At 51.9% G+C, this 129,854-nt stretch overlaps 36 protein-coding genes and 1 non-coding gene across 37 annotated transcripts; 16 read left to right on the plus strand and 21 right to left on the minus strand.

The window, feature by feature from the left end:
- Window positions 1–789: 789 nt before the first annotated feature.
- BO86DRAFT_279662 (ankyrin repeat domain-containing protein) lies at window positions 790–4,858 on the minus strand (the record flags this gene model as incomplete). The annotated part of the gene is made up of 4 exons (XM_025667317.1): window positions 790–1,257; window positions 2,182–2,345; window positions 2,430–3,253; window positions 3,339–4,858. Coding segments are annotated over 4 exons (2,976 nt in total), but the record flags the coding sequence as incomplete, so codon positions are not given.
- Window positions 4,859–6,251: 1,393 nt separating this feature from the next.
- On the minus strand, window positions 6,252–7,796 carry BO86DRAFT_392752 (SUR7/PalI family protein). The gene is made up of 3 exons (XM_025672872.1): window positions 7,570–7,796; window positions 7,058–7,513; window positions 6,252–6,999 (listed from the first exon to the last, which is right to left on the minus strand). Exons 1-3 carry the CDS (start codon window positions 7,705–7,707, stop codon window positions 6,589–6,591), a joined length of 1,005 nt encoding a protein of 334 aa, XP_025523195.1. The 5' UTR covers window positions 7,708–7,796; the 3' UTR covers window positions 6,252–6,588.
- A 1,420-nt stretch (window positions 7,797–9,216) lies between these two features.
- On the minus strand, window positions 9,217–10,459 carry BO86DRAFT_323537 (glycoside hydrolase family 5 protein; the record flags this gene model as incomplete). The annotated part of the gene is made up of 6 exons (XM_025668429.1): window positions 9,217–9,746; window positions 9,794–9,891; window positions 9,942–10,006; window positions 10,053–10,205; window positions 10,252–10,307; window positions 10,363–10,459. 6 exons carry the CDS (start codon window positions 10,457–10,459, stop codon window positions 9,217–9,219), a joined length of 999 nt encoding a protein of 332 aa, XP_025523196.1.
- A 506-nt stretch (window positions 10,460–10,965) lies between these two features.
- Window positions 10,966–12,493, minus strand: BO86DRAFT_371014 (SGNH/GDSL hydrolase family protein; the record flags this gene model as incomplete). The annotated part of the gene is made up of 5 exons (XM_025670303.1): window positions 12,131–12,493; window positions 11,986–12,068; window positions 11,645–11,891; window positions 11,297–11,552; window positions 10,966–11,169 (listed from the first exon to the last, which is right to left on the minus strand). Exons 1-5 carry the CDS (start codon window positions 12,226–12,228, stop codon window positions 10,966–10,968), a joined length of 888 nt encoding a protein of 295 aa, XP_025523197.1. The 5' UTR covers window positions 12,229–12,493.
- Window positions 12,494–12,602: 109 nt separating this feature from the next.
- BO86DRAFT_371016 (tRNA (34-2'-O)-methyltransferase regulator RTT10) lies at window positions 12,603–16,379 on the minus strand. The gene is made up of 3 exons (XM_025670304.1): window positions 16,287–16,379; window positions 13,521–16,226; window positions 12,603–13,474 (listed from the first exon to the last, which is right to left on the minus strand). The coding sequence occupies exons 1-3, from the start codon at window positions 16,302–16,304 to the stop codon at window positions 12,758–12,760; spliced, it is 3,441 nt and encodes a 1,146-aa protein (XP_025523198.1). The 5' UTR covers window positions 16,305–16,379; the 3' UTR covers window positions 12,603–12,757.
- A 2,158-nt stretch (window positions 16,380–18,537) lies between these two features.
- On the plus strand, window positions 18,538–19,763 carry BO86DRAFT_323504 (Eisosome component PIL1/LSP1 family protein; the record flags this gene model as incomplete). The annotated part of the gene is made up of 4 exons (XM_025668428.1): window positions 18,538–18,655; window positions 18,719–18,852; window positions 18,901–19,084; window positions 19,150–19,763. 4 exons carry the CDS (start codon window positions 18,538–18,540, stop codon window positions 19,761–19,763), a joined length of 1,050 nt encoding a protein of 349 aa, XP_025523199.1.
- Window positions 19,764–22,782: 3,019 nt separating this feature from the next.
- On the minus strand, window positions 22,783–24,820 carry BO86DRAFT_224043 (bZIP transcription factor). Its single transcript, XM_025666937.1, has 2 exons — window positions 24,191–24,820; window positions 22,783–23,446 (listed from the first exon to the last, which is right to left on the minus strand). The coding sequence occupies exons 1-2, from the start codon at window positions 24,456–24,458 to the stop codon at window positions 22,911–22,913; spliced, it is 804 nt and encodes a 267-aa protein (XP_025523200.1). The 5' UTR covers window positions 24,459–24,820; the 3' UTR covers window positions 22,783–22,910.
- A 3,918-nt stretch (window positions 24,821–28,738) lies between these two features.
- On the plus strand, window positions 28,739–32,030 carry BO86DRAFT_383092 (transcription factor domain-containing protein; the record flags this gene model as incomplete). The annotated part of the gene is made up of 6 exons (XM_025670825.1): window positions 28,739–28,864; window positions 28,927–29,060; window positions 29,115–29,503; window positions 29,567–30,239; window positions 30,310–30,858; window positions 30,908–32,030. The coding sequence occupies 6 exons, from the start codon at window positions 28,739–28,741 to the stop codon at window positions 32,028–32,030; spliced, it is 2,994 nt and encodes a 997-aa protein (XP_025523201.1).
- Window positions 32,031–32,642: 612 nt separating this feature from the next.
- On the minus strand, window positions 32,643–37,652 carry BO86DRAFT_323542 (kinetochore-microtubule binding complex subunit SPC105; the record flags this gene model as incomplete). Its single annotated transcript, XM_025668430.1, has 5 exons — window positions 32,643–34,127; window positions 34,177–35,469; window positions 35,575–36,932; window positions 36,986–37,337; window positions 37,410–37,652. The coding sequence occupies 5 exons, from the start codon at window positions 37,650–37,652 to the stop codon at window positions 32,643–32,645; spliced, it is 4,731 nt and encodes a 1,576-aa protein (XP_025523202.1).
- Window positions 37,653–38,043: 391 nt separating this feature from the next.
- Window positions 38,044–39,485, plus strand: BO86DRAFT_392762 (40S ribosomal protein uS17). The gene is made up of 3 exons (XM_025672873.1): window positions 38,044–38,306; window positions 38,651–38,889; window positions 39,050–39,485. The coding sequence occupies exons 1-3, from the start codon at window positions 38,132–38,134 to the stop codon at window positions 39,116–39,118; spliced, it is 483 nt and encodes a 160-aa protein (XP_025523203.1). The 5' UTR covers window positions 38,044–38,131; the 3' UTR covers window positions 39,119–39,485.
- A 1,123-nt stretch (window positions 39,486–40,608) lies between these two features.
- BO86DRAFT_288602 (uncharacterized protein) lies at window positions 40,609–42,047 on the minus strand (the record flags this gene model as incomplete). Its single annotated transcript, XM_025667371.1, has 3 exons — window positions 40,609–41,349; window positions 41,413–41,502; window positions 41,649–42,047. Coding segments are annotated over 3 exons (1,230 nt in total), but the record flags the coding sequence as incomplete, so codon positions are not given.
- Window positions 42,048–42,813: 766 nt separating this feature from the next.
- BO86DRAFT_392767 (ENTH domain protein) lies at window positions 42,814–45,710 on the plus strand. The gene is made up of 5 exons (XM_025672874.1): window positions 42,814–43,296; window positions 43,370–43,607; window positions 43,671–43,861; window positions 43,918–44,029; window positions 44,085–45,710. Exons 1-5 carry the CDS (start codon window positions 43,249–43,251, stop codon window positions 45,386–45,388), a joined length of 1,893 nt encoding a protein of 630 aa, XP_025523205.1. The 5' UTR covers window positions 42,814–43,248; the 3' UTR covers window positions 45,389–45,710.
- A 4,014-nt stretch (window positions 45,711–49,724) lies between these two features.
- Window positions 49,725–52,118, plus strand: BO86DRAFT_422474 (uncharacterized protein; the record flags this gene model as incomplete). Its single annotated transcript, XM_025675344.1, has 4 exons — window positions 49,725–50,784; window positions 50,840–51,156; window positions 51,205–51,320; window positions 51,374–52,118. 4 exons carry the CDS (start codon window positions 49,725–49,727, stop codon window positions 52,116–52,118), a joined length of 2,238 nt encoding a protein of 745 aa, XP_025523206.1.
- A 1,499-nt stretch (window positions 52,119–53,617) lies between these two features.
- On the plus strand, window positions 53,618–54,231 carry BO86DRAFT_224177 (uncharacterized protein). Its single transcript, XM_025666938.1, has one exon. It carries the CDS (start codon window positions 53,846–53,848, stop codon window positions 54,185–54,187), a length of 342 nt encoding a protein of 113 aa, XP_025523207.1. The 5' UTR covers window positions 53,618–53,845; the 3' UTR covers window positions 54,188–54,231.
- Window positions 54,232–54,276: 45 nt separating this feature from the next.
- BO86DRAFT_403825 (acetate uptake transporter family protein) lies at window positions 54,277–55,264 on the minus strand (the record flags this gene model as incomplete). Its single annotated transcript, XM_025673964.1, has 3 exons — window positions 54,277–54,597; window positions 54,658–54,826; window positions 54,882–55,264. The coding sequence occupies 3 exons, from the start codon at window positions 55,262–55,264 to the stop codon at window positions 54,277–54,279; spliced, it is 873 nt and encodes a 290-aa protein (XP_025523208.1).
- Window positions 55,265–56,161: 897 nt separating this feature from the next.
- BO86DRAFT_392772 (uncharacterized protein) lies at window positions 56,162–56,601 on the minus strand. Its single transcript, XM_025672875.1, has one exon. The coding sequence runs from the start codon at window positions 56,531–56,533 to the stop codon at window positions 56,282–56,284; it is 252 nt and encodes an 83-aa protein (XP_025523209.1). The 5' UTR covers window positions 56,534–56,601; the 3' UTR covers window positions 56,162–56,281.
- Window positions 56,602–64,659: 8,058 nt separating this feature from the next.
- Window positions 64,660–66,408, plus strand: BO86DRAFT_451101 (putative MFS transporter; the record flags this gene model as incomplete). The annotated part of the gene is made up of 6 exons (XM_025676841.1): window positions 64,660–64,879; window positions 64,935–65,096; window positions 65,141–65,249; window positions 65,296–65,333; window positions 65,383–66,338; window positions 66,397–66,408. The coding sequence occupies 6 exons, from the start codon at window positions 64,660–64,662 to the stop codon at window positions 66,406–66,408; spliced, it is 1,497 nt and encodes a 498-aa protein (XP_025523210.1).
- Window positions 66,409–66,531: 123 nt separating this feature from the next.
- Window positions 66,532–67,850, minus strand: BO86DRAFT_440985 (alkene reductase). The gene has a single exon (XM_025676222.1). The coding sequence runs from the start codon at window positions 67,731–67,733 to the stop codon at window positions 66,597–66,599; it is 1,137 nt and encodes a 378-aa protein (XP_025523211.1). The 5' UTR covers window positions 67,734–67,850; the 3' UTR covers window positions 66,532–66,596.
- A 1,122-nt stretch (window positions 67,851–68,972) lies between these two features.
- Window positions 68,973–72,901, minus strand: BO86DRAFT_459299 (uncharacterized protein). Its single transcript, XM_025677345.1, has 5 exons — window positions 72,813–72,901; window positions 72,711–72,750; window positions 72,230–72,621; window positions 69,608–72,177; window positions 68,973–69,536 (listed from the first exon to the last, which is right to left on the minus strand). The coding sequence occupies exons 1-5, from the start codon at window positions 72,820–72,822 to the stop codon at window positions 69,303–69,305; spliced, it is 3,246 nt and encodes a 1,081-aa protein (XP_025523212.1). The 5' UTR covers window positions 72,823–72,901; the 3' UTR covers window positions 68,973–69,302.
- Window positions 72,902–73,060: 159 nt separating this feature from the next.
- On the plus strand, window positions 73,061–74,351 carry BO86DRAFT_413232 (uncharacterized protein). Its single transcript, XM_025674721.1, has 2 exons — window positions 73,061–73,693; window positions 73,765–74,351. Exons 1-2 carry the CDS (start codon window positions 73,202–73,204, stop codon window positions 74,224–74,226), a joined length of 954 nt encoding a protein of 317 aa, XP_025523213.1. The 5' UTR covers window positions 73,061–73,201; the 3' UTR covers window positions 74,227–74,351.
- A 1,068-nt stretch (window positions 74,352–75,419) lies between these two features.
- Window positions 75,420–78,292, plus strand: BO86DRAFT_224329 (putative chromatin assembly factor 1 subunit B). The gene is made up of 6 exons (XM_025666939.1): window positions 75,420–75,678; window positions 75,757–75,772; window positions 75,880–75,982; window positions 76,057–76,293; window positions 76,351–77,443; window positions 77,501–78,292. Exons 1-6 carry the CDS (start codon window positions 75,575–75,577, stop codon window positions 78,114–78,116), a joined length of 2,169 nt encoding a protein of 722 aa, XP_025523214.1. The 5' UTR covers window positions 75,420–75,574; the 3' UTR covers window positions 78,117–78,292.
- A 1,441-nt stretch (window positions 78,293–79,733) lies between these two features.
- On the minus strand, window positions 79,734–83,615 carry BO86DRAFT_371055 (trehalose-6-phosphate synthase). Its single transcript, XM_025670305.1, has 3 exons — window positions 83,165–83,615; window positions 81,775–83,104; window positions 79,734–81,717 (listed from the first exon to the last, which is right to left on the minus strand). The coding sequence occupies exons 1-3, from the start codon at window positions 83,185–83,187 to the stop codon at window positions 80,158–80,160; spliced, it is 2,913 nt and encodes a 970-aa protein (XP_025523215.1). The 5' UTR covers window positions 83,188–83,615; the 3' UTR covers window positions 79,734–80,157.
- A 1,157-nt stretch (window positions 83,616–84,772) lies between these two features.
- Window positions 84,773–87,478, plus strand: BO86DRAFT_392777 (glycosyltransferase family 20 protein). The gene is made up of 5 exons (XM_025672876.1): window positions 84,773–85,521; window positions 85,796–86,171; window positions 86,239–86,609; window positions 86,677–87,016; window positions 87,170–87,478. Exons 1-5 carry the CDS (start codon window positions 85,221–85,223, stop codon window positions 87,237–87,239), a joined length of 1,458 nt encoding a protein of 485 aa, XP_025523216.1. The 5' UTR covers window positions 84,773–85,220; the 3' UTR covers window positions 87,240–87,478.
- Window positions 87,138–87,523, minus strand: BO86DRAFT_224555 (uncharacterized protein). The gene has a single exon (XM_025666940.1). It carries the CDS (start codon window positions 87,468–87,470, stop codon window positions 87,255–87,257), a length of 216 nt encoding a protein of 71 aa, XP_025523217.1. The 5' UTR covers window positions 87,471–87,523; the 3' UTR covers window positions 87,138–87,254.
- A 1,975-nt stretch (window positions 87,524–89,498) lies between these two features.
- BO86DRAFT_383107 (uncharacterized protein) lies at window positions 89,499–90,154 on the minus strand (the record flags this gene model as incomplete). Its single annotated transcript, XM_025670826.1, has 2 exons — window positions 89,499–89,985; window positions 90,087–90,154. The coding sequence occupies 2 exons, from the start codon at window positions 90,152–90,154 to the stop codon at window positions 89,499–89,501; spliced, it is 555 nt and encodes a 184-aa protein (XP_025523218.1).
- Window positions 90,155–92,662: 2,508 nt separating this feature from the next.
- On the plus strand, window positions 92,663–94,327 carry png1 (peptide-N4-(N-acetyl-beta-glucosaminyl)asparagine amidase). Its single transcript, XM_025666941.1, has 3 exons — window positions 92,663–93,364; window positions 93,427–93,827; window positions 93,883–94,327. Exons 1-3 carry the CDS (start codon window positions 92,832–92,834, stop codon window positions 94,296–94,298), a joined length of 1,350 nt encoding a protein of 449 aa, XP_025523219.1. The 5' UTR covers window positions 92,663–92,831; the 3' UTR covers window positions 94,299–94,327.
- Window positions 94,328–97,181: 2,854 nt separating this feature from the next.
- On the minus strand, window positions 97,182–97,253 carry BO86DRAFT_t279. Its single transcript has one exon. It is a non-coding gene; the product is annotated as a tRNA-Gln (tRNA).
- Window positions 97,254–98,241: 988 nt separating this feature from the next.
- BO86DRAFT_459306 (PLAC8 family protein) lies at window positions 98,242–99,186 on the plus strand. Its single transcript, XM_025677346.1, has 3 exons — window positions 98,242–98,595; window positions 98,675–98,772; window positions 98,867–99,186. The coding sequence occupies exons 1-3, from the start codon at window positions 98,445–98,447 to the stop codon at window positions 99,098–99,100; spliced, it is 483 nt and encodes a 160-aa protein (XP_025523220.1). The 5' UTR covers window positions 98,242–98,444; the 3' UTR covers window positions 99,101–99,186.
- A 571-nt stretch (window positions 99,187–99,757) lies between these two features.
- On the minus strand, window positions 99,758–102,357 carry BO86DRAFT_413238 (uncharacterized protein; the record flags this gene model as incomplete). Its single annotated transcript, XM_025674722.1, has 3 exons — window positions 99,758–100,508; window positions 100,571–101,806; window positions 101,869–102,357. 3 exons carry the CDS (start codon window positions 102,355–102,357, stop codon window positions 100,182–100,184), a joined length of 2,052 nt encoding a protein of 683 aa, XP_025523221.1. The 3' UTR covers window positions 99,758–100,181.
- A 2,283-nt stretch (window positions 102,358–104,640) lies between these two features.
- On the minus strand, window positions 104,641–106,327 carry BO86DRAFT_347666 (uncharacterized protein). The gene is made up of 3 exons (XM_025669287.1): window positions 105,986–106,327; window positions 105,493–105,910; window positions 104,641–105,421 (listed from the first exon to the last, which is right to left on the minus strand). The coding sequence occupies exons 1-3, from the start codon at window positions 106,044–106,046 to the stop codon at window positions 104,953–104,955; spliced, it is 948 nt and encodes a 315-aa protein (XP_025523222.1). The 5' UTR covers window positions 106,047–106,327; the 3' UTR covers window positions 104,641–104,952.
- Window positions 106,328–106,726: 399 nt separating this feature from the next.
- Window positions 106,727–107,234, plus strand: BO86DRAFT_224745 (uncharacterized protein). The gene has a single exon (XM_025666942.1). It carries the CDS (start codon window positions 106,860–106,862, stop codon window positions 107,118–107,120), a length of 261 nt encoding a protein of 86 aa, XP_025523223.1. The 5' UTR covers window positions 106,727–106,859; the 3' UTR covers window positions 107,121–107,234.
- On the minus strand, window positions 106,732–107,587 carry BO86DRAFT_392784 (uncharacterized protein). Its single transcript, XM_025672877.1, has one exon. It carries the CDS (start codon window positions 107,368–107,370, stop codon window positions 107,173–107,175), a length of 198 nt encoding a protein of 65 aa, XP_025523224.1. The 5' UTR covers window positions 107,371–107,587; the 3' UTR covers window positions 106,732–107,172.
- Window positions 107,588–108,711: 1,124 nt separating this feature from the next.
- On the minus strand, window positions 108,712–110,268 carry BO86DRAFT_392786 (protein MEMO1). Its single transcript, XM_025672878.1, has 3 exons — window positions 109,916–110,268; window positions 109,793–109,861; window positions 108,712–109,734 (listed from the first exon to the last, which is right to left on the minus strand). The coding sequence occupies exons 1-3, from the start codon at window positions 109,948–109,950 to the stop codon at window positions 108,858–108,860; spliced, it is 981 nt and encodes a 326-aa protein (XP_025523225.1). The 5' UTR covers window positions 109,951–110,268; the 3' UTR covers window positions 108,712–108,857.
- A 672-nt stretch (window positions 110,269–110,940) lies between these two features.
- On the plus strand, window positions 110,941–112,185 carry BO86DRAFT_459311 (uncharacterized protein). Its single transcript, XM_025677347.1, has 2 exons — window positions 110,941–111,329; window positions 111,383–112,185. The coding sequence occupies exons 1-2, from the start codon at window positions 111,167–111,169 to the stop codon at window positions 111,796–111,798; spliced, it is 579 nt and encodes a 192-aa protein (XP_025523226.1). The 5' UTR covers window positions 110,941–111,166; the 3' UTR covers window positions 111,799–112,185.
- A 571-nt stretch (window positions 112,186–112,756) lies between these two features.
- Window positions 112,757–113,400, plus strand: BO86DRAFT_224797 (LSM domain-containing protein). The gene is made up of 2 exons (XM_025666943.1): window positions 112,757–112,975; window positions 113,130–113,400. The coding sequence occupies exons 1-2, from the start codon at window positions 112,865–112,867 to the stop codon at window positions 113,376–113,378; spliced, it is 360 nt and encodes a 119-aa protein (XP_025523227.1). The 5' UTR covers window positions 112,757–112,864; the 3' UTR covers window positions 113,379–113,400.
- Window positions 113,401–115,650: 2,250 nt separating this feature from the next.
- On the plus strand, window positions 115,651–117,902 carry phzA (putative serine/threonine protein phosphatase). Its single transcript, XM_025666944.1, has 3 exons — window positions 115,651–117,435; window positions 117,501–117,653; window positions 117,800–117,902. Exons 1-3 carry the CDS (start codon window positions 116,068–116,070, stop codon window positions 117,827–117,829), a joined length of 1,551 nt encoding a protein of 516 aa, XP_025523228.1. The 5' UTR covers window positions 115,651–116,067; the 3' UTR covers window positions 117,830–117,902.
- Window positions 117,903–120,487: 2,585 nt separating this feature from the next.
- Window positions 120,488–122,427, minus strand: BO86DRAFT_224963 (G1/S-specific cyclin). The gene is made up of 2 exons (XM_025666945.1): window positions 121,881–122,427; window positions 120,488–121,822 (listed from the first exon to the last, which is right to left on the minus strand). Exons 1-2 carry the CDS (start codon window positions 122,091–122,093, stop codon window positions 120,779–120,781), a joined length of 1,257 nt encoding a protein of 418 aa, XP_025523229.1. The 5' UTR covers window positions 122,094–122,427; the 3' UTR covers window positions 120,488–120,778.
- Window positions 122,428–129,854: the final 7,427 nt, after the last annotated feature.

Genomic DNA, 129,854 nt, shown 5'->3' on the forward strand with positions numbered 1-129,854 from the left:
CAATGATCTTACGCTATCTTGACAGCTTAGCGATCTCGATACAGTGTTCAGTAGTAACCAGTATACCAGCGAAAGATCCAGATCCAGTGGATACCAAGATTTCAGTATAGTTACATACTTATCGTATCGATGGGGTGAGATATCCTCCTGTGTATCTTCGCCTGGAGTAGCTCCGCCCCAACCCTGCCCAGGGTTTCGCACAGTGCTAGAGCGGCCTCATTTGTTAACATGGACATATACTACTCTACCTCTCCACCAAGCACATACGACCACAGGGTGTGGAAAATAGGGCTTCCCGTCCGCTCAGCCGTACTCAAGCCACACGCCGGGAGGTTAGTAGTTGGGTGGGTGACCACCAGCGAATCCCTTCTGTTGTATGTTTTTGTCTTTCTTTTTTTTTTTTTGGTTTGGTTTGCACTTTACTTGCTTGTCAAACTTGGTCAAGTAGATTAGTAGAAAGATGTAAACTTGCATTGATGCGGGCGTGTCTAGATAAGATGGCCTAATCCCGGAGTACTCGAGAGCGTCACAATATCCCCAGACCCAGTTGGGTGGCATACGCACATATAAGAAGACAGCGAGTTCGAAATCTCCCTCTTAGGTATCACAAGCATAGAGGGTAGCATTGAAACGAGGGGATGGCTGTAGACGATTTCTTCATCACACGTACAGGCCATGATTCGCAGAAACCTAAGAGTCCACAACCGCACCAAGCACCAAACGCCTCCATTCTTCCAGTGTTTTGCCTGTGCTGTCGACATCTCCATCGCTAGGGCCAGCGAAAGGTAGGAGCATCTTCACAGTGGGGGCGTGGCCATTATCTCTCGCGCATCGCAGGGCTGTTCTTTTCTTGGTATCGACAATAGAAGCATCGGCTACCTTCAACAGAGTTGCTGTTATGCCGTCCAATCCTCTTTCCGCAGCATAATGCAAGGCTGTTTGACCGAAAAGATCAAGTGTATTCGGGTCGCTTCCGTGTTCTATCAGTAGTACGACTATATCCTTTTTGTTCTTTTGAGCCGCCCAATGGAGGGCTGTTTTGCTAGAGTCTTCTCCGCAAATATTGACATTGACCCCACTCTTGACCAATAATTTGACGACAGACCATTGGCCTGACTCCGCAAGGTCGGCGAGATATCTGCCCAATTTTGATAGAGACTTCAAATTAGTGATCTCATCAGCGACAGTTGCAATCTCGTCTATCCCGCTTGCATTTGAGTGCGTCGATATGGCTATACAAAGAGCTGTTTCGCCTTGCTTGTTTGCCAAGTTGATGTCAGCACCGGCGATGAGAAGATCTTTCATCATGCCGAGACTGATCCTCGATGATCGCAATTTTGCAGCTTCATGAAGGGCGGTATTGCCCTTATTATCTTCCAAGTTGACAAGTGCACCAGCAGAAATGAGAACCTTGACATTCTTTTCTCGATATGCCCACACAGCAACATGAAGGGCTGTTTGCCCATGGTTATCGGTCAGATTGACGTTCAGTCCGGCACTAATAAGATATTCGATCATAAGCTGTCCTTCTTGTTCCACCCTTACAGCCTCGTGGAGAGCTGTCGCGCCTTTCTTATCTCTTGAATTGACATCCGCACCAGCAGAAACAAGAAGATTCACATTGATTTCTCGATATGCAGACACAGCAACATGAAGTGCTGTTTGCCCGCCGTTATTTGGCAAATTGACTTCTGATCCGGCACTAATAAGGCATTCAATCATGCCCGGACCTTCTCGTCCCATTCTCGCAGCCTTGTGGAGAGCCGTCTCGCCTGTCTCGTCTTTCAGGTTGACATCTGCACCGGAAGCCACAAGCTCCTTCACCGTGTTTAATTGGTTCCTGGCATGGGCACTGGATTTCAAGCACATAGCAAGTAACGGAACCCTCTCTTCATAACTGATCCCCTTGACATGGGCGTCGGCTTTGGACTCATCCAGTGTGTCGTTAATGACTGTTGAGCGTGGGTAGAACGCCTTGTCGACCGCCAACAGAAATCCCATCTTTTTATTGGCAAGAAGTGCGTATCGCAAAGCAACTCCTAGGGCGAATCGGGTTTCCACTTCATCTACTTGGTGCATTATGTGAAGCAATGAGAGAAAAACCTGAAGCTTCTCTGCTTTGGGAAGTCCTTCATCCAAGGCCACCGTGAACAAAGCCTCACCCCAGGCTTTAGTGAAAACCGGGACATCAATAAGAATTTCTAGCCATGGATGACTGGTTTCAACCAGTATGTCTGGGAACGATGAGAATTCCTTTATTGACATCGTGAGATTTCTCATGCCAATCAAGTATCGGAATAAGGCATAGTGATTGTGCTTCACCGCCCATTGTAGCCATTGTAGCTCTTCCTCATTAAGCCCAAGGGACTTGAGAATGTGACCGACAAGTCTCATGGTATGTGAAGAATAATGTTCACCAACTGTTCCACCTGGTAATGCCAGGTCCCAAGGTCGGCTGAAAGGTAGAGACCTATCTTCTATGCATTTGCAGAAAAGAGTCCACATTGAGTGGTCATATGGCTTAATGTCATTCATGTGGAAGAACCAATAGTCTCTGACATAAGAAAGAAAGGCGGCATTTTGCATCGCGTCTGTTGAAGAGGATCTATGATACTTAGGATCTCCCAGCGAATCTAGAGCTGTTCGAATGTTGATGCGTGGTGACCGCCTCTTCCAGGATGACTGCACCCCCGATATCCATCTATTTTTACTGGAAAGAGAAAGTGCGCCAAGAAAGAGAGGATCGATCATGAGTTCTTTCTCAGCCTTCACTAACTGACGACTGAGATTGGTGAAATTTAGGTATGTCATGCACAAAAAGCCGAAGTGCTCATTGACTTCTTTGGCGTCAAGATTTGCGGGATCCTTGTTCTTAGTGTGGAAGAGATGTTCCTTGACACTATGATGAGTGTAATGAATTGTATGCTCTTCGTCATCAATGAATGTCAAACCGAAACATCCACGGACAATCCGATTCATATCGTTGGGTAGCCGCTTCGTGTTCAGAGACTTATCGCCGAGGGAGATGCTTAAAGCTTCCCGGTATTCTTCAATGGTCAATGGGCGCTTCACCACACCGCAGTATTGGAGCAAGTCCATTGCATGGTGAGAATCCTTTCCATGCTGGATTCGATGAAGCTTTGAATCAAAAAGCTCAGCCAAGCCACGTGGAAGGCATTTCAACGCTTCAAGTATGTCTTCATCGCAGTTTTTTTCACATAGGTCTCTGATGCATAGACCAGCCCAGAGAAACCTAAGCAGGAGTCAATTAGGCATTTCACCTCACGCATAATGGGGTGTGTAGGCTCAAAGCCTTAGTAACTGGATCTCAAACTTACATTCCCTGGGAGCCCTGCCGTAGAGTTTTCACGATCGTTGTGATGATTTCCTCATCTTGGAGGACCAGCTCCCCCTCCTCCAGGCAATCATATAGGGTTGCAGCAATGTATCGATCCATATCGAGGTTGAGCTTCCCTTGATCAATCAGAACGCGATACTGTGGCCGGCCCCACTTGAACAGATCCATCTCAAGGCCCGGGCGACCCGCGCAAATGATCTTCAACATCCCGGCCTTTCCTTGAGAGAGCATCTCCAAAGCCCGAGCCATCTCGCGAATCTGAGCCGTGTCACACTCGTCTACCCCATCAAGAACGATATAGTACGCCCGCTCCTTGGCCATTTTCGAAAGGAGGAATTGCACGGTTTCATTCGTGTCCAAACCTTCACAATCGTGCTCAATCGAGAGCAGATCTTCGTGACTGCTCCCCTCTATCAACGAATCAAGCAGCTGGCGACAAATGCTGCCGACGATATTTCGCGCCGAAAGAGATGGCTGATTGTCTGCTTGACAGAAGAAATGTGCAACAGAATCATTTTCACGTCGTGCCGAATGTAGAAAAGAGACCACATTAGACATCAGGAGAGTCTTCCCCATGCCCATCGTCCCAGAGCACCAAAGGATTGATGACTCTGGACTAGCCTTCCATTTAAGGAATGCGTCGTCATGCAGTAACCACTCGGCGGTTGATTGGACTCGCTGCTTTAGAACTCGTTTCCAAGGTGGAATGTGGTCGACGGGGGACAGATTCTGTTGGGTTTTGATCTTCAAGGCCGCCTTTTCTCTCTTTGTCTGGTTGATCTGCCACTGCCTCGCCTCTTCTTGGTGGTGTGCTGAATACTTGAAAAATTTCAGAGTAAAGGCTCTATGCGAGGAGTTTTCCTTGCTCTCATACTCTAACAACATCTTGGCCTCGTGGGCAGCCATTTCTGAGGCAAGAGAAATCTGCAACATCACTTGGTCCTTGGATGAAGCCAGTTGCTCCAGCCACGGTTTGAATTCGGACTCAAATGGATTCCGAATCGAGATGAAAATGTGAATGGCTGATGGTCGGCGAGACACCTCAATAACCTTGCTGCATAGCTCAATTATCACGGCATAGTAGTCACACAATGAACGCTGAAGCCCGACATGCCCATGGTAAAGCTGGCCAAACTCTTGAATGGTGGGGCAGGTAAGACCGATGTCCTTGATCATGTTGGTGACCTTGTCGAAATAAGAGGCAACATTGCTGGCTACGGTTATGGCGGTTTTGATTCCACCCCAAATCAAGGCCGCCGTCTCCGGATGGGAGCTGACGAATGTTTCCACAGCCCCCGCAAACTGCTGCGTTGCGGTCAGGAAGGTACATAGTCGAGGGGCGATGCTTCGCCTGGTCTTGCTCGCGTTCAAAGCATCAAGCTGGGCGACAAAAAACAGGACACTCCCCGCATCAGGGACTGTCGTGCTGTTTTCAAATTGTTTGAGTTGCTCGGTTGTTAGGACCTGCTTGAAACTGGTCAAGGCCTTTGTCAGGGACTCCGTGGGGTCCACGTCTTGTTGGCGTTTGTTTTCTTTGCGTGGTAGTTGGAGGGCCATGTGCGTGATCAAGGGCAAGCAATGAATGAAAAAGTCTGGCACAGCGACCTCCGATGGGCGGCTTTCTCTGGTGGTTCTTGTTCGAAGCGTGCACTGTATAACAAAACTGACTGAGCAAACACCTGTGGCGAGAGGTGACGAGAAGGCATCGATGCTAGGTAATCTCATCAAGTCACGCGGTGGCGGTGCATATCTAGCGTCTCACCCCTGCTCTTCGTTGGGCGTCCATTTGAGCTCCTAGAACAGGCCAAAATGCCAATCATGCACCTTTGGGGTTTGTGGCTGTGCCAGGCGAATAGGATTCCCGAATCCCAGATCTGCTTCAGCCATTTGTCAAAGCCGACCTCCAGGTCGATGGTATCTAAAAATGCTCACTCTGATGTGGCATTGGCCCGCGTGGGAGACACAGCCGAACAGTCTATGCCATGATCGAAAACAATAATCCTACCAATTTTGTCCATCCATTCTCCTCGCGTAGAGGGGATATGCTTGACCACTAGATGCTTCGTTGAGAGAGGCGTGGGGAGGGCATCTACGGCCGTGAAGCCGGTGTTGCGGACGAGCACATCCTGTCCGTTTCGTTTCGCATCAGTATTGGCGCAGTGACGGATTGATTCAACACCAGTTCCACGATGTCGAGGCTGTCCGTTCTAAATAGGAATCCGCCCTTGGCTTTGTTGCACAGCTGACGAAGACGCGGAAGGCTTTCGACCGGTAGACATTAGCTATGGCCGCTCTGAGGTGCTCATCGCAGTGGCTGGTGGGCATAACCGCTTGGAGCATTCCAACACTTCACAACGATGTGTCAAGATGGTAGAATGAGTCGAGCTGATGGCATTCCTGGACGACGTAGGCAGTAGGAGGTAATGGACGGACTCTGAAGAGTAGAATCGGTTAGTATAGGGCGGAGTCAAATTAGGAGAGTGAAGCAAGCGGAGGGCTTTCCAGCGGAATGTATCTAACATGGATGAAGACTCACATTGACTGAAGAGCGCAAGAGGCTGGCTCATGTGGTGGCAGAGGAGCATCAGGATCAAGTCGAATCTGCGGAAGTCCGGGGGCGAGGGGGGGGTTTATACTCAGTCGAATTGCGCGCCTTCCAGATTCGGCTCTGCCCGCACACCCCACTCAACCAGTATGGTTGTAAGACGGGAAGGGAGAGCAACCGTCATCGCGACTTTGTGAGACGTGCCCACACAGGGACTAAAGGTGAAGGTCTAGAAAGTGATTACTGCAGCAAACTGAAACTAAGCCTCTAGCGTTGAAAGTCAAGATACCAGAAAGTCAGAGATATCAGTCTACCGACTTCTACAAGAGATGCTACTGAAACAACACATGCGATAGTTCAAGTTTAGATTTCCCATCTATAGGTACAAAAAACAATGCCGCGGAGCAGCAGGTATCACAGGATAAAAAGAAATGAAGCAATGTACAAATCAAAATGAATGTGAGGAGATAAGAAGTCTAGAGCGAATCAACCCTCAGGTGCAGATGCAGCTTGCATTAACGTCATTAGACCAACATGAGCCCGGACCGAAATTCAGTTGGAAAGGAGCCCCGTTGGTATGTCATCATGATTGGTGTAAAGAGGTCATTATCTCCGGATTTCTTCAACCGAACGCCGTTTTCCCAGATGTCATTTGATGAATGAAAGGTAGAGCTTGCGACGCAGCTTAGACGTGACGGAAAGGCTCGTAGGCGTTGGTGCGGCCGTTCTGCTGCTGCATGGGAACGTGGCCCGGGGGAGGAGGGGGCGGGTAGGCGGTGTTGGTGTAGGCGGGCTGCTGGGGTTGGCCGTAGGGGCCGAGGGGCTCGTAGGTGTAGGGGGCCTTCTCGGCAGTGACGGCGCGGGCGGTGTTGCGGTGGTTGTAGGGGGAGCGGCCGGAGCAGCAGCAGGTGCTCAGGAGCCAGAACAGGGAGGCACCGAGCGAGAAGGCGACGGCGAGCCAGGTGGCGACATAGATGTTCTTGCCCATGTGGCCCTTGACGCCATAGGATTCCAGCTCGGCCTTGAAGACGCCCTTGAGGACGGCGAACAAGGCGGTTGACGTCACGGAGGCGGCGGTCGTGAAGAGGAATGCGACCTGTAGGCGGCGGTCGTTAGTGAAAAGCACGGAATGGAAGGAATGCGTCAGAACGTACGGCAGAGACAAGAGTGGTCACGCAGCTTCCCCAGCGACTGCAGATGGCGAAGACACCCACAACCAGTTCGACGATGGTGGCGATGAATGCGATAATGTAGGCGATAAACATCCACTTGGAGACGCTCTTGTAGACCTTCAGTTCCTTCTTCACGCTGCTGGAGAGCGCGTTCTCGAGACCGGACTCTTCCAAGTTCCACACCTCCAACGGGTTGAACCAGAATTCAGCTTCGGGCTTCGAGCAGTTGGTCGTCTTGTAGTCGTTGCCGTTGGTGATGTTGCCGGAGCAGTAACCCCACAGACCGACGGTATAGAAGTCCTGGATGTTGTATTGCTCCTCGATCTCCTCCAATGCGGCCGACAGGTCGCCATCCGAGACACCGGCGAGATCGCTGATGGCGGAGGTGATTTTCGCGGTCGTCGATGAAGTTCCGTTTGTGATGTTTTGGAGGTTGATCTGGATTCAGGTTAGTCTGGCACATGCAGATGCATGCAGGCGCATGATATACATACTCTGAAGAAGTAGAGATTATCCAAGGTACTGGAGCTGGATTTGGTACAGCCCAGCCCCACCATGACAATACATATCAAAGAGGCGATGGTGAGGACATATGGGGTGAAGATACAGACAATGCGACCGCCTTTACCCATGGTGCCGATGACTTTTGAAAATGTGATGCTGTTTTCGGTAATTTAAAAACACTCGTCCGGGGTAAGGTTGGAGTGGACAAAGTTGGCAGGGAAGTTGATGAAAGGAAGAGAGTGAGAAAAGGCTGGAGTCAGCGGACAGAGGCTGGGCTTTAAACAAGTAAATAAACGGGTGAGCCGAAGGATCGTCGGGATGGGCAAGCAAGCAAGCAACAGATGATGTAGAATTGAGAGGAGGCGCAGTCAGCAGCAAGCAAATAATGCGGATGGTTGGGAGCAAATTTACAGCCAAGTCGATCAGCGGACCAATCACGAGATGCGCTGCGCCAACTACGCCACGCTTGTTTCTATTTCGATAATGCAAGGTTTCCACCGCAACACGGGAAGAGTGGGTCCATTCACTGCTCTTTTTCTCATTGTGAGGGCTTTTGACACCGCCAGACCCTCGTGGCGGAGACTCACCAGCCCTACCGCCACGTCAGTTGTGGCTGCGTTAATACGCGTCTTATCAAGATAGAGCAGACCCTGCAATTCTACGAGTACGGATAGCGAGAACGGGACTCCCTGGGTTAGATAGAGCTCAAACAAACCTAAACCCTTCAGCACAGTCTCAACACGACTACGGAACTTAAATATCGCAGACGAAGGATCCGAGCCCGCCCCAGAAGGTCAAACTTATCTGATACACGGTGGATCGACTCCAGCGATCATCATTCGGATGAGTTTATTATTCATCGACCTTGTCACCCACATTAGACTACTCATAGAAGTTGGAAGAGTCAGCCCATTGCCCAAGGCCCAGGAAAAGCAAAACAGGAGTTTTAGGCTTCCCCGTTACCCTCTTGGCAACATTAATCTCAAAGGTCACAGATAGACATCAGCATTTTGATCCGGGGAGAGTACGTACTTACGTACCCCTCGCTGCAGATTCTGCGTCTAAGCCTCGACACACGCACGTCGCGTCTTGGCTTCATCTGCGGCGTTCCATGGAACCCAACAGGAACGTTCGCCTGACTAAGCGCGAGGAATTTCTCCTGCAAAATGAAAGAGCTTCAAGCAGCTCCTAAATTGCGGATTATTGCAGTGAACATGAAAGCATTCATCTTTGAGATATGGACGATGATGGTATGGCAGGGAAGAGTGCTCGAGACCATCTGTGGCTGATCGACAAGCCGGTTACTGACCCCCGGCAAACTTTGGCTGTCATCGGGAAGCTTACGTTGGCTGTCTCAGGCCTGGTTTATTGACTTCTATTCTGGGCACCCCCTCAATTCGAACCGTGGAACTACACACACATCCTCTGTCTTCACACTGAAGAGTCAAAAGAACCAGCAAAGCTCAACTTTTCCATCGAGCCAGGCTAGAGCATCCTTGCAGTAAGGCTGACAGGGACAGAATCAGTACGGAGTATAGCTCTCGTCTATGATGTCAGTCCTTACATAACCAATCGCAGGTCAATGCCAAGAACATCCAACAAAATGTACAGCACTTCGTCCTCCACACCACGCAAGCTCACCCCAGATACGGCTCCAGAACGTCCAGCATCCCGCTATAAGCCGGGCCGCTAGGCGGCTCCATGCTGAACATGTAGTCCGCCCACCACGGCCCAGCCGCCCACCAGACCGCGCCCTTCCACACGTCCGTGTTGTTGGCCATGTACTCCAGCATCCCCGCGATGGCCGTGCGACAGACGTCGTTGGCTCCGCCGGCATACTCGCCAATGATGCCCACCTTCCCGTTGTCCTTCAGCCACTGCGTGGCGGCCTGCAGGCGCTCCGCGCCGATCGTCTCCGACACGCAGACGCCGGACGTCCCCGACCCGTCCGAGTCGAGGTACTGGTGCATCTCGTAGACGAGCTTGTCCTGCGGATCGGTCAGCCCCTTCATGTTGTCGTTGATGTCCGCCCAGGTCCACGCCCCGGACCACGAGTTGCCCTCCGCGAAGATGTACTGGGAGGTGGCGCCGGCCGCCCGGATGCCGTCGATCGCCGCCTGGTTGAGGTCCAGCACCAGGGTTTGGTCCATGGTGTTGTATTCGTTGTCTGTCATGTCAGCCACGGAAGGCTACCGGTGTAATGGGGGTACTTACTCGTATCGAAGATGACCAGGTCGTTGTCCTTGAATTGCCCGGCGAGGTTCTGCCAGAAGGTCTGGAAGTCCTCGGTGCTGGAGATGATTTCGTTGTTGCTGGGGCGGTTAGTGATGTTGAATTGTGGGTTGAGTAGCTCATCACTCACTATCGTCCGTAATTGTGAGGGTCTACGATGGCATGGACACCCGCAGCCGTGATGGCGTTCACCACCTGGCCCTATCAGCCTCGACTGTCAAGCGTGCTTATTGAAACCTACCGTCGTGAGATTGTTTAGGTATGCCTCGTCATACGAGCCTGTCATCGAGTCCGGAACCAATCTTTCCATCATGAACTGCACGCGGAAGATATTCATCCCCTTGCTGACGAGGGTCGCGATGGCGGAAGTATCCGGGAAGATGTAATCGATACCCTGGTCCGGTCAGCGGGTTGATTATTGGCATGAGGTGTAAACGCACCCAAGTTCCCGGAATGGCGGTGCCGAACTCGGCGCCCGACTCATTGGATCCGATCCCTATCGTCTTGAGTTCGTACTCGTCAACTGGGAGATCTTGATGGGGACAACGCACATTCGAAAACAGACGCCCGCTTCTTGTGTTCGTGGGTAGGGGCCGCCACTGCACTGCCGGCCGCGGCAGCAGCAACAAGTAGGTTGAGTAGCTTCATCGCTGCCTGTCGATAGCGGAACCTTGCTGCTTCAGCTCCCAGACAACCACAGCAGCGTCCGACCCTTTATACTTACAATCTGGGCGGGTTCTTCCGAATGTAGAACGGAGCTGTCGACGGAACCTCTACCGTTTCACTTCCATCAGGACCGAAACCTGACACAACGATCAGGGTGCCTGCCTCTGTACAGCTGTTCAGTGGTGCTCATGGAAACCAGGGCCCTCGACGATCATCGGTGCCATTCCCGCCTTGGCATCTCGGCATCTGGGCATCTGGGGTGTGAAACAGGCGCGGAGATTACCAGTCATCCTGTTTTGCGGGGGTCCGTGGCGGTTCAGGCATGGATGTGCAGGTAACATGATCGCATAGCTATCGTGATGTGTACTGTACTGACCGACCTTGTGTAGAGAAAGCCCAACTGCATACATAAACCCAGCACCACCCACCCTCCTCTTCCCATCCTCGCCCAAGTAACCCCCAGCGACCCTCCCAAACCCGATCCAGACCTACCACCCCCCGAGAACTTTCAACTGCTTCTTCATATCCTCCGCCTGCAGCAAATGATACTTCATCCCCGGATGATAATTATTCCACCAAATACAACTCACCCCATCATCATTGATGCACGTCGCGTCCGGGAACCCATACGCCGTCGGATCGTCGAGGATCTTGGTCATGAATGACCACGCATCGTAGAAGACGGTGGTAACCTACGCCCATGCCCGAGTTAGCCAAAGCCCTTATCTTACCCTTACCCTTAACCCCCTCTCCCCCACCAAAGCTCAACCCCACCCCCAAACCCCAACGAATGCAGGAAAAGACGGAACATAAACATACCCCGGCAAACTCCCCCCTCAACCCCTGCACCATCGCCTCCAGATTCCGGTTATACGTGGCCAAGTACGCCGCATGCCGCGCGACGGTGGCATTTCCCTGGTCCAGAAAGAAGGGACTGCGGCTGGTGGGCGGGACATTCAGAAACAAGAACTTGCGGGCGCCGGTGGCGTACAGCTGGGCGACTTGCTGCTTGAGGCGCGCAATGAGCTGGGGGGTGTAGCTTGCGGCGTCGGTGGTGGCGTAGGCGTTGCCGATACTATTTTTTCCCATTATCAGGTTGCGCTTTGGCGCTGGTTGCTTCGGTTCTGCTTGGCGGACGGAAACACGAAGGCAAGGGGACAGGCATACTCATTAATCCCGATCCAGAAACTAAACACGGCATCGCGCGAGGTCCACGGCGCACTGGCCGGCTTGTCGCTGTAGACCGCCCCAAAAAGGCGGAGCTGGGCGGCGACGTCGCCCGGGTAGGCGGGGACGAGGGCGTTGTCGATGGTGGCGCCGCCGGCGGCCAGGTTGTAGTTGAGCACGAGGGAGGCGTTCTCCTGCGTGGTCAGGTAGCCGATGTAGTTGGGGCCGTTGGTGGTGGTGCCGATTCCTTGATCCCTTGTAAGTGCTTTGGCTTGGAGGTGTGTGTGTGTGTATGTGGTTGTCGGGGTTTCTGTATAACGCTGAGGGTATACAGTACATACCTAGATCCGGATTGCCCATCGGCGCCGCAGCAGACGGTTGAGTTCCGGAGGCACTGAACCCGGTCTGCGAGTAGGAGTCGCCACTGATTCGATCTTAGTATATTATTTCAAGCGAGCACACACACCAAGCGAAATAGCAACATACAACGTGAAGAAATAAGTCGGATTGGTCGTCCCCGCGCGAGGCGATGGCCGGGCACCAGCCGTGGCGAGCATGGCTGCTGTCCAAAGCAATAACTTCATGGTGAAAGGGACTTATAAAAAAGATGAGGATCACGAAGAACAATACTTTCCCCGGAGCCCTACCTAAGGGCCACCGCTGTCTATTTATGCAGAGTGCTGGCATAGCTTTCCCCCCCACAGGCTCGATTGCTATTATCCCGAGATGACCTGGCTGCTGTTTGCTGTTTGCTGCAAGTCTGCACTGCGCTGCACTGCACCCACCCTAGAGGCTGGTCGATATGAGCTCGAAGCCCCAATTTAACCGGCACCCCAACCACTCACTCCCCTTGCCCACTCAATTCCTGCAGCGTGGGTTCCAGAGTGCGGGGTTCAAGCTCTTTGATCTGCAAGGGATCCCTGCATCGAGGATGGGCTATACCTCTTTGGCTACGGGATGTCCGTCTGGCATGATGCTTGGATCCGGTTCCGTAGGTACTGTACCAACGGTGGATTGCCATTTCGTCCGGGTTTGAAAACAATTTGCTATGCGTCTAGGTTTCTATCTATCGCAAGGTATATGTGCAATGCCGTGAAGAGCTAGCAGGGAATGCTACCACCGAAGATCCAACATCTCCATGCCCGCCCCACACACAACCAGCTTCCCCGCACCCGAGGCCGCGTCGTGGATGATATCCAACGACGAGATGTCCGCCACGCAGCTGTACCGCTCCACCGCTTGGCGGATCTGGAGCCTCTCCCGTCCGTGCCGGCTGGGGTCGACGTCGATCCACCAGATCTTGACTTGGTGATCGTTGCCCGAGGAGGCAACGACGAACCTCTTTACTCCCTGATCGTGGACGTGCTTGAGGATGCGGACCGTCGTGACGCATGCTGCGTGCGCGTCGGGGATGGTCACCGTGTATGTCGCGTCGCTGGCGCCGGGGGTGGTGTCCAGCAGAGTCGCGGTCACGGCGTTGTCGTCGCCGCCGGCGACGATCAGCGCCGAGGTGGCCGACAGGTCGGCCAGATCCATCGCCTTGATGCTGTTCCAGTGGATCTGGTACCGGTTCTCGCAGGAGATCGTCTCCGGCGCGATCGATGCTCCGCGGATGGGTTGTTTGGGGATCAGTGGCGACGAGATGGTGTAGAATCGCTCGAGGACGGAAGTCAAGTTCCACAGGGTAAAGTATCCGTCCGTCGCGGCCGTGATCAGATTCAAGGTAGAGCCTTTCAGGAGGAATCGAGCCTGGGTGAGACAGTTGCTCATATAGGTGCCACTGGCGAGAAGTGTGAAGCAGCCCTTGTCGGCGGGCGAGTAATGGAAGATCTAGACAATTAGCACAGAGCATGAGGGAGGGGAGGATAGTCAGTACCTTGATGGTGGAGTTGGAGTATGTCAGGCAAAGAAGGAATCCATTACCCGCCTCTCCCTCGTCCACTTCCAACGTGTCGAAGCTCGTCACCCGCAGATCGGAGTTGGGGTCACTCTTAGGACACTCTCCCGCCAGCATGGTTCCCAGACCAAATCGGGGGATCGAGCACGCCCGCCAGACGAAGAATTGCTCATAGCCTCCGCTGGTAAAGAGGAATTTGCCATCCTTGGACCAGTCCACGCTTTGGATTCCGGTATGATGCATGCGCAACAGCCGGAGGCATTTGAATGCACCCCAGCGGGGCTCTACCTGCGGGTCTTGAGGTGTGAATATCCGCACGTTGGTGTCTTCTGAGCCAGTCGCAAACAACGGGCCTAGACCATCCGAGTTCTGAGTGGCACACATGTCCTTGACTTCCCGGCCATGGCTTCCGGAACGCAATGTGCGACTGGCGTCTGGCTGTATCGACAGGGCAGTCAGCCCGGACTGAATCCAGATGAACGATCCCGCCCAAGCAACATCTTGGCTGGGCTGAAACGCCCAGGATCGCCGGCCTCCGTTACAGTTGTGTCTGGCGACCTCTGTCTGAGCGGACTCGTTCCAAAGCACAAAGTCCATCGGCTGGAACCCATAGAACATCAAGTCTTTGGAGACGTTGTCGATATAAGCGCCTGCTATCTCACAGTTGAACGCAAGAGGAGAACAGTGGAGCGTTCTCAGGGAGACCGAGGGGTTCGGACCTGTCGAAAAGGCCAGTTCATGAATGCTATATGTTCCATTCCGACCACAAGTCATGAAATATGGCAAGTCGGATCCTCTGTCCCTGTAGAGCGATGCAAATGAAGTGATAAAGCTGAGTCCTTCGCGTCCGTGTACCTTGCACGAAGGCATGACTGGCTTGAGGATTTCTGAGACTACCACGGGATAAACAGCAAACGAGCCCGTCAGGGATCCCAGCGCGAGATACTGGTCATCGTGAATCAAGGCTGCAGTCGACACACCGAAACCGTGGGGCAGGTCAAGCTTGACTCTATCCACGCATGGATCTGCGCCGTCTGCCATCGTAGCCAAGAACAAATCAGCCTTCTCGGCTTTCGGATAGACTGCAACGAACGACAAGGTTGCCGCTTTCTCGGTCGTGCAAGATTGGTAATCGAGAGCGTACAATCCCACCGGCCTTTGGCCAGCATCGACCACTTTGGTGAGTGATCCGGTACTGTGGTCATATAGTCGGATCAAGCCTCGGGCGTTACCCAGGAGAGCTATGCCTTTCTGTGGAAAGCCCGTGATGACTGAATACGAGCGCAAGTCTTCCTCAACTATTAGAGTCTCTTTGAGGATGTGCTGTGTAGTCGAGCTCCCCGTCCCAATCCGTCCGATCTGAACCTCACCTCGCACGGTCGTGGCGACAAACGAGTCCTGCGAGACGAATCCAAAACCTTTAATCGAGGTTTCAATGCGAGGTTCAGGACTGGAAGCATCTACCGAGGTTGCGATGCGGTTACGGAGATTGGGCAGAATGACATCTCCATCGCCATGCAGTTCGATGGTAAAGCTCTTCACGGCGCCATCAGCACCACCAGTATAAACAACCGTTTCTGTGTCGGTATGACGCATCTCGAGTGCCCAGATGTGCTTGCCCGTGTGTTTGCGCACAGACATGGTCTCCACCAGCTGAAACTGAGGCTTTTCTGTCGAAGACGGGTCCCAGGTCAGGTCCCAGAGCAAGCACGTAGCATCTTCGCCACGCGAAAGCAGATTCACTTTCCCAGGGCCTTGCTTGACGGGCAGGAAATGAACACCCCAGATACGGGCCAAGTGGCCAAACGCACTCGCAAGAATGGACTCGGACCCGAGCCCATTGTCACCAGCTCCTGCGCCGAATCCTGTGCCGCGAAGCTCGAACCCATCGGTTGAATAGGCGGGAGTCTCGTGACGGGAAGTACGCTCGCAATCGGAGATGTCCCAGATCCTGACAGTTCTGTCGTCACTGCAACTAGCCAGGAGTCGTCCATCACGACCCCCGTGCAGGGAAGGAATCAGAGGAGAAATCTGGACTCCAAAGATCGATCCCTCATGGCCTGTAAAGAAGTGATGAATCGACCCGGTTGCACTGGTCGAATCGTCCTCAGCCAAGAAGCACGACCAGACTATAATCTCGCCAAAAACCGTGCCAGCCGCAACAAGGATGTGGGCTCCGGACAGCGAAAGCACATTCGCCGAATAGAGGATGGACTTCACCCCAGCCACAAGTTGGCGGATTTCAATCCGTTTCTCGTACTCAGCCCCGGCCTGCCTGACAAGCTGCACGCCCAAGAGCGCATTGTGAGCCGTCAGCATGTAAGCATTTACAACTTCGCCATCCGTCTCAGGCGCACATCCGGCCAGGATCCAATCCGGCGCCAGATACTCTGGGCTCGCAGCTTGTACACTCGCGCTCAGCTGCTGACAGTCAATGTGTAGACTGAACGCTCGGACGGACTGCCCTCCCCACGCAACAAAGTCCGCCTGTGGTTCTTGTTCTGAGTGGCCCAGCGCAACGATTCCATGCACATGGTTCCGTTTGAACACTTTCAGTTCGGCGAGCAGACGCCCGCTTTCTTCATGAATGAGCCGGACATAGGTCCCTTGACTCTGGAGAAGGAGTTTAACATCTTTCAAGACCAGCGACTTCAGCGCGGTTACCGGGACGCATGTGTCAATGTGCTTGTACGGCATATTAGCAAACGGCTTCCGTCGGGCACGCAAGAAAGAGCAACCACTCACCTCGAGGGAAGAAGTCATTGATGCTGCCAGCGCGACACATTGGTTCGCTTGGTTCCAGATGGCTTGTCACTGACCTCTTACCTTAAGCGGTGGCTTTTTCCCCGCGTGGAGAATCATTTCCTCGCTCAAAATTCCAGAATTTCCACCCATTGTGAGGATGCTTAGGTAAGCGGGGCGGGATGCCCACTTTCCCGATTGAGACCTTGATGCACGTGATGTGCTGTGTGGATGGACCGAGGACTTATTATCTCTTTCATTCATCCCTGAGCAGAAACAATGAATTGATCATGTACCTTGTGCCAAGCTTAGATGCAAATTTGCCGCTATAGGTTGCTGTGTCGAGTGGCTGGCTCTTGTGCAATAGAAAGGTGTGCTACGATTTCCGTCATGCTTCGCAAGCCAACTTGTGACCGTGGGGTCGTGCTTGGGCTTATCTTAAAGGATTTACAAGCTTTCTAGGAAATCTTTCGTGGCCTCGTTGATTTGACAACTTAGGATGCAAGGAGCTACACATACTTGCATAATTAAAACTGATCTAAGACATGCGCGTATTGTTCCGAGAATGTTGAGACACTGATCAACAGGCACAGGGGGTCAGCATGCTGATCAAAAGTTTCGCTCATAGGGTACTGGGCGCTGTTTTCAAGCAGCAGATCTAGTGGTCGGTAAGAAAAACAAAAACTAATATGAAAGTGGAAATTGAGTAATGGGAGGAATTGTCCACGGTACCCGGGGGGGGGGGGGTTCTCTAATTCATTAAGGCTTTACCTCGAGCAGGGTGAGCATCTGCAGATAAGAACCCTCCCGCAAGGTCAGAGCGAGCGCTTAAAGATGTCATCGGCGCCAGTCACTGCGAAAAGGCACATCCCCAAAGGCGCTGCTTGAACCGATGAGGGCAACGAGGTACAAAATTCAATGGCTACTTCTCCTGGATCTCCACATCATAGCCTGCATGAAAAAAAGAGAGAGAAAAAATCATCTCTCGTCACGCGTCAACCACTAGTGATACCACCCCACCGTTCGTCATGATGTTGCAGTGCCGATTCTGTTTTGCCAGGCAATGCGATGCCAGGAGATCTGGTTCTCAATGGTCCAAATGCGGAGATGGTCGATCACTGCGACCAAAGAACACTGCATCTGTGCGTGCGGTATAGGAGCTTAAACTATAGACCCGCATGAATCTGAGACTCGCAATTTTATCTCGAGTACTCCGTACTCAGTACTCTAGTCGAGCACGGTTTGGTGGGTAATTGTAATTTGTGGTCCGAGAGTCTCCATGGGGCTGGGAAACACACTAGGTTAAGATTTTCCTGTTCTTCACAGACATCAGGTGAAACCCATACTATTAGGCAGCCATGCAAACCTTGATCGAACTAGCTTCCAGTCGGTAGGGTCTGATTGCATCGTGCAAACTCTGAATGTGCAGCTTCATCTTCAGTGTATCGAGAGCAAACGATCGATGACATCAGATATGGGGAAGGCGTTCTTCGGATCGCGATGACGTCGCGGATGGGATGATGGATGATGGGGACGGAGGGTAGTATATCAGCCCTTCCTCGACGGTTTCGCTTATTGTCTTTCGTCTGCTTGTAACTTTGACCAGTCGTTTAATATATTGACAGCGAGCTTAACTGAAAGCTCTTCAAATTGTACGCTGTGATTTGCCAATTCGCCCTCCGATCCAGCTTCTTAACAGTGTAGGTTGTTGAATCCCGAGTCATCACTCACTAACTCCTGCCCGACCGAGCCCGCAACCGAATCGGGTTTAGAGCGTGGACTCCGCAGTCTCGACGTCACCAGCGGCCAGCCTCTCCAAAGCGTTGCAATCACCCACTTCATTTCTCTAGTGCTTCGATCTTGCACCGCAAGGGGAGATCCTCAGTGCCCAGGACCCAGAGCGCCAGAGTGTCATCGATCCCTCCTTAAGAGATCGCTTAACCGGTTAGTGCCTCGCTCAACCCACGGCTTTTAGTCGATCATTAGCCCACTAATCCAGATCACGAACAGGTTGCAGTTCCCACCCCATCCTTCGTCGGTCTCTCTTCCGTCGCATCCCGTCGCACTCGGTGCCACACGTCACTCCTGCGCAAAAGGAAAGAAAAAAAAAAAAAGGTCTATCTTAGAAAGGATCCCGACCGTCCGACTCTGCTGCAATCCTTTTCCGCGATTTCTTCTCCTCATATCCTCACTTTGCCCTATTCTTTTCACTTCCTCTGAGCTTTCACCAACAACAGCGAGCAACTTCGTCACCATGCATCGCACCTATTCTATGCGCCAGTCGCGCGTTCCCACCGCCTCGCAGATCGAAAACCCTCCCCCGCCATTGTCTTCCACCAAGTCCAACAGACTCTTCGGAAAGGGTGGCTTCGGTGCGTGTTCTTCTTTGCCCTCTTATGGTCGACGCCCATCCTGCTAACACGATTAAGGTACAGGCCATGCCCTGCGCAAGAACGCCGCCGGCGCCTTCGGGCCAGACCTAGCCCGCAAGCTCTCCCAGCTGGTCAAGATGGAGAAGAACGTCATGCGGAGCATGGAGATGGTGTCCCGGGAGCGCATGGAGACTGCTGTACGTTGTCGCTGGCATGGAGCTTCCGGAGTGTACTAACAGCAGCAGCAACAACTCTCCATCTGGGGTGAGAACTGCGACGAGGATGTGTCTGATATCACCGACAAGCTCGGTGTCTTACTCTACGAGATTGGAGAGCTCGAGGATCTCTTCGTTGACCGGTACGATCAGTACCGTGTTACCATCAAGAGCATTCGCAACATCGAGGCTTCCGTCCAGCCCAGCCGTGACCGTAAGTTTCTTCTTCCTTTCCAGTGCCCCCGGACTCGGGTGACTGACCGTACATCCACCCTACAGGCAAGCAGAAGATCACCGATGAGATCGCCAAGCTCAAGTACAAGGACCCCAACTCTCCCCGCATCGTCGTCCTGGAGCAGGAGTTGGTCCGCGCGGAGGCCGAGTCGCTCGTGGCCGAGGCCCAGCTCTCCAACATCACCCGCGAGAAGCTCAAGGCCGCCTTCCAGTACCAGTTCGATGCGCTCCGCGAGCACTGCGAGAAGGTGGCGTTGATCGCCGGCTACGGCAAGCACCTGTTGGATCTGATCGATGACACGCCGGTGACCCCCGGCGAGACTCGCCACGCCTACGACGGCTACGATGCCAGCAAGGCCATCATCCAGGACTGCGAGGAGGCACTCGCCAACTGGGTCACCTCCAAGGCCTCGGTCAAGTCCAACCTGTCGACCCGCTCGCGCACCCTGTCGCAGCGTCGGCGCGAGGGCGTGAACAAGAGCCGCGAGGGCGTCGACCTCTCCGGCCAGGACCAGCCTCTGGGCCGCGATTCGTGGGTGCCCGCCGACCAGCACTCGTCCTACCACCACGATGCAGAGGATGGCGAGGAGGTTGCCAGCACTCTGGACGGTGAGACCCGGGGTCGGGAGGAGGAGAGAGAGCCCGAGACAGCCGTTTAAGAGGCTGCTTTTCCCTTTTTTAAACAGTAACTTGAATCTGGTTGATATTATCCCGAACATGAAGGTTCCTGGAGTACGCCCCTAATTGTGTGATTTGGTTTCCATCGAGATTCCCGCTTGATGTGTTTTTGTTCTGCCTTGTTCTGCTTTCACCCCCGATGAATTACTGATGATTAATCGATTCCGATGACGATGTCTATCCTGCCAAAAACAAAAAAAGAAGAAAAAAAAACAGAACATAATATCCAGGCGTGTGTCCGCAAGAGGGGTGTGAATTTGTGTGCTGACGGCGCACGTCTGCGATGATGCTATAGGGGGTCGGACTTTTCTAACGCGGGCGATCTTTTTCCCTCTACTGTCTTAATCGACTAATGTAATACTATACCACTTGCCCAAGTTGACGGTGATGGGGAGGTACATGTTTTGACTTGTGTTGTGTTGCGTCGCGTCGTGATTGCAGTCATGTTGTTTAGGATTTGAATAGTAATCGATTGACTTGCGGTCATTATTTAGTGGAAGTATGGCCTTGTAGGTTTTATTCTACATCGAAGGGGGCCATGTAGAACCAATATTAAGCAAGCGGTATTCCTCATAACGGCTGGGAGTATAGAGAGCGAAATCGATTGCAAGTTCGCCGAGAATCATAAAAAACGATTGAGATACCCACCGACCTAGCACCGCATCTCACTGATGCTCTGGGCTGGCTATGAACTAGCCCCAGCCCATTCCAAAACCGCTGCAACAATGAGCCCTAAGCAGGACCTCCTCCTTCCTCCGCACCCTCCCCCCCTCCAAATCAACCATTCTCGCGACGAGAGACCCAAACTCGCCGCACGGGCCGTGAAATAAACCACAACCCCCAAACCCAATCAACAACATTCTTTTTCAGCTCGCGAGACTAGACGAGATCCACGAGATCCATCACTGCCATCCTATCCAAAGATCTAAACCACACAAGATACCCAAGGTGATTTACTGTACCCCCGCCCGCACTCCGGCCGCGAACCAACCCCTCTCCAGCTAAGAGACGAGATCACGCATTCCATCGCCATAGAGCCAGACGCATACAGATCCAACCCTCAACCTCGATTTCGCGAAATCCCTGTTGAACGCATATCTCCCCATTGCTGCCCCGGTTGATCTAACGATTTGTACCCCAAGCATCGACCTGAGCACGGACATGCGTGCTCGCTCGACACATCGCGAGGGGCATGGGACTTGGGATGGTGGGAGGGGTATGCGATGGTCGTGGCTGCTGCTGCTGCTGCTGCTGAAGTTAACGGCTGTAGGAAAAAGTTCGTAGTGTATAGTGGGCTGGTAGCTGAGTCCAGCGTGACATAGATATCGATATCGATTGGCGGAGATGCGGAGATGCGTCGAGGACCGGAGTTCCAGGCTTTCTTCGTCTTGATTCGGTGTAGCTATACTTTGATCATCCTGCAGGTTCGGTGTAGGCAGTCATCGGGGGTGGAAGCACTTGCTGTCATGTAGGCTCATGTGTACTCGTTCCGGGGAGTAACTTGACTATATATGGCGCGGTGTTTCAGCTACAGACTTGTGCAATTGTAGGGTGGGAGTGTACTGTACTGTACTGGTCTTGTGCGGAGGCGGATGATTGACTGTGATGTATTCCTGAAAACTTAAGGATACTTAAGTGGGTTCAACCTTGAGATCATGGGGTGGACTGTACTAGGAAGATGGGAAGGAAGTATAAGGAAGCAGGGGTTGAAGGTATAGAGCCACGCTCATACACAGTCATGTCTCAATGTTCACTATACCTTGACTAAGCCTGCCCTCTGTACAGTACACGGCATAACAGTACTGTGGTATGGTTGTAGAACCAGACAGTGCGGCGTACTCACCTCAGTAAGGTAGGTTGAGGGCACAGGTGCAGACAGAGTCAACCGCATCCCAATCCGGAAAGCCCTCCCCGCGATCATGGATCCTACCTCCATATTTCTCAGGCAGGAATGCCGAGTGCGGGTGCGGGTGCGGGTGCGCCGGCCGAGGTGATGTCAGTCGCAACCGCATCAGTCACACCACTGCACTGCATAAACCTCCTCGGGGAGATCGAGGATCATTCTCCCCTTCTCAATGAGTACACATATTAGTCTAGTGCAGTGAAGGTAGCGAACACCTCAGCTGAGTATTCCGCAAGGTCCCTCGAATCACCTCTCCGCCTGGGTGAAGCGAGGTGAAGCTAGTGCAGAAGTACCGTACAGTACATGTAGACTACGATGCTGCGTTGGTTTGCAGACAGACCAGCCAAATACTAATGTGCCCCGTGGGGGTTGCCAGAGTTTGGTGTGATTTAGGTTCATGATGGCGCAATTCCTGATGGGGATTGCATTTCATGGACGGCCTGAGATGAGTCTATAGTTCCCTCCAATTAACTGGGTTACCTAGTATGGATGATTGACACCATGTAAAGAATTGGAGGTAACTCGTTCATCGAAGATTTGTTCAGTGGGCTCTTCTTGTTCATTCATTTCAGTCTGGTAAATTACCCTCTCTCTCCTGAGAAATCCCCAGGTGTGGTCGGCTTCAATCCGCCACCTCAGAGCCATAGCCCATACGATAATTAAAAGATGCGAGATTGTACGTGCCTGGGTCTCAACTCGAAAACAAAAGAAGTCAATATAAACACCCCGTATTCCCTGAACTCCGATTCGCGCGATTGGATGGAGACAACGAAACAAACAACACAGACACAAATGTATATATAGAGAAAAGAAATAGCAAACGGTCACAATCGTGGCTTCCTGATCCCGATCCACCAGCCCGCCCTGATAGTAATAACCCGGAAATGTTCAGTAAACGACACACGTGTATATGACTGGCCTTCATATACCGAAGCATGATGATGATGATGAGGATAAGCGTGGGTTGCATGCACACTTGCGAAAAATATGGAAAGAGAAAATCAAAAGGTCGTTACATCGTCATCCGACTTTCCATCCTAGGATGGGTCCCCGGCCTTTCGAAGCGAAAGGTATGAGAAACATACAAATAGATAAAAACAGATGCGAAGAAGCACAGCGTCAATCGGAATCCGCAAACTAATGAAGGCGCAAGGGACTCGACATGTCGCGTGAGTGGAGAATCAATAAGTAGGTTTTATGCGATTTCTTTTGATTTGACACGGGTTCAGCTGTCGGTGCCCACGCCCTTCTTTTTGGGCTGGATATGTTTCTGTCCAGGGCCGGTGACGCTGGAGGTTTTCGAAGTCAAGGCGCTGCTGTCGGTCGGGGGCGCCAACCGGGTCGAGCTGGCTTCGTGCTTCTCGGTGAGCAGGTTCTTCAGCCATCGGTTCTCCATCTCGAGCTGGGCCACGCGAGCCTCGAGCGAGGCGTTCTTCTCGGTCGTCTCGCGCACGGTGCGTTCCAGCGCCTGTTCGCGCTGCTTCTTCTTCATGCGGAACCGGGCACTGGCGGCCGTGTTCCGACGGCGGCGGTCCTCTTCCGCGGCGCGACGGACACCCTCTTCCTGATTGAGAGCCGACGCGAGATGGTCGCCGTGAATCTGTGTGCTGTATTTGGTGTTGGTGATGGCACCGTTGGGAGGTGATATGGACGAGGAGACATCAGATGGCGTCAGGGCCCCGGGGACCTGCGCCAGATCATCTGGGGGCCCATATGAGATGGGTGGGTAGAGTGGGTGAGCTGGATAGGAAAGCATTTGATCTGTTGTGAAGCTGTCAACACCAAGGTAGAAGAGAGGACGGCAAGCGATAAGATAAAAAAGCCACAGTGGAATGGGGGAAGGGGGGGTGGAAAGGAACAATGGAAGCGGAAGCAGCAAGATATGGGGCACATGGAAGGGGATCTTGGTCCGGTACACCAAGGGATGAGAGCTTGGCTTAAGGGTCCGTCACTGACAAGGTTCCCGACGTTGTCATTGGTGTGGATGATTGCGTGCTCACATAGAGCATTGCACTCATCACCAGACAACCACAAGTCCCCGGAAATAGATTGGTCAAAAAATGAGCAGTCAGAACCGCAACAGCAACAGGCCAGTCTGCACGAGGAGGGTGATTGCTTTCTCCAGAAGAATCAAGAGATTACCCTCCCGCAATGCATTGATCATTGCTGGGTCCGAAACAGCAGTAAGGGGAGAATGGAAGAGGAGCAAGAGACACAACACAGGAGACAACAGACAGGCACAAGGCGGTTAGACAAGGAAATGGCAAAGCCACGGAAACTCCATCAGGCAGCCAGGTAAGACAATCTATCAGTTTAAAGCCCCGTCGGTTTTCCAGAAACAGGAGGAAAGCGTTTGCTGTTACATGCATTCCGCAGCAGCTCCAGCATATCCCATCGGAGAGCCGTAGGGCCAGAGATTGGGAAAACGAACCACAAAGCTTGAAGATGGCGCCAACAATGCAACAATGAGAGTCATTTATGAAAAGCTCCAAGCTTCCGACTTACCATAATGCGGATATCCTCGCACATCGATCGGACTGCGCTCGTCCTCGATGCTGTCATATGAACTGACGGACAGGCCGCCCATTCCCTCGGTCTGGTCGTAATCCATATTCAAGTTCTGAAAGGAGGCCAAAGCTGTCGATTCTGCATCAAAGGAGTACTGCCGACTCTTGGCCAGGTTGGGATCGTGTCGAGAGAGAAGAAAGTTGAAGTTTTCGAGCCTATCGAAGCTCGAGGCTGTCCGCTGAGCGAGGGTTTGCTCATCTGACATTTTGGCGGTGGAGGGCTTTTTAGAGGATTTTTGGTCTCTTGTCCTCTTAATTAGGTTCTGTGTTTTATTAAAATTGTTTTGCTGGACCTAATGACTTTGCCCCCCCAAGTATGCTGGGTGGCTTGCTTTTTTTTCCCCCCGAGCCAACAGTGAGGATGATAGATGACCACCAGAGCCAATGTCGGACCCCAGATCAGCACGGTAAAGAGGGGAGAAGTCGGTTTGGGTAAAGAACAAATGATCCAAACAGTTAAAGAATAATTTTAATTTTTTTTTGTTCTGTCTTTGAGCTGGAAGAGGCAAATGTTGGGGGGTGACTTATAGCAAAGATAAACTGTTTTCCGCATTCACTTTACCTATGGTCATGGCATGGCCCGAGACGGCTAGCCACGTACGCAAAGAGCACGAGTTAAAGGACGGGAATAAGACACAATTAGCCTAGCTGGGTGGATCAAACCAGGAGGAATGAGAGGGGAGAAGGAGGGGGGAGTGGGAAGTGGGTGGGAGGCGTTTGGTAGCAGGAGATGCAGGATCACACAACAGTAGGGTGGTAGGGAAAGGGCCAGCAGCAATAGGAAATTGGAGCATGTATCATCCAAACAAAAATATGAGAAAAGAGAACATCAAGTCGGGGGGGGAAGGGAATAAGCACACAAGCAGCGAATACGGGCGTTGATGGTTGATCGTCTCATGGCCCGGCCAAGGCTAGCGGATGATCTGATAGAATGGAGAAATGTCGTGATCGCACTCTGTGGTTGGTCAATTTGCTATTCTCGGGTCACTTCATTCAGTTTCACCGCTTGCCGGCAGAACAGAGTGGGAGGGTGTCAGAGAAGTATGGAAAGGAAGGAAAGAGGATAGGGAAAGGGGATGATATAAATATCGATATCTATGTCATGGGTTTGTGGTCCAGTTTGAAAAAAAAGAAAGAAAAAGAATTTCCAGAAGGGTAGAAGGGTTAAGAGGAACAAGCAGTTCTGGGGAAGTGGGTAATTGTGCCAGGTGAAGGGAGACCGTGAGGAAGGACGAGATCTGAATGGGCAGGAGCCGAAGAGCGGGCGGACGTCAACACAGCGCAAATCAGTACAAGTAACATGTTAGTAACAAGTACCTTAACAACAGTACAAACTGGAAAGGGGAGACGACCCGCTGAGGGACCCAATCGTCCTCCCACTCCTCCCACTCCTCCCATTCATCATTCAGTTCCTGTCACTGCCCAGTGCACATTCGTCATCACCGTTTTGGACTAACTATTTAGGAATCAAAAGCCAACGCGTACTCGCACTTTCTACCGGTCGGGTTTCCAGAGAAAGAACATGAATGATGATCGATTGTTCCGCGGTGGATATCAACTTCCAACTTCTCCAAAGTTTCTCAGTCTTCACACAACCAACCGCTTCCGCGCTTCATTCAGGGGAGGCTTTCGGAACTTCCAGACTCTCGGAACTTACATCATTTCGGTTTAGACGGTTCCCACTGGTCGAGCCTGGCCCAATTTATCTCCAGTCCGATTTCACGATTCAGGACAGCCCGGACTCCACCCCTACTGCAAGAATTTGGAGCGCCGTGTGCTCACTACTGCTAAGCTCGCAGCTCCAGCTACACGGACTCACGGTAGCTCTGGGAATGCCTCTCTTTCATTTCCCACGGCGGAAAAATCCGTATCCACTCGATGGCCTTTTGCCACCTGATGCGGACGACGCCGTTGGTAGATTGGAATGAGATTTGATGCTTTCCATTTCTTGGCGCTGGTCTTTCTCCCTCTTTGAGCATATCTTGGTGGCTGTTCACTTTCCACTCTCCGTCTTCCACTTTTCATCCTCACAGGGCTTCTACCCGCCGGACGAACCAGGCACAGTTGTCTTCCCCTGCGGTCCACACCTGACTTTTGCTGCCGTAGTTTCCCCGAGGCTTGTTGAAGTATGAGATTTCTGTCTCACGTACATGAATCGCACAGATCGAGAGGTGAGCTGACCCAGTTCAATCCTGCTTACTGTCTACTTGCCAGGTGCCATTAGGCAAATTCTGCACCGTCGTTTACTTTGATAGAAGATCGTGGCTTGCTGCTCTATCTCGATCCGATTGCATTGGCTGTGCGTCGTTCAATCCATACAGTTTTAGGACGACAACAGCTTCGTCCAGACAGTGACCTTTACGTAGTCCCTGATCGACTGCTCGTTCTCTCGCTCCATCCCCACTGCGTCTCCGTGTTCATGATTTGACTCCGCGGAGACTTGACTCCCGTCCGGAGCGGCCCATAAATGTCCACTGTGACCCAGACCTTATACCTTCTTTTCCCCGACGGCCGAGTGACAGCTTCGCGCTACGTACATAGCACATCCTCATAGTTCATGGTAGTCTATCCTCCAACTGCCCCAGCAGTGTGCATTTGGTGTCCCTCTATCCACATTCGCCATCTACGGGAAACGCCGAATCCCTAGTAGGCTTCGCGTAGAATTTCCCCGTTCGTCGGAGGGTGGTGGTTGGCCACTTGGGACAAGAGCGTTGGAGATCTTTATACGTAATATGAAGAGAGCCAACGTACTACATCCCACGTACTTACCCAGTGATCATTCTACAGTGCCATACATGCACGTCGGAATTGTAACTCATATGATCGGACTGCCTCGGTGAGCCACGAGGAGCGACTTCCTAAATGGGCACGTCATTCGCGGCACTGGGCAGGCATTGCAGCTCCCGCTATAAGGCTTACTGTATGTTCTCTCTGCCACATTGTCCTTGTCTTGGCTTGAGGGAAGCGCAAAGCGCTATATCACCTTGGCATCATTTCTCACATCCACATTGCAAAGCAGCACTACTTAGAACTAAGCATGGCTAAATGTCGGTCATGTTGAATCCGCACTCAGGACTCGTGAGAAGACTTAGCACTTCCGCTGCAACTGACAGGGTGAAAGCTTATCCCACAACTATGGCCGCGACTACAACCACGACTCTATACTCACTCCGCCCCTTACTCTCATAGCATGCAGCATTCTCAGGCCCGCAACTGCGAATGGCACACCAGCCACCGACCTGCTCGGTCGTACCATGCAGTGAGTCAATTGCTCTAGACCATTCCCCAGCCAGTCGATGCGCAAGAATGCTGACGTACTTCCGTGTCCTAGGCCGGCGACCGAGCGTCGACACTCACCGCGGGGCAAATGTACCGGTTCCAGATTGCGGGGAAGGCTTGATGATACTAGCACATTATATTTGTGTTCTGGAAGTTCTATCAAACAAGTCCCGCGAGAAGCTTATTTATGTCTGTTCGACAACTTGAACTTGCCACAAAGCCACTTAGATATCAGCACAAGACCGTTTGAAATTTGTGACTTCGCATTGCAACCAGAATGGGCCCTCCGCGCTTTTCAGGATGGTGAGCAGTAGTCGACCAAGTCACATCACATCAATTTTGCACACAAAGCAGGATTAAACCAGAAGAGGCTCTGTCCGCCGGGCAACAAGACTGAGAGAGACTTTGTGAAGCAACGAAGCAAAGAAACAGCGAAAAAGCCTCGATCTTAAATCTAGCCAGCATAATACGATTCCAGGGGCTTGAATAGGGGTATGGTCTGAGGGGTTTTTGCCATCGCTATGAGGGTATTCTCGCATCGGAAAGAAGAGTTGCAGTTGCCGTCCGGGACGGAATTTGGAGGCGCCGACTTGCCGAGCGAGCCTCGACAATCTCCTCCAGCATGGGACGGCATTAATAATCCCTGCCAAAAGGGACCCTCCAACTGTCATCAGATTAATGAAAAAAATTCTAGTCAACACCTTTGATCACCTCCTTTCGGTGTCTACTCTCGCTGGTGCAGATCTCGCTGTCTGGATTGTCTTTGGCCATAACGAAATTGTCCTCGTGCCGCTGCAACACAGTTCAACTGGGCAAATAAGCATCACACATCTCGACCCGATCCTCCTGCACTAAACGGAAGCCGGGTAGCTAAGAGCCTAAGGCAGAGCCTAAGGCTCGATCCCTCCCGCGTAGCGCTCTCATCACTCTTTGCCGTTTGCCGTTCACTCAACCTCTTTTCTTCCAGTATATTTGCCTGATAGGGCTGGGCTGCTGTTGTCTATCTGACCTCTAATATCTTTTTTCGTTCTTCTTCAGCTTGCTCTTGCTCGTTGCTATTGGATGAGCGATGCTTACTCCGCGGCTCTATTGCACATGATCACGTTCCGTTATCGTCAGCCTATAAGGTGATCCACCAGGCCATTTGAGTATGGGCCCGTTTGATTCTATGGTGATAGTAGCCGATTGCTCTGTCTAGACACACGCCATGCAGAGTCTGGATCTGAGTACCGATCACTCGTCCTCCTGGCGCGTCCAAAATAGTCCTCCCCTTCCAAGAAACACAGGCTTCAGCGGTGGGCAGGACCTGGACAGCCGGAGGCGGAATCCACTGGTAAGCATCTGTCCTCTTGCTTTTGCAATACAATAGAGCACGTCAGTAAACGTTCAATGTAGGCATGTGAATCATGCTACAAGAGGAAGATCAAATGCGAAGTCGAAGGGTCTAACAATGCTTGCATTCAATGTATGCGCCGCAACATACCATGCAAGTTCACCACAAGAAAAGAAAAAAGAGAGTCATTGAAAAGGTAAGCCTTCCTACCACTCTGACTACTCGCGAAGTCGCACTAAAAATTGGCTAGGACACAGTATGTGAGAACACTAGAAGAACGAGTCAAGAGGACAGAGTCTCTGCTTCGAGCCGCTGGTTTGTTCGCCGAAGAGCTGTCACTTGAGGATGAGTATCTGAGCGAAGAGGGAGATGATCATGATCGTGATATGGACTCCGATGACGATCTCATTTCCCCCTACTTTAGTCCTCGTGCTGGCGTCAGTAGACGCAATTCCGAACCGTCGGCTTTAGATGCTTCTAGCGATTTGCCAGACGCACAGCCTCATCCGTCGAATGACAAGGGAAAGTTACAAGCTGCACCGGAATCTCCCAAGGGTAGAAACCGTGCAATTCCTAAGTCCGGCCAGCCCCATGCCCCTCTTTTCGCCCTGGACAATAGAGAAGAATATAGGTACTATGGTACGAACTGCTCTCCCATTTGCGGCGCTTTATTCCACAAACCTCGACTGACTTCGATTCAAGGACGGTCCTCTTCAATGTCTATTCTCTCACGAGAAGGCCTTGAATGGATTAAGAGAAAGACCGGTGAAACAAAGCTTGTGAATGTCATATTTTCTGACTCAACTCGAGATAGTCCTTGGGACTATTGGCGGCCAGACGTCTTCCATGATATCTTCACCTCGGAAGTGTTCAAGCCGCTGCCTCCTCGAGCAGAGGTCTTTGCGTTGTTGCGCGATTACTTTCGCACTGTAAATCGGCTGTTCCCGCTGTATCATGAAGCGACGTTTATGCGCTTGGTTGAGTGGCAGTACACGCAGCAGACGTGTGATGATGCCGCTCGGTGGGCTAGTATTAACATCCTGCTGTCTCTGGCCTATGAATATCGGTTTTCTAACTGCCAGAAATCCGAGAAGGACAGGGAGAGAGCTTGGCTCTACTACAAGAACGCCATGTCAGTCTTTGTAGAGCTGTCGTTAAGGAGAACCGACCTCCTTAGCATACAGGCTCTTTTGGGCATGGCCCTTTTCCTCCGAGGAAATTCCGGAACCCAGTCCTCCTTGCCGATTATCACGGCAGCCGTGCAAGCCTGTCACCGCATGGGACTACACCGCAATATCGCGAGACCACATCTTTCTCCCACCGAGCAAGAGCAAAGACGCAGAGTGTTCTGGGTTGCCTACATACTTGACCAAAGGTGCGTCACCTCATTATAGTCTTCTCACAAAATACGCTGAAGAATCGTCTGACATGCGTTCTCTTTCTAGCACATGCATACGCGCAGGAAGCAGTCCCATCCAGAATCATGAGGACTTCGACGTGGACTTTCCGGCAGACAATACAGAAGATGCATTCGTGACGTCGTCACATAATTCTTTCTTCCGCCAGCTTTGTAAGATCACTGTGGTCAAAAGTCGCATGTACAGCAAACTCTACTCTACGAAGGCTCTGGAGCACAAGTCTCCTGCAGTCATCTTCCAGGATATCCGAGAACTACACTCGGAACTTGAAGAATGGAAGAACGCTAATCCGTTCGAGTGTCGCCTGAAGAAAAGAGGAACAGGCCAGGACTTCTTGCTTGGATTTGCCTCCGCCGGCCTGCAATTTGTTTACTATAATACAATGCTCATGATACATCGGCTCCCGGTGTTACTTCATTTCGGGTGTATGGATCACATTGCAAGAGGACATCCTATGGATGACTACGACTTGATTCTTAGCGAAGCCACTGTCTCGTCAGAGATCTGTGTACAGGCTGCACGGGATACGTTGAAATTAGTCAACAACCTGCCATGGGGCGACATTGCATGGATCTGGTAAGGCATGCCCAAGCCGAGGTCTTCCGTATATGCTAATACTCAGTAGGTCTCTTCTATATTACGTGTTCCTTGCAGTAATGAACATTTTCGTCAATATTCTGAAGAACCCTCAACACCCTAAAGCCAAAGAAGACCTCCAATCTCTCACCATGGCCGCGACCTTCTTCGCGACACTTATTCCAGGCGATGGACCGGGCCACTATGCTCGGTTTATGACTAAAATGAGTGCCAATTTCGAGCGACTCGCTCGCAATCTTGTCGAACGAGACGTCAAAGTCCTGAAACCCGGTGACATGAAAAGTAATTCACCCGAGACAAACAAGGATGAGAACCGTACAGCATCCAAAACTGCCGCGGATCAGACTGTTTATTCACGCCATCGACAAACCGGCCTTGCTTCTCAATCACGGACCAGTCTCCATACGTCTACCCCGACCTCTCCTACCTCAACTGCCGCTCATAAGAACACACACAACATTCCTCCCAACATTGAAGGTCTGCCTCAAATCAACTCCTCCGGTTACGTTGTTCCCGACAGTTTCAGTCCCGCCCCTAAACCAGAAACTTACTCCACATCCCCGCCTCCTCTTACCACAACATATTCCCAACGGCCACAAGCACAGTCTCATAGTCAATCTGCTACGCCGGTTCCCCTGCACCCCAGCGACGCCCCCTCCCAGCAGCAGCAACCCTTCGGTATAAGCGGCTTCGACGCCGGCTTCTTTCCCGTCTCAGTCAACAGCGACAATTTCCACTTCGGCCAGCCAGGTCTGTGGCAAATCCCTCTGACAGCCGATTGGGAGCTGTCGCCCCAGGCACTGAACGGCATCTTTGGCTTCGACCTGAATTATCCCATTCCGGACGCATTGCACTCGCAACCGATGGCCGACCCCGGCAGCAACGTGAGAATGGGCGCCCCACCGCCGTCCCAGTTCGGCACTCCGAACCTAGGTGGACAGCAGGCAATGGGTCCAATGCCCATGGACCTGGGCCTACCACCGTACGCGCCCAACATGGTGCCACCGCCACCGATTGGCGGTTCTCAACGTCAGACCGTCACTCCTGACGACGCAGCAGCAGCAGCAGCAGCAGCAGCAGCACAAGCCATGCAGGCGAATTCAATGTGGATGAACGGTCCGTTCTCCGGGCCATATCCATTCCCGATGTAGATCGGACGCGGACTGGTCTGCTGTCACGTGCACATACGCAGCAGGCCGACTAAGCGCTCTTTTGCCAAATAACATAACATACCCTCCTAATGCTTTCATATATGAAACAGACATGACGAATTCATGAATCTCCAGTACTCTTCTCATCCTATTCCTGTACTCATACTGTCATCATCTAATGCATGGAAATTGGAAAACCTGCACATATACAGCACATAACCATACCTCGGACTGTTGCATGCATGTACATGGATAGTAGATAGGCAGCAATGGGTTCTTGTTGTTTGATACGCTATTTCCCGCACTGATCCTTTTCTGTAACAAGAGAATTAAAAATATGAAACCACATGACTACACCTGAGGATTCCTCAGCGCCCCGACCCAACCAAACACCGATTTAGAAGTCCCCCGCACACTCCTCCTTAAATTATCAACATGAAGGGAATCAGAACCTGTGGAAAGTGAAAGTTTAGAAACAACCCCGAAACGTAAAATCAACAACCTCCAGTCTCACAGTCGCCTACGACCTTCAAGAATTTAAAACACAACAATACTCCCGAATTCCGTTCACCGGGCACCAAACTCAGAACCACAGTACATGATATCTGAAGTTCAAAACACCGTGCCGGTCAATTTGCGCACTGCCGTCCTCCAGACGCCCCGACCGAGCGGCATCTTGCCCTCGGACGCGGCCCCGGACCCGGAGAGCCCTTTGTTCAAGATACTGCGCATTTCCGTCTCGGACAAGCCCTTGCTCTGGGCAGTAAATCCGTACACCTTGCTGGCGAGGACGTCGGTCTGGAGATCCAGCTGTCCGAGTGCCCCTGCACCCGCACCCGCACCGTCCTGTGGAGGGGGGAGGATGCGGGTGCGGACGGCGAAGTCGACGTCGATGCGGCAGTTCGACGGGGAGGAAGCGGAAGAAGAAGAAGGCGGGGCGGGGTTGAGGAGGGTACAGCGGGCGCGGAGGGAAGGGGCGGGAGTAGGGGTCTTTTTGGCGTTGGCGGAAGAGTCGTTGCCCTCAAGGAGTTTGAGCTTGGTGACGCCGCAGAATTCGAGGAGGCGGGCTTCTTCTTCAAGCTGGAGGGTCAGGTCCCATGCTTGGGCGATGAAGTGGAGAAGGTGTTTTGGGGCGGTGCGGGATTGCGGGATAGAGGTGAGGTGGATTTGGAGGGACTTCAGGACGAGGAGGGTGATAGCGGACAGGTGTGGAGTGGTGGAAGGGGTGGGTTTCGACGTGGTGGTAGTGGTGGTGGTGGGGGCGTATTTGAGCGTGATGGGTGCGTTGGTGGTTTGGTCGTTGGGAGTGGTGGAGGGGGTGTTGTTGTTGATGAGGAAGGACGCAGGGTGGAAGGTGAGTTGCAGCTGGTGTCGGTAGGACATGGTCACTGTTGGGCCGGCTGGGGTGGAACCGTCCGATGCGGTGGCAGATACGATGCTCCAGCCGGTTTGGCGCTCGATGTTGCGGACTGAGTCTTTCAGTTCGCTGATCTCTTGCGCGCTCCAGCCGCGACATTCCGCCTTGACTCGTTCGGCTTCCTGGATCTGAGCCATGTACTCGGCTTTGACCTCGGTGCCGGTTTCGACGATGTTGGTCTTATCCTCGAGTTCGACCTGCATCTCCTGTAGGAGCTTCTTTTTCTGCGCGATCTCGTCCTCGACGCCCGCAAGCTTTTCCCGTGCGCTGCGCAGCTCATCTTGGTCACAGTTCTCAAGCTCGTCTGCTAGTTGCTGCAGTATCGTAGCTTCCGCCTCGAGAGAAGAGTGTTTTTCGATAAGAGCAGGTACTGTACCGCTCAGAAGGGCCTCATGCTGAGCAAGAAGTTCATCGTCTGCTTTCATCTCTTGCACGTGACGGTTGAGGCCATCCCGAAGACCCTCCAATAGTTTCATGCGCCACTCATACCATGTAGCCTTACTAAGTAGGCGAGCATGAGTCTTCACATTACGGAATTGATTGTCCATCAGCAAGCGGATGTCCGGTGGAGCGGTCATATACTCGCGGAACAGTGGCGGATTATCGGCAAGAGTCTCGGTCTCAATAGACCGGATCACCTGTCTGCCTTCATTTATATACGACTTCAACTCACGACAAGACTAGAAAGATGTCAGTGGTGCAGTATTACTAAGCCTTGGAAGAACTTACATGCTGAAACAACTCAAGCATAGGCACGGTGCAGAAGCCAGCAGCCACGCACTCTTCGAAACTCGCGGGACTTCTGGCCTCGTTCTCGCTAGAAAGTCGAAGATTCCGCTTCCGAGCGCTGTCTGGGGCAGTAGTATGCCTTCTTTTCGTGGTTGTGAGTTCCATGAAGTGGATGTTGGTCATGTTGAGGAATTCCTGCAACTGTATAGGCTCGACCTCCGGGCCAGCATCTTCTACAGGCGCATCTTGCACCTCGGTCGATTCTGAGTTAGATGCTGTGTCGGAGTTATCTTTGACAGGACTCGTGGTAGCACTGATGGTCTTGGGGGTCTGTGTTGGCGTTGACATAGATCTGAGGGGAGATTGTGCACCAATGGTCTTAAGTGGAGACTGGAATCCTCGTCCAAAAGTGTCACTGTTGGTCGAATGAGCTGGGAGCTTGAACTTCTTCACTGGGCTGCTAGTCTCGCGGCCTCGTAAGCGCTTTGGCGTGTGATCAGAATCCGCATCGTCGTCCAAATCCAACTCGACTGGTCTTTTACCCAGCAGGCCACGGGCGGCCCCGACATGCAAGCTCTTTCTACCACGAAGCTTATTCTTCTTGGGTGTCAGGCTCGAAATCATGTCCTTCAAGCTTGCGGTGGGATCCCTGTCGTTCAGTTTTGGAGGCGAGATGAAGCCATCTTCTCTGTTCACCTCCTCTTCGCGTTCACGATCTACTTCCTCCTGAAGCTTCACGGGATCTTCGAAGCGTACACCCTGCTTTGACTGCTCCTGAGGAACAAATTCGGGTGCTTCTTCACCAATAGACCGGCGCTTATCCAGCATAGCAGCGACTCGGGGTGATCCAAGCCCCTCTTTGTCGATACCAAGACCAGAGGACCGCCTCTTCCCATGGGGTTGCAATACAAAAAGAGGGGCCGGCTTTCCATTGACGCTCTCCCCAAAAAGACTATTGCGCCTGGGAGATGTATTGCTTGCAGGTTCTTGTAATTCTGACTGGGACAGCTTCTGTGGTGATGCATTTTCTGCACCTGCATCTCTGGAAGGGGTCGTTGATTGTGTATTTGAGGGTGCATTGACTGTCGGCGTGGATGGATTGGGAGGAGAGACCATATCCTTCGGTGGAGATACCTGTGGTGTATGTGGAGTAGGTGTAGTGGGCGCCGGATGGGTCAAGCTTTGCCTCGTTCGTCGGGCCCGTACACTTGCCAGGCTAGGGCTTCCACTTTCTGATGCCACAGCTGCAACATGAAACGATACTGGTAATTTGGAAGCAGACTCGACTTGCGACTTGGCTGGCGAGTTCGCTGGTGATTTGGCTGGCGACTTGGAAGGTGACTTGGAAGGTGATTTGGTTGGTGACTTAGCGGGTGACTTAGTAGGAGACTGCCGTACGGTCTCTTGAAAGGGCGAACTACCCAGTTGAGCCGGCTCGGGTTCCGGGGTCACTCGGTCTTCATCCGGTTCCTGTGGCCCTTGTTCTTGTTCTGCCTCTGGTTCTAGAATCTTTCCAACAGCAGCGGTCATATCCATGCCTGCGGTTTGGTCGTCATCTTCGGCTGCAATGCTCTCCTGAGTACCAGGAATAATGCCACCGATGGCCCCAGTAATCTCCATATCCATACCATCATCCATCTCATTCGCGTTCTCCCATCCAGAGAAGACTCGGTCGTTCTCCCCTGATATGAAGGCTTCTTGTTGATCATCATCGTCGTTCTCATCCGCATTGTTGGCGACGCCAAGACTGTTCAAAAGGCCTCCAACAACGGAGGTGAATTCCATAGTCATCTCTTCATCTCCGTTTCTACTATCCACCCCTATGGACTTCGCGGGAGAAATTGGCTGTGCGATACCTCCCACGACATTAGTGAATTCCATGGTCTGTTCTTCATAATTAGTCTCCTCGCTAAGAGACTTGCGGCGCACTTCACTCCTGTGTCGACTCGCTTGAATGGGGAGAATTCGGCCAATTGCATTGGTGACCTCCATGCTAAGGTCCTCATCCATAACATCATCCTCATCTTCCGCAGTCGGGGGAGCATCGAGCATTGGTTCAGAAGGCGGAGCATTCTCCTGATCATACCGAGCGCTGATATCCGCCCAGTCGAAACTCTCACGTTGGCCCTTCTTTATCCAAGGCTGGAAAGCACCTGTGATCTCCTGGTCTGCGATCTCCATAGACATGTCTCCATCATCGTCCTCAAAATCACGAGTTCCAGCTTCTCTAGCCGCTTGCCGCAAAGCTTCGTTCAAGCGCGCGCTGCCAGTGGTGGCATCGGAACCATCAGAATGAACTGACGCTGGAGAATGAACTGACATGACATCCAAGCTCATTGCCGTGCTTTCTCCGTCGAATCCAGAAGTCGATGAATTGTCGTCATCGTCATCGTCGTCTCTCTGTAGTCCAAGATCTTCAGTCCCGTCGGCCGAACTTCCGCTGAAAGGGCTTGAGAACATCTCCTGCGACTCATCGTAGCTTCTATCGGTTGACTGGCTTTGGAGTTGCTGCAAGTCTGGATACTGCACGGGCGAGAAGCCGGCATCTGACTCTGCGTATGGATCGGGGGAGGATCGCGGTTCGGCTTGTTCGGCTTGCTCGACTTGGGGAGCAGGGGTCTGGTTTCCAGCTCCGGCTAATGATGAAGCGCGCCGTGTCGAGTTGGCAGCAGATGATGAAGTCGAGTCGTCGGGTATTTCCACCACGTTCCAAGTGTGCAATGTGGCTTCGGGGGCGAATGAGACACGGCGATTGGCTGTGATATTGGGTAAGCGACGTATAGGTTGCACATGAATCAAGGTGACAAACCCATTGACTTTCGACGTGCCTCCCTCTTCTCAAGGATCATCTTCCGCTCCCGCTCCCGCTGCTCCTTTTCTTCCTTTTCTCTTGCGGCGGCCATCTCATCCCGAATGGAGGCAGCGTTGAAGCTGTCAAAAGGGTTGGATCGGTCATCAGAATTATTCAAAGCGGGCGCATGAGTATCAAGATCGATTAAGAGGCCTTCATTGCTCTGGGTATTAGTCTCATTGCTGATGCTTGGCTGCGATCCACGGGCCGGTGTCCGTTTGCGTGTTTCTTCAAATGTAGGAATAGTGCGCACGGGCGACACGGGAACTGTTGGTTTGAGAATGGATTTCAAGGGAAATGCTGCTGTGGACTACGCGATAACAAATAGTCACTCTGTAAGCAAGATACACGTGGTGGATTAGAGATAGGGGGCACGAAGTACCTTGCGGCGATTGCCGTTGGAGTCCTGAAGCGCATCTAGACCACCAGGGCCTAGGCTTTTGCTACGAGACTTTTTGTCTCTACCCATGGGTTTGGGGCGTCCATCAAGCGGTTGAGATGAGCTGATATCCGTCGTCGCATTTTCTTGGTCGAGCGTCGAGGTCAGTCTCGACCGCGGGATATGAGCAAGAGAGCGACGGGCTCGCGGGCGGAGAGACCCCGCGGAGTCACTTCTGGACGCCATGGGTTCACGCTGGAGCGGACATAGACTGGAGGCAAATGGAGATCAGGTATCTGTCGTATGCAAGTCCTTTTGGGATCAGAAATGCAAGATCATAATTTTGTTGAATGTTACTATAAGGATGGTTGTATAGTTGTCGCTGGTTCAGTTATCGTCCGGTGTTGCGGGCAAGGCAACTCACTGAAAGCAACAAACAACAAACCAACGTCCACCGCTTTCCTCTTAATCTTGCTCCGGCGGGCGCGTCTCCCGGCCAGGCCGCTCATGTGATCGAGCGGATGTAAACAAACCAAAAACGGAAAGCCCTAGCCGAGTCCCAAAGGGTACTAGCGCCGCCATCGCACACTCACACGGCGAATATCCGCCATCTTGAATAAATCTTCTCCATCATCGCCGTCGACCACCGCACGCCCGAACACCCCCCCCCTTCGCGACAACCCAGCTCGACTTCGCTTCCTCGTCGGACTGAACATATCGCAAAAATGGCCACCGAGTTGACCGTCCAGTCGGAACGTGCGTTCCAGAAGCAGCCTCACATCTTCGTCAACCCCAAGACCATTGCGAAGAGCAAGAAGGTTGCCTCCGGCCGCAGATGGTACAAGGATGTCGGTCTGGGTTTCCGTACCCCCAAGAACGCCATTGAGGGCAACTACATCGGTATGCACGACCTACATCAAACATCTGCGGAGTGATCAGATTTCGATTTTTGCGGCAAAGGACGGGGATATTTTCAGGGTCCTTGACGATGAGAATTGCCGCCAGGGATTTGACAATCGGCAGCGCAACACATACAATTATGGTCACGACACGATGGTTCGGCGCAAGAGAAGGGAACTTGATTTGCAAACCGCGGAAGGATTTGATATCGTGGACCGTCGACAATGGAGCGCTTGACGAAATTTTAAAAGATCTGGACATTCTCATCTTCAAGGGCTTGGGAAACCATCTCCAGACACTGCAGGAATGGAGGAAGAGAGCAACAGGTCGCTAACATCAAACAGACAAGAAGTGCCCCTTTACCGGTCTGGTCTCCATCCGTGGTCGTATCCTGACCGGCCGTGTCGTCTCCACCAAGATGCACCGCACCATTGTCATCCGCCGTGAATACCTCCACTACGTCCCCAAGTACAACCGTTACGAGAAGCGCCACAAGAACCTTGCTGCCCACGTTTCTCCCGCTTTCCGTGTTGAGGAGGGTGACTGGGTTACCGTCGGCCAGTGCCGTCCTCTTTCCAAGACTGTACGTTGCCTCGAATCCGTCAAAATCTTTCCTGTGATCCGTCAGGGGTAGTATGGCCTCGTCCTTCATCAACCGATGGGATGCGACAAAGCCACTGCAATGCTTTTGAGAAGCCCAGGACCAACCCACTCCGCGCATCATCTAACATTTTGACCCACAGGTCCGCTTCAACGTCCTCCGTGTCCTTCCCCGCACCGGTAAGGCCGTCAAGGCTTTCAGCAAGTTCTAAGCGTGTCGATGAGGAAGTGTTTTCGAGAGGAAAATAACCTAGGGCTGCGGCGTGACTGGATATACAATGGATTAGTTAAACGGGTTGGGATTGTTTCACGATTTCATGTCCCAGGTACCCTTGAGAAAGAATATCCAATGAAAAAATTCTTTTGATTCTCCTTAATGGCAGTCCACCGTGCAGCACGCTTGGGTACGGCTCGGGCCTGTCCCTAGGTCCTACTTGATTACTACACGGCTTTAGCATTGAAATGTGAGGCGCATTGTTCGAGTTCTATCTACAAAATCTTCTGGACGAAAAACGGAGTTAGGGTGGATTGTTTACGTTCAACGGTCATCTCAAAAGTGTGCTTTAGCATAAGTACAGCCAAACAACAGCTTCTTATGTTGCATTTGTTCAAAACCTCGTCTTCCACTACCTTGCTATCGGGGCATAGAGTTCTCAGATAGGCACTCCCCACTCGTCATCAGTACTCTGAGCACACGCACATCATCCGCCCCCAAATGCAAACAAATGCAAACATCTCGTAGACGAAATTAATGTCACTCAACACATCCGGATGGCTTCTTCCCAATCATCTTCCCCTTCCTCCAACTGCCAGATGAGTCCACAACCATGCATAATGAGAGTACACGGACATAAGCCATCGAGTAGCATTAACCTAGGATCATCCTCTGGCGCGCTCTGTCCAGAGCAAACTGGTATTGCCAGTCAATGTTTTCTGTGCTTCGGTTTCTCTCCACACTTGACTCTGTGTCTACTTCCATGTTATCGCACATGGCTTCGATAACGGAATCTGGAGCAACCAGATCCGACTCCTCAGACACGAGTGAGACGCAACTGTCCGCATCGGAGCTTGCAAACCGTCTCCTCGCAGCAGACACATCTGTTGGTGGGTGCCCTTTCACCTGACGCGAGAGTTCATCCTGCTGGGCGATCCATCGACCAGTATATGCGTCCCATGTCCTGATGGCTGGGTACGAGCGGCGGTTTCGGCGTGGCCATTTGACAATCACATCATCGTCGTCATCTTCTTCTTCGGTCTCTTCCTCGTCGTGGATGCGAGGTGTATTCGATCGGAGGATGTCGGAATTACACAGCACGTAAGAGTCGTCGTCAGCATCGCTGTGTTGTTCGTCTTGATTGAATGGGCCATGAAGAGGACGAGTCTCGTTCTGGTCCCCACAGCAAGGTGTCGAAGAAGGATAGCTACTACACTGGGTTTCGACGTGCATTATTTCGTCATTGGCCTCGGTCTGCTCATGACTGTGAGACACATGGGAGCCACGCCGGACGAAGACATAACTGAAATCGTCTGTAGAGGCCGGGCTTTGGTCATTGTCTTCATCCTCGCTGAGTCCGGCCTCTGTGACTGATTCGTCGTCGTCGTCGTCGTCGTCGTCTTCGTCATCATCATCATCGTCTGAGATAACATAGACCTCCGGTTGCTGGTGTTCATCTACAGTCATCGGAGTCTCGGCCGACAGACCGTATCCTGCACGTATACCCTCGTAAAATGCTTCCCCGGGATTGCCTGGCTTTCGAAGACGCCAGGAATAGAACATGCCTCGTCCGATCTCACCACTATACTCAAATCGAACTTGAAGTAAAGAAAGGAGCTTCCCAATGATTTCGCCAGATGTACGGTCGGGATAATGCCTTTGCCCTGAAAGCGCAGTATGCAACGCCTTTCGATTGCGCTCATACGACGCAATGGTGTCGAGTTGAAGGAGTTCAGCAATATCACCGTGCTCGTTTGCAATCTGCTCCAATGTGCTGACTTTGAAGGAACTGATGATGTTAGAGGAGGGGACTTTTCCCCAAATTAAAAATTCCCCGGCGCCGTTGTAAGTGCTCTTTCCTACCCGGACTTTGTGCAGCCAACACAAATTCCTGGCTGAGTACACGAAGTCAAGCCCCTTGGTGTCAATGAGGGAGATGAGAGCACCTTCTTTGTTTCGTATGGCTCGGTGCACTGGTGAGAGCATTGACTTGCACGTCGAGATGAACGGGGATGGAACCTCCGCTACATGGACATGCTTCCGAAAATAGTCCTGGAACTTGTCCGGGTATATTGTGTTCGGTGAGAAGTACTTGTCCCAATCCTCGAAGAGACCCGCAACCAAGATGTTTCTCGTGTTGATGCCCTGAGAGTCGACATTCGACCACCGATACAGTACTGGCGGTATGTAGTTTCTTCTCGCTCTTGGATTTCCTCGACTGTTTGTGATCTAAATGCCTTTTCGTTAGTCTTCTCCTGAATCATCTGTCTTGCAAATCAGAGTTACCTGTACGATGCGCTCCTGGACACACCAGAAACACACTTTGTCCCCGTACTTGCAAAGGGCCCTGTCGTCATGCACAGAGACGTCGGCCGGTGGCCCCTCGATCTCAGCCGTAACGTACTCATCAATCACTTCGTCGACTTCCTCGATATCTACCGCCATGTCTGTGTCATCCTGCGCTTGGGTCTGACTCTAGAATCAAATATCAGTGCCAATTCCATACATGCAAAGGGGCTTAGACTCACCAATGTCTCCTTGGCACGTTCGTACGTAGCAGCATCAAGAGGATCCACCGTATTCTCCCTGAGGCGTATGTCCAGGGATCTCAGAGTTCTGCGGATGGTCGCAACGAAAGGGGCCCACCGTCCCTCTTTATCGAAAGGAGACAGATGAACGTCAACCCAGTCCGGAAGTACTCTTGACTTTAAGTGGTGCCATTGGCCGCGAAGTCTTCCTTTTGGAGCACCATCTTTGAACCCTGCGTTTCTCAAATCGTCTTGATAAACGGCGTCGAATACCGCCTTGTAAGCGTTGATATCTCGATCCCAGAATCGGTACAAGCAACAGAGAAATTTCCTTTTCTCCGAGTCCCAGCTAATCAGAGGCTCCATAGCGGTGAAGCTTAGTCCTCCTGACAAGGCCATCTGAGCCAATTGAATTCGGGGATAGTCACCGTGAGCAATGAGTGGGAGACGCTGGGGATTAAGGGACACGGAGTGTGAGGCAAAAGAGAATAGGAGCAACACATTCAAGTGAGAGGTTGAAAACTCACCGTCAAGCCCTCTACAGATTGGGCAATCTAGATCTGTGGAGTATATTGAGTAAATGTCACTTGAGCAGTACCTTTGGCCTCCCTGGGGGAGCGTTGAGACTGGAAGTGGGTGGGACCATGTTTTACTCATAACTCACTTTGTGTTACTAGCCCTTAGAACAGGGTATGAAACACCAAAAAGAAAGAAGAAGTCCATTTGATATACCAAAGAAATCGAATTTCAGGGTAGGTTTGCTTTCATTTGCTGCATCTTGCCCTTCATTATAAAGCGGACAATGAACTATATAAATGCCACGGTACCCGAGGATAGTAATGACCTATCACTTTTGACCAAATTAGCGGGCTGAGACTCAAAGCCGCGATGAAAAGACTAGAACGATATCCTGGCTAAGAATTCAAGACTCGAAGTTATTGTAGTTCATATAAGGAAGCTGTCAAACTCTCTTGAAGGGGCAGCAGCAGCATGTGACGTGCAGCAAGCATACCAAAGGCTTTGTCAAGGCATCCAATCCATGATCGAACCGGCCGAACCCGCACTAGGCAGTTCTCAGCCTAAGGCGACCAAGCGCAGCTCCACTCCACCGCAACGCCCGGTCATCATCCCAGGCGGGCCTCAAAGCTCCCTCTTCCACTTTCAGCCGGGATTCTTCTTTTCTCCCCTCTTTCTCCTTTCTCTCCCCCCCCACCGCTTGTCTGCATTCTTTCTCTCCAGTTCTCCCACACCCCCCCGCTGTCTCTCCGGGCTTGAGTCCGATAGGGTTTTCGCTTCAACCCGATCGTACCGATTGCCATCTGAGATTCCTTTCCGTCCCCACTTCGTCATCGACAGACCGCGTTGGGCATCATCATCAAGAAAGGCTCTCCAGTATGGCTACTTGAGTGATCATGATTATTCTTAGCATTGGCGTGGATAGATCAATTGGAACTCGACTCTTATAGACACTTGATACGACTACCTCCAACCACTGCAGTCCTTGCTACCCCCCCATATTTCGACATCGAAGCCACGGTGCCGCCCCTGATTCTTATCTCCGCTCCACTGCCATCGCAACACTTAACTCCTATTCTTCAACATGTCCCATAACTTCGAGAAGTCGGTGAAGGGGGCTACCAAGGTCAAGGTCAGTTAGGGGACGATGATGTCTGCCCTGAGGGGATCTGCGCAGATGCTAATGGCAGTGCTTCTCTTGACAGCTCGCCGCCCCCAAATCCAAGTACATCGAACATATCCTGGTCGCGACGCATACAGGCGAAGCAGGTGTGGCAGAGATTTTCCGGACCTTGCAGCTCCGTCTCCGCGACTCAACATGGACAATCGTCTTCAAGGCCCTGATTGTGATTCACCTTATGATCAGGGAGGGTCAATTGGACGCCACGTTGCAATACATGGCAGAGAACCCCCAAAAGTTGGCAATCAGTGGATATTCGGAAGGTGAGCAGCTAGATCGGTTCGAATGGGAGACTGAGGGTCGCTAAATTTTAGGCTTGGGTGTAGTCCAGTCGCAGGGCCATAACATCCGGAGATATTCTGAGTATCTTCTGGCGCGCGCAAAGGCCTTCGAGTCAACCAAGACTGACTACGTGCGAAGCGGCCAGGGCCGGATGAAGCGCCTGACGGTCGAGAAAGGCCTTCTGAGAGAAACTGAGATTGTTCAAAGACAGATCCGAGCGTTGCTCAGATGTGACGTGTGTTACCCATAACTTTGGCGCAATTGTTGAAACTACGACTGACCAGGCTTCAGCTTTTAACGGACGATGTTGAGAACGAAATCTCATTGACCGCGTTTCGTCTGCTCACGTTGGATCTCTTGACCCTTTACTCGGTCATGAACGAGGGAACGATAAATGTCCTCGGTAAGTGTCCCTTACTGCCATTGGATCGCATAATCCTTACATGACCTCCGTCTAGAACACTACTTTGAGATGTCACGTCCCGACAGTGAACGTGCGCTGGAGATTTACAAAACATTTACTCAGCAGACGGAAGAAGTGGTCAAGTTTCTTGGTGTAGCTCGGCATTTCCAATCCGCGACGCGCCTGGAAATCCCTAAGCTCAAGCATGCTTCTACCGATCTGACTCGACTTCTTGAGGACGACTTGAATGATCCTGACTTCAATCTCCGCCGCCGCGAGTATCTTGCTCGTAAACAGGGCAAGAGTGTTGGCGCACCATCCTCTGTGCCCAAGAATGCCACCGGTGATCACGCCGTTAACCATGCAGCCTCTCCTGCGGCTCGACCGCAGACACAGCCCAACCCGCAAGCCCAAGCGAAATCGAACCCGGTAGATTTGATTGACTTTTTCGACTCGATCGAGCAAAACCAGCAGCCGATGGCACAGCAAAACGCGTACCAGCAGCAACAGTTCCAGCAGCAGCCGCAGGCCATGCAGTTCCAACAAGCAGGTTTCCAACCACAGCAGCAGCCATTCTACGCACAGCAGACCGGCTTTCCACAACAGCCGATGCAACAACAACAACAACCACAGCCGACGGGTTTTGGCCAACAGTCATCGCCATTTGGGCCTCAATTTACTTCGCAGAATCCTCAGCAATTCAACCAACCGCAAGTTCCACAGCCTCTCCAGCCCGACCACACTGGGGCCGGCTTTGGTGGCTACTCAGCGCAGCCCCAAAATTATGGTTACCAACCTAACCTGGCTCCGATCCCGCAAAACGATGTTACTGCATTCCCGCCGCAGCAACAGCAGCCGCAGCCGCAACAGCAACTGGCACCAGGGGCTCAACCACACCTCCTGCAACCCCAGTCCACCAACCCGTTCAGACAGTCGATGTTGATGAGCACGCCGACCGGATCGGCCGCTCCACTTGACCGCCAGAACACCAACCCGTTCGCGCGGCGGCTTTCGACAGCGAACCCGCAATTCAACACCGGTGGTCTTGAGGCGTTCGCCCCAGCACAGGCGCAACCACAGGCTCAAGTGCAACAGGCAGCGCCGCTTCAAGCGCAGCGCACGGGAACCAACCCTTTTGCCCGCAGCTCCTCCGTACCACCCCAGCAATCGCCGGGGCTACAGCCTCCCGCGGCGGCACCTCTCCGGCCAAACCCCACGGGAAGCACCAATCCATTCCGCCAAAGTGCCTTTGTAAACCAACAAACCGGCCAGGGGTGGCATGTTGGTGGCCAGCAAGGCACAATGGGGGGACTGGAGCAACTGGACACGGTCCCCATCTTCCCGCGACCGGGTATGTAGATATGTGATGGTTGGGGAGAGGTACTTTGTAGATGAAAAGATTTCCGTCGCTGCTGCTTGCGGATGGCGGACCTAATAATCGTCTTGTGTGTCGGTAATGCCGTTCGTTGTCGACCCTACTACCCACTGGCCCTCGGCTCACTTAATACTTGTCATTATTGACTGCTTCGATGCATTTGACATTCTGTTTTACTCCCCTGCCCTACATACGGACGGGCTTGAGGATGGTGAGCTCGCAGCGCGGGCGCGACTGCTTCAATTTGACCCTGTATTGATACTTACTTAGCTATGCCGAGCAGTATTAGCGTTCAGGAGAACATATAAATTCAACGTGTATATTGCGATTGTGTTTCCAACTGTGCAAAATGTGCTTTGTTATAAGAGAAGACTGCGACCTGAAATCGGGTATGGAAAAGAGTGAACTATTGCCTCCATTTCTCGAGCAAAGCATCCAGAGCTCTCCCCCACCATTCCCCGATACGCAGCTATACATTCGGAAAACATGCACCCGGTAAGCCGACTCAACGTACGGAGTCCATACAGACAGAAAAATTATACTTAGTAAGGTAGCTTACTCGTACATAGTTCCCCCCCCCTGGAGCCTAGACTACCATCAAGACTGCTTGCTAACATAGGAAGGAAGTTTTTACTACCTAGTAGCAACCAGCAAGACCCAAGAATTAAGGAGCAATCAAATCAGAATCCCGGATGGCAGAGGTGGAGGGGAGGTGCGCCCAGCCCCCCGACGTACTCGTTGTTGACGAATTTGATTCGACAAAAAGACACCAGAGTCCAGAGAGTGTCGAGAAAAAACTCCGTAATTGTGGACCGGCCGTTCCCAGTCAGAATCGGCTCGTTCCGCTCGGGAAGAAAATCGGGATATTTTTGTTTATACACTATGTAAGAAAATGGAGGATTTAGGGACGTAGACTAGACTAGGGTTCGAGGATGTGTTTTTTTTGGTTCTGTTTTGAGGTGCTCTGAAGGCAGAACGGAAACAGATAATCGAGCTTATTTAGTCTGAATCTTCAGAAGGGTTTGGGGTGAAATCTTTGGTTTCGGGATTCGAGAGGACATTATGTCCACGGTGCATATATAGATGTAGGTATAGCTGAGTCGGTGGAGACAGGATGACCGGAGCAGATTGTCTTCTCATCTCCGTTTTCTGCAAACCTACCCAGGCAAGGAAAACAGGAAAATAACCTTGAAGAAAAACAGATGGCAGAGTTAGAGAAAAAAAATCTGGCGACCCACAGCGGAGGGGGTGTTTTTAACTTCTGACGGGGGACGGAGTATCATCTACATAAGTCTTACATTACGTCCTCGGTATGCATGTCGATGAAAGTAGGTTCTACTCCGTGCTGAGAAGAGGACTGCTAACTCAATGCGCTTGTCCCTATTTGGTGAGAAGTAGCATTGAAGAATATATTGGGAACAGTTGATTATAGGCCCGGGGATTGCTGGATAGAGTCTTCCATATTTCTACACCGAGCGCGCGCGAGAGGGCGATTGGAGGGAAGTCTGGGATTGTACAGGAAGTAGTTATACTCCGTGCTCCTTTAGCTTAGCCGTATTTCCGTGGTCGATGAGACATCGATAGTGCCTGTGGGCTGGATGTGTATGGGGTAGATTAGAACGGCGGGCAGCGTCGTTATTGTGAGACTCCTGTTCGAGACGGTGTCGGTGTAGTGACGGGATTTGTCGTGGATAAGCGAAGAGCGATCCATGATGGTTTGAGGCATGAAAACGGAGGGATACGACGACAGAAGTGTTTGTTCAGCTCACCACCCACTTTGGCTTACCTCCAGCAAGGACGTGGTAAATGTGGTACCAGCGGACGAAAGTGTGGCCTTCCCTCCTACCGATCTTGCGGTCAAGTTTAGTCTTCTCAACAGCCCCCAAGGGAGTAGGGCAACCACCAGTGTAAACCAAGGCTGACGTGCGTTTGTGTGTGCTGTAAAGTCCGTCGGTATGGAGCACCTACTCCGACCTAGTGCCGGCGGCGGGAGAGTTCTTAGGCCTCTGCGATCGACGATCGCTGCAGGACAGCCAGAAGCGAGGTGCAGGGTCGTAGTGAGGTAGTAGTAGGTAGGAGTGGTCGGATAAAGCCGAGTTTGGTGCCTTTGAAACTTGGTCTGGTCGAGCAGCTTATCGCGTGCAGATTGTTGAGGAGTGTGAGTGAAGTCGGATTGCCTGTTTGTTTTTTTTTTTTCCCGCGCGTGACATAATTGTTGTGCTCAAGCAGCTACTCATAGTTATGCTTTGCCTAGGTGAATGACGGAGGTCTCCGGTAGACTATAGGAAGAAATAATGGGGACTTGATTGACATGTTCAGCCCGTTGCGGTCAATCGGAATGGTCGGTGGATCAAACTTGTCTTGGCTAGATTTTAGCCTGTCGCAAGGTGGACTATGATTGTTTGTTCAATTTGTTCAATATGTTCAATATTGTTGAGGGCCGCTGAAGGACCTCTTCCACTAAACACCGATCTCGAATGACGTCGGCAGCTCTTCAATCCGTCTGTTCTTGAGACAGCTCGGTGAGTCAATAATTCTTCGAGAAGCAACAGAAGCGAAGAAGCTTTGCGCGAGATGTCCGTTCTTCGTGTTCAGCCCACCACCGTATCCCCCATCCCGCTGTGGCCAACAGACTCGATAGATCACATGCGGCCCATGCAAGGAGATCGAGACTCGGAATGGAAGAACCAATTCCCGGGATTGATCCGATCGGGAGCGAAAAATCAATTCACTTAGCGTGGATTTCAAACCTGGATTGCCGATGACCTCCTCTCCAATTAATCACGACATTTTAACTTCCGGTTCTGAAGGCTGAAGTTGCCAGACAGTGAAAGAGCAGGGGAGACATCGGCTATCTTTACCTGGGAGTAATCTGGTGTCGTTGCACCCAGTGTACGGAGTACAGCACAGTAGCCTCCCGTCAGGCTATTATCACCTGTCTGTTTCAACTGTCAGGACTCAGTACATACACAACAATACCTACCTTACTGACTCATTTACCTACTACTACTCTTTCCCAGCCAGTAAGTGTCTACTATCACAGCGATTCCGGGATCCGATGTCGAAATTTAAGTTGCTGCTCCACTCGGGCTCCGGCAGCAACAGCATCCGAGATCTGGGCTGGGCCTCGTGTCTATTCCTCTGTCTGCGACTCTGCCAACTCGAATACGGCCTTCGGTTGAGAATACTACTCCTGATCAAGTTCGTATTGTCATGAGCAGCAGCAGCATTGATTAGGTGCAGTGATGGGTGCACACACCCTACCCTACTACCACCAGTACTACATCACATACAGTACTTTGTACTGCGCTTCCACCTGGCCCAACCAGACAGCGGCGGAAAAACCCCCCCTGTGTTCAAGAGGGACCCGTGGATGCAGGCGTGGGACAAAGTAAATCAACCATCGATCTTCCACGGCTGTTAGTTGCGCGTCTCCGTTTCTTCCTCCCGTCTTTTGTCGCTTCGTCTCGCCTATGGATTGTTTGGATTCATCCGTCGATAACCATAATCAATCGAATGATTACCACTTGGTGTCTCAGAGAGGAGGACCTTAGACAATAATGTCAAGTTGGTTCGGAAGAACCCCGAGTCTAGAATATTACTTACTCATACTTCCATGCACATGTGAATCGGCACAACAAGTTCAGGTTCAGGGGAAAAGAAGTCAAAACAAGGATCCAAGCATTCGAACTTCCTTCCACCTCCCTCCTCAACTTTTCTTCGTCTGGTTTTTTTTTTTTCCTCTTTTAATTTATTTCCTATTTTCCATCAGTTCTAAAATTATACCGAATCGGTGCTTAGCTTCTGCTCTTAGGGACTGGACTCATTTCCTGGCAAGCCATCATCCGCCATCCCCTCCACTTTACAGCCCCTCTTCCTCTTACTTTCATTATTCTCTCCGGCTTACACGCTCTGACACTGGCACTCACTCACTCCCTCTCACTTTACGCTTCCCTCTCTTTCTCACCACGGCGTGCCTAGCCCACCACCAGTCCCCAACCATTCATCCTAACGTTCTCGTGTCATCCTTTTTCGTCCCCAATTCTTTTAGCTCCTTCCCCCCCGTTTCTCTCTCTAAACTAAAGCACCAAGAGATGGGCTTTTCCAGATAAGGGCAGTGCGCTGACCACTCAGCATTTCCCTCCTCTTCTGATCTTCCTCTGTCCCCCCGGATTCTTCTCACACTCTTTCCACGCTTCCCCTCTAATCCTGAGAGGCTCTGACCACCGCTTGTCTCAATCAGCTCGTTCTAGAATGTTGAGCGTCGGCGAAGATCATCAGCTGGATCTGTGAAATCATATAATTAAATTCGCGCGTGCGATGGACGCCAAGAATTCCCCTCACTATCAGCCAACGGCGCGCGCTCTGGCTACCGACCACGAGCAGGTCCTGCCCCTGCTGGGAAAACCACCTACGTGGACGACACCGAACGCCGTTCATCCAATTGCTATTAATAACCATCCTTATCCCCTTCTCCATCATCCATATACTTATCCGATCGCAACGCCCATTCCTGGTCCAATACCGGGTCCTGCGCCCCCGCTGCCACCGTCCCCGATTTTATCATTACCACCGCAACAACAGCATCAACAAATACAGCAGCAACAAATACAGCAGCAACAAATACAGCATCAAATACAACATCAACAAATACAACCGCCGCCATTACCACCGCAACCCTCCGCGCCGGTCCACGGCAGCGCGCCACCCCTTGCAACTGCAGAATCAACCCGCCAAGATGCAAGCAAGAACGGAGTGACCAAGGCGCGCAAACCGCGCAAGACCAACAATGCCTCGGGGGGGAAATCGACCTTGTTCTGGGTCCATACCGACCCCAAGTCCGTGTCGGAAGGCACCAGGGAAGAGACTCTCAAGCGCATTCGTTCTCATGTGATGTCCGAGCATAATCGCAAGAAGCGACTGGAAAACACCAAGCGGTACAAGAGCAAGACCTGGAAGCACCTGGCTTTTCAACCGGTAGAGACAACCGCCTCCAGCTCGGCGGCGGCGGCGGCGGCGGCAGCAACATCTGCCTCTCCCACGAACCCTTCACCAAAGCAAACCGTTACCGAGTCCTCTTTTGGGGCTCGAATCACCTCCGAGTCGCCTCCCCCATCTTCCTCTTCATCAGCTTCATCATCACCCGAACAGCGGCATCGAGAGGAACCGCAAAATGCGTTGGTGGTTACGGAGGCGAACAGTTACCCGGTTGTAACAGCGGCAGCCGTAAACAGTTTCAGCATTGACGCGCCAACGTCCAACGAACTTTCGCCTATGCAGGTGGCATCTCCGTGGACTCTGGTGGGTCAGGGAGGTAGTGACCCTTTCAATACCTCGCATACGGTGTTAACGGACCGCATGTCGGGGCACCTCCAACACTGTAAGTGTGATCGAACGATGATCTGGTGTGCATGAACCTAATGGTGTCGTCGCAGTCTTCGAGTTGACGCAAATATCATACCCGCTGCAACGCCGGTATGGGCCCAAGCTGAGGGCCCACTGGGCTGCGTTAGTCCAACAGGACCCAGCTTCGTTGCATGCTTGTATATGTGTCGCAGCATCTAATACTGCTCTGGAGCAAGGAGAACTGCCCTTAAGAGACCCGAACGAGCGGCGGTCCAGTGCGCTACTTCTTGACACCTTCCATCACCGAGGTGAAACAATTCGCCTGGTCAACGAAGGTCTTTCTGACCCGATCAAAGCGTCCAGTGACGAATTGATCGCAGCAGTCTCTATCCTTCTAACCATCGAGGTATGTGCCTTCTTTTGACGTCCAACTAGGCCGACGCTAACAGGTTAGATTGCTTCCGGTAATGCTGATTACCTGAAGATCCACCTTGCTGGGTTGCGGCAGATGGTTGGTATGCGGAACACCTTCGCAGACGTGCCACCTGATGTTCGATTCCAAATTACATGGTCAGTTCCACTACACCAACATCCTTGTCCGCATATGTTCTAACTTGATATAGGACGGATATTCGAGTCGCATGCATGGCTTCCACCAAGCCTATATTCCCTTTTATTCGTTACGCCCGTCCTCTGCATCTGGCGCTTCAGCCTCCAAGCAAAGATCTTGAGCTTACCGCCTCGCGCTTGATACAATTAATTGAGATACCCGGCATCTTCGGCGGTGCCATGTCTAAGATCATATGGGACCTGGTTGAGCTGACCTGGTACTGCGAATGGATCAAGAGTGGGCCAAGCTATCAAGACTTTGACGAGGAGACCGAGGACTACTTCAACACCGAAGTGCTCCACGTGGAATACGCCCTCCATACGGATCGCTTCACCGCTACCGGCGAAGTCAAGGGTGATGCCACCATCGAGGGCTGCGTTCGACTGGCTTGCTTGTTATTCCACAACAACGTGATCTGGAATTTCTACCCGGTGGTCGCACCGGTCTTCCCCAAACCGATTATCAACCTTCGCCTGGCACTAGAGACGACGATGAAAGCCGGGTACTTCGAGCTGTGTCGCGACGTCTTGATCTGGATTCTATTCATCGGGGCCACCAGCTCCGGCCTGCTCCCCGATCGAGCCTTCTTTGTGAATGAGCTCGCCATCGTGCTGAGGCAGGAAGGAATCCCATCGTGGCAGGAGCTCCGCGCGCTTCTGCTGGGATTTTTCTACGTGGACCGGTCCTATTTGCAGCCGCTACGGGACTTGTGGGATGAGCTGCACACCATGCCGGTCGTATCGCCGGAGTGTATATAAGGGGCCTTGTTCTTCCTCGGGGGTTGATACTTATGTTTATATATAGGGGCTTCACAGCATGTCGGTTTCATATGCACATGTTCTATGTATGATACTAATGAGATGAGACATGGTATATATGATTCAGGGTCGTGATTTGTTTGGTTGTGCCATACCTCCCCCCTTTGCTAGCATAATGTCTGTTTATAATATTATCCCGGATCATACCACCAGATCAGCCGTGTCTCCTTCCCTCGATTAATGCAACCCAGATTAATTGGCAGTGAAACCAGCCAAGAACCGACTCAGTCCGCAGCAGCGCCGAGCAAAGTCCTGCACCTATAAGGCTAGAAAGGGGAAAAATTCCTCACCCATAATCTTTAGAAGACTGGACCGAGTCACAGCCCAATATTAAGCTGCAAAGAACCCGAAAAAATATCTTTCAAGATAAGCACATTCCCAGCTGAATTGCACTCAACCAATTTCCAAACAACCAAAAATAAGAAGAAGAAACGAACGCTCCTCTCATCTCCGATAAGTCCCGACTAGAGAAATGCCTCAAAGTAACTTATCTACGTAACCAGGTAGGTAGTTACTACGTACCTGCGAAGAAACGACGCGGGCGGGCGCACGCCTCGCCGGACTTGTGGTGGACTAGTTGCATCGGCACGCCAGGCTATCATCCCGATTTTCCTCCGCCCGACCGAATCCCGCCCGATCTCCGACCTTGCCCCGAGAGAATCCTTTGGGCACTTGACGAGGTAGGTAGTAGGAAAGAAATTATTTAGTAGACTATTATGCCGCCCGTCCTTCGGGATTGAGTGGTTTTTTCTCTCTTTCTCTCTCTCTCTCTCTCTGTCTCTCTCTCTGTTTTTCTTTGTTCTCGTACAACTGAGAGTTTCGTGGTCCTTACCGCTGATACTACAACTACTACAGCTCCAGCTGTTGTAGTTGTTATCTACTCACTCACTCTTGCTATACAATTGCTATCCAAACTAACTAACCAACTAACCACCTAACTAACTAAGTCCCCTACTCAAGGAAAGACAGGACGATCGGCACGGACACCCCAGCCCTACCCCTACCCTTACCTCACTTAGGTCTACTTCTTGACTGAGAACAACATTGCTACGCTACAGGGCCCTGTGGGCCAACCCACCACACCACCATGAGGTCACCGTTGGTCCTCGCTGAATGACTCAGCTTCAACTTGGTCGTGGCTTCTTTTGCTTCGCCTTTTCGCTTTCCGCTTTTGCTATCGTCGTCGCTCTTCATGGGTCTCACTACATACATACATACCTACCTACCTTACTTTCTTGTGGTGGGTCTGGTGGAGGTACAGGGGGTTCATGATGCCACAGGGTGGATTGGACTGGTTATTCACGAATTGACTGGCTACTGACTGACTGGCCAACCGGTTCACAACTTATCGACTGCTCTCTACTTGTGCAATTACTGTTCGGAGGCTTCAAGCCAGCAGGCATATTTATTCATGCATTAAGCTTAGTGGAGGCTCGGCCCGGCCTACGCGCGGTGATCGACCGAACTATCACCTGTCACTCACTGCTCCGCCCACTCATCTACACCCACTCGTCCACGAACAAAGCACTGGGATCTGACTGCTACGCTGCGACGATGATAACCGCCTATCTTGACGATGAGATGAATGCGCATTCCAATTGTCGGACAACATCTGCAACAGTGCATCGACTGCACGCTCGATCTATGACATTTCGGCGGTCCAGCGTATGTTGGATGTCAACAGGTCGCATGAGATACTCGCACGCCTACGGATGCTTGCTGCAGGTATGTCCCGAGGTCGGTCGGCTACTGTTACACCGATTCAGCTTCTGCCTAAGAATCACTTCCGTAATAGTCATTTGGATCATTCATTGAGCAACTGTGCATATAAAAGACAAAACTCCAAATCATCGTCCACGACAGCGGACTGCCTCATTATTACCCGATCGGTTATTTCCATATCCAGTTGGAATCAACAACAGCGACAAAAACAATTAATGTATCGGACAACATCCCCGTGCGAAGGCCCACAGCTCGAACCAATCGCTAAACAGGACGGTCCTACATGAATGGGTATCAGAATTATAACAATGACATGTTCATCGGAACATAGCAAGGCCGCTTGCAGGGCCTGGGACTGTACGAGTGCTGCACCCCCTTAGACCGTCTCGCGAGCAGTCTTCTGGCGAGAACGAGCGGTCGGAGACCACGGGAAGTGGGCGACCGGGATGATGAAGAAGCTGTTGCTGCTGTCGGCAATACCCGCCAAGGCGTTGTACCAAGCAGCGAAGGCAGCCAGGAAGCCGAAGAAGCCGCCAGCCTTGATGACAGGGGTGTTGACCTCGTTGGTATCGTTGCGCTGCAGGTATCCAATACCCAGGAGCAAGAAGGTCAAGTCCAGGAAGAAGAACAGCAGGAAGAAAGCAACAGTCGAGCGCAGGGTGCAGAACAGCATGATGGTGGTGAAGATGAACCAGCCCTGTGGAACAGCAGTCAGCACGAGGTTCGCGGTTTGCGATAGATTTTCTGCGACACTTACCATGAGGAAGAGACCCATCGAGTTGTAGAACATCGAGGCGCCGCCAGCCGATTCGATCGCAGACTCGATGTCGAATCCACCGGGAGTCAGAATGATCGCGAAGGAGATCCAGAAACCACCATAAGACGACAGAGCAGTGGCACCGAAAGTGTTTCCAACTGCCATTTCCCTGCATGCTGTGTGAGCGAGGACGATTCGGGACGAGATTACAGATTGCAACATACCACATGCCAGCAAGCAGCTGAACGAGACCACCATATCCAAAAGCCAGGCCGACAACGATGTTGGGTGCGGAAATACCCCGGGTTCCCATGTTGACCGCGCTCAGGACGAAAGTGGTGAGGGCGAAAGCGCAGAGACCCAGAGGAGCTGGGTTGGCGAACTTGCGGCCTTCGACCGACTTGTACAGACCGGGCTGGAACTCTCCTCCGAAGGGACGCAAGTTGGCCTCGGCGGTGTTGACGTGAGCCATCGGACCATAGCCGAAGCGCGCAGCAGCTCGAGCAGTCTCCTCCGCAGTCATCTCGTGCCTGAGGGGGGCAGTTCCGTTGCTCTCGGTCTCGGGACCGATGTCCTTTTCCAAGGTAGGGTTTTGCTCGACCGACATATTGACCGATTAATTGAACCAAAATCTATGGTTTATACAGGTATCAAGGGGGTATCAATTGATCTTGAGTGAAAAATAGCTCAGCTAGCTGAGGGGGAGGAAGAGTATTATAGATGAAACAGGTGAGGGGAGGGGGAAGAGGAAAGGAAATATATGAAGCCACACAGCACTGCTGGGCAGATGAACAACAAGATCTCTTGGAAGGTTGGGACCGTGCAAGAGAGGAAGAGGAATAAATAACAGCAATGAGAGGGGAAGATGAGAGGGGGAGAGGCGAAATAAGAAGGGCCTCGGGGGAATTGGAACGAGGCGTGGTGCTTGGATGGACGGACGGGCGCGACACCACGGACGAGCGAAGGTTGCAGGGGAGGAGCCAGGGAGAGGAAGGACCGTTCGTTAGCAAAGTTTAGCTTGGGTAAGTGGACTCTTTCCTTTGGTTGTGATTGAATTTTTTTTTCTTCTGGGATTGTTTTTTGGAATTTATTTTATTTTTTATTTTTCTGTTCTGTTTTTGATATTTGGGGAAAGACCTCGAAGGGGGAGGGAGAACAGCCAATCTCTTTTGGGGCGGGGAGGAGAAAGTCTCACCGTTGAATTTTTGGCAGTGTGTGACTGTGATTATTATCATTAATATTATCATAATTATTATTACGGTAGTATTATTACTACAACGAGTCAATGACCCCATCCTGCTTTGCTCGTGATGGAAGGCCGGGGTGGAGCGAGCCAAATTAGTGTTGGTCTTTCTAAAACGATGTGCAGGAATCCACCTGACGGGCCACTCCCGTATGTGTCGCTTTTCCTAAACCGACGGACTGACTTCTACTGCCTGCTCGACGGCCCAGATTTGTCAATTAAGTGACTGGCGACCTGACAGTCAATTCAATTTTTTTTTTTTTTTTTTCGGTTGCAGGGCAGCAAGCCGGGGGTTTGGGGTCTGGGGTTTGGTGCTTGAGATCCGGGGGAAGCAGAAGGATTGGTTCTGTTGGTTTGCCTCAACGAAAACCCAATGCAGGGTCAGGATGAAGGGAAATTTTTGGCTTCCATTCGTCCAGGTTGAGAGCGAGGAAGGGATTTTCTCAACCTTACAGCTCTATTACCGATTGACTTTTCATGCCTGGGGAAACCAAGCCCTTGAGCCCGCGTGGGTGGAGCCCTAAGAAGCGCCCGAGGTCCGGGGATTGCACCAATCACTACCTCTCCCTCAGGACCACTGGCATGGCCATTGGCAGGCGGCCTCCTCCCCGCCGGATGACATGGAGATGACATGACTGGTACGGTATTGTAACGTCCGCGGATAGACGGACGCACCGGAGATATCTCCAGCTCTACGGGAGTACCGTAGCTGTAAGTTGCTCCAGTCGCATGCCTCTCCTCAGTACCAATCTTTCGTCCATGGGTGGTCAGCCAGCCCATGGGGTTTTGGGAAGTCCCAGATTCCCGCTCGATGCGGAATGCGGAGTGCCTACCTAGTACTTATGCAGTGATCTATCTGATCAGGACACAATTAGCGGCCATTTCTCTCTGCCCGGTGGAATTGTGCTCCAAATGTCAGGCACATTTGCTGGTGGGATGGATGGCCTTCAATAACCATGTCCACCAATTTATGTCTCAATCTAAAATGCCTGCCTCTGCTATATTAGCCTACTTTCCGTACTGTACTACTTTAGACTCCGACGGGCGGCTAGCATAGTAGTAGGACAGGACCCTGGAAGAAGAAACCACTTACGCACGCAACTCACTAAACTCGACTAAAAGTCCACTTATTAATAATCTACTTTCTTTAGTCCGTTCGTAGTTGACTAGAGTATCCCCCCTCTCAAAGCTGCGCAGCTTGACAGTACACAGTATGTTCCTTCGCATTGATCGATCCCAGAACGGAATAAGATCCTAAGCGTCGGTCGTTCCCTTGGGCCCTTCGGATGGGGCTGATGGCCACCTTTAGTGGTACCATGGCACCTCCCAGCTCAAGGTACCAACCAGGGTTACTTTGGATCATCAAATTTTGTCCATAATTGCGACGGTGGTGGCGGACAGGGTTTATCGAACCAGAACTTACTTTTGGGGGGGGGGGGGTTCCCTTCCGTCCGAAAGGGACAAGACAAGAGTAAGGTTAGTTATCTGGTACGGTAGTTACCTTCTGGCAAGCCACCAGGAAAATAAAGATGTTTGTGCCGGGGCAAAAATCTGGCAGACTCATGGTGATTGTTACTGTAGTGTACCTGCGCTTGAACCCGGGTCCGGCGCGCCCCTCTTCTCTGTCTTTCACAGGCTAAAATGCTGGCTAATGCGGTTAATTGGGTCCTCTTCCTCTTGCCGGATGGGATGGCGAGGCAAACCGTACTAGAGAGTGGGTGTGCCACTGCGACGCGACGGAGTCGTTTTGAACCACTACGCTCGTCACTCGGTGACTTTTTAACTAACTGCTACGGTCTTAGCCAGTTAAGTGGCAGGTTTTTTGGTAGTCTTTAGGCCAACTTAGTGGGAATTCTGGGTGCTAGACTAGAAATGCAGTGCAGTGGCAGTGGTCGATCGGTTCGCCGAACCATACCGAGTCTCGAGGAGACCGGGAGGCTTGGGGCTTGGGTCTAGATATGGGGGAACCCGATTAGACTGATTAGTAGATTTTAATGTATGCACTTTGGTGCATAGGGGATGGTGGGTTTAGTTTAATCATCCTTTTTTTTGGGTGCCTGGTTTCTATATTGTGTATGGTTGTCTATGGAGTACGTGTTCCGTAGTGTAGCTGAGTTACATGTTTGGTAGATCGCACACAGTCCGGTTGCGTGAAGTGCGGGTATAAGTATGAGTATGAGTATGAGTATGAGTGTGAGTCTGTGTACAGTACGGACTGTATTTAAAGAGTTGTGTCGGATCGTCTCTGCCAGCTGTCGCAGTGAGTCGATCTGTACACCAAGAGAGTTTAGTTTGCGGTCGTCCGGCCACAACTTTACTAATTAAACCACACCCCAAAGACGCTAAAGTCTGGACAGTGTATGAGTAAAACCCACGATCAGCATCGGAACCCACGAGGCTTCGCAAGCAGCTTTACTGCGTTCAATGAAAGCTCCGGGCGTGAAGGTACGGTAGTTAGTTAGTTAGTTAGGTCTCACTGCTCAGTCTCACCAGTGCACCATCGGCTCCAGAAGGGAGATTTCCCCGTCAGACTAAAACACCACCCGAAGGGAGACTAAGTTATCTGGGTCCAATCCGATAATCTTCTGTTTTGTGTTGTTCCATTGACAAAGGGCAGTGTCTAGGGCACAGACATAGACTCAAGTCTGACCTTTAGTCTTATTATTCGAGTATACGAGTCGTTTTCTGACACTCGAACCATACACCACCTTATTTTTTTTTTTTTGGGCTGTGTGTTCGTTTCCGTTGTACTGTCTCAAGTGGTGTACTCGTATGTTTGCGGCAAGGAAAAGGAACTTAACCGCGTCGAGACTCCACTCTCGGCGACCGTTTCTGCCGCTCTCGTCGAGTTTGGTCTCTCTTTGGTCCAATCTGGAAAGTAGGTACTAGGCAAGTAGCACGCGGGCGGGCGGGTTCGGCGGGTTCATGTTCATCGTGGCCGGCCACCACTAGACTAGATACCACCACCAGAAACGCCCACTCATTAATTTTGATTGTTACAATCTAGTCTATCGGTAGGCGGTAGTCACAGATTCAAGACTAACACCCCCTTTTCTATCCCTTCATTTCACTGTCTGTCAGAGACGCATGGTGTACGGGTACGGAGTCCAAACAAGCTCAGACAGGAGGCCCGCCCGGGTATCGCAATCCACAGACAGGCTGTGGCCATTGCTTCTCGGGTTTCTTGTCTCGACGGAACTGTCAACTTTGATGTTGATGGCCGTGTCAGTGTGTGTTCGGTGTCTGTAGTTCAGATCCTTTTCGCGATCTCATGTAATAACCCACTACGGAATGATAGCCTAATTACTGATCCACCCTTCAAGCAGGTAGTTAGTTGCTGAGGACTTCAGCAAAGCAGTTGGATCTGCACATGATTCTCCTGCCAGTGTCCGTCAGCTGTCAAAAACGACACCCGGGGGTGCGAGATCAACAATAGCATGGCTACATGCATGAATAACTTTTTTTTTTACATAGTAGTAAGTTTACCAGAGAAGAAGCTAAGATGGGAGCAAAGAAACATCGAATTGCCCTTAATTTATCCTCCAATGTCCCTTCTACCGGCAATATTGCCCTGATAATTAACCTGCGCAACAAAGCTAGCATGCACATTCTTTTACATTTGCGTTCCTTTCTTGACAGTCAGCCTCGTGTGCTTTTTGTTTTGTGCATCAACACGAGGGTCTCTTTTCCCGCGGGAATAATACGCCCGGCGTATGCCTACTGTACAGTTACCTACCGAGCATAGTCGGCGGCGTAAGGCATCTGTTACCTTAGCAACTTTGGTTGTAGCATTCCCTTCGCTTACCTGGCGAACCTTATTATCAACATAGGGAATTGGCTTCATCTTTTTCAAAGACAGAAAGTGTCAGCAGCGTAGTTCAATGACTTTTTTTTTTTTTAGTAATTTTTGTGTTTTCGCGTCCACAAGCAACAAAAACTTGCCAAACCCTTCTAGAGTTCTAGACTTCTAGACTTCTAGACCCCTCCTAGCTCCTCGGTAGAATATCCCCCCAAAACAAGGATTGTTCGGGACGGTTGTACCTGGTACCTACCGCGCCATCGCAAACCCTGCGTGTAGGCAAAACGCCACGGAAGTAACTAGTACCTAGCACTGCACCTAGGCCGACACCTCTGGCTAACCAGCCAGTCTAAGTAGCCAGCTAAGTGGGCAGAGTACTGTACTGTACCTTTGCGCAGTCCCCTCCGTCCCACCACTAGATTCGCTGGAGGGAAAGAAAAAACCGGCTCTGACTCCGGAAACATAAATTAATTTCTGTCGGTTTGTCGAGTAGGACTACAGACTCGGGTATTTCTCCGGGTCGAGATCGTGGACCGACCGATTGATGCATGCGTGTTGCCAAGAGGGAGATTTGATTTTGGCTGGTTTAATGTACTCAGTAGAAGAGATTACGGCGTCAATTGGGGTTAGTGCTTAGCGAGGTACTGTACAATACTTTCCACCCGCTGGTGCCCAGGTTGTGGATTATTAATAAGTTGGGATCCTGGAGTAGAGGATGAAGATGAAATGCCTCGGTCGGCCGGAGTGTAGCTCAGCTACTCGAGTAACCTAGCTAAGAGTGCTGTATGTCTACACTACTGTGGATACTATACAGCAAGTGTAAATGGTTGGTGGCCGAGGTGGAGTTCAGCTACGGCTGTGGATGCGGCTAAAGCTGGCGCTGGCGCTGCAGCTGGAGCTGGAGCTTTGATGCCAGTGCCTGTGCCACCCACCCATAGTCTCATCCATGTTAATTTAGTGCCCATCGTCGTTTGGAGCCGTCCGCCACGGAAGGTGGGAGATTTCCACGGAGCCGGAGAGAGTACAGTACATTCGAAGGGTGCAGTGATCCCTCGGATGGATGGCGCTCACGGAAAGCTAGACTCTTGGGCCTAGGCAGCTAGCCAACTAGCTAGCTAGCTAGTTGGCACTTTCCCGTGCAATCCCTACAGGGTAATTATTGATAGGCAGGGTTTCTGCGCCTCTTGTTCTGACAGTCGCCCAGTCCTTTTTTTATTTTTCGCAGAAGGGTTTAAATTAAGTGTGTTTTGGTTTAGGGGTGAGATTGGCAATTAGATTAAGAGCGTTGTTTTTTGTGTGTTGTTTTGTGGGGGAGTAGGGTCTTTTGTCGAGTTGGTTGTTGAGCTAGATGCTGCTCGCTTGGTCTATACCTACCTACATTACAACGTACTGAGTCATAGATACCATTGTCCTTCTCCCCCCCCTTACTACCTATAGCACTGTATGACACTGATGGAAGATTAGGCAAGGGGAGCCCAACCCATGCAACATGCAAGACTCACAACCTGCAGATGCAAGTAATGCCACCAGTTAGAGACGACGTATAACTTAGTATAGCGAAGTACAATCCCCCTCATCCCTTCAACCCCCTAATCTCCCCAAGCATAAGACCCCATCTCAGTGAGTAAATTATAGTTTGTCTACTCAGAAATTAGCACACAGACCGTGTACCACCAATACTGTACCTATAATACACCTCCACTCCCCATAGCATTACCCCATAATCTCCCACCTGGCCCAGGAAATGGTCCGATCTTTACCCCGCATTAACAGAGGTGCGGAGTATGCCTACGTACTGCTTCTGAGGGCAAGTGGAGTAACGGCAAGCAACCCACGTGAGGGTATACGAGTCCCCTTTTGCTTTTTTACTGGGAAGAGGGTTGGTTTGGAGTAATGGACCCCAATTCCACAAGCTTATCCGTTGTTTGCCGCGGGATCCGTGTGGCTTGACGGGATTGGGGGGCATTTCTTTACTATTGCGGATGTGCAGTTCGGAAATGGACATTCAGAGAAATGGTAATGATGAAGATCTTGGAGAGCAGATCGATCGGTTTGTCTACGTAAAGTCAGACCGAAAAAAGGCCCGGAGCACTGCAAAGTGTCCATATACCTGTCTGGGGAAGGATATGAGTTCCGAATGATGGGTCTGGGTAGCGTTGGGGTCGGTTGGGTAGATCTGCGGCTGTCAGGAAATGCTAGCAATGGACTACTATGTAATCATAGGATGTAATAAGTTAGGCGTTCTGACTATCGGCATTGATGCGGGCCCGTTCGTCAGTCACTGCGCTGAGGGGCGGGATCTACTTAATTTTACTCAACATAGTGCATGTACTGTACTGGGTCCGAGATACATCATCTAAAGTATACTGAGTAGAAAGCAGAGTCACGGGGTGAGGGGGATCAACGCCCGGGGGTCAGAAAAAAAAGACATTCTTTTAATCTGATAGCTGATGACTTAGCGACAACTGTATCTGCCCATTGTCCAGCATGTTTACTATGTAAAGTCTCTTACTGGATTGAGTTTCCGTAGCCGAGAAAGCGAGACTAGTGACCTTGATTCAGATCGCGTACGGATCTACTCGGAAGATGGAAATCGCCTGACTACAGCACCCTCACCAACTGACCCAGCAACTTGGGATATGGTACGATCCTCGCTTCAAAGACCGAGAGTTCCATGTGTCCGGTTCCCCATCAACCTGATACGGACCGAAACCCGGGAGTCGGGGAACCCCAGGTCCTGCGGCTGAGGAGTTTACCCCGCCACAAGGCAAGCTGGGCGTAGGCATCCATGGATTGTGAATGGAGACAACTGCTAACAAGATGACAAAGATGGACGTTCATCCTCGGGTCGGCGGAGCGGAGATAGCAACACACAGAGCTTTCCCTCGGGGTTTGGCCTTGGAATTCTGGTGGTGATTCTGGGGCTCTTTCACAGACGAATCGAACGTAAGCCAAGACTGGAGGAGACTGCAGCTCGGGCTCCACTATCACCGGGCATGAGCGAAAACCTTGTCCGTATTTTTGTTTCTCGATTCCCTCTGGAAAGGCTTTGCCACCATCAACCCATTATTCCCAGCCAGAGACAAGGGTTCCGACGGGTGCCTTGCATGTTCGATGCCACTGGCTGGAGATGTGGTTCCAGAAGTTCTAGCGAAGGTCCTCTAGTTCAATAGTGCCTGCGCCAAAAGGATTAAAAGTCCTTGTGCCCAGAGTACCAAGATAAGCCCGATAATGAATTTTGGCTTTGGATCTTAGGTTTAGGGCCCGCTTGAAAAGTCCACCTCTTGTGATGATGCAATTGCGTGATGGGTTTGTAGGCTTGCCCGACTCCAGTCTCTCACTGTTGGGATGAATGGCTTCCTGTGTTCCTATTTTTTGGACTGAAAGTTTTCCCTTTCAGTTTGGTGGGGGTGCTTCCCCATACAGACAATTGTGCATATCACCGATGTCGGGTTGGTCCTCGGGGAAGCGGGTGGTGGCGGACAGAAAGAAGAGGAAGGAAAACAAAACTCCGGCTGGTCCACATCCAGAGGAAAATCCTAGCGGAGTGAACAGAATCATCTTCGCTCGCCTCAAAAAAGCTTGCGGTTCGCCATGAGAAGCGCGAACTCAGTTGGGAACCCGCCGACTCCATAGTTCATGCAGCAAGCCAGTAGTAGCATGCATGGGCAGCATGATTCGAGCTCTAGTCAACCCATGTGCTCTGTAGATCCTCGACTCTTGTCCACCTCCCACGCGCGTGGAGGGTCTGAAGCGCCATCGCGCGATGCCAACTTGGATGCTGGCTCAACAACATCATGGGCGAGCTAGACTGACTTGGTGAGTAGCCGCGAGCTTGTTGCCGAGTCCCCAAGTCGTCATTCGTGAAGATCGCCGGGTGGGTGGGGTGGAAGATCTGCCGTATACGGAAGAAGCGGTCTGTCGAAGGATTCAAGGAATGATGTCGACTGGGATCGAATTTGTTCGTGCGCATTGGTTCTTGTCTTTCCCCTCTTCGATAGTTTGTGAGCCAAGGTGGTAGTACCAGCTCACCGACTATGTTGATGGTTCAAGAGATGATTTGGAGGTCACAGAAAAATATCAGTGGATGTCATGCAAGGTACAGTCACTGGTTCTGCCTGCCCTTGCCTATTCGGGGAGCTTGGCCTAGCATAATGGATGGTTGGTCAATCAGTCATGTGCAAGATGAATATCACGGGATTTCTATCGCAGTGAGAACCTCACCTCACCAGTACACAACCATGCTCATTGGCTCTTCGTTGGCTGCCATCTTCAAGCTATCCCTCATCCACGCTCTGGACGAATTCAGGCTCTGATTACTGACCCGTCCAGGTATGCGTCTGGTATGGTCTTACGAGGATCAAGTCTAGACATCGGAGATTTATCTTTCGATGTCGCAAGTAAATCTTCACGGCATGTCGGCATATCTATCAGGATGCTACCTGCTTACTTGATCACTGATAACACGCAAGAGACATAGACACTACTGCAGCACAACACAGCCCCTCGTGCGGGGTTGATAAGTGGCATCGGCTCTTGATATGCCGTGCTGATGTCTCTCCGACCACCTTCTATACTCTGGGGCACATTGGTGAGATAATGCAGCTGTCAATGCATATCATGCGTTATCTATCTCTGCTCATCATGGCCTGCTTACCTCAAGTGATGCTTTGCCTTAAGTGGAAGGTGTCGAGGTCTACATGTCCAACAATGGGGGTTATCTCTATCAAATCGCTGTTGCTTGACGGGAGCATGACCCTGCATTTACTATGCCCCCAGAGATATGAATACATTCTAGGAAGTGCTTCAGAAGCTCCAGCTATGCTTGATATCATACTTGGTTTGATAAGGCCACACAGTTGGGGAGGACAGACTGCTATAAAAGCAGCAAGATGAGCACTTCCTGCACCGATAACAACACCCTTCCTGCAGCTCGTCGAAAGCACTGAAAATTATCAAGATGGGAAACGTGGATGCTGAGAAGTCAATCGTCACTACAGCAAAGGATGACAGCCATACTCCTGCCTATCAAGCTGATGCAGCATTGGAGTATCTCCGAACAGGAGATGTAACGACGTTCTCCGAGGTAGAAGAGAAACAGCTCGTTCGGAAGATCGACCGCATGATTGTGCCTCTCATGTGGGCAATCTATTTCCTCCAGTACCAAGATAAGATCCTAAGTCAGTCTCTGCTCGTCATGTCGACGCTGTAACTGTTGCCTGACCGAGCGACTAGTCAACTATGCGTCGGTGATGGGTCTGCTGGATGACACGGGGATGCGGACGGATCAGTTCTCCCACTTGGCTTTGGTTTTCTACGCGTCATACCTTTTCTTTGAACTCCCGACCGGGTATCTGATGCAGCGTCTGCCAACGGCGAAGTACTTGGGGCTAAACGGTAGGTAGCGCTGCTCGGGTTGCGAACCATGCTGATTAGCCCAGTCACTCTCTGGGGTCTGTTGACCACTCTGAACTGCGTTGCAAAGAATTTCGCCGGGCTTGTTGTCCTCCGCGTACTTCTAGGATGCTTTGAGAGCGCTGTAGCACCTGCGTACGATCTCCTCCAACGTTGGAACCTACCGGGCTGACCTTACTAGTCTGATATTGATCACATCCATGTGGTATCGAAGAAATGGTAGAGGTCTCGGTCATTCTTTGGTCCCTCTTTACTGACTTAGTCCTAGAACAACCGCAGCGTATGGGCCTGTGGTACTTGGGAACAGGCACAGCAACTATTGTCGGAGCCTTGGTTGCGTACGGTCTGCTCTTCTACACGGCCGATGAGTTCTACTCATGGCAGATCATGTTCTTAATCTTCGGACTTTTGACCATCGCTGTTGGGGTCACAGTCATCCTCATCTTCCCCGACAATCCTATGACCTCCCGACTCAGCCACGAGGAGAAGATCATGGCCATTGAGCGTCTCCGCGAGAACCGCACCGGCATCGAGAACAAGCAATTCAAATGGAACCAGTTCCTCGAGGTGTTCACCGATCCGCAAGCCTACCTGATTGCCATCATTGTTGCAGCGAGCAATATCAGCAATGCCGCTATCAGCAGCTTCTCGGCGCTGATCATCAAGAATTTTGGCTTCACCACCAAAGAGACCGAATTGCTCACCATCCCCGGCGGCGTGGTCAGCGTGATCAGTATCCTCTCGGGAACCTACCTGGCAGGGCGTTTCGATCAGCGATGTCTCTGCGTCCTGGGCATTCTGGGCTGTGGCCTCCTGGGCGGCTGTCTGATGGCGTTTGCCCCGAGCGACAACAAAGGCGCGATGCTGGCGGGCAACTACCTCACCAACTGCGTCGGATCCGCCCTGCCCCTGATGTACTCGATCGCGGGAGCCAATGTGGCCGGGCATACCAAGAAGGTGACGATGAACGCGATCGTGCTCATGGCGTTCTGCCTCGGCAATATCCTGGGTCCGTTGTCCTTCCGCACGCAGGACGAGCCCCAGTATATGCCCGCCAAGGTTGCCATTGTAGCCACCGTCTCGGTGGCTATCTTGTTCACGGGGCTTCTGAAGTGCTATTACATCTACGAGAACCGCCGCCGGGACAAGAATGGCCGCGGTGAGCAGCATCAGGAGAATTCCGAGTTCCTCGACCTGACCGATAGGGTGAATCTGGAGTTCAGGGTGAGTTTCTTCGCTAACCCGGAAAATCACTTGCATCAATCAACTGATATGCAAGTAGTACAAGCATTGAAGTCTACTTAGCTTACACGTAAAACGTTTTGGATAAAGTTCATGAGTACCCATGAAATGGAAGTGATATCACATTAAGTGGACCAGCAAGTCTATGCGATCTATGCTATGCAAAAACCCTGCCAACGCCTCGTAGAACAAACCGCTATATATACAATACGTCGAAATCAAAGTCACCCGCACAAAGCTCTAAGCAGCGACCTTGGCGACCTTGGCAGCCTTGAACTCCTCGCTGTACTCATAGTCGTTGTAACCCTTGGGATCCTTGGGGAGATAGAAGACCTCGCGCTGGTAGGGGCGTAGGGGGATGCCGCGCTGGATCTTGAAGGGCAGCTCGGGGTTGGCGGTCCAAGGGCGGCCAATGCCGACGACGACATCATAGTCCTTGTAGTCGACATCAACCGCCTTCTTGGCCGAGTCGGCATCGAACCCGCCGGCCGTGATGACGGGGCCGGCGTGGCCGTAGGCCTGGAAGAAGAAATCCAGGCTATCCTCGTTGCCGCACTCGCCCTCGGTGTTGCCCTGGATGCGGGGCTCCACGACATGGACGTAGCTCAGCTTGAACTCGGCCGTCTTCTCGGCGAGGTAGCGGAACTGGGGCCTGGGGTCCTGCATGCGCATGCCCTGGAAGGTGCTGAAGGGCGAGTAGCGGATGGCCGTGCGCTCCGCGCCCACGGCCTCGACGACGGCCTGGATCACCTCGAGCGCGAACCGCGCGCGGTTCTCCACGCTGCCGCCCCAGGCGTCCGTCCGCTGGTTGGCCGTGTCCTGGTTGAACTGGTCGATCAGGTACCCGTTGGCGCCGTGGATCTCGACGCCGTCGAAGCCCGCCGCGATGGCGTTCCGGGCGGCCTGCGCGTACTCCCCGATGAAGGCGCGGATCTCCGCCTCCGTCAGCGCCCGCGGGGTCGGCGCGTCGGGTGCGGCGGGGATGGCGCTCGCCGACGCCACCTCAAACTCCCCGTTGGTGTCCTCCTTCAGCGCGGCCGGGTCGGCCACGCGGCCCAGCGCCCACAGCTGCATGTAGATGTACGAGCCGCGGGCGTGCACGGCGTCCGTCACCTTCCGCCACTGCGCGATCTGCGCCTCCGTCCAGATGCCCGGCACGTTGCGGTAGCTGCCGGCGCGCGGCGAGATGAGGGTGGCTTCGGTGATCAGGAGCGTGCCGGGGACGGCGGCGCGCTGGGCGTAGTGCTCGGCGACCATGTCCATGGGCACGTGGGCGTCGTCGGCGCGGAAGCGCGTCATCGGGGCCATGGCCAGGCGGTGGGCGAGCTGCATGTTGCCCACCTGGAGGGGTTGGAAGAGTTTCGTGGTGGTGGCCATTTTGTGTGGTGTGTTTTGTGTTGTTTGAGGTTATTCGTGGGAGGAGAGGTATAGAGTGTAGGTGGGTGTATTGCAACCACGCAATTGGATCAATGAACAACGGTGCATTAACTAATTCTTCTGCTGCGAAAAAGAAATCAGAGAGAGAGACCCGAAGGAAGAGAACAACACCTTTATACCTCCTGTCCTCAGGCAATCCAGAATAGGAATATGGAATCTTCCATGGAATTAGGGAAAACAGTGGAAGTGGGGCCCAGTGCCCATGTCCCACATGTTGATTTCCAAGCATTGATGGGGCGTGCTTTTCTCTCCAACTTCCAAGTCAAGTGCCCCTTGCCCTTGCCCTTAACCCTGAAACCTTCTTGCTCGTCTCGGGGTTACATCCCCCCCCCCCCCCTGGGATTAGAGTATGAATCCATGGCAATGAAAGCGTGATTAGTAACTTAACAGTGATTAGTGATATCAGCTGGGTAACCAAACTATACAAAGTACGGAGTTAAACTCCCATGCTAGACTAGCTCGTACCGTACATACATAATCTGCACGGAACGCCGGCAGTGAGTCCTGGTAAGCACTAGACTCCCCCCCCCCCTGTTTAGGTTCTTGGACCCTGACCACGCCATGCATACATGCTTACACCCTTCCCTACTTCCAGGTACGCGTAGACTTACTACTGGGTAAATCATGGGCTAGGCTTGAACAATGACGATGACGATAACGATAATGATAACGTGGGTGGCGGACCCAAAACCCAAACCTAAACCCTGCAGAAAAGTTCTGTTGCATATCCGGTTTCTCTCTCGGTTCAGATAACAATTCCCTTCTCGGCATACCTACAGTAGGAAATTGTTTTCCGTCCCGGGGCTGACAAATAGGGTAGGCTGGCTGGCCGGGCGGTGGCGCGGGGGTGCGTTTCGAATGCATTCGAAGAATTTTCGGGGGTGGCTACTAGGTACACTACAGTGCCTTGGCTACCGCCGTAAGTTGCTGCTTTCGGGCTGCCGGTCGGTCGGGTTTGGTTCGGCTTGCTTTTTCTTGCCACTATACTTCCTTCGTAACTTGGTATCGGTTTTGATTTTAGGTTACAGTTACAGTTTGCAGTGCAGGTACGGACTCACTACGCTTGAGTATACATACGTAAACGTACCATGATGAGGCCATGTTGGAAATTGGGGCAAAAGGACTAGCACGATCGAGTCTCACTCAACTAATCTGACCCTGTACGAGGTCCGTACACGCATGCAAGATAGTGATATGCTGTTATCCAATAGCTAGCTAGCTAGGTCTGGTAGTGCAGTACGTACAGTACATGGTCATGGTCAGGTAGGTATCCATTTCATCATCAAAATAATCCAACGGGAGAACTGCTACCGGCACCCTCGAAAAGCAAACAACCGTAAAAGAAAAAAAAACTCCTGTCGCAGTGTTCATGTGATGTGGGTATTCGGGATCAAGCGAAAGAGCAAGACGAGCAAGACAGGGAGGGCAATGAAAAAGAAGACAGATGATAAAAAGGTCTCAACGCCACGGAATGGATGCAATCAAGGTCGAGAGGAAGAAGCGCAACGCTCAACTCTCCAGCCTCCGTGCCGTAGATTCGAGCTGGGCGTTGAAGGAGCGAAGTTGATGCAACAGCCCGCCCTGGCCGCCGGGGGCGGCGGAACTGACCGTCTCCGCAACGTTGCGCAGCAGGAACTCCATCCCCGCCAGATCACTGGTCTCGTCTGGCTCGGCTGGGTGGGTCTGGCGACGCTCAAGGGCGAGGTCGAGGCTGTGGAGGGAGTTGTTGATGGTCGATCGCGCCTGTAGAAAGGAATCATGTTAGCATCCAATTGCTCTTCCGATATAGTTTGATCAACTCCAGAAAGACTCACCTTTCGTGCAGACTCATCTTCGGCATGTTTCCGCCGGACGGCGTCCATCTGCAGCGCAACCGCCTCTCTCTCCTTTCGCACTTGGTACAGTCGACTCCGATACTCCATCATCTCACGCTTGGCCTTCCGCATCTTGACCCCAAGCATGAAGTTGCCGTCCAGCATCTCGCTCAGCTCGAGCAATCGGCCCTCCAGTTCGCTGCCGTACGCCTCGACCACCTTCTTCTTGCGCGTCCATTCGGCGCGCCGCGCGGCGTTCCCTTCACCGTCGATGCCGTTGGTCAGCGTCGTTAGCGTCTTTTCCAAGGTCTCGCGGCAGATTTGGCCCAGTACGTCGGCCACATTCACGCCGCCGCGGCTGGGCAGCTTGGCCTGCTGCCGGTCGGACGACGCCTCAGCGGTCTCGCCCTCGTCATCCGACGACTCCAGCAGTGTGGGATCGCCCCCGAGAGCAGCAGCGTTTGCAAGACGGTGCACAGTGACCGGCACGGTCTCTCCGCGAGGTTGTCTGGGCTTACGTCTCCGCGTCGGAGGCTCTGCGCTGCCCGCGCCTTCTGCTGCGACGTTGTCTGCCTCGCGTCTCGCGCTAACCCCGGCACTCTCTTCTGCCTGCCTGCCGCCACGACCACGCTTACGAGATCGGCGTTCTGTGGGTTCCTGCGAAGGCTCCAGTTCTGGTTCTGGCTGTGCAGCCTCGGGTTGGACCACTTCAGGTTCCGGAACAGCTTCTGCTGGCTTCGGCGATGTCGACTTGGCTCCCCTTGCTTTCCGCCCTCTAGACTTCGGCGCTGTTTCAACTGGTTCTTGCGTGGCCGGCTCTGGCTCTGGTCGTGCATCTTCCGGCCCAGCTGTCCGTGCTTTTCGCCCTCTGCGCCTCGGCTCTGCCTCAGCTGGTCTTTGATCTGTCGGACTGGGCTCCGCTTGTGCTGCCTCCGGCTCAGCTATCCGTGCCCTCCGCCCTCTTGGCCTTGGCTCTGGCTCTTCCGGTGCTTGTTCCGCCGGTTTTGTCTCTGGGTGTAGAATCTCTGGCTCTGCAGTCCTTGCTATCCGCCCCCTGAGTTTCGATTCAGGAATCACTGGCTCTGGCTCTACCGGCTCTGGCTCAGCGATCTTCGATCTTCGCCCTCTGTGCCTTGATTCAGGCACTGCTGGTTCTGGCGCTGTTGCTGTGGCCTCTGGTAGCGGCTCCGTTGGCTTGGCTCTCCGTCCTCTGGACTTCGAGCGAGATGCTGTCTCCGCCTCTGCTTCATGATCCTGCGGCTCTGGTGCAGGTTCCGCTTGCTCCGGCTCTGGATGTACACGTTCCGACTCGGCTTGTTTGGGTCGTCGTCCCTTGCGCTTCGGCTGCGCCTCCGATGGTAGGGCCTGCTCCTGTGGCTCCAGCTCTGGCTCCACCGGCTGCGGTCCAGATGCCTTGGGTCTCCGTCCTCTCAGCATGGGCTGTGACGCCGACTCTTCCGGCTCCTGCACCTCCTTCTGCACCTCCTCGACTTGAGCTTCCTCCTCCTCGACCACGTCCTGGAGAGAGGGCGAAACCTTTCTCCCGGGGCGACCAGCGCGCTTCGGTTTCGTTTCTGCGGCCTCCGGCTGTTGCGGACGTCCTCTGCGGGCCCCCTCTCGCTCCGCAGCACGTACCTCTGCTCCTTGCGGAGCATCTAGCTCCATATCCTGACCCTCTGGCTTCCCATTGGTGATGGAAGCATCATTTGCCCGCTCAGAGACCCCATCAATCCGGGTCCGGATCCTCTTATTTCTCTTTGCTCCAACTGGCGTGCTCTCCGCGGAGCCTGCTCTCGCCACTCGGGGCTCCTTGACCGTGCTCGTAGATGGTTGGACGGATGCAGCTCGTTCGCCTCGTGGTCGCTTGGTTCGCGAAGGAACGGGTAGTCTCGACTGTTTCGTAGTCGGTTGAGGTTCGGTGATGGCGTGGGATTGAATCGTTTCTTGGGGTTGGGCAGTCGATTGGGGCTCGGTGACGTCTTGGGGCTCGACGGGTTCGGTCGACTCAGGAATGTCTGGAAGGGTTGGGTCGTTTGGCGGTTCAACAGTATCTGGCACCGCTGTCGCTAGTGGTTCTGTAGTTTCAGGTTGTACATCCAACGATGTATCCATAGGCTCGGCTGGTGGTTCGACCTGCGCATCGCTCGTCTTCGGACTGGTTGTCGTAGGCGACGATCGTTCGCTTTCCTGAGAGCCTTGTCTCTTGCGCTTGCCTCTTGCCTTCTTAACTGGTGGTGAGGGTGTCCCGTTCGCTTTTGGTGATGCTGACTTAGGTCTCGGGGACAGCTTCTCTGTAGCCACTGTCGCTGACTCCGGTTCCTGAGGAGCCTGCGGAGACGCGAGGTCATTGAGCGTTATAGAGGCTGCTACCGGCGCAACCGGTGATGCTGGTTTCTCGATCGGGGCTTCAGAAGAAGGGGTCGGAACAGGTTCAGGAGTAAGCTTAGTTGCAACAGCTGATTCCTCAGCGGGTTGAGCTGGATCAATCGGGGCAATCCCATTGGCGAGAGAAAGGGGGTTCTCAGCATTGTGCGCAGCAGCTGAACTTGCAGGGGAACTCCTAGGGTGATCTTTCACAAGGTCAGCAACATATAAACCGCGTTAGTACATGTGGCTGCGCACCGAGTTTTCTGATCTTGCGACTTGGACCGGCTTCCGTCGCACCATCCGACGGACTCCGGGGCGAAGACAGTCTGGGCGAGGATCTGGTGCGCGCGCTTCCTGACGTCCGTCGAGCGGGTTCTTGGTTCTGGGATGTCGAAGGCTCAGCCGCAGGCGGCAAGCCATTTTGTGCAGCTTCATCTGTAATACTCGTACTTTCTATAGTGATTGGCGGTGCTGCTGTCGTCGTCGTCGTCGTCGTCGTTGTTGTTGTTGTTGGCGGCGGCGGCGGCGGAAGTGAAGCAGAAGGCTCACCAGCATCGGCCGGGCGCGACGCGGAATCTGTAGCTTCGTCCGGCGGCGGAGCTAGCCCAAACGAAAAACCAAAGTTGATCTCTTTCGTCTTACGTGACCTGCTCAAGATTGGGTATGAATTAGCGACTCATATCGTAGTGGTCAGGCGGCGCGGGGTATGCTGGGCTGGGGGTTGGGATGCGCGTACGCTGCTCCGCGCTGCCGCATTTGCTGCCGCTCCTCTCGATCTACCGTTTGCAAAAGGTTAGCTGAGTACGCGAAGAACCTGGGTGAGAGAAGTAGGTCATACTGATATTCATGTTGGAGAAGCGGCGTCAGGCCGAACTCAACGCGCAAATTGACGCGCGAGAACAGATAGAGGGAGGACGTGGAAAAGAGAGGATCGGATCGAGTTGGGTTTGGGGGAGGGAATGATGGCACTCAGCGCAGGGCGGGCGGAAACCTGACAATCGTTTTCCCCAATACGGTTTGGCGCCCGGTATTTGAAGTTGACGGAGGCCTGCCTTTCGTTTCGGGCATCTCGCGCCATTCTCCGCAGTCAATCTATATTATACGGTACATTATCGCACACGACGACCAGCAAAAGCAGCGTACGCTTGCAGGGCTTTCTTCCGCTTGCTTGCTCACTCCTCGCCCTATCTATCTCTTCCCAGTGAATCGAACACCCCACATCAAATCATGGGTTGGTTTTGGGGCGGCTCGAACCAAGACGACCCCGTCAAAAAGCTTGACCCGGAGCTGCGGGATTTCCTCGAACATGAAGCCCCCAAGAAATACGTGCCCACGAATGCGATTCCGTCCGTCCACGAGCCTTCAAAGACAGTCGAGACAGCGGTACAACCGCCCTCGTCGGAGAGTGCTACGCCCTCGGAGCCTGCAGTCCCCAATGCCTCCCTCTTCCCGGACGGCCGCTATGCCCACCTCTGGAAGACCTACAAGCCACCCCAGGAGAAGGAACAGTCCGAGATGAAAACCGCCGAGCGGGTGATCGAGAAGTACAAACAGCGCGGTGATACCGTGCATCGGGCGGCGATGGAGAACTGTGCGTTGGAACAGGAAGACTGGGCCAATTGCTTCCGCACCGGCAACTGGCAGAAGCAACTGAAAGCCCGTGCGACCATGTGCTCAGACGAGAACTCTAAGTTCTCTCGTTGTTTTACCACCCAGGCTGTATGTTCATTCGCGGGGGGGACGAATTCTCCTTTGATACGCAAGATGCTAACCGCTGATGGGGGTTCCAGAAATTTCTCCAGGCCTTGGGCTACGCCTCTTCCTTCGAGTGGGACGCGGAGAGAGAAGAGCGGATTCAGATGCACGCGGATAAACTCTATCACGAGATGTTGGACTACGAAACCCGGGTGGAGGAAGCACAGAAGGCCGGGCTGGAACCTCCGCCGCTCACCTCGCTCTTTAACCCCCAAGCACCGCCGCCGCCGAGTCCCGCCGTTCCCACCAAGAAGACGCTGGAGATTCCCGGTGGGGAGGCCATCCCTACCGGCTTGAAGCCATCGAGGCCTTTGGAGAAGCTCACGCCCCACGAGCGGGAGCTGGAGATCCGGGCGCACAACGCACAGTTGGAGCAGCAGAAACTCTACGTGCAGGAGGCGACGCCGTTCATCAAGAGCCAGGATGAAGCCCGTTCGAAGCGACGAGAGAAGGCTACGAGTTGGTTTGGCGAGACGATCGGTCGCTGGGTCACCTGAAACATCGAGTAATTTGTCCTCAATTCTGATGTATAATATGATTGTTACCCCTCTTGGCTTGACTTTTCCGGGGGAGTTTGTGAGTAGTTATCAGCGATACTTTCGAAGTTGAACAGTAGGCATTGCCGGTACTTAAGTTGACCTCAATGATCAATCTGGGGAGAAGGCTAAGCATTGAACATCTTGCGCAGTGCTCTATGTTAATCCTTGTGAAATAGGTCCAGAGGAAGTGGTGCTTTGCACTCGACGCCCTATGTACTTGTACATTCAGCGATAGAAGACGGATCAGAGCGATGACACTCTCGACGCATTACCGTTAGTATGCCCGAAACTGGCCAAGGAGGCAGCTAGTCGCGCCATCTCAGCAGGTCTAGACTGTTCAACAATAGTAGCAACCACCTGTACTGTACCTTTTCTTCCACAAGTAGATCACAATCCAAGGTAGTTCCCATTGTTATTGGAAGGGATTGCAGTGTCAAGTAGTTGCCGGCCGCCATCCCGCAAGAGAAACTGAAACCGCTTAATTGATAGTGTATTCTCGGTGCAAGGCGTTAGTTTGGAAGCGGGCACAGAGATCGATGATAAATAGATGGAGGAAGCCAGAGAAAGATTGAAGCATTGGAAAGGACTGCAGTCCACCTGGTGCGTTTCGACTCCGTAAGAGGAATGGCAATGAAGATCGCATTACGCGCGATCGACGGAGCAGGCGAACGCGAAGCTGACGGACGCGGGGATTGTCATTCGCCGGGCGCGACACGAGGGAGAGAAAAAGGACGACATCACCACTGCAGTGACTGCCCACTGACTGACTGGATCCTGCAATCAACTTCCACTGGGCAACGGACAACTACTTCTGCTTTTCTTTCTCTACTGCTCTCATCGGCTGCACTTTGTGTCTTCGTCAAATCGGAACATTGACGACGGTGTTTGTTAGATCTACTAGATTCTTGATCTTGCCTAATAATCCGACCTCCTCTTTGCTTCCTCTTTCTCTTTCGCCTCCTCCCTCTCCACCCCCTTCTTGCTTCTGATTGCATACCTCTTTAAATCCCTCCGAGAGGCTCTTTGATTCCCTGGCCTTGCTGCTGCTGCAAAGTACTTCCCGACGGCTTGTTTGCATTGAATTGCCTCGCCCGCAACTCTCCCTCCGCACTGCTCTCTCTCTCTCTAACCTTCAACAATTCTCCTCATTGCTGCTGCTTCAGCTTCCCCCCACCCCTCATACTACTACCCCTTACAATACATTTCCCACCCCATCTATATCCGCAATATATAACTCGTCTTGGGCCTCGATCTCTCCACCACCATTCTCTCAACGGGTGCCCCCAATTGAGCATCCGTGCTCATCATGAAGGCCACCCCGTTGCTCATCTCGTGGCACGATGACAATGCTCCTATTTACTCGGTACATTTCGACCCCAACGGCAAGGGTCGCTTAGCCACTGCTGGAAAGTGCGTTCATCTGGTCTCTCCCTTTGCCCTTTTCTTAGTCTGTCATTCAGGTTGCTGATGCTTGTCTCCGCCCTCCAGTGACAATAACGTCCGAGTACGATCCCCCCCTCTCGAATTGGCTTTGCCCTCCCTCATCCCTCCTCGTGACTCCTCGTCGAGGGCACTCTGTACACCGTGTCTAACAACATAACACAACCACAGATATGGAAAGTTGAATCAACCGGAGAGGAACGGAAGGTGTCCTACCTGAGCACGCTGGTTAAACATACCCAAGCTGTCAATGTCGTCCGTTTCAGCCCCAAAGGTAGGCAGCAACGCTCGGGCCAATCTGTCTATGTCGCTTCCTGTTCTGATCGTGTCGCCTCGAATCTCATTTAGGCGAGATGCTGGCATCTGCCGGGGATGACGGCAATGTCTTACTCTGGGTACCGTCGGAATTGCAATCACAACCGGGCTTGGGTGAAGACCGCTCGGACGACAAGGAAACCTGGCGAGTGAAGCATATGTGCCGTTCCTCCGGGGCAGAGATCTATGATCTTGCGTGGTCGCCCGACGGGGTTTTCATTATCACGGGCAGTATGGACAATATCGCTCGGATCTATAATGCTCAAACGGGTGAGTTTGGTCGGTGGGTTGCACGCGGAATTGGGTTGCTGACTGTATGGATGACAGGCCAAATGGTGCGCCAGATCGCTGAGCACTCGCACTATGTCCAGGGCGTCGCCTGGGATCCGCTGAATGAATTTGTTGCAACACAATCGTCCGACCGCTCGGTCCACATCTACAGCTTGAAAACCAAAGACGGCCAGTTTACTCTAACTTCCCACGGAAAGTTTCTCAAGATGGACCTCCCCGCGAAACGCATCTCGTCCAGCAGTCCTGCGCCGCCCGATCTATCAATTCGCTCTCAACCCGCACCGACCAGCTCAGCCGCCATCGCCTCTCCCGCTCCGTCCACTCCAGGTACCCCAATGACCTCCAACTTGCCGATGGACCCTCCTCCCGTGTCGCATAGTCGCCGATCGTCATTTGGGTCCTCCCCTTCCATCCGTCGTTCAGCATCTCCGGCGCCATCACTGCCGTTACCAGCTGTCAAACCGCTAGAGGTACCATCACCCGGTTTATTGGGAGGACTTGGAGTCAAGAATGCCAACATCTATGCGAACGAGACCTTCACCTCATTCTTCCGGAGGTTAACCTTTGCTCCTGATGGAAGCTTGCTGTTCACCCCGGCGGGGCAGTACAAGACGTCGCATGTGTCGGCGACGGACTCCTCGAAAACAACGGACGAGATCATCAATACCGTTTACGTCTATACCCGTGCCGGGTTCAACAAGCCGCCTATCTCTCATCTCCCAGGCCATAAGAAACCATCTGTCGCGGTCAAGTGCTCCCCTATTTTCTATACTTTGCGGCAGACTCCTCAGCCTGCTCGTCATATCACCTTAGACACCTCGTCCATCGACGAGTCGTTCTCTTCGCTCCCAGACCCGGTGGTGAGTTCCGCCAAGAATGGCGCGTCAATGGAGCCTCCATCGTCCACGCTTGCTGCCAATGATCTGGTGAAGAACAACACCAGTACCAAGGCGACAGAGCGGGACAGTCCCTCTGCAAGCCAGAGCCCTGCGCCCGTGTTCACATTGCCCTACCGAATCGTGTATGCGGTAGCCACCCAGGACGGAGTTTTGGTGTATGACACCCAGCAGCAGACGCCAATCTGCGTCGTTAGCAATCTGCACTTTGCTACTTTCACCGATCTGACCTGGTAAGTGATGATGACGGACACTCGTCTCCTTGATTCAGCCGAACTAAATTAGGACAGGTCGAATGATGGCTTGACCTTGATGATGAGCTCGTCGGACGGATTTTGTTCGACGCTTGCATTCTCGCCGGGCGAGTTAGGCCAACCATACACTGCGCCAGCATCAGCGGCTCATCAGAACGCAGCCGCCGTGTTATCGGCCAATAACGTTCCGCTCCCTACGCCGACGACAGCGAAACCAAGTCCAGGCCCCCAGGCCAATGCGAGCCAAGCTCCCCCTGCAAGCCCTGCGCGATCTAATTCGGTGTCATCAGTCACGACCCAGTCTGGTAGCCAACAAACGCCAGGGACGGTGGTCAACAACCCGACACCGACTCTCGGATCAGTCCCCCTGGTGACGGCGACTCACTCATCCCAGCCTCCGACACTTCCGCTCACGACGCCGCCACAGACTCCCATGCCTGTGGCCTCGCAAAGTGGGACAAGCAATGTCAGCGCCAGTGTGCTAGGCAAACGGGTCAGTGAATCGGAAAAGGAGGAAGACAGAGACCCGAGCGCGGCTCCGCCCGTTCAACCACCGAAGAAGCGACGAGTAGCGCCGACGCTCATATCAGCAGGCACCGAGCACACCTCCGTGAAAAAGGAGTCACATAGTACTACGGATGTTGGAGGTTAATCATGCCATCTGACAAGTATCTTATCCATGATGTTCTTGTTATTTCCTATTCCCTCCGTGTCTAAAGCGTAACCTCTTCCATCCCGTCACCTCCCGGCTTCCTCTACCACCCACCACCGCCACCCTTGCAGGCGAGATTCGGAGCGGTCCTGACTCGCTACGACATATTATCTATCTATCTATCCACCCTCTGTTACTCATGAATTCACGTGTCATCATCCCATTCTTCTATTCGCATTTCCATGAGCTAGTTGTCTATTTTCCACAGTGTTTGTTTACTAGGAAGGATTTCCGGTAGAGTTTCGAAGTTCTGAGTTGAGTCATTCAGTCAGTCAGACAAGGCAAGGCATACATGCATCATTGTTCCTTTCCCACTATTGTACGGTATTCTTGTTTTTGTTATTGTTGCCCCTCTTTCTCTCTCTCCTCATTCGATCTTTGCCCCCCCCACTATCTATCTTCCTCCGCACCACCCTCCTCCTACTCCTCTTTGCTTGCTATCGTTATCATCTAGTACTAGTACCCCCCGCACGCAAACAGACCTTCGATTAGTCTTAGTTATCATCCATCATCTCGAATGTGTGTAAATACTCATACTTCTGAACCCCAGTCTTCTTTCTCCATTGCCCAGCTGAGAACCCCAGTCCTGAAGCACACACCACCTGAGCTGCCGATGTACATGTACATACAGTACTATCTCTGACTTGGTAATCAACAACAAACTCCTAACCCCCACCCATCCCCGCGCCCCCTCGGACATGCTGTGCTGTGCTGTACACCTGATGACCTGACGCGCCAACCAAACGCGGGGGATTGGCCGGGAATCTGTCCGTCAAGTCAACACGGCCCCGACCTTCGACAGGACCTCTGGCAGCAAGAACATCACTCCCCAAATTGCAACTAAGTACCCTTCCCTCAACCTGTGTGCGCGGCCACCAACCCGCGTATCTCCCACCGCCGCACTGGGAGTGATTCCCATCCTCCGACCTACGTACCTTCCTAGGCTGAATAGAATACATCGATGACGGGGAACAGGAGTTTACACATCCTTGTCCGCATGGGCCATCCATCATCTTTCATCCCGAGAGAGAGAGAAATTCAGATTAGATCGAAGGGCACTCACACAAACGCACACCCACACACACACACACACACACACAGAGAGAGAGAGAGAGAGAGAGATAGTTAACGGGATGAGTAGTGTCTTTTGTCTTCGGTTGTGGTTTGTAGCAGCGGCCAAGTAAAGCGACTGAGTCGGGCTGGGTTATGCGGTGGTGCCGGTGGACTGATGACTACCTAAGTCCGGGACTTGTATGGATGTACATCCTATCTGCACGATCTATTGAATGTGGAGCGGTTGGGGAGGGAAAGCGGGAGGGAGGGGAGAGGAAAACCAGTCCGATATCTGATGTGATAGGATTCGGCCTGTCGTTGTTCCAAACCATTTCCCTGAGGTCAGTCGTCATATGGGGTTTGTTTCCATGAGTGCAGGCTTCATTGGATCATTCTGTCGAGCACTTTGGTGGACGATCTGTACGGCTATTCCATCTGTACATCTTGATCTCTATAGGCTGGGTACGAGGTCATGAAAGATCATCATTTGTATGATCACAAACTAAAGTATCAACTACCCAAGTCTTCGTCAATAAGTCAATAGAGTTAGTGAATTGGAAATCTAGCCATTCCAGCAACATTATCACATCGTGAAAGATCTTATGATGATCATCGAGTGTGTCCATTCGCCGTGATATGTCACATCCCGGATCAAGAAGAATGATATAAAGAGACAAGAGGTGGGGGAAAAGGACAACCGAGAAGGATATTGGTGGTAGTGACAGGGGGGTGGAGGGTAATGTTTAGGTCATGTCACACGTTAGGTCACGTAACGTCATGTCAAGGAGGTGCTACAATGGGTGCCCCGAATCAGGGTATAGGAGAGAAGAAGGCTGCATGAAGAGGTGAAAAGAGGTAAGTAGGCGGGAGCATAATGATAGACGTTAGTGAGCTCTCCGAAGCGGTTGCGTATCAGTAGGTATCAAGGCTATAATGAGTGCGTCGCTCCATTCACGCCATTCAAGGTAGGCGAGTGTTCCACGAGATGCCAGTCCGGAGTCGGAGACATCGGAGGGGTGGAGTACCCGTTGGCATCATGCCCATTGGAGACAGGAGGAGGGGTGGCTGGAGCGTCTCCGTTTGTCTGCTCGTCCTCTCCTTGTTCAGCCTGGACTGGGGCTGGGGCGTCGGCGGCGGCGAGGCCGTCAGAATGCCCATCGAGGTGACCCTCGGGAAGAGAGAAGACCAACGCATCTACAATTTCAACAATGCCCAACCCCTCGGGCGGAACGGCTCGTGCTTCTGTGGCATGAGTACCCACGGTGAGAGTGGTGACACTGGGGTTCTTCTCGTCAGTCTGAAGGCGATTCGCCCACCGGAACAGGGCTTCATCGCCGCGGGCTCCGCCTGCCACAAACAAAAAGTCCGGGATCCGATCCAGATGCTGCAAGACGGCATCGGCCGCTTTGGCTTTCGTCATGTCCAAAGGTTCAACACTCACTGCGCCCTCGGTGAGGACCACGCGGATGGCTTCACTGCCGCGAGTGCCGTTGATCTGATCGGCAAGGCCGGAAGCCTGGCGGGCGGCCGCCTCAGGGTCAAGCGCGTCGTGATACCAGAAATTCAGCAGGCAACGGCCTTCCTCCATCTCACTTCCTTCGACTCGTTCGTGGTAGTATTGAATCACCTTGCGAATGCCATTTCGCCAATCTTTGGCCTTCTCCATGTCTACAAGTGTCACCCAGTCGGAGTTTCCAATTTGTCGTACAAAACAGCCGTTCTCGGCAATGATTCCAACTTTTGTGGAGAGCGGCTCGAGCAGGAACTCGAGCTGCTCAGGACTCTTGCTGCTAGTCACATATACCAAGTTCCTTGGATCCTCGAGTAAGCGCTGAAGCAGAGGCACCAAGTTAGCAGGCCCTCCATGGCTGGAGGCGACTATGCCCTCAATCTCCAAGAAGAACAGTCGTACGGTGGACTCGTCGTACGCGTCTTTCACGGCATTTAGCGGAAGAGGCTTTACCTGGCTGAGTTCACGGGATAATTGTGCGCTGTGGGCTTTGGTCAGTGAGGCCTGGAACGAGTTGAACCAGGCAAGGGCAGTGTGAGGAGTCATTTTTTCTAGCAGGAACTCCCAGTTGCGCTGTTTCTGCTCCGCGGTCATCTCAAAGGCTTGGTTGATTGTGTCGGCAACCTCCTTGTAATCCCATGGATTGACCATGAGCTCGTGACCGTTGAAGATCGACGCACTTCCAGTAAACTCACTCAAAATGAGGGAGCCATGGCGCTGCCCGGTCAAGATTCCATCTTGGCAGTGGATATAATCGTGACTGCTGAGGTTCATACCTTCTCTCAGACTAGTGACCATGAAGATCTCAGCCACGCTCATGAGAGCCAAGAACTGAGAGTAACTGATGTCTTGGCGGAGGAAAACCAGTGGCTGATGAGTCAAACTCGAGTAGACTGAGTTGATGCGCATGGCTATCTTCGAGACTTGCGCCTCTAACTCTGGCAGTTCAGAGGCCGAAGCAATTTGGACAAGGACGACCTGCTCGAGTTAGAACCTAGTCTCTGCATTCAGTAGACGTCAAGCATGTCAACATACCTTGTCTCTCCACTTGGGGTATTGCTTCAGGAACAGCTCATATGCCATGAGCTTGTGTTTAATACCGCCGGGAGCATCCAGTCTGTCTCGAGCAACGATCAAGTGCTTCCCCTTGTACCGGGAACTGATATTGGCGATCCAGTCCTTGACCTCAGTTGACCTGCGGAGTAGATCGAGAGCTTTCGGATCGACTCCGATCGGCATGTTTCTCACATTGACAAATCTCTTCTCCAGCTGGACACCATCGACGGACACCTCCAAACCGAGCAGACGAATGCATGACTGGAGGAAGTGGTAGCAATATTCCTCCGTCTGGAACCCGACGAGATCGGCGCCCAATAGACCATGAAGCAGCGCATCTCGGGCATTGAGGCACCGGAAAATCTCAGAAGAGGGGAAGGCAGTGTGCATGAAGAAACCGATCTCCGCATTCGGTAGTCTCTCGCGGAGCATGGAGGGGAGCAGCAGAAGGTGATAGTCATGGATCCAAATGCTATCCCCTGGACGCCAGTAGGCAGCAATCTTGTCCGCAAAGGCCTCATTGACCCTCACATACTGCTTCCAGGAATAATCATCATACTCTGTGTGTCGAGGACTTTCTTGCATCTGATAGTGGAAGGCAGGCCAGAGGACGGCACGGCAAAAGTGAGTGTAATGGCCCTCAAACTCGCTGTCATTGACGAAGACTGTCAAGGACTCGAACTCGTCCTCGAGGGCCTCGGAGATACTAGCCCGAGTCTCGTCCTTCAACGAGTCGGTGGGCATGCCCAAGGTCCCCACCCACATCTTGTCTGTCAGCATACCGGCTTCTTCGGCAGCATTGATGGCATTGCGCAGGCCACCATTGCCCTGCTCTGCTGCTTTGACCACCCAATCCATCTCGGAAAGAAGGGCCCGCGGGCTGCCATGCTCTTCCTCGGAGCTGATTGCATCCAAGGGAGCATCAAGATACGGCGGGTTGTCTAGTTCATCGATCTCAGGACGACTAAGGATGGATGGCTCCGGGTATAAAGAAGCCTTGGAGCGTGGCTGGTTGAACTTCCGGCTCTGGCCCCAAGAGACCGTGCGAGGCTCACTAGGGCCGGGACCGTTGGGGTCATCTGCCGCCGGGATCTCTCCCGCAGATCGGGAGATGTATGGCTTGAAGATCTTCTCATCCTCAGTGGTTGCCCCTGGTGTGTATAGACTGATGCTTTTCGAATGGCGTTTCCGATTGGTATCGGCCAAGCGTCCTACAATCCTCCCTTCTCCATGAGAGGAGCTGCTGGACGATTTGCGACGAGCATATCTCAGCTCGGTGGCTTGGAAGTTGATAGTGTAAGGAAGGAAGCTATTCAAAGTTAGTAGAGTACAACGGGCCAGGTAGAGAAGGGGAAAGGCATTGACGTACAGTGAAGCAATGAAGACCGTCATTGCGACAGTGTGTGTATGCCTTGAAGCAGGAGGTGTATTCTAGAAGGTCTTTGTGACACCAAATGGAAGACTTGTAGACAACAAGGAGAGATCCAGGATCAGCGGGGCCAGAAGGCTGAAAAAAGTAATAGTGGAGCAGTGGAGCAAATCAAAGAGTCCGTGATGGAAGGAAAGAATTAGGAGGGAGGGTTGGACTGCAGCGACAAGACTCGGACCTAGGGATGTTTTAAGGCTGCAGTGGTAGTGGAGGTGGAGGTGGAGGGAATGATTGCTGGGGATAGAGTTGAAATACGGATCGAAGCGAGGGAAGAGGACAATGAATAGGTCTTTAAGTCACACGAGGATGAATGAAGAGAGAGTGGATGACCCTGAAAATCCCGGGTGGATGCGCGAGAGAGAGAGTGTGTGTGTGTGTGAGTAAGTGTAAGTTAGACACCCGAGCCATGCGCAGAAGGAAGAAGCAGTCAGTGGTGACGTCCATGATTGATGGCTATTGATTGGCCCAGGACCAGGGCACCTGTCAAAATCCGCGGGGAACGGAGCACATGCAAGGCATCAACTACTAGACAGGAACATTCTGGCCTTTTCGTGCGTGAAGGAGGGGTTTGGGCAGGTTTTTTCCTCGTCTTTTTTTTCCCCATTTTCATTTCATTTCTTGGTATCTGTTTTTCTCCAATTTCCTTCTTTGGCTTATGTGTCTATGTGTGGTGGCCTTGGGCAGAGATGAGCTGTGCACGGAGGCACTCAAGAAGAAGGCAGAAGGAGGGGGAGGGGCAAAGAATCGAAAGCAAAAGAGGGGAAATGGAAGCCCGGGAGGGGAAAACCAGGAAGATTCTAGCCCATTGAGTGATTTTATTTTCCTTGGTGCTCCTTTTTCTTTTTCTTTTTCTTTTTTGTTTCAAGGCTGGCAAGAACAGCCATCACAATTGCAAACTATCAGATCACAAGCTCATAGCATCAATTGAATATCAAAGAATCCCACCGATCTAGCTAGATCGGGAGAGGAGGCACTAGACGGGGAGTAAAACTTGCCTGCAGCACGGTCTGCAGATAATCAGTTCGACTATCCCTTAGTCTAGTTAGCTTGGGCTGGAGGAAGAAACAAAGAGACCAGGGAAGTATAGAAACCGGCAAAGGCCAATGAGAACAATGACGTTGAGGTTCCCGTGGGATCCGCAACTGATCCACCCGCGGCGTTTGGGCGACGGTTCGAGACAGTTCGACCACCACCGCGTGCCCGGTTTGGTCAATCTTGGTCCAGGTTGGCATCACCACTGCTTACCACTCACCAGTCGCACCCTTTGCACATGGATTCGAGGGTTGGTTCAGCAAGAAGGAATTGCACGGGAAAAATAGGAATGGGTCGCAACAAGGGGGTTGAAGATGCTGGTAAGTACTTGATAAGAGAATAAGAGAGAAAGAAAGAGAGGAGGGGCAGATGATTGGGGGGGATAGTTAGTAACTAGGTAACCCTACAGTACTCAGTCTCATATGGAGGGGGGCTTGATGAGGCGGTGGTGAAGTAATAACCAACCCAACAATAGTCTACACACTATTATTATTGTTCTGCCAGCCATAACTTAAGAAGAAGTGGAGCTCTTCATGATTGTTGTGTAGTGTGTACACCAGGGAAACCAAAATTACCACTCTAATCCTCTTCCAAGCCCTGTTCCTGATCTTTATCTCGGTTTTGCCCTTTCCACTTCCCCGATCGTTTCTCCCTCTCTTCACCGATACGAAGCCAGGAAATCATCACCACCTCTTCTTCCGTCTCCTCTCCCCTCTCTCTCCCTCTCTTGCTCTCTCGCCCTCTTGCTCTCTCCATTGCATTATATTACTCTTCCAATTTCTCCTTCCTATCGCTAGACCCCAATTGACCTCCCTCTTGTTTTTTTCTTTTTCCCATTCCCATCCAAGCTCCCTCCAGATTCGATTAAAAACAGGAAAAGCGGGGCACAACATCTCCTAGCTTTCCTAGCTTCTCTCCAACCCTCAATTCTCATTTACCTGATTCACATTGAGTGTCAGCTGTCATGGCCAGCGACAATTCTTCACAGGGCGATTCCCGCCTGTTGATCGTCTCTAATCGGATTCCGATCACCATTCGACGATCGGCAGGAGGGAAGTATGAATTTTCCATGTCCTCGGGAGGATTGGTGACAGGATTGAGTGGACTCTCCAAGGCGACGACTTTCCAGTGGTATGGCTGGCCCGGACTGGAAGTGCCTGAGGATGAGATTGAATCGGTGACTGCGCGACTGTCGGATGAGTTCAATGCGACACCAGTCTTCATGGACGACAAATTGGCGGATCGTCACTACAATGGCTTCTCCAGTGAGTCGCTGCCCTAATCACCCGCCCCGCGTCTTAACCTACCCCTCTTCTGCTGCTGTTGCTCCCGTTGCTGCGGCGGCGGCTGCTGGTGCTGCTGCTACCTACGGCTCCTTCTGCCCCTCCCTGGGCATTTTGCCCGCATCTGATATGCGTCTGCATATTTCCCAGCTGCCGCGATAGCCACATGGCACCTGGCAACAGGCGCCCCTCCTCCCACTTCCCACTTCCCACTTCCCCCCTCCAATGGGTCACCATGGCTAACGTGAGCTGTCAGACTCTATTCTTTGGCCACTGCTGCACTATCACCCCGGTGAAATCGTGTTCGACGAAGCGGCGTGGGATGCCTATCGTGAGGCGAACCGGCTCTTCGCTCGGACCATCGCGCGCGAGGCTCGCGACGGGGACTTGGTTTGGGTCCACGACTACCACCTCATGCTCCTACCGGAATATCTCCGCGAGGAGCTTCACGAGTTGGGCAAGAAGAACATCCGAATCGGATTCTTCCTGCATACCCCCTTCCCCAGTAGCGAGATTTACCGCATCCTGCCCGTGCGGAGTCAACTCTTGCGCGGCGTGCTGCAGTGTGATTTGATCGGATTCCACACCTACGACTATGCGCGTCATTTCTTGAGCTGTTGCTCGCATATCCTGTAGGTCACCATTATTTTGCCTCCCACTCGGAGGTCCCGTCTGTCGCACGCTAACCGGGCGCCGTAGGGGATTGGTCACCACTCCGAGCAGCGTGGAATTCAAGGACAGGTCGGTCGCCGTCGGGGCATTCCCCATTGGCATTGATCCCGACAAATTCACCGAGGGTCTCAAGAGTCCCAAGGTGCAGAACCGGATCGCCAGCTTGGAAAGCAAGTTTGAGGGTACCAAGCTGATGGTCAGTGTCGACCGCCTGGACTATATCAAGGGTATCCCCCAGAAGCTGCACGCTTTGGAGGTCTTCCTGTCCCAGCACCCGGAATGGGTGGGCAAGGTCGTTCTGGTGCAGGTTGCCGTCCCGAGTCGTCAGGATGTCGAAGAATACCAGAACCTGCGCGCGGTGGTTAACGAGCTAGTGGGAAGAATCAACGGCAAATTCGGTAAGTTCCCATGACCGTGATAGATCGTGTCTGGATAGTGCAACTGTACTAATCCACAAAATCGCAGGAACGGTGGATTACATGCCCATCCACTTCATGCACAAGTCGGTGAGCTTCGACGAACTCATCGCGCTGTACGCCGCCTCGGACGCGTGTGTGGTGTCGTCGACCCGCGACGGAATGAATCTCGTTTCGTTCGAGTATGTCGCGACCCAGCAGAAGCGCAAGGGCGTGTTGATTCTCTCCGAGTTCGCGGGTGCCGCGCAGAGTCTGAACGGCAGTATCGTCGTCAACCCGTGGAACACGGAGGAGCTGGCCAACGCATACCACGAAGCGGTCTCGATGACCGACGATCTGCGTGCGCAGAAGTTTGAGAAGCTCTACAAGTACATTACCAAGTACACGAGGTAAGCTTACGTGGCCCCCTCCCTCCCTCCCTTTCTTCAAACATGGAGACGATCCTCCCGCCCTGTCCTCTTCATCCACTCCCTTGCCATTCCCGCGCCACGCATGGAGGAAACCCAGACCAGATTACTAACTGTGGTTTCACACTGATGTAGTGCATTCTGGGGCAAGTCTTTCGTCGCCGAATTGTCCAAGTGCTCGACTGCAAACACGGATGCTTCTTGATGAATGATCTACTGTCTATTGGCCTATCTTCCCTTTTTCTTTGTCTTCTTCGGTCAACCCTTGGGCATGCAGTTCAATTTGGTACGACTCCGGCGCACGAGTGAGCATTTCACGATTATGTTTGATAGATTTAGCAGCAACAGCCCTCACCTTTGCAAAGCACATGATATAGCATTGAATATAGGACAGGAATATTGGAACTGAGGAATAATGATGTATCTGGAACACCATGTGGCAAGCCACCGACCTCAGGTATGAGTAAGAGTACAAATGCTTAATCAACAGATCAAGTCCACCAAACAAAAAATTGGATCTTCCACGTCCACTGTGTAGATGCCTATCCCTTCTGTCTAGATGAGTATGTAAACTCTTATCGCGGAATCAGGGACTACCCTTCCCTCCAACAAATACGTCATCCATCCACGTCAACACATTACAATGTACGAGTACATCTAATCTCGCCCCCCTGCCCTGACCCTTGCCCTTGCCCTTGCCCCCCCGCCTTCACATCCAAACCCACTTCACCGACCCCCACATAGGTAGGTAGATCAGCAATCAAGCTCAAGCTCAATCAAGCGCCGTCCGAAACAAACAGTACTAGATTATCTGCCACAAGGATATTACACAACCATTCCGTTGATGATACCACACGCCTTCCTATTACTATAACCTAACAAGTAGTACGGAGTACATATAGGTAGAATCAACAAGAACCATGTAAGGTTACTGCTTAATACGAGTGAACTAAGCCCATAATCGTTTAGTAACGCACTCACCCATGACTTCACGATGACATATCGCCCGAACAACGGGTTATCAGGACGGGCTTTCGGATCGTATGAGTTCTACACATACTCGTAGGTCCCCCACGCCATCAGACAAGGAATTGGGGCCCGGAGGGAAGGTCTAGAACTTGCTTGCACTGACTGGACTGCGGTTACATGCACACTTTAAGATAGATATCCTCGTGGGTTTTGTTTTGTGCAGTAGTAGCGCGATGGTAGATATTTATTTAACATGCTGGGTTTTAGATAAGAAGATATCCATCGGCAATCTATTTGAAAGAGAAACTCATCGACGGAGTAAAGCATTACAGTGCGCATTTACCGGGGAACCTTTTCGCAAAGACATGTAGTTATTGTAGCTGAGGATTGGAAGAGGAAAACTTGACTCCTCCATATAGTTACTCATACCTTATGAGTAGACAAGAAACAAAACTCGGAATCATCCAAACAAGGTAATTCCGAAGGTTCTGTCTCTTTAGCACCGGGAACGAACCCGACCCCGTGCTTTCAGCTTCGCAGAGAAAAAAAGGGTCCTCAAAGTTTCATCAATTCTCGTGATCGGCCCCGGGGGTGATGACTAACCAGGACATACGTAATTGCTACTCCGTGATCATGGCCAAAAAAAAAAAAAAAGAAAAAGCCAAGCTTAATTCTTGAAGGGGAGACTTGGAGGATGAGGAGGAGGTTGGAACTAGTCCCGTTGAAGATCCCGTTTTCTCCTCTCTGATCCGTTCGTGATCACGCGTTGTCGCTAATATTAGCAACGGACATACTCTACAAATTGATATACATATATCTACTTCAATATGGACAGAATGAAGAGACAAAAAGAATTTGGAAGTCATCAATTGTACAGATAACTCATCAGTTGGCTGTCGCTTGATCTTGCTACAAGGTCGAAAGAAAATAGAAGAATAGGGTACAAGGTTTAGGGTCTCATAAAAGCCCAAAACAGGCCCAGACAAATTACCTACTCCAGAATGAAAAGGAAGTCAACTTATGGTCACGGATGATGCGATGCTTTCTGATCAGGGGAAATATTCGCCGCCCCCCAGCCAATTTGCTTCCAGGGTCTGGCCGCCATGGACACCTACTCAAGGTCTCTCTTCTGCTTTCTGGTGCTGTTGAACCATTGGCATTCGGCATGAGAGACACTTCTAACCTACTCCGGAGAGGGATCTACCCCCTTCCTTCATGGATGGCAGGGTCAGGGACCACCAAAAGTCAAAAATTCGAAGAAGCAGAGGATGGCCAGATCTCGACACCTCTTTTTTTTTTTCCCTTCCCCGGTTCTTATGGGATTGCGAGTCATTTCACCAACAGAATTCTCAATTGAAGGGCCAAGTTCTCCCATTCGTTTTAACCTTCCCCTTGGCCAGGCCCCGCCAGGGTCTAGGGCAGATTTGTGGTTGACAGGCACCTTGGGAGAGGCTCACGGAAGGGGTTTAGTGGGATGGGGTCTTCCCTCAAGGCTTCAGGCTCCCAAAGTTCCCTCGAACCTCCAGCCAGATCTTGTGCTATGCCAAGACGGACGCTTGCGCGTCTCCGCCACCATGCCGTCCCGATTAGGAAGGATGCCGCAATCATGTAACGCCGGGCGGTTTGAAATTGCTTCCAAATCGAGTTGGCCCACAGAAAAGGGTAAAGGGAAAAGAGCAAGGGAGGCTGAGGCATGAAAGTCTGGAGGGGTTCCTGCACCTTCAATGTGTCGGTCTGTACGGCTGTCGGCTTGGTCGGGCCGTGCGACCATGTTACTCAGCTTCTCTCTCTCTCTCTCTCTCTCTCTCTCTCTCTCTCTCTCTCCGGGGAAATTGGGCTTCGCCGTGTTCCCTGGATGTTCCATGTCAATCATGATGCAAAGGTCTTGTTCACCCCAGGGTCTTCTCTGGCAAGGAAAGGAGGAGGTGGCGAGACGGATGTCTATCAACTTATCAACGTCTTGCGTCGTGTACATGAAAATCCTGTCTGTCCGTCAGTGGAGATAACTGTTGCAATATTGCAGGTGCCGCGTAGTGCTTGCGCTGCATATGGTGCACGTCTTATCTGTGCAGCGCGCACTCACGAGAGGCGCTTTCCCGGTGACGGGGTCTGGTACACATATGTATACGTACGATCAACCCTGATAGTCATTGTGTGTGTATCACATGGCATACGTAGGATTCGTCGCCTGGTGAACCCGTGGGCAATCATCAGGATTTTGACCAGAGCAACAGGGCCCGTTTCGAGTCGGTCGGACTCAAGAAAACCTGCATGGGCTTCGCAATGCATGTCGGAACTCGGACTTAGGGGTCTATGAAGGTATGTAAGGTATAGAGGAGAGGGCCTCGACCTCAATTCATTGATCAGGATCACCATGACCATCGGCCGGCTTAAGTCTATCCCGGCGAGCATGGTGGTTGGTCCTTATAGGAGGCATCATGGATTGACGACCTGGATCCTCTGCACTAGATATTATGTCGGACGCACCTAGCGGAGACTGACCAGGAGTTTGGAAGTTGGATATTGCCGTTTCGGGACCCCGTTCAGCAAAAGACCTCAGTTATTTAGCAAATAGTCACCTTGCTTCCTACGTTGAATTCGTTAGCCTGTTAGATTATCTTCGCATCTCGTCCTATTTGCCCAGAATCGTTACTCTTTTCCAGCAAGGAAGCCCGATCTCTTACTTCCGGTGGGATATCCACTGCTTCGTCAGCGGAGGAAATAGTCTGAGTGGGTGCAATTCCGACTATGGGTCCAGTATACTCGTAAGGCTATGCGGTTGAAGCCGCGATGGAGGATTGCCTAGTTGGGGAGGGAGATCGATGAAGCTCTTTCGGTTAAGTGGACATTTTCTCCGAAATGCCCTTACTTGAAGCTTTGAAAGTGCGTTCTGGGAGCAAGAGACGATGAGGGCAAGAAGAGAAAGAAATCGCCGATCCGGTAGCCTGGAGATGAGGTGGACACTACGTGCATTGTGCACGGTCACTAAGCATGACAGAGTGACCGATGGTGACATTTTTTAGCCTGTTGGTCAGAGAGCCGCGTAAGACGGACAAGCTGACGTCGAACGAGATCCTCCATAGCGCGGACCCGGAGTGCGGTCGGTCGCGCTCGAGGATTGCCTTGTTAGGAGATTTTGTTCAGACGCGCCGACGAGACGAGAAAAGAAATTTCAGATACTCCTATGGCTACTCATACAATCATTTCAGTTGTCTCGCCGCTCAAGGACGATGATGAAGCCCTTCGGAATCCAAGATATAGCAGTGATCGGAGGCTTGCGTGGACGTGTCTTGTGAAGAAGGGAAAATCCCTCTTCCTTTCTAGTCATGGAGAAGCGAACAGAGAGCCAAGCTTTGGGAAAGAAGCATCAGCAAGTGGTTTTGCACCCCATCAAAAGACTAAATTGTTGCCAATGTGCCATGCGATGGAGGCATCGCAAGCAATGAGTGGAGCCAAGACATCCAATTTCGCAAGCACTCCGTAAACGTATTGACAATCAACCAAAGGATGGCGATGGCTTCAGCGCTGCTGCTGCTGCTGCTGCTGCTGCTGCTGCTGTTGCTGCGACGAGAGGACGACTGGTAGGGGTAGGTAATATTAGGGGAGGAAGGGTGGCAGTGGGAGTGGTTGTTGCCAAGGGCTTATTGCCACAGGGGGTAATGGTAGCAAAGGGAGAATAACTTGCACTGAGAGCATACACTTCCCTAGGATGAGGATGCGTGGCAGTATTGCCAACCCTCCAAGAAGATGCGGACGGAAGCAAAGAGGGTCTTGGCCATGGTTCAGTTAACTGTTTCGGGGCGGGACACACGCGGCTTGCGGTGCTGGCGCGGGGCCCTGATTGGGGCGAGGAGCTCAAGGCTGACGACGCTTCGCCCTCGCTGCTGGCGTGGATTGAAGAAAAAATGGAAAAAATGGCCCTTTAACCCAAATAATCCATTTTCTACTAAGCTACTTCTTATCCAACCACGCTATACACCCCCAGTACGGGTCCAGTCAATCAGTCAGTTAGTCAGTCAGTCAGTCAGTCACCACTGCAGCTGGCACTCAAAGTCACTGCGCACTCTTCTTACACAGAGTTTCTTCTGAAGTGCCTGTCGTGCTGTCGTAGACTGCCCCATCCAATACTGCGTTTGGTCTGGTCCTTCTCTCTTCTTCTTCCACCACCACAACCACCACAACCACCACTACCCTACTACAACTCTTTCTTTCTTCCCCATTCTTCCTCCTCATCATCGTCGTCGTCGTCGTCCTCACCTTTTGGTGGACTCCTCACATTGTAGTTTTATCCACCTTCTTAACTTAACTCTAACCGCTTCTCTCTCTCGTTTCTTTCCCTCCTTCCTTTCTTCCCTCTTCGCTCCCCTTTCGGACTCCCTTCCCTTTCCTCCCTCTCCCCTCCCAATCTTCGCCTTACCCTTTCGGTCGTTCTCGGAGCCACGTCCTTCAACCTACTCTTCACTTCTGTTTCACTTAACCTGTGGCCCATTGTCGACTGGCTTCAGGTTCATCTTCGTTGCTCCTACGTCTCCTCCTTCATAGTCGTGGCGGTTACCTTGACTTCAGCGCCAAGCGTGGCGACCGCCTGGCTGGGCTGTGCGACCATCATCATCCTGGTCGGCCGACTTGACTGACCGATTCTTTTCTTTCGACAATCAACCCTTGAGCCCCGTCTCCTGTCAAACAGCTTCATTGTTCTGCAAACGACTCGGATCCATTGTCCGAAATACCTCAGCTGGAATTGGGAATCGAGTTCGGTCACCCTGGAGATCTATACGCCTTACTGCCGCCGCTGGTGTCATTGACCCTGCCCCTACCACCCACAACCATGGCAGACGGAAGACACCACCATTACAACCAGGCGACGAATCCTGAGAACTTCGATGCCGGCGAACTTACAAATGCCTTTGAACAATTGATGCGCAACAAGCGATTTAATCAACTTCAAGAACAAGCCCGATCGCAATCTCGCACGCAATCACCCTCTCCCGGCCTCTACCCTCCTCCTCATCCCTCGCGAGCACCACCACCGCCGCCCCCGACCGCACCTCAGTACCCGGCCCACCAAATGCCTCCGCAAACATCGTCACAGTCACCCCTACTTCGCAGCTTACCAATCGTCCCTGCTCCTCCTCAAGATCCAGTCTCCCTCAAATTTCGCAACCTCCTCCACGTTCTCTCCGTGACACCAACCAAATACGAAAATCCAGGTCTCCTCGATGAGGCGCTCTCCCACATTCCTCTCGATCGATTGTATGCTGAAGCAGAGGAGGAGAGTCAAATTTTGCAGGCCCAGGCAGCTAGTGTAGGGGAACGACCAGAATGGGGGTATCAAGATTGTGTCATTCGGGCGTTGTTAAGGTATGCTTGACGTTTATCCAGAGAAGTGACAGCATTGACAATTTACTGATATCGGGCACCAGATGGTTCAAACGTTCCTTCTTTCAATTCGTCAACAACCCCCCTTGTACTCGCTGTTCCATGCCTACAATTGCACAAGGCATGACTCCTCCTACGCCCGATGAAACCGCACGGGGCGGCACTCGAGTCGAACTCTACCGATGCTCGGAACCCAGCTGCGGCGCTTATGAGCGCTTCCCCCGGTACTCAGACGTATGGCAGTTGCTGCAGACGAGGCGGGGACGTGCAGGCGAGTGGGCCAACTGCTTCAGCATGTTCTGCAGAGCCCTCGGAGGCCGTGTTCGTTGGGTGTGGAATGCTGAGGATCATGTCTGGACTGAGGTCTATTCCGACCACCAGAAGCGTTGGATTCACGTTGACGCTTGCGAAGAGGCATGGGACCAGCCCCGTCTCTACACTGAGGGTATGTGCTTCATTGTACCGACGCATAGGAGGGATGCTAACGCAGGATGTCATAGGTTGGGGCCGCAAGATCTCATACTGCGTTGCTTTCTCGATTGACGGAGCTACGGATGTCACCAGACGATATGTTCGAAGCCCGACGAGGCATGGCGCTCCACGGAACCGTGTACCCGAGGAGGTTCTAGTTTGGTGTATCCACGAAATTCGGAAGAAGCGCCGCGAGAATCTGTCCAAGACGGACCAGCGACGCCTGATGAAGGAGGACGAACGGGAGGAGAAGGAGCTCCGTACCTACACCGCATCCGCCCTTGCAGCCGAGCTGAACAACCTTTTCCCTCGGAACACCACCAACGGCCGCTTGGAAGACCAGAAGACCCCAGCTTCACGACAGGATGCCTCTGTCGAGTGGCTGAACAACAGACAAAGAACCTCCGGCCAGTCAGGCCCAGATGGCTCGCAGGACGGCCGCTAAGGATGCGTTCCTTGAACTGTTCCCCCCCCCCTCTCAGCATTTTGCATATACGAAGGCCTAGCGCTCTACGGTCGGCATATACAACAACCCGACCGATTGCCTTGCGGCTTCCATGCAAGATACAACAAATACGACCATATAATTCTGCCGGACTTGATGAATGAAATCGTCACATGACCGATTTACACGAAGAGTTCCACCTAGTATAGGATTCAAACTGACGCACTGCATGGTTTGGCACTTATGTGGGCCTCACCATGTCACGTCTGCCGATGTCCGGGAATGATCCCGGTCAAGAATCGGGTCGTTGCCATAGGGCTCGTTTCCGGCCTGAGGCCAGAGTCTCAGGCCGGATGAAGATGCCTCCAGATCATGTTCGCGATACGCCGACCTGACCATCACACTTCATCTTGTGGGTTCATCGAACTCCACCTATCGATCATTGATTTCCCATATGTCATTTGACCTTCTCTTTCCGACTACACATTTTGTCCAAAATGTACTTTCTTTTTTTTTTTCTCTTTTTTCTTCTTACATCTTTGGAATGATGCATTTTCAGGAGATCTAATCGGATACCTCATGGGGGAACGGTTATGGGTTGGGGGCGCATTTGTGACACGGAGTTGTCTTTCTATTTCTTATATAATGTTCTTTAATTCTTTGAATCCTTGTCATTTTTGTTCAGGGACAGCGCAGCCAGCATTGCGGCGGATCAGTCAATGCCATGTTTATGAGACAGATGTTTCGGTCGCATGTAGCCTTAGCAGGCAAAGCGGCATCTCCTATCTTCTTACTTTAGTTCTGGCTCCTGGCGATCTCAGATACCGAATTGAACCCTTACCACAAAGACTTGTTAATCTCGTAGCATGGCTCAGTCAGCAGTACGTCACGACATGGTAGGTTGATTGTCCCCAGTACCCTTTCCGCTTTACCATCCCATCACAGATTCTGCAGTGCCCTCAACCAAACCCTATGACGACGGACTACCTCCTCGAACCTTGGCTCCCAACAATGTGGACCGAATGTCTCTGATGTTCCAGACTCCAGACATACCAAGCGACAGGGGCAGTCGGTACTTGCTTCTTCGAGTTACATACCATCTGGCCTCCGGCACGCAATGGAATGCTACGTTTAAACATATGGGCAATCCGGGACCGGAGAACACCGCACCCAACTCTCCGCGTTTCGAGCATGACAAGACAACAAGAATCAACAATTGTTTCCTGTACTGTAGTGTAGCCCTTTGGGCCTCTGGGTTTGGGGTTGGGGTTGGGCCCCGGATCGTTCGATTCCGGGGTGGTCTGGCAGTGCAATTCGGCAGACTGGCGATCTGTGAATCTCGCTGCCTAGTCTAGTCTAGTTCTAGTCTGAGGGTTATGGGGATCAGAATCAGAATCTAATCTACGACTCTCGAGGTTATATTGTTGAAGCTAGCTGGGAGTTGGTAGTGTACAGCATCACAGTCAGAATGCCTGCAAAGGGAACACTCAATTCGAACTTGACCAGAACTGACCAAAGGAACAGTGAAAGAAAGCTTAAGGACGGAGTAGACTAGGTGGTAGGCAAATCCTGACATCCAGAACCTCCTCAGACGGTAGACCCTTAATCTCCGTGACCAACCCCGAGAACATGAAAAAAGAAAAAGGGAAAAAGAGGGGTCCAGACGGTCTCCACTTGTGGAACACACGACACAGTTGAAAACACTTGCACTTCCGGTCCACGTTATTCTTGTCCCATGATCCTGGGATTGGTCATGGGTTTAGGAAATATGGAATTTGGACTTCTAGCATTTAGAGGTGCTTGGCCTCAGGCCCAAGGGTATTAGGGACAACAAAAATCCAAGCGCATTCAGGAGTTTGGGTACAGTACTCGAGAAGGGTGCAGGAAAGAGTGGGTTCTACGTGCGCGGGTTCAGTTGACTGGGGCCCTGAGCCGGACCCGGACCTGGGAAATGGATGTGAGACATTCAGGGGAATGGGCACACACATACACACACGCACGGGGGTTATTCGTGCTCCGATCGGGGCTTTCTTCCTCATATCTTTCTTTTGAACGCTTGGTTGTTTGACTGAGTTGGGGTGGACTTACTACATAGTATATCTTCTCATGCGTACCTAGGTAGGTACTATATATTCTATTGTATGAAGCGTGTCAGCATTATCAAGATCCTGACATATATCGAAGGACAATGCAGAACTCTCTTCAATGATCTAACCTCCTTCGTACAAAACCGCGTGTTGAATTGACAACATTCAAGTTTTCTAGAATTTGCACTGGTGGTGTTGGTAGTGGTGCCTGGCACGCGTTTCCCTCTTCCACACGCACCCCGCGCGCTCCGAGTAAGACTAAGACTAAGAAGTGGTCGGGGCGACGGAGCCCACCCCCCTGCTATATTTAGACGCGCCGAGCAGCCGGCCAGCCCGGCCAGACGGCCAGACGCGGCTACTCTATCGTGATCGACATCCAGCGATCACCGTCATTGGGTGGTGGTGGTGGTGGTGGTGGTAGTGTCATGTGGACGGGTGGATAGGTCCGCTGGATCTTGAATTTTGAGGGGAGGGAGAGGTGGTTGGGGTACGTTCCTGATTTTCTGGTAAACTACCCTGACTGGTACCTGATTTATTTGTAGGCTGTATCTATGGATATTGGATGGAAGACAGGTAGATAGTTGTTTACATTAGAAATGTGTGTAGGTAGTGGTTGTGGCCTTAAGCGGTACGGGTTAGGGGAAAGTGCCGAGTACCGCCCGCGGCGCTCCATGACATTAACCCAGGCTACGGAGTACGTAACCCTAATCTCAGGGACTATAGTGCGCCCCCGCCGGAGACCTATGTATCCACCCACATATGGGCATGCGAAGAAAAGAAAAACAAAAACACAAAAAGGTCGTGCCCGGGATCGAACCGGGATTACAGGAATCAGAATCCTGGGTGCTAACCATTACACTACACAACCTGGTAGTTATTGTACCAATATTCTGTAACCGTCTTGATTCTTGTTGATTCTATCTCTCCTATCAAGCCTTGGCAGTCCATTTTATCAACATCTATCAGAGAGGTTGGGGACTTTCGCTTGCTGATGCGACTGGTTTTAAATGTCCAATACATGTAATCAGTACTCATATAGATTAGCTTGGATGACAAGCATAGCAAGCCTCGGTTTGCTTGAGGGTTTGTGTTTCGCAAGTTATATATGCTGCCTATGAATTAACTTCCTGTCATGGCATATAGGTAGCACGCTTCAGCTCATTCAAGAGGGAAATATAGGTATGCAAAGGGTTGCAGGCCAATCCATGTTCTTTGCTGCAAAATACATATCGGTTTTCGGTAACCCGTAGAAACAGGTAAATCCCGCGGCTGCCTCTGGGCCATTCAGTCTCGTTGTATAAGTGACAAAATGGCCAGTTCCATCTTAGGCAACTCAGGTTGGCGTTAGGGATACAACATGATTGACCTGGGTGGATTAAGATCGATGCTCAGTTGGCAGGTTGTATTCTCTTGCTTCTCCATGAACGTGCGAAGATGACTGATAGACAAAACTACAAGTATGGCGATTGCTTCTGAAATCTCCTGCGGCAGCAGATTGAGATCTTATCCAAGTCTGAGCTCTCTGAGCTGAAATCGCATGACAGTTAGGGACACAAAGTGGGTGCACATAGTCTTGACTCCATCGCATCCGAGTAAATAGTCCTCGGATTTCCGCAGATATTGTTGTCTCAGCCTGAAAGCTTGGTACTGCACACAACAACCATGGCACACATTGATAGCAGCGAATGCCTTGTAGTTCAATAGTCAGCGCATTGACTCGAAGACTCTACCAAAGCAGGTTGAGCTTATACTCACTAGACACTAAGGCACAGTACCGGCCCCACTCAACTTTGGCAATGAACACCAAGTGGGTCCATCCAACGGGCCCGCTTCTTTACGAATGCGAGCTTCCCTTTCCAGCTCAACTTCAGCATCATCCATCCTGTATATTCTGGAAAGAGGGAACCAACAATGACTTTGGCTCCTATTCACGGCGCCCCTAATCCACAGAGACAAGGTTTTCACTCTCGCAAACTACTATAAGAATCTAGACCCCTGCCCTCCAATATGGGGCAAACCACAACAACCCTATACTCTGAATCATCTACTTCCTCCAACAATGGCAGATAGCAAGCAACAAAAAACCTACCGCGCCTGGCCAACCGACCCGCCAACCTACACTCAAACCAACAACGAGCAGGTCCGAAGCATCACCCATAACAGAGAATGGAATTATTCCCTCTGCGACTGTTTCTCCCCCGGCTCATTGTGTGAGTTTTTGCCCCCCCAAAGGACACCCCTCCCCAATCCAAGGAGTGCAGAAAACAGCCACTAACACCGAGACCCCAGGCCTAACAAGCTGGTGTCTCCCATGCCTAACCTTCGGAAAGACGCAAGCGCGAATCCACGACCCGACACTCCAGAACTTCAGCTACATCAACACTGAGGTAAGTACCATGACTACCACCAACAAGCCGCTGTTTCCCCGCACCCTTCCCCAACCTTGCCTTCGCAGAGGTATACTAACTGTGCAAACAATAGTGCGCCATCTTCACCTGCCTCGGCCTCGGTGTCTCCCAGTGGATCATCCAAACGATCCGGCGAGGCGAGATGCGCGAGCGCTTCGGCATCGAAGGCTCGTGCTGCGGCGACTGCTGCACGACCTTCTGCTGCGGATGCTGCGCCCTCATCCAGGAGGAGAAGGAGATGGAGCTGCGGACGAGGCCCGAGTTCACGGGGTACCAGGCCGCGCCGCAGATGGCGTATCCTGCCTAGGTTTGGGGTGGGAGGTCAGATGGCTGATTGGCCTTGAGGTGTGCGCGAGAGTTGCTCCATCTGCATCCAGCTGATGCGTGTTTCGGGGTGGGGGTGGGGGTGGGCAAGGGATGTGTATGTGTATATGATAGCTGGAAGATGCTGTCACCAGTGGCACGACGCCAGGGGGTTTCTTTTGTTCTTGTATACCCTGTTACCTATGGTACTTTTGATACCGAGCCGTAAATAAAGCTCAATCGGTCTGCTTTGAAGTAGTGTTCAGGAAGCGATGAGGGAGAACAGTGTTAGAAGTATTGTGCTGCACATATCATGACTGAAGGAAAGGTATTCGCGTGGATGTGCAGCGGACACAAGACAACGGACCGGCCTGAAGCCTCAGGCATCGGTCCGAGGGGTCTGGGCCTGCCGAATGTGGCGCCGCTTTAATGGTTTTCTGCCACCGCCTAAAGTGAACAGTTTTCCGGTTCGGTTGTTCGGGACTGTGACTGGTGGAATTTCGCATTTCCACCCTCGAGGTCGCGGGCGTTCTGCCGGACGTAGCGGTGAGGGAGGCGGTCAGCAGCTGGCTAAGGTGTGGGGAGCCTGAGGGGCTAGGTGTCTGGGCGGCAGTGACCGTGTTGTGTTGATAGTGCCGCAGACTGCAGATGGCGGAAACAATGGACTTCTCAACCTATGCAGCTGGATTTGAATCCACTCTGAAGACTTGAGCTCATCGTCTGATGTCGCTCCTCTGATGTCTTTCCTCTGGTGTTATTCTTGAATCCGAAATGATTCCTAAACTCAACTTCGGGGATATAATGACACGCAGATTAGACAAGTACTACGACCGCACGGCAAGACATCCGGATTGCACAGGTATGTGTCGTCACACCCGCGTGTGCAAATTCATTAGAAGAATATTATCAGAATAAGGTATATACAGAGCATTAGCTTGTGAAACCGGCCACACCAGACAAATAGTCAGATGTCACAAGACAGTCCACTATTCAAGGGGAAAAAAATTATTCACGAGAATGGAAAAAGAGAAAGGAAAGGATCGGATCCTTCAGCGCCAGGCCTCAGTCTCATCGGGATGTGCTTGCTATACCATGCTCTTGAAACTTGACGCAGAGCGGAACAAGCTTGCCAGCGACGGAAGGGACTTGAGACGCTGAGGCCGTGGCAGGGTTTCGTGCAGCGACGCCGGGGTTGGGAGGTCCGGGCTCGCGCACTGCGAGTAGAATCGGCCGATGTCACCATCAGAGCCGTACTCGGTCGGGGTGGCAGAACTGACCGACCGGGGAATGCCGTCGGTCGAGATCTGGAGATTGCTGCCCATGTACTGGGCTTGGTGGCGCACAGGATATGCGCCAAAGCAGGCTCGGGGCACGAGACCCTCCTGGGCGGTTTCAAGAACGTTGACAAGAGCCTGCGGAGAACGTTTCATTAGCATACTTGCGGTGACACAATGGGAAGAAGGGATTGACTTACCCATCCGTCGTCGTAGACGAGATGCAGGACGGCATTTTGACCCTCTTTCAGCTCGACGTGCTCGGGGCTGACAGGCTTGAAGTCCATTTCTACCCGGTACACTCTGGCAAAGGAAATATCGGGCGTGCCGGGGTAGGTCCGACTCTCCACAGTTGGGCTTCTTGAAACCCGGTCAACAGTGGGGCTCCTTGACACTGAAGGGCTGCTGCTCGCTGTTGACGATAACGATGACGATGAAGATGGTGATGATGATCCTGAGGATTCCGGGGAGATGGGCGTGACAGTCTCGACAGTTGCTACTTTTGCCTCGGGGAACTTGCCCGTCTCAAGTTTGGGCGTGCTTGATACTGCAGCATCCTTTAATCGACCGACATCACCGACCAAAGTTTCCGAAGAGCCAGTAGGGCTCTCGATACTTTCAGATACCTCCATAACAGGGGCGAGCTCGTTTGCATGGCACGACCTAGGAAGGTCCCGCAAGCCTTGGTGCAGACTGCTGCTACTATACGTGCTGTATGTGCTATAAGGACGAGGAACATGGGCTTTGCTCCCCCAGCTCGAATGAACGAACCCGCCAACCTTCTTCAATGTGGTCACACTTGTCGAGTACACCTTGCGACTAAACTCCTTGATCGGCTCATACTTTGCATTCTCGAAGTGGCGACGCAGGACGGGGATTTTCGATTGATATGTTGTCTTGATCTTGCCCCCCGCTTGACGCATGACGCTGGTCCCTTCGGTGTAGACCTTGGATGCATACCGGACGAACTCATCACTCGTTCTCGGGCTGTCAGACACCTTCTCGCCTCGGCTTTTCGCAATAATTTGCCGGAGACGGCGCTTCTTCCGGCGTAGCGACCACAGGATGAGTCCTGCCATTGCGACGACGACGATTATCACGCTGAGGCCGATTGCTGCCTTAGTCCCGGCAGGCGTGTCCGCGTGCTTTGCTGAATCGACGGCGAGGACGGTGCTGGTAGGAGTGGCTTCGCTTGGGTTGGATGAGGGGAGGGATTCTGAAGTTCCGGTAGCAGTAGGAATCACTGCTGTTGCGAATGTTGCAGCCCCCACAACTGGACCGGCGGCGGCAGCTGTTGGGGGCTCGGCACTGGGAGCTCCAGCACTCCATTGAGTGGTCGGGTCGTTCGTTGCGATCCCTGCGGCTGTTTCGCCCGTTGTCGCGGTATCGCTAGCGGGCGCTGCCCAGGTGTTGGCCGTTCCCACCGCGGTGCTGTCCTGTGCAGCTGCAGGGGCAGCAGCAGCAGCAGCTTCTGTACCGGCACCTGCTGCTGTATTACCTGCGGTGGCTTGTGTGGTTGTGTCGGTGCCTGCCGCTGCTGTCCATTGCCCTGTGGTCCCTTGTGCTGTGCCTGCCGCGCTGCCATCAGCAGAGGCTCCGGCGGCAGTAGTGCCGTCCGCTGCGGCAGCTGGGGCTGTCGCTGCCCATGTACCTGTGCCATCTGAAGTCCCGGCTGCTGTTCCCACTGCTGTGCCTGCAGCTGTGCCTGCAGCTGTGCCTGCTGCTGTACCTGCTGCTGTGCCTGCCGCTGTGCCTGCTGCTGTGCCTGCCGCTGTGCCCGCCGCTGTGCCTGCTGCTGTTCCGGCTCCGGTTCCGGCTGTTGATGCATCACCGGCCGCTGCACCACTACCTGCCCATTGTCCAGAGCCGGCCACGGAGGTTCCCGCGGACCATTGGCTAGTGCCTTCGGTAGAGGCGCCACCGGCTGACCAGGTTGACCCAGAAGCATCGGCCAGTTGAGGTTGCCTCTTAGCAAGGCCAAGGCCATGGGGTCTGTTTCTGAGTCGCATCGTTGGTCCTTGGTGTGGGTGTACGAGCATCGACCAAGCATGCAACAATTGTCGGCTGTGGAGCTAAAAGTCGGGAAAAGGTTTGGAACTGGACGGCTGTCATTGTAACTAAATAAGTGTCAAGCCGGCAGACGCCACAAATCGCTCAACCCATTCGAACCACAACATACACACTACACAAACAAACTACCACCTTCAGTATCCAATTCTGACAATCCACTAGTGCGGTGGGGTTGTTCTCTACGTCTTCTATTGTTGTTGCATCCGCGGGATGCGGAATGTGTTTTCTATGGTCTATCGCATTCTTGGGTGGATGAAGCGCATTCCGGCGCCAACCCTAACGCTCTTTGGGAGATTACACATTGCCCGGGCAGATGGGCCACCTCATACGGCGTGCTCTTTATTGTTCCTCCGATTTACCGTCCGGAGCAGCTCCTCGCTGTCTCTCCGCAGCATGCCTGAGCTTGTTGTCTAGTCAACGTTCGGTCTCCTCTTCGAGCTTGATGTATCCTTGAGCCTACCATCCGATGCAGATCACTTCCGCTATATCCAGTTTTTGGAAGTCAATGATGACGCTTGCACTTAACAGTCTTTCTCGATGTCCCAGGCAGAGTACCTGGCTGCACCCTTACTTCTGACGCTGACCTGGCTTACTTGTCACAAGCTGTCGATTTTATGCTGGCGTGCAGGTACCCGTCCAGGCCTCAGTGCGAGTGCGACGGAATGCAGCGGACATTCCTCCAGATTGAGCCCGGGACTAGCAGTGCTTCCTTTGTTGTTGTTGACTCTTGTTTGTGTTTGTGATATAATGGAGTCAGTCAACTTGGTTCATGAGTCTGCTCATCATAGAGTTCAACATATGCTTGAGCTGAGGGTCAACAGTTGTAGATACTAGACACTAGGAGTACAGCCCAAACATTGGCTTCCAGACACTTCTTGTGGTCTTTAGTCCTCTTGCCATCATCACATCGTTCCACTACAGTCTTTCGGTACTATATACACCCATCAATATATATTTCCTCTCCACACAGTTCCCCTCAGACCATGCATCCCATCTCATATCTCATAATACCAACCAGCACAGTCTAAACCTATGCTCTGCAAGCCTACACCCAGAAGCCAAACTCACAATTTATAACAAACCCCATAACCCCAACCCAGCACCCCCAAACCAAAACACAACCCTCAAAAACCTCAAAACATCAAAACAACCACCACCTTCCAACCCTACCGAGACCCGTCCCCCAGGCACCCAAGCTATCCACCAAACCCAAAACCCAAACCCCAGGAACCCCCTCCCTCCCTACTATGAGTAGCTAGCTAGCTCCCATTCCCTCAAATTCCACAACCTGTCGTTTATTGTTTACCCCTGCAGCTAACCCTGCCAGGTACGAACTAACCTACCAGGCCCGAACTACCCTGCCAGGTACCATCAGTTCCCTTCCCCCGGATAGGTCCAACTGGTTGTCTCCAGACTCGAGATTCCCACTCCCATCCCTGATAACGGGTTAGCTCACATACCTCCGCCGGCCGAGGAATCCGCACTATAGATTTTGGGTTGTGTGTTGTTTTGCGCCGACTAGCCTATCAACATGCTGCAGGTGGGGGGTGGTTTCCATGGTGAATGGGGGAGGGAGATATTTGGGGGATTCTTGGGGGATGGATCCATGTCTAGGTTGCTGGTTTTGGTTTTGTCGGTGTGGGTGGTGGTGGTGTTGTTGCTGTTGGTGCTCTTGGTGCTGTCTCCTCGGGTGCCGTGGGCGTCGTGGGCTGTGGGCGTTTGGTTATTGGTTGGGGATATTGATTTGGGAGATGGTCTAAGGGGATTTTGGGTTGCTTTGGTGGTGGTAGTGCGCAGTGGAGTATGGTTACTTCGGAATTATTCTTGTTGTTGTAGGGATCTATCTTCTTAGTTGGAAGGGTTGACCTGGGGATGTGTATGGTTCGTTGAGGGGGGTAGTTGGCTAGTAGTCCAAGTTGGGTACCCATTTTTTGTATTTTCGTGGAAGTGGAAGTAAATTGAGGAAGTTGTAGTGGTGGGATGGTGTGTTCTTATCTCTTGATGTTCGAGTCTGTAGATTGAAGCATAGCAGTATATATATATCTCTATCTTTGTGGATGGATATGTGAATGTTGGTGGCGTTCGGTCTTGTTCGGTAGACACTATTTCCTTCTTGGAGGGTATGAGGTCTATGCTGTTGTCTTACATATCTATGTGTATTCTACGCTATTGATCGATCGTTATTGTACTTGGTGTGCTTGGGTAGTTTGCTTGGTGGTGAATCGACAATCTGCGGAGTGAGTATTCTTCCGCCGACTCAGTGCAAACCGCCGAGGGGGATGGAAACAAGGGATGAACATGACCCAACTTCCCCCCCAGTCCATTGGACTACTCTTTGCACTGGTCAAGTCTCTAGACTTGTACGATGATCCGACCCATCTAATGCATCTGAGGTCAGGAATCCATGCAAATGGTTCACAGGTACATGCATCCATACCTGCTACTCGCTCCTCGCTAAAAAACATACAAGAATCCCCTACAACCCCCTGATCCTCCCACCACAAACCTAGAGTCACCTCCCTTCCCCGACCGCCCAAACACAACACTCGATCCCCCTCTCCCGCAACTCCCCATCGATATTCCCCACCTCCTGCACATAGTACGGCTGCCGCGGCAGCTGCAGCGTCCACCGCCGGCGGGGCAGGTGCAGCCCGCGCAGCGGCTCCAGGAACAGGGGCAGCTTCTCGACGGGCTCGCCGAACCAGCTGCAGGGCAGCTGCAGCGTGAAGGTCTGGAGGCTGCGCATGCGCGTGACGGCCTGACACGTCTCGAGCCACTGCTGGCGCCCGGCGGCGAAGTAGACCGTCTTGACGGGGTCCTTGCTGGGCAGCCAGTGGCCCGGGAAGGCCCAGCGGAGCTCGACGGCGCGGATCGCGTCCCAGAAGTCCGCGGGGATCGTGGGCCGCAGGTACGTCAGGGACCAGGTGTTGCTGAATTCGAAGGTGTTGAGCGTGTAGAGCGTGTAGATGGATTCGGTGTAGCTGTTCTCCCCCCTTCTTGTTAGCTGTAGGGATTGAGGGTTGGGTTGAGGCTCAAGGGATGGAGCGCGCACATCTGCTTACACGTCAACGCCAACGCCAGAAGTCCCGTTGTTGTTGTTGTTGTTGTTGTTGTTGCTGTCGTTGTCGGCGTCGTCCTCCGGCTCGCAGCTTTGGTCGCGCTGGGAAGCCCGCCCTGGCAGATCTCACAGGCCAACACCCCGTCCCGGCTGGGACACACGACATGTCCCATTCGGCGATTCGCGCGCTGCACGATGTGGATGCGCATCCCGCCTTGCACCAGCTCCCAGATCGCCATGCGCAGCTCCGGTGATAGCTTCGCGAGGAGGGCGCTGTCCCCCTGAAAGGCCCATTCGCCCCGGGTGTCGGGCTTTTGCTGCTGCTGCTGCTGCGACTGCGGCTGCGACGCACGTTGGCCTTGTTGGGCGCTGCTGGATCGCCGGGTCCGAGGGAGGGCGGTTGGCTTGTTGTCTTTGAACATGACCATCATGAATTAGAACCCTGGTGTCAAGGATCAGGGCAAGGGATAGGCGTCGACGGACTCACTCTGATACCGTTGCGCCAGTACATCCTCCCACGAGAAAATCCCCTGCTTGATCCTGGCCATGGTAATCCGTAGAATCTGGGCCCCAGTATAGAGAGTATACCAAGATGATGCACTCCCAGACGATGGAATGAGCGAGAGCGACAAAGAATGCAGCAACCACTGTCAATAGTCCATGATTTCCAATTGATAATGAGAATATCGGGAAGGTGGGTAAGCTGCCTGACGCGCCTAGAATACTGGTTACTGGGGCTGATTTGAGCCACACGATTGCTTTTAGAATCACGCGAGATCTTGTTCGACGTACGTGGCTGCGGGGGTAAGTGAGGGGAATTGGGGGGGGGTCCGAATGTAAGCGCCTGCGTTTTAACCGGAGAGGTTCATCGTGAGAATGGAGGGGGACAGAATCGATGCAGAAATCACACTTGAGGGTTGGACCTGAGGGGATAAGTCATGTCTTTATATATGGAAGGGTGAGGAAGACATATTATCTAGGAGGAAAGTCGGTGAGGTGAGATTTACATCCATTCTATCTAGATACAGTAGACAGGAAGATAAGACGGCGATAAGCAGTTGCTCAGTTCGGCGGATGTCGGATATTGTCTATTGACTGGCAAAAGGAAAGTCAGATTACAGCCTCGTCGCCTAATCAAAATCCCGCCGGAGAAAGAAGAAGCGGAGTATAATTCCTGCTGAATTGTCTTCCTTGAATAGTTCACTCCCTACTCATCATCATTCAATGATCCCTGTCTCGTCAGGCATCCGTCTTATCGCCTTATCTTCTGATCTTATGATATGAGTTCCTTTTTCTGTACTTGCAAGGAGTGTCACGCGGCAATTGACCACTTTGTCGCTGGATAGATCACAGCCACATCCATGGTGAGAGCCATCACATCGTTGTTATTGTTGTTCGATTCATTCCAGAAAAGTAAAGTCCGAACTCAAATCTCACGCACTATTCCCCTCCCGCTTCTTCTTCGCCTTGATGTTGACGCGCGGACACTCCAGAGACACCGCAGCACGCCACGGCAGTCGCTTCATAGAATGCCTGTTTCACAGACTTCTTGTACACAGACATGGCTGCATCGTACAGCGACGAGGGCACGGTGCTCACTAGCCCAGTCGCATCCGCGTTGATCACAATGCTCGGGTTAATGGAAGGGACATATTCGGCCAGGTTGCGGACTGATTAGTTGGTAAACACGTTCACTACCGACTCCATGAGTGCTCCTCCGATATCTTCCAAGAACATGATAATCGACGTTCCGAAGGCCACATCAAACAGAAGGGGAACCGTCTGGGAGGGTGCAATGGCCGACTGCAAGCCGAGTCCGATGCCCAGCCCCAGGATCAATGATCTAGACGGTAGATGTCGGAGCAACACCATTCACCAGAGACCCAAGTTTGAAGACGCCCAGGGCTGTCAGGTAGGTCCACTTGATCGAGTAGATGGTGAAAACTTTCCCCACACAAGTTGGGGGAGTGGAATGTGAGCAGATAGGCACTCACATATTAGCCGACGTCGTTCATCCGTGACTTTGGGAACAGCGCTGGAGATGATGGTATTTTCCAGACCAATCAGGAAAAAAAAAGCAAGGTTCAAGCTGTGCATGATGTCTGCTAGCTTCGCAATGCTGGGTGTTGCGACTCGTCGTCATCATTGTCCTGGCTTGCAATAGCTTGATAGTCCTCAGCCGGGTCTTGGTATTTGACTGACTCTGCGAGACGAGAGGCCCCTGAGGACTTTTTACTTATGAATATTTCGATGCTAGCCTGGTTCTGCGTCATTTGAATAAGTCGGAACTCCGGTGGTATCGAGACGAGCTTGTCACTGGTCGGAAGCGCATCGGAAGATACAACTGTGATACGACCGCTGGGAAAAACTTGAGGTACGATACCGCAGTCATTGACGATAATCAACTTTCGGGGGAGGGATCATAAAATTGAATGAATCGGCGACGTGATCAGGTCGTGGTACCGATGGCTTTTGGAGGCAGCCACGCAATCCAAGTCGTTGGATGAGAGTCTGAATATAGACCCGGAGAGGCCTGGCTTACCATAATGACTTTCATACTTATATAAACTGCTGAGATTTTCTGGAGTAGATCTCTTTGAGTGAAGAGCAATCTCGCATACTATCAGATTGGGGAGACAGTGAGACGGAGGAAGATGAGATATCCAAACGGACCTCACCAAAGTGGAAAAGGCTCACACTGAATGATCCCCCGCGAACATGATGCTTTTAGTGCTCAGGCTAGCCAAAATTGAGGGCTTGTTCCAGAGGGGTGGCCCGCAGCGCTTACTATATCTCTATCGGTGATATTTGAGATAGCGTACGGACTTATTTGATACCGCACTATAGGTAAACTGAAGATCTCACTCACTTCGACTCACCATGCATCAGTATCCTTCATTTCCAACGGTAACTGTACAGTGGGCTTGCCGTAGACGTATCTGGTTGTCGGATCGACCGGGACGTTGCGGGATGAAGGGTCCAGACCATTGAAAATGGGGGTGCAGTGCGAGCTGCATGTTTGGCCGGGGGCGTTTCGTGGACTTGATGGGCTGTGTCCCGAGGCGGAGTTACTGGTGCGGGCGGTGGAGACGAGGATGGTTTGGTTGAGGAGGTTGTGGTTTGGAAGGTGCAGGTAGATGGGTCTTGAAGGCTTTTTTCCTCTGAGGAGAGGGTAGGGAATAATAGATATGGACTATGGGCGAAGTGGAGCATTTCATGGATTTGAATATATAGGTATAGAAATGATGCATAGATCAATATTATTTGATGTGCACTTGGCAGCAAATTGGATCACGACGACTACTTTAGATTTTCAATGACGATAATATCGATTGACGACACACGAGAGAAGTGAGGGTCTACAGCACCGCGAAAGCTGAGACATAGCTCACCGAGCTGTCGTTCACGTCCGTGATATCGGCACTTCGCTCATATCGGACGAAGTGGAATTTGCCCTTCTTGCCCTCGTCTTGGCTAATGATTGCTTCGAGGGCAGCCATGATGACCCCGATGGGGTGACGGCCGCACACGGTGTTTCCCGTCCGCTCGACTGCGTCCAGGAAGCTTGCCGCACGTCCTGTGGTGATGGCCGCCATGGTTGCAATGTCGAACGCAGAGATGCTTTCGTGGATGGCTGGCTCGTGGAGCTGGACACGATCCCGTCGCTGAAGGGAGTGGCCGGCGGATACCGACTCCACCGTTGCCTCTACGTCTTTGTGGTTGTTGCCAGGCTGGGGGAGCGAGTCGGCCGAGAGTGGGAGACTCGGTCCTGGCTTGGGCGCATGGGGAACATAGTAGGTGTAGCGGAACCGCAGTCCCCAGTGGCAGAAATCTGAACTGATGACGAACGCGTTCTCAGGATCTTGCAGATAAGGGGCAAGCAAGGTCCCAAAGGCTTCCTCAGTTGCAGCAGCCGTACTTCCCACCATGATGGGGACTAGCGGTGGATACTGAGATGTCGGCTTGTTGGGATGTTGGAGCTGAAGAAGACGGTGGATGTAGGGCAGATGGAGCTCGATACTGTGCTCAGCTTCATCGACAGACTCATTCATCGTTGTGAAAGAGATATTGGTTCCATTGCGCTTGACAGCCTTGGTTGATAGGAGCTTTGCGATAAGCTCGGTATCGAGCGGCAGAGGGTCATCGGAGAGCGGGGTATAGTATGATGTGAGCTCGGGGAGAGCAAGTGTCGTCAGATAATGATGGTGAGAGGGTCCCAGCACAAATATCCGTTTCCTGAAATTGAAGTGAGTCTTTGAGAACCGAGACAATCGGGGGTACTCTTGATTCTTACGCCTTCGATAAGTCCAGGGCTTTATAGGCGTGGGCAGCACATGGTCCAGAGTATGCATAACCCGCATGTCTGGGAAATCAGCATGCAGTCAAAAGATGAACAGTCACATTAGCTTGGACATACGGAGCGATGATTATACGAGCACCAGGCACAGGCATTGATCCAATACCCGGGATCTCGTTTGGGACCTGAGCCAACCACTGGTCCAACTGACGCGTCAGGGTATGTTGGCTATCAGAATACCAAGAACCAGCGTGAGTAGCTTCGCGAGACGGCATGCTGAGCTGATTTTCTTCCTCCGCGAGGAGATAGCAATAAGAATTTGGATTAAGACTGCAAGTTGACTATCTGGACCCTAGATTAAAGCGTGTGCACCAAAGAGGGTATAACAGCTGGGTAAGTTGCAAGGTGCTTTGTCGGTCGGTCAGAGTCTCACAGACAGCTTGAAGCAGAAGCGGGGAAGTGGAACTTCCCTCGTCATAGGCACAAAACAGCGGAGTTTGCCTCGCTCAGGTATCAAGACTCAAGTCTCCCCTCCGCCGGTATGCCGAAGGCGGCATGCCGATCATTGTATACACATTATGAACATTTGGTCGATTACACGCATTGCGAGGCCATTATTGGATGATCTGATAAAGTTTTAGGAAGTTTTAGGTCAAGCATTCCTCAACTTGCAAATGTTGAGTGGTATCCCATATGATAGGCCTCGAGTAACCCTGGGTAGGAATTGAATACTATCATAGCAATTATAACTGTGGAGCCAGTAGTTGCATGCGCTTTGGGAGCTCTCATTGAGAACTATCAAAGGTATAATAGTATATATTGGTCTTCTTCTTGGCATGATTCATATTTTAATCCAGAATTTGAGATTAGAGCACCGCCTTTGCATATGCGCCTTATTGGATTGACAGTCCCTGTCGGGATCAAACCTGTGACCTTCTAAGCCGATGTACTCACTAGTGTCCTATAAAGGGGTAAATAAATGCTAATAATCAAGTTGTTCAAGGCAGTGAAGTATAGATCGAGGAATCAATCGACACAAACTACGGGATTCAGTCAATTCACCCCTAAATAGGAATAGCGCATATTTCATGTAGTGCGACGCGGTCTCGCCTTCATTTTCTCCGCGATCCGACGCGCCGGTGTCTCGACCAACCACGCCCGAAAAGGCTCTCGACCCCAGCCTTGTTCTCCTCCTCAGCCTATATATCAGAAAAGCTGCTCTGCCTCGTTCGTCATCTTTCCACCTGATCCATCTTTCCCCATTGCTCCCATAAAGTTGGTATATATACTATTCTGAGCAACATCGCATTGCTCGACCGAAAGATCCACTATCGACCCTGCAAGCGGCAATTGGGACCTCACATCAGCATCATGTCTCTCAAGCGCAAAGCCTCATTTCCAAGCCTCGAATCACCAAATGCCCCCTCAATGTTGACAGGCGGGTTCTGGAAAGGGGAGGAAACCCCCCAACATCTGAATAGTCGGACACGAAAGCGATTCAGGAACGACCGTCCAGAAGAGAAAGTTGTATATGGTAAGACTTGCTGACTGCTCTCATCTTCCTGGCATTGTACTTATACCTTTCAGAGAACACACTTCGGTGGCTTTTCACAGCCCAACAGCAACAAACATCTGCTCCCCTTGCAGATGAGCAAGAACAAATGGATCACGATCCCACACTATCCCCTGAGACGGTCGACCCGCGCCAGCAGACGTTACTCAAATTCTTCCGTCCTTGCCAATCATCCTCCAATAAATCGCATCCGAACAGCCTCATGCCGAAGACCAGCGATACTCCATTCTTCGGCGCGACACCTGTGCGCTTTCACAGTATGCCAATCGCGGCTCCGGGACATTCAATGGATAGCGATACATTCAGCCCTGCTTCTCAGACCACGGATACTGACATGGATGTGGAAATGGAGTCGGCTAGTGATGAGTCGAACTGCTCGTCCAGAGCATCAGTTGGCGGACTCGCCTGGATGGGACACCCTAGGTTCTGAACGCCAAACGAAGAACCTGATCTCATCTATGTCGCAAGCGACAATAAATTTTCCATTAGCGATGATACCAAACCTAACACTTTCTCACACTGGGGTTCTCTTACCGGCTGTTGCTGGTCACGTCGGTTCTATTCAGAACCCAAGCTGATGCGTTTTGTCTTGGACAACAACTGCATGACGTCACTCTTTTGTATATCTACAGCTTCAACATGAGAAGCTATCTTCCTTTGCTCTGAAACAATCTTGGACGTCTCTGGCCTTGTTAGCATTATTGATGTGGCTTGGAAGGCTGAGACGGCCGAAGGCTTCGGGCACAGCCTATATGAGAAACAGATCTACATAATACTATTTAGCATTGAAGCGCAAAGCTTCAGCGGGGAATAACTGAATCATTGTCTTATAAATCCTGTCTGAATGGAACAATGAGTACTATAAGAGACAATACATAGTACTGTTTCAGCAGTTCTGTGTTGTTCAGTAGTCGAGGGGTTTCACCGACACATACAATACACGAGGAGGCTTGAGCATAATCAAAAGCATCATAGAGAAACCAAGTTTCTCAATTTCCTCACACGAACTGCTGGAAGAGAAATGCTTCTCGACGATGGGTAGCTGAAGCTAGAGGATGTTGTAGTCACACGCTCAGTTTCGGGAGTCACATGCGGGGGGAGCAGTAATGCCTAAGGTTTCCAGCGGCTCTATCCTTGACCCTTACGCTACGCTACGCTACGCTACGCTGGGGTGACCATCTTTCTTCTTCCGAGGACGAACCTTGGACCACCCAACCGGAACACGCCCAATTTAGCTTCGAGGAAAGCCTTCTCAGCTGAAGATATAAACCCCGCCTAATTATTTTCCGACTGACTGCGCCCCCAGGCAACTGTTACGCTCTCTCGTTTAACATCGGCCAACGCAGAACAGTCCAGACCGCCAAGTTGTCTCCTGCTAGTGGTCGCAATTCAGTCCCCCGCTCTCAACCTGTGAGGTGAAGCTGGTTCGCCCGCCTAGGGACAAAGTTGATTAACCCGGAAGGGATAATAAAAAAAGGAAGCGAGCTATACAAATCATGGACGAGAACACGGCAGTGCAATACTTGGACTCCTTGATCGGTCGAACCCTCCGGGTGCACGCGACAGACACGCGCATTTTCGTGGGCACCTTCAAGTGTACCGATGCGGTAAGTGCTCTAGCTCTTCCTCTTCCTTAAATGATTTGTTGGGGTCGGGCTTTTGGCGGAAAAGATACGAGATTTTTTTTTCTTTTATTTGGGTGTTCGCTGTCACTTGGGGGTTCTCTGGTCTGACCTTCTTTCTCTCTCGCGCTTGCATTAGGCACGAAATATCATCCTTGCCAATACTCACGAGTACCGTTATCCCTCGCCCTCCGCCGTTCGAGACGCCGCCACGGATGCGAATGAGCTAGCCGCAGAAAGCGCGGGGACCGCACAGAATATTAATATCAAAGTGTCCATGACTAGTCGATTTATCGGGCTGGTGGTCGTCCCCGGTCAACATATTACTAAAATTGAGTTGGAAGAGACCCCGCAACAGGGTCGGATGCGGGACACCCTACGATCTTAGTGAGGTTGCGATCTCCCATCGGAGGCAGAGTACTGGAAGCTTGACTACCCGGCGGCACAAGATGCCCCAGCCACGAACACGAACACTATACTCATGCTATGTGGTATGATGATGGGGGGAAGGGGAGGGAGGGATTTCGGGATGAGCTTCTGGAGAGGGAGGGGTATGAACCTCATGGTGACCCAGGAGACGCATGAGTAGCGCACAGAGCCGAAGCAACCTGCACGTTGACCCTGTGCCAGAGGCCCACATATACCTCGTTTTGAGAAGAGGAATTCTCTAAGAAAAAAAGGGTCTTCCCTGTTCCCCAGCTGAGCTGCTGTGCGAGCCAAGGCGAAGCCCTCAAGCACTCCTACTACAACGTGGTTAGGAGAAATATTCAGACAAAGTCGTTGGTGCTTGGCGCAGGGTGCATGGGCTTGGCAGCAGCAGCCACCGTCGTGACCATGCACCACGGGGCTGTAGTCGAAATGGCGGTGTTCCTGCAGTTTGGCATACCGCTGACTGTTGTATCGTCGAGGTGATTTGAAGGGTATCTTGTGGGGCATGACCCTTGCCCTCGCACCTTTGCTTCCACTCGAACGGGGGGTGGCACAGGGCCAGTCCGGGCTAGATGGCCGCGCGAGGGGATGGAGACGAGACCACCATTTGGAACAACAAGGTTATGACTTGAAGTTCGGCATCGTGTATCTATATCTAACCACCTCGAGTGGATCGCTCCGGACGGCGAGTCGGGTGTGGTCGGAGCGTTCTGGAGGCTGACTGTCGGTGATCGTCCGAAGATGAGTGATGCGTCCGGGATCCAGGCAGAATTGAAATCTCCATGCATCATTCCAAGAACGAGGAACCTATGATTTTAGGAAAGGAACGAAGCCAAGGCCTTGGAGGGATGGAGGTGGTGGTGGTGGGAAGAGACCAACCATGTGGCTTTTACGTAGAGCAGCAGTGTTGTGTTCAAGTTCTATCAGAGCTCTAGATCTCCTGAGAAGTTTGTTGGGATCGAGGAGAATGAAACAGTCATAATGTCATCGACGATCACACCGTAGTGACTAGTGTTATAAATAAGTCGGATGGGGACTCAGACAGTCTGGATCGAAGTCAGATTTGACCTGAGGCGATAAGATTGTGTGGACGGTGACAAAGACCCCCCCACACCATCCACAATTCAAAACAAATCATCATCATCACCATCATCATCATCATCATACCTATGGTGTATGTGTGTATGCTATAATAAGCAGGCGGTTCCTCATACCGGACTTTATCTGCCACAAGTACCAGGTTCCGCTCAAGCATTTATCCATCTCATCTTTCTACCCGTCCATCCAGGCAGCTCCATTCCTGTTCCTTAGGCAACTTACGTGCTCCTCATACAAAAAGCTCCCAGGCTTAAGCTTCCCTGTTCCGGGCCGACCGATTAATCCGGACATGCCACACCCGCTGTTGGCTGCAGGATTCGAGACCAAAAGCGAACTGAACTGAACTGAACTGAGCTGTTAACGTAGTAGTAAGTAGTTAGTCTAACTGAGTGCCAGGTGGAAAGTAAGCCTGGGTCTTGAGGCGAGAACCTTCACTCTTCACTAGGCTGAAGCTCACTAACAACTAACTAAATACAAAAGTAAAAGTAAGTTCACTCCAGCCTTCTCTTTCCACACCGTTCGTCGTCAAGTTACCTAGTAATTCTTTTTCTCGATTTCTCTTTTTCTTCGTTTCGCCTTCTTCCTCCTCTTCCACCACCACCACCACCACCACTAACAGCTTCTGTTCCACTGTCATCATTGGTATTGATCCTTCCAGTAGCTCCGGTGTCTCAACCTTATCCTCTGTGGCTTGTGTGAGAGAGTGAGTATTCTGGTCTGGCATGGTTTTTCTCCATTCTTTCCACTGCCACATCCTGCCACATCCCCATCCACCCCCCCCATGATGACGCATCTTTGCCCGTTTCCACAACTCTTATCATTTTCCCCTCCCACATCTTCCACCCCCCGTCAGAAACAGATCACAGATCCCCCCCCCTTCCCCCCCAAACTCTACCTAAATTCTCCGTTGGAACATCTTACCTACCTACTATTGCCTATCTCCACATGCAACCATTTTCCCCAGGTTTCTAGTGTCTCCCTCGAATGTAAATTGCCCATGAACTAGTGTTCATTTTGTCTTTCATCTTCCCGCCGCCGCCCCGTCATTTCCACCCTTTCGTCCTCCTCTCCTAACGGTCGCGATTTAGGAGCTTCCTCGGCGAATCGGAGCTTATCCTTCCGACGACTAGCTCTCGGTGGCTGATGCTTTCGTCTCCCCCAAACTTGATGTCCATCCATTCCTGCCTCTAATTCCTTCTGCGCCATTAGTCGAACTCGACTCGACTCCCCTTATCCTTCGCGTCACCTCGAAGGGCTGGATCCCTTAGTCTCGTACCAACATCGATCGTGGCCGGTTTCCGACTACTGCCTTCCATCGCCGTGTCTTGTGGTCATCAACTGCCCTCGTGACATTTATTGACCTGTCGACTCCACCATCAGCGAAAGATTTTCCTCTTCTTTATAACTCCCAACCTACCCTCGGAGGTATCCTTAGCCAAGACACCTGCTAGCATTCCAGCACCTAGCTGGGCTTGGTGCTCCTCTGCTGAATCCCTATCCATCGTCGGGCGTCGGAGATTGAGCTTGGCAGATATTTTGCCGTTGCAGTAATGGGTCAATCGCATTCCAAGGGCAATAATGGCCCTGGCGATTCTTTGCAATCGTATCCATCCTTCTCTCGCTCTGACACCAAGGAATCCATCCGCTCCCTTCGTGGCTCGATCCGCTCCAAGATTCGTAGCAGCGACAGTCCCCGCGCCTCCACATCTGCTCTGTATCAGACGGAAAGCCAGACCGATAAGTCGGATGCTGGCTCGATCAAATCGGCGGCAAGTAGGCGCAGCTCGACCAACCTGAGCGCTCCCCAGTCCCCTGCTGCTGATGACGCCGCTTCCAAAACCGACTCCTTGGAACCTCCTCCGTCTCCATCCCTGTCGAACAGTCTGAAAAGAGGCCATAAAGATGTGAACGCGATGCAGCAGAGTGGGGAGGTTGACCTCGTGTCGGACGCTCCCCCGACCGGTGTTGCCCCCAAGGGCCCTTCTACACAGAAAGTTGGCGAATCGATTCTTATCAAGAGAGAGAACCAGCTGAATCCGATTCTGGACTTCATCATGAACACCCCGATGAACAGCGAAACATCCGGATCGCCGGGAATGGGGATGGGTGCTTTGAAGTCGATTGACCTGGATGACATGATTTCACGACTTCTTGATGCTGGTTACTCGACCAAGGTCACCAAGACTGTTTGCTTGAAGAATGCGGAGATCGTGGCCATCTGTACCGCCGCACGGGAACTCTTCCTTTCTCAGCCCGCTCTTCTGGAGCTGTCGGCCCCCGTCAAGATTGTCGGAGATGTCCATGGTCAGTACACTGATCTCATTAGGCTGTTCGAGATGTGTGGGTTCCCCCCCGCCTCAAACTACCTCTTCCTGGGTGACTATGTGGATCGCGGAAAGCAGAGCTTGGAAACAATCCTGCTTCTGCTCTGCTATAAGCTCAAGTACCCCGAGAACTTCTTCCTCCTGCGTGGCAACCACGAGTGTGCCAACGTTACTCGCGTGTATGGATTTTACGACGAGTGCAAACGGCGTTGCAACATCAAGACTTGGAAAACATTCATCGATACGTTCAACTGCCTCCCAATTGCTGCGATCGTTGCTGGCAAGATCTTCTGTGTCCATGGTGGTTTGTCGCCGAGTCTTTCACATATGGATGACATCCGAGGCATCGCCCGCCCGACCGACGTACCGGACTATGGCTTGCTGAACGATCTTCTGTGGAGCGATCCAGCAGATATGGAGGAAGACTGGGAACCCAGCGAGCGTGGTGTCAGCTACTGCTTCGGCAAGCAGGTCATCATGAACTTCCTGCAACGGCATGACTTTGATTTGGTGTGTCGAGCGCACATGGTGGTCGAAGACGGTTATGAATTCTATCAAGACCGTATTCTGGTTACTGTCTTCTCTGCGCCTAACGTAAGTAAATTCCGAAGTCGATTTGTGTCAATCCTTTTCCTGATACTGACTGTCCCTGGATTTAGTACTGTGGTGAATTCGATAATTGGGGAGCCATCATGTCTGTTTCAGGTGAATTACTGTGTAGCTTCGAACTTTTGAAACCGCTGGATTCCACGGCCTTGAAGAACCATATTAAGAAGGGCCGGAACAAGCGGAACAGCATGCTCAGCAGTCCTGTAAGTCGTCCCTTGCTTGTTCGTTTATTCTCGCCAAGCCCAGAGACTACAGCCTTGTGTAACAATGCTGAGGCATCTGTACCTTGGACGATACTTGCTTCTTCTGCACTGGTACGTTGACTCGATCGCAATGCTAACGTATGCAGCCTGCAATTGTCTCGGCACAAAGCTACTAGAGGTCCTGGTAATTGCATGCCAAGCGATCGTCATCCGCCATATGTCACCATCAAAACACCCGGACTCTACACCATAAAAACTGACCAATGCACATCATTCGCTATCGGCAGCGCAGCCTTTGGCAACCGGCTGGGCTAGCACAGTATCACCGCCAACTCGGCAGGTGCGCCACAATTATCCCGTCGACAGTCGGGCGCCAGCCTGAAGAACCCCACTGCAGTGCAGTGATCCTGGCTCTACCGACCCATTTCTCTCCATTCATCCGATCCTCGGCTTGGCAGATGCGGAATATGCCAGGCTCGTCATCTTTCCTGTTACTCAGAATCGACAGCATAGCGAGCCGATGCTCCGAAACCCGCGTCCTTGACAGACAGACCTTAGACTGTCCATACATGGTCCAACAGACCGTACGGTCGTTCCATAACTGCCAATACTCATTTGCATCAAAGAGAGGAGGATTTTCATGAATCAAGAACGAAAAAAAGGAAAAAGATGAAGACGATGCGAGAATCTTCGCTTTGTGTTTCACCTCCTTGTTTTGATAAAGAACGGTTCACTCACCATCATCATCATCCACCACCACCAAACACTTGAACACTGCAACGAGACTTTTGATGCGTCACGATATGTATGCCGTATTCAGCCGAAATCAGCAGGTTCTGGGTCCTTTTATTCTAAATCTTCTTGTTGCCGTTCTTTTCTTCTCTCTTGTTGCCATTCTGCACGAAACATGGTTCGTTCGATCTTTTCCTCTGACCAATCGGGTTCTGGTAGATATTTAAAGGGAAATTACAACTGGCGTTCTATCAATTGAAATGGCTGGTCTTGAGTTGTGCCACCCTTTTTTTTTTTTTTTTTTTTAACTTGCAAGTATTCGTCCTCTTCCCAAGCGTCGAATCATTCGGGTTTCCCTCCCCGGAAGTTTGTATGTATGTCTTTCTGTATGTACATCACAAGATACGGTCAATTCGAAAGTCGTCATACGGAAGCATCGCCCTGGACTTAGTCTGGTGGTAGTAAGATCGAGGCAAGACAAGAGGTGACTAACGGAGCAGGCAGCGAAGATTCATGCTCGCCTTGTTGCTTGCTTCTGTTTAGGTGTACGTACGTGCCACCGTGTTGGTGTCCTGTCCTGCACTGTCCTTTCTAGTTTCTGTACAGTAGTACTCCAACGATCCTAACCTCATCGTCGAGTGGGCCCGGTACAGACCTAGTCAAATCATTCCATGGGTCACTCGACGGGTTTCTTGGGTTGGGTTGTCGGTGTAATGTGTCTTGCCTTGCCCAGCCATACCATCATCAATGGTTCATTCATGGCCTCAGGCTAGGATGCCCAACTGTCAAGATCGCTTCGCTTCCAGCCCACCCTCGGCTCCGCACTTGTCAAGTCAAGTAAGCGAGCTATGTTGTAGTAGTGGGTAGGGTTGGCGGGTGGCCGTACCTTACTCTACTTACTTGCTCTAGTGCAAGGGGCTGGATAGGAGGTCGACTGACTGTCTTCTTGTCCATTGAGGAGCGCGTGATAGAGTTCTCGGATGCGAGATGGGAAGGGGAGGAGAGAGCGTTTGCCAATCCCCGGGCTCCCTCCCTTCACCGGCGGGTAGGTACCTACCTGCAATCAAAGAAGAACGAGAGGAATGGGGAATGACCCCAGCGGATGGATATGGGGACGAGTTGCCCACAAACAAACCAAACCAAACGGCTTAGTAGCTACCAAGCATATTGCAAGTACACTACGTAGACGGTTCAGATGGAGATCGCCCCCTAGGAGAAATGGCAGTCCCTACTTCCGGGTAGATAGCCAGGGAACGCAATCTACGAGCTCGGCTTAACTGTTCGTATGGAGAATGATACTGTAATATGTGGTGTAGTGAGTATAGAAGATTTCATTCGAGATACCACGTGCAAGAGACACAAAAAGGCACACAAAAAGGAAAAGGAAAAGGTATCTGATGGGAAGCGGAAGTATTTTTTTGCGGCAAATAAATCGGGTTTCTATCTAGCCACTCTTCTTCTTCCTCTTTCTCTTTCGTTGTCGTCTTTGCTAGCATGTTCTGCAGATGATCTGGGGGCGGGGGGGGGGGGGGGGGGGTGTATGTAGAGTGTATGTTGTAGGTAAGGTGCAAGGGTATTGGGGGGGTTATGTGTAGAAAGGGCGGCGCAGCAGTCGCCCCAAAAGCATTTCAAATCACAAAAACTATGATGGGGTTGGTGGGTTTGTTTTTGGGTTTCGCGAACTCCCTTGTCTTGTGGTTTTTATTTGTTGTATATGATATGTATATTTGGGTGTCTGCTTTGTTTTGCACTTGACAGGGAGCTCTTTTCTGCTTTTTTTTTTCTGTTGGAAAGGGACCTCTTTCCATCATCCAGCAACGTCACAAAAAGAAAGCGGACGGTCATACTAACAAAAGCATGAACACGATCCCGCCTGATTGAGGAAGAGAGGTCAGAGCTTGAGCCGCATTAATGTTCTTTACGGGTGACAAATGTAAAGTGGGGGAATGGAGAAAAGAGGAAAAGCACAACAGCTTCGAGCCCCGCAAATGCAGAGAATCCACAATCTGCGTTGCTGAACTGGGTCTTCGAAGCGGGGGAATAGAAAGAAAACACAGTGAAATGCAAATAAATTTCAACAGCTCGCGCTTGCAATGCTAGTTATAGAAGAGGATGACAAACGAGCTAGATGCAACTTGGGCGACCCAAGAGATGGTATGCGAATCGAAAGATGGGTATGCAATTTTTTAGACACGGAAACAAAGGAAGAGGATAGTGGAGGGGGATGAAGAAAAAATGGCAATCCTTCTCAGCAGAGAGATTGCGGTCGGATCGAGGATAGATCGTAAACCAGAGACGACAAATATGGCACAAGGCGCAAGGCACATTGATTCTAGGTATCGAGCGAGGTGATGATATACTATCGACGGAGAACGTTTTCAGCCAGGTCAAGTTCAGTAGCCGGTGCTGAACGACATTTGAGGCTGGAGATATTGTTGTTGATATGTAGCCTCCTGCGCGTAGCTAGGAGCACCCGTGTATGGTACACTAGGAGAGGGGGTGGGCGACGGTGAGCAGGCGCTAGTGCCAGCTACTCCTTTGGCAAAGGTGGGATTACCACCGTTGGCGAAGACTTCGTTTTCAGGAGTAATTGGCGGTGTGATGTAGCCGTGAGCCATAGTGGATGACTGCGGGGCCTTCTGGGGCGTAGCAAGACCAATCTCTCCTTCATAGGGTTTAGACTCGGCCGGAACAACATCGGAGGGCGGGCTAGGGGGCGTGTAGCTCGCGACGGAGGCCTGGCGGGCGAGGAATTGCTCCAGGATTTTCGACACCCGCGAGTAGTGGGCCGACGAATATTTCCGGGAGAGCACCTGCGAGGGCTGGTGTAATTGTTGCGACAAGCCCACTAGTGTCATAGAGTCGTACTGAGAAGCCCACTCAGTGTGACGAGGCTGAGTTCGGTTCAGGATGCACCGTGCAAGAGCCAAGGAGGCTCTGGCTAGATCGGACGAAGGCTTGGAGACAAATTCCCGATGGAACAGGGAGATTTCCGCGATGTAGAGAGACAAGTGCTCCACCTCGGCATCATAAGGGCAATCCATGACGGCCATCTGCAGGAAGTTGTCGACCGTGGGATGACCGATGGTCCAGCCCAAAGTCTGCAGCACATGCCACTCCATCTGGATGAACATGTCATCGTCGTAAAGCGAGCAACACATTGACTTGAGCTCCTTGATGGTCGGAACACGATCCTTCTTGTCACCATACTTGGCAGCAATGAGTAGAGCCGCACACCCGACCAATTGGTAGTGTCTCTTGTAGACGACACGTTTCGAACAGTATCGGTCGAGCAAGTTGATGGTCAGGAAGAGAGTAGACGGCAGCAGCTGGAAGGCGGTATGGGCTTCAATCAGGAAATCGAGCAGGTAGGGACGCATGAACCATTGAATCTCAGTTTGGATGTCGATCGACTCAACGTCAGGGAGGGTGGCGGTCTGTTAAAAGATCGAGATTAGCCACAATCGTTTCACAACCAGTCAAGTGACAACTAACATCCATGTCCAGCATGTGCGCCAGAATGTCATCACGGAACTCTTCGCTAGTGATCTTGGAAAGTTCATCCGCAATGGCATACTGACGCTCACGAGCAATCAGTCTCGCATGCTCCTTTGGTCCCATACGAGGGGCCGGAAAGTCGTCATACGACTCCACAAAGAATGTATCGCAAGGCTGATAGCTAGAGGCAGGACGCTTTTGATAGGCCATGTTGTCGGACTGGTGGTGATGATAACGATCCGAGTAATTAGTGTAAAGAGTGGATCTGATAGATGATCTTGTCTATCAGGGAACGACGGAGTTCAGAGAGTGACAGTCGCTGAAATGGGTGTGGGGATTAATGAACGGAATTAGTTGGAAGTATTAGAAAGTGTCCAGTAAGATGACGATAGTCCAAGCACTGGAAAGGGAAAGGATAGCCAGACAGCTGGTGGAAAGCCTTTTTTGAGTAGCCGGGGCTAGATGAAGTTAAAATTAGTATACGTGATATTAAGATTAGAAAAGAGAGATAATGAAAAAAGAACGACGGTAGGGTGAAAAAGAGTGTGTGATGCAAGAAAGAGAGAAGTAAAAGGAAATATAAGATGTTAAAGAAAGGCTTGTAGTTGGGAAAGGAAGGCCCAAGGAGGGAAGAAAGAGAGAGAAAGGTCGAGGGTGAAAAGGGGGACTCCCTGGGGATAAAAAAGGTACTAACCCAGATAGAAGGCCTTCGGGCAGAGGGCACGACGCAACCCTTACCGTGACGGCGTGTCTGGCATCTAGGCAGGGCCAAGACGCAAGAATGACCCGGCGAGATGAACTCTGGAGGATACCAATTCAAAAGACGAAGTGCGACTGAACGCCTTCGCCCTAGGAACCGGTTCTTGGACTGGCAAGCCTATGGGCACTCCGGAATGTGGAAACAGGAGTACAGGCACGAACCCTGTGAAGGGGTGGGGAGATCGTCAGGGGGGGAATCGAGGTGCAATGAGAATGATCACAACGTACAGTCGGCAATCCAGTATCCTTTCGAACGTTCTTGTGCAGGACAGGAATGAAGTTGTGAGATGCGAAAGCGCTAGAAAGCCAAAATCCACATTGAAAGGAGTGAGGCTATATCGAGGCCAAAAGCGAAAAAGTAATCAAGAAAAAGACAATTGTTTCCTAGCAAGGAGAAGGTAACAAGTTAGCCGTCAAATTCAAACAATGCCTTTGTTTGCTTCTTGTGATTGCGATGTGGAATTGCAGTGGTAAGATTGCTTGGGTATCTCGGCGTCGTCGAAGGCTTGAGATCGTCCCCTCCAGGTATGCGGGAAAGAGCCTATACATTCCCACGCAAGCACATGAGCAACCCTTAATTTCGGACCCGAGTTGATAGACAAAATCGTTTCTCTTCCTGCCAGCATCAAGTTGAATTGACTGGATTCCACTCCGAGAGAGAGCAACTCTGGTCCTTCAACCTCTGCAGCACGGCTCTCTTGTCTCAACTAAATGACCAATTGTCCTCCACCCCCTATCAAGACACAGTTCATCTCTCCAATTGATCCAACTCAGTCTTCAATAGTATCGAGGAGACGCATGTGTGAGGGGTAGGATCAAGCCTGGACCGTCCAGTGCTCGTGGAATCGAAACGTGACACTTTCGGAGATCCGCTGCGGGCAATTGCTGACTTGACACGAACCGACTTCAAGAGGTGCTGACCGTACACTGACAGGGAGATCTCGCCGTACTCCCAATGGATTGAGGCCACAATCCGTTCTAGCGTCCACCAGTGGGCTTGCCATCGGATGCAAACACAGCCATGACAATCGCATGAGGGGAGGGGTTGAGAGAGGGAAGAAGGAAAATTTCGACGCCTCACCTTTCAGGAAATCACAACCAAAATAGAAGCATGTACACACAAAGCTTTCGGATAAAAGAACAGAGAAGAACCCTTTTCTTCGCTCTTCTAACCGGCAGGAGCTGAAATCAGGGGAATCCAACGGTCGATGTCACGGGGGTAGGCACCGGATGTCAGATGTGGGGAGGGGGAGGGGGAGGGGGAGGAATTCGCCGTTTGAGTTAACAAACGTCGAAAGAGGACGTCGAAGCAGGAGCTGACGGACACGGCTCGACTGGAGAGCTGGTGCAACGGGCGACAGATGGAGTTGACTGTTATAGTGCAGTCAACCGGATCTTGGGCCTGGGGACCAGTCTCAGATCTCTCCAAATGAAGTAACAGGGATGGCAGGAAAAGGGGCGGCGGCGGAGGAGGAGGAGGGAGGAAGAAGAAAGGAAGGGAGGAGAGGTGAAGATAAGAAGAATGAGGAGGAGAGGAAAGTGAGGAGGAATTGCTCTCTCTCTCTCCAGACGGGTGTAGTAGAAAGAAAAGAAAAGAGAAGAACGAGAAGAGATGGGACGAGTGGCCCGGAGATAGAAGTCTCTCGAGAGGGATCGCTGCAGGTTAGCTTGCCCACGATGTATGGTAAACCATGACGCTTTTCACGTATCGACCGTGGTAATTGGTACCGTGTCCCGAGGTCCCGGAAGTTACTACTATGAAAGAGCGGGTTACGGGCGGGCTGCTTGAGGTACCCGTACAGTATGTCCTGTATTTTCGGTATGTACGTACAGTATGTATGGATAGACCAGTTCTGGTTTCATCTGGTTTCAACGATACCTCTTCCTTACCGCCGCCGGGCACAGTTGAAGGTTGGCTGTGGACTGGGCTGGGCTGGCTGGCCTTGGTTTTACTCTTGCCATGGAAATGTCAATCCTTCTAATTCATACTTGACCCAAGAATTGTGGTAGTTGTATGTACAGTACATTTGGTTTGTTGCAGATTGCTGGTTATATTGAAATGGATGCTCCCCCTCCCCATTCCCTTCCTTTTGGCCTTCAATATCAAATTGACCAAATGCTTCGCGTTTTCTGTGAAACGTATGGCGCAAGTAGAATCTCCATCCAGATCCAACCAGTAGTGTAGTTGTGGAACAGGCCTGACATAAGGAGGTCGGTCGGGGGGGCGGCGGGCGCTGCTGTAGTCGCTGCAGCAAATTACTGGATCATACCAAAAGGTTGGTCAAACCGGAACCCTCATATGCAGATACTATAGTCTAGTGGTTAGCCGGTCTAGGTAGGACGTCTCAGGGCAATTCTCTTCTACTCCATCAATGCGGCCTGAGCCACAAGGAAGTTAGCATCAACCCTTACTGTATGAGTGAAAAAGTCAAATACCTTGTCTGCCTGTCTCTTCCTGTCTCTGCCTGTTCTCTGGAGTGAACACGGTAAAGTACCGTCCGTCGCGTAAGGATGCTCCGTCCGGGTCGAGTTCTTGTTAGCCCCGAGCCAGCCTTGGTCCATGAGGGGTAGACTACTTCGTAGTCGATACTTAGTCGGTAGCTACTACTGTGCAATCATTATTCTTTGGCTGCTTTTGCTCCCTATTGACCGACCGATTGAATGATAAGCATGCAATTGCATGTCTTTCTGACGTAGCCAACCAAGCTGAGGAGAAGTGGAGGATTTACTTCCTTTGCTCTGCAGTCGGTACCAGGGGATTGATTCGTCTTTGTTCACTTACACTGGGTAGTCTGAATGTATAGAGAGAAGATGATGATACAATACATGATCTGTGATAGCGGCTTCTAGACTGCACTCACGCGCTCCCATTCTTTTTTCCTCCCCAGAAGGACCACACCCTCACTAAAGGTAGCCTAAGCCTACGCCTACAGTTTCGTTTACTATAAGCCCAACCAAGCCTGCAAGACCAATCAGTCCTCAATTCCCCTTTCCCCCTTCCCCCTCCCCAGCACCCGCGCTCCCTTGGGACTTGGGTGGACTGGTGGGTGGGGTGATCTCCGTGCTCACCAGCCAGTCTTCGCCAGCCATTGCCCTCCCTGATTCAGGCCAGGAACACCTCCGGTCCTTGGCCCCCGGCTCCTCTTCTCTCTTCGTGGCCTCTCATCTTGATGCTCCAACCGGTCTTAATGACCAAGTTCTTTTTACAGTAGACCTGCCTTGAAACCCATGTCAAATGTCAAGACAAATTAGTTTGAAACCAATCATATATGGAATGATCAAACAAATTTCAAAAAGAATTTTGCGCTACCAGCATCTGCAACAGAATTATTCCCATCCAAAAAAGTTCTCCCTTGAGAGCGGTCTACCATATACGACACACGCATTGTCTATTGTATGATAGCCGCGCCCTCTATGACTTGACTATTGATGTGATTTCTCTCTCCCCTCACTGAATAATCGACCGACTTTCCCCTATCGATCTATCCTCCTTCCTCCACCAAAACAGTAGTACATATGTATATCATAACTTCATAAGAACGTAATGCCATTTGACGACCGCTCGGCTTTACCCACAGTGCGGAGTAGCCGACTGAGTTTTTTTTTTTTTCTCTCTTCATTTTTTTTTCTTGCACCCTCTTTTCAGCTGCTTACTGCCCCCGTAATCTGGCATTTCACTTCGGTATGGTCCCGTTGTAAGTACATACAGTATGTAGGCAGTAATCATGCTACATACAGTAATGGAAGAAGCCTGCTCCATACAACGCATACCAAAATCAATTCATGCGGTCGCGTCCCAGAGAAGGACGGGAAGAACTTCTCACTATTACCTATCGCCGTCATCGACTACCAATTTCTTTTGACTGGCTCAAAAGCCAGACACGACCCTACCGGTAGATCCCAGTATAACGTGTCGTGTCGTGTGTTTTCCCCTACGGTTCATTCTTGACCAGTCGTCATTGCTGCTCCCCTCCCCTCTCCCCTCTCTCTCTCTTTCAGAAGTCTAGTATGCCGATCAACAACCATCGGCCGCTTGTGTTCTCGACCAAATCGTTTTCCAATTGATGTCTTTGTTTTTTGACGAGCAACGAGGATGAATGAGGGGGGAAAATTACCGGATCCCGAGGTATATGAAAAGGAAAGAAATATCACGAGCGAAAGAATTGGTGTAGATTCTTTGATTTTTTGCCCAATGAACCATAAAGAGGAGACCTTCGGGATTGACAAGAAATAAAGTGCACGCGCGCGGGCTCAAACCAGGCGTAGTAAAAACTATCTTCAGTACCGTTTGTATGAGTTCGTTGGATCAGAATCCATGTCATCATCACTGTTAGTTAACATCACCACCACCACCACCATCTCCTGCTCCATGGACACACATTACTCCTTCCGCATTCCGGTTCATTGTTGTTTCAGTGAAGCAGGCAAGTACACTGTAGAACTTTGGTCTTCCTTCTTTTTGTTCTTCTCTGTGGGGTTATGCTTTCCCATCGATTCTTCTTCGGTTGCCCGGGGGCCTGTCCGTTTCCCTACCAAGGGAACAATCCCGGTGTCTCATGGATAGGTCTGATAGCCCTTCAAAGCTACAGTAACCTACCATAGAACGTTCACATCATCCTCCGGTCGCTGAGGCTGGTTGCTTCGACAAAGGGAATTCCCCCAAAGCTACACGATCCCCACACCCTCCCCCCGATCTACTCGTACTATACTTCGGGACATTTGGAGGCGATTCCAACTTCCACATCAAGAAGTTCTATCAACTTTCACCCTGGAACAATGACCCGCATATACACCAGTGGCTATAGAGTACTACGTCCCACGATTTCGCCCCCCCTCCCTCTATTGTTCAACCCCGTATGGATATGGGCTCCAGTGGCAAAGCGCCGACACGTTGGATCTAGGTCAACCGAGACCGCTGGTCACGAAGATGATCCCCGCAGCCCCAGCCACGGGTACCTCCCAAAGAGAAGCAAGGGAGAAGAAGTTACTCTCACCATCAACTGTGGTGAGCCGAGATGTTCATACCATGGGGCATGGGGCAATCTTTTTTGGCTCCCTCTGATGCCTTGCTGAATAGCCTCAAGTGCACGCGAGGTATACCCCCAATAGATGTAGGCAACGCTCGGCACAGAGTATACTCTATCGTCTTGACGCCCTTGGCTAAACAGCTCTTTCTCTCGAGCTTTGTCTCTGGAAAGCTGTAAACTCAGCTGTCCCAACCAACACCAAGCCCAACCTGAACCGCGATGTTTTTGGCGGCCAGTGGCTGACAATGTGGCTGGTGGTGGACTACTTACCCTTGGTCCCCTGCCTATAACACAAGCTCTAATTGACTTGCATCAAGGGAAGTGGATATCAGATCGGATGTGACTGCCAATCTCTCTCAGCGACTCGGGCACAGCCACTCGAGGCTGACGCGGGATTACGAGGGGGTCTCTCATCCAACAAAAGACAGCAGTCACCATCGCAATACTGCATGTTTTCCTTACTTACTTACTACGATAACCCACGTATCGTATCCTCTTGAGTCGTGCCTGTTAACATTCTGAAGAACATGTGCAGCATACACCTTGTGTGCGTGGTAGTTAGCCGCCATGTTCCCCTACGTAACCTGGTGGCTCTCCCATGGGGACAAGGGGTAGTGGGAAGCGGGGAGCATGGGAAGGCTAAACATAGAAACATCACCTTCTGCTTGTCGCTGTCCCTCAGACGCCCACAATTCATCTCGGTACCTACGGAGATTAGACAGTCGGTGCTCGATATTGATGCATTACTATTTTATTGACTCTCGTGTACAGGTAGATGATTAGAGGATCGGGCCATCACAATCTAAATTCTAGAACACTTTCGCCTTCCAGATCTAAATGTATGTATCGTCAGGGGTAAAAGGGCGGCTGATTTCAATAGCGCGGAGCTTCGGTGTCCGTTCCTAGCAGGTTGAACAGTTTACTATACACATAGTCGATCGTGAAAATGACTGCCCTCCATTAGTAAAGAAGTCATTCTACTGCTGGCATATTGGTCAGTCTAATCTGTTGGGGTGTGAAATTATCAATCCTATCGCTCTGATATAGTACGGCAGACCTAATGGGATAGGGGCGCCGGCCCTTTAGCCGCTTTCTCGACGAATAATTCAGCATCGCGGCAAACGATGGGTCAAGCGGATCAGAAATCCCACAGATCCCGGTGGGAGAGAGAACAAAAGGTACGATCCACCGTGAGGAACCTGACATGCATGTTGTTGGTTACTCTCACGTCTTTATCAACTTTTATGCAAGGGTATTCCTGCCGCTTGCAATTCACTAGACTACCCGCGGATGTAGGAATGACGTGGTGCTCTTCCCTGGCAGCATGCTGCATGAGCCTTTTGAGGACCAAGAACCTGAAAGGGACTGACCAACCCGACTTCGATCTCAAGATGTAGCGCGCGCGAGAGAGAGAACCCTCAGTCTGCGACCAAATCGCAGGATTTATAGATCCCAATGCCAGGTGAATATAAGCGCGCGCTCCTTGCTGGGTACCTGCAGCGTACTGCCCTCAGTTCGATCTACAACCGCCTCGCCCCGTCTCTCGACCAAAGCACCTTCATCCTGGGTGAACTCGCAGATCACACGCATTCTTGAGGCTGGAGAGATAGGGGTCCCTGTCCCTCTGTACTGCAACATTCGAGCATATCGATGGAAGACCGTGTTCGCCAGGCCAACCAACCGACCGAACGGATTGTTAACCACACCCTTCCCTTGTCTTCTCCCATATGATTCGGCTTTGTGTAACCGTTCATACCAACATCACAAACACAATAAACCATCGCTTACGCAAGGGCCATATTCCTGGGGACAGCTTTTATTTTTGGATCGCTTCAGGTTGGTCCGAAACCCAATTTGTATACGCGTCCCCAAACCAGAAGCGCTAGAGGTTATGGTGGTAGTGGTGGTGGGCTATTCTTACCTCATGCTCTTGAGTTTACCGATTGTACGGAGTACAGTATTGTATATCTGGTTTCTGCTTGCTTGCTTGCTTGCTTGCTTGCTTGCTCCACCAACGAGCGTTTTATAGGGAAGAGTGGGTGAGGGGGGAAGCGGGTGGACATCTTGTGCATGAAGTAGCTAAAAGCATGCGCAGTGGTGCGTAAGGTTTTGCCTGACATATCAATCTTTGATTATTTTATCGGGAGAGCTTGGATCTGGAAAACTGTTGTCCAGTACATCCTGA

Source organism: Aspergillus japonicus, assembly GCF_003184785.1.
Source record: "Aspergillus japonicus CBS 114.51 unplaced genomic scaffold BO86scaffold_76, whole genome shotgun sequence".
Classification (NCBI taxonomy): domain Eukaryota; kingdom Fungi; phylum Ascomycota; class Eurotiomycetes; order Eurotiales; family Aspergillaceae; genus Aspergillus; species Aspergillus japonicus.

Bases quoted from the DNA above. Each gene is read 5' to 3' on its own strand.
- BO86DRAFT_392767 (XM_025672874.1), top strand. From the start codon at position 43,249: ATGTCCCATAACTTCGAGAAGTCGGTGAAGGGGGCTACCAAGGTCAAG. The intron at 43,608-43,670 runs GTGAGCAGCTAG...GCTTGGGTGTAG, and splicing joins AATCAGTGGATATTCGGAAG to TCCAGTCGCAGGGCCATAAC. The intron at 43,862-43,917 runs GTGTGTTACCCA...ACCAGGCTTCAG, and splicing joins GAGCGTTGCTCAGATGTGAC to CTTTTAACGGACGATGTTGA.
- BO86DRAFT_392762 (XM_025672873.1), top strand. From the start codon at position 38,132: ATGGCCACCGAGTTGACCGTCCAGTCGGAACGTGCGTTCCAGAAGCAG. The intron at 38,307-38,650 runs GTATGCACGACC...AACATCAAACAG, and splicing joins CATTGAGGGCAACTACATCG to ACAAGAAGTGCCCCTTTACC. The intron at 38,890-39,049 runs GTACGTTGCCTC...TTTGACCCACAG, and splicing joins GCCGTCCTCTTTCCAAGACT to GTCCGCTTCAACGTCCTCCG.
- BO86DRAFT_224043 (XM_025666937.1), bottom strand. From the start codon at position 24,458: ATGTCAGATGAGCAAACCCTCGCTCAGCGGACAGCCTCGAGCTTCGAT. The intron at 23,447-24,190 runs GTAAGTCGGAAG...GCTTCACAACAG, and splicing joins GCGAGGATATCCGCATTATG to ATCAAATGCTTTCCTATCCA.
- BO86DRAFT_392752 (XM_025672872.1), bottom strand. From the start codon at position 7,707: ATGGGTAAAGGCGGTCGCATTGTCTGTATCTTCACCCCATATGTCCTC. The intron at 7,514-7,569 runs GTATGTATATCA...ACCTGAATCCAG, and splicing joins ATAATCTCTACTTCTTCAGA to ATCAACCTCCAAAACATCAC. The intron at 7,000-7,057 runs GTACGTTCTGAC...CGCCGCCTACAG, and splicing joins TGACCACTCTTGTCTCTGCC to GTCGCATTCCTCTTCACGAC.
- phzA (XM_025666944.1), top strand. From the start codon at position 116,068: ATGGGTCAATCGCATTCCAAGGGCAATAATGGCCCTGGCGATTCTTTG. The intron at 117,436-117,500 runs GTAAGTAAATTC...CCCTGGATTTAG, and splicing joins CTGTCTTCTCTGCGCCTAAC to TACTGTGGTGAATTCGATAA. The intron at 117,654-117,799 runs GTAAGTCGTCCC...TAACGTATGCAG, and splicing joins ACAGCATGCTCAGCAGTCCT to CCTGCAATTGTCTCGGCACA.
- BO86DRAFT_392784 (XM_025672877.1), bottom strand. From the start codon at position 107,370: ATGGTGTTGCTCCGACATCTACCGTCTAGATCATTGATCCTGGGGCTG.
- BO86DRAFT_224797 (XM_025666943.1), top strand. From the start codon at position 112,865: ATGGACGAGAACACGGCAGTGCAATACTTGGACTCCTTGATCGGTCGA. The intron at 112,976-113,129 runs GTAAGTGCTCTA...CGCTTGCATTAG, and splicing joins CCTTCAAGTGTACCGATGCG to GCACGAAATATCATCCTTGC.
- BO86DRAFT_440985 (XM_025676222.1), bottom strand. From the start codon at position 67,733: ATGGCCACCACCACGAAACTCTTCCAACCCCTCCAGGTGGGCAACATG.
- BO86DRAFT_413232 (XM_025674721.1), top strand. From the start codon at position 73,202: ATGGGTTGGTTTTGGGGCGGCTCGAACCAAGACGACCCCGTCAAAAAG. The intron at 73,694-73,764 runs GTATGTTCATTC...TGGGGGTTCCAG, and splicing joins GTTGTTTTACCACCCAGGCT to AAATTTCTCCAGGCCTTGGG.
- BO86DRAFT_371055 (XM_025670305.1), bottom strand. From the start codon at position 83,187: ATGACGGTCTTCATTGCTTCACT. The intron at 83,105-83,164 runs GTACGTCAATGC...AACTTTGAATAG, and splicing joins ACGGTCTTCATTGCTTCACT to CTTCCTTCCTTACACTATCA. The intron at 81,718-81,774 runs GTATGTTGACAT...TAACTCGAGCAG, and splicing joins ACCCCAAGTGGAGAGACAAG to GTCGTCCTTGTCCAAATTGC.
- BO86DRAFT_224745 (XM_025666942.1), top strand. From the start codon at position 106,860: ATGGTGAGAGCCATCACATCGTTGTTATTGTTGTTCGATTCATTCCAG.
- BO86DRAFT_459311 (XM_025677347.1), top strand. From the start codon at position 111,167: ATGTCTCTCAAGCGCAAAGCCTCATTTCCAAGCCTCGAATCACCAAAT. The intron at 111,330-111,382 runs GTAAGACTTGCT...TATACCTTTCAG, and splicing joins AGAAGAGAAAGTTGTATATG to AGAACACACTTCGGTGGCTT.
- BO86DRAFT_459306 (XM_025677346.1), top strand. From the start codon at position 98,445: ATGGCAGATAGCAAGCAACAAAAAACCTACCGCGCCTGGCCAACCGAC. The intron at 98,596-98,674 runs GTGAGTTTTTGC...CCGAGACCCCAG, and splicing joins TTTCTCCCCCGGCTCATTGT to GCCTAACAAGCTGGTGTCTC. The intron at 98,773-98,866 runs GTAAGTACCATG...TGCAAACAATAG, and splicing joins TCAGCTACATCAACACTGAG to TGCGCCATCTTCACCTGCCT.
- BO86DRAFT_459299 (XM_025677345.1), bottom strand. The intron at 72,178-72,229 runs GTGCGCAGCCAC...ACCTTGTGAAAG, and splicing joins TCGCAAGATCAGAAAACTCG to ATCACCCTAGGAGTTCCCCT. The intron at 69,537-69,607 runs GTGAGTCTTTCT...TCCTTTCTACAG, and splicing joins AAGATGAGTCTGCACGAAAG to GCGCGATCGACCATCAACAA.
- BO86DRAFT_371016 (XM_025670304.1), bottom strand. The intron at 13,475-13,520 runs GTACTGACTATC...CTAATTGTCTAG, and splicing joins ACTCCAACTCCACCATCAAG to ATCTTCCATTACTCGCCCGC.
- BO86DRAFT_392777 (XM_025672876.1), top strand. From the start codon at position 85,221: ATGGCCAGCGACAATTCTTCACAGGGCGATTCCCGCCTGTTGATCGTC. The intron at 86,610-86,676 runs GTAAGTTCCCAT...ACAAAATCGCAG, and splicing joins AAGAATCAACGGCAAATTCG to GAACGGTGGATTACATGCCC. The intron at 87,017-87,169 runs GTAAGCTTACGT...ACACTGATGTAG, and splicing joins TACATTACCAAGTACACGAG to TGCATTCTGGGGCAAGTCTT.
- BO86DRAFT_392786 (XM_025672878.1), bottom strand. From the start codon at position 109,950: ATGCCTGTGCCTGGTGCTCGTATAATCATCGCTCC. The intron at 109,862-109,915 runs GTATGTCCAAGC...CTGATTTCCCAG, and splicing joins GCTCGTATAATCATCGCTCC to ACATGCGGGTTATGCATACT. The intron at 109,735-109,792 runs GTAAGAATCAAG...CTTCAATTTCAG, and splicing joins GCCCTGGACTTATCGAAGGC to GAAACGGATATTTGTGCTGG.
- BO86DRAFT_224177 (XM_025666938.1), top strand. From the start codon at position 53,846: ATGTTGGATGTCAACAGGTCGCATGAGATACTCGCACGCCTACGGATG.
- BO86DRAFT_347666 (XM_025669287.1), bottom strand. From the start codon at position 106,046: ATGGCCAGGATCAAGCAGGGGATTTTCTCGTGGGAGGATGTACTGGCG. The intron at 105,911-105,985 runs GTGAGTCCGTCG...TCATGTTCAAAG, and splicing joins ACTGGCGCAACGGTATCAGA to ACAACAAGCCAACCGCCCTC. The intron at 105,422-105,492 runs GTGCGCGCTCCA...GGGGGAGAACAG, and splicing joins GCGTTGACGTGTAAGCAGAT to CTACACCGAATCCATCTACA.
- BO86DRAFT_224555 (XM_025666940.1), bottom strand. From the start codon at position 87,470: ATGGTGTTCCAGATACATCATTATTCCTCAGTTCCAATATTCCTGTCC.
- BO86DRAFT_224963 (XM_025666945.1), bottom strand. From the start codon at position 122,093: ATGGCCTATCAAAAGCGTCCTGCCTCTAGCTATCAGCCTTGCGATACA. The intron at 121,823-121,880 runs GTTAGTTGTCAC...ATCTTTTAACAG, and splicing joins CGCACATGCTGGACATGGAT to ACCGCCACCCTCCCTGACGT.
- BO86DRAFT_224329 (XM_025666939.1), top strand. From the start codon at position 75,575: ATGAAGGCCACCCCGTTGCTCATCTCGTGGCACGATGACAATGCTCCT. The intron at 75,983-76,056 runs GTAGGCAGCAAC...AATCTCATTTAG, and splicing joins CGTCCGTTTCAGCCCCAAAG to GCGAGATGCTGGCATCTGCC. The intron at 77,444-77,500 runs GTAAGTGATGAT...AAATTAGGACAG, and splicing joins ACTTTCACCGATCTGACCTG to GTCGAATGATGGCTTGACCT.
- BO86DRAFT_392772 (XM_025672875.1), bottom strand. From the start codon at position 56,533: ATGTCATCTCCATGTCATCCGGCGGGGAGGAGGCCGCCTGCCAATGGC.
- png1 (XM_025666941.1), top strand. From the start codon at position 92,832: ATGGCAGACGGAAGACACCACCATTACAACCAGGCGACGAATCCTGAG. The intron at 93,365-93,426 runs GTATGCTTGACG...ATCGGGCACCAG, and splicing joins GTCATTCGGGCGTTGTTAAG to ATGGTTCAAACGTTCCTTCT. The intron at 93,828-93,882 runs GTATGTGCTTCA...AGGATGTCATAG, and splicing joins GCCCCGTCTCTACACTGAGG to GTTGGGGCCGCAAGATCTCA.